The sequence below is a fragment of the Anastrepha ludens genome, chromosome 3 (genome assembly GCF_028408465.1).
Source record: "Anastrepha ludens isolate Willacy chromosome 3, idAnaLude1.1, whole genome shotgun sequence".
Classification (NCBI taxonomy): domain Eukaryota; kingdom Metazoa; phylum Arthropoda; class Insecta; order Diptera; family Tephritidae; genus Anastrepha; species Anastrepha ludens.
The window spans coordinates 57,463,270-57,591,857 of record NC_071499.1 but is presented as its reverse complement, the minus strand read 5'-3'; the positions used below and the strand labels follow the sequence as shown (position 1 = coordinate 57,591,857).

The 128,588-nt window shown below is 36.6% G+C and overlaps 4 protein-coding genes across 4 annotated transcripts; 1 reads left to right on the top strand and 3 right to left on the bottom strand.

Moving 5' to 3' along the window:
* Positions 1-4,561: 4,561 nt before the first annotated feature.
* On the bottom strand, positions 4,562-16,012 carry LOC128858036 (carboxypeptidase B). Its single transcript, XM_054093964.1, has 5 exons — positions 15,826-16,012; positions 8,296-8,664; positions 7,993-8,187; positions 7,763-7,916; positions 4,562-5,495 (listed from the first exon to the last, which is right to left on the bottom strand). The coding sequence occupies exons 2-5, from the start codon at positions 8,603-8,605 to the stop codon at positions 4,733-4,735; spliced, it is 1,422 nt and encodes a 473-aa protein (XP_053949939.1). The 5' UTR covers positions 8,606-8,664; positions 15,826-16,012; the 3' UTR covers positions 4,562-4,732.
* Positions 16,013-36,590: 20,578 nt separating this feature from the next.
* On the bottom strand, positions 36,591-50,425 carry LOC128857522 (carboxypeptidase B). Its single transcript, XM_054093272.1, has 5 exons — positions 50,155-50,425; positions 37,952-38,149; positions 37,729-37,870; positions 37,065-37,590; positions 36,591-36,885 (listed from the first exon to the last, which is right to left on the bottom strand). Exons 1-5 carry the CDS (start codon positions 50,423-50,425, stop codon positions 36,649-36,651), a joined length of 1,374 nt encoding a protein of 457 aa, XP_053949247.1. The 3' UTR covers positions 36,591-36,648.
* Positions 50,426-59,561: 9,136 nt separating this feature from the next.
* LOC128857521 (trichohyalin) lies at positions 59,562-89,213 on the bottom strand. The gene is made up of 6 exons (XM_054093271.1): positions 85,928-89,213; positions 72,306-72,494; positions 63,885-64,026; positions 63,577-63,729; positions 63,129-63,501; positions 59,562-59,828 (listed from the first exon to the last, which is right to left on the bottom strand). The coding sequence occupies exons 1-6, from the start codon at positions 89,211-89,213 to the stop codon at positions 59,562-59,564; spliced, it is 4,410 nt and encodes a 1,469-aa protein (XP_053949246.1).
* Positions 89,214-89,273: 60 nt separating this feature from the next.
* Positions 89,274-111,359, top strand: LOC128857520 (centrosomal protein of 162 kDa-like). Its single transcript, XM_054093270.1, has 7 exons — positions 89,274-89,324; positions 103,597-104,848; positions 104,929-105,142; positions 105,209-105,873; positions 109,722-109,924; positions 110,086-110,238; positions 111,181-111,359. The coding sequence occupies exons 1-7, from the start codon at positions 89,274-89,276 to the stop codon at positions 111,313-111,315; spliced, it is 2,673 nt and encodes an 890-aa protein (XP_053949245.1). The 3' UTR covers positions 111,316-111,359.
* The last annotated feature ends 17,229 nt before the right edge of the window (positions 111,360-128,588 follow it).

The window sequence follows — 128,588 nt, the reverse complement described above, 5'->3', positions numbered from 1 at the left end:
AAGCGACATTTGTGTACATTCTAAGTCCTTTGGCCATATCCCGAGTCCGTGCAGATGGTTTCCGGTACCCCTTGACTCGCGAGAATGTCTGTGAGCACACTTAGAATAACATTTTTGAGACTCTCAAACAAAAATATAAAAATTTTCCCTAACAATTTGTTTTAAGGATATTTTATTAAAAGAAAGTTATAAAAATGTTAAAAAGAACTACATACCAAATTTTCAACACTGAATAAATCTCAAAATTACAAAATTTTTTGCAAATTTTTTCAATTTACTTCTCATTATACTCAAACCAACAAATGCCAATTTAAAAAAAAATACTAAAACACATTTTTATCACTTCACGTGGAATCGCTTCTATGTTTAATTTCAAAGTTTGTTCTCTCCAATAAAATGCATTTAAAAATATTCACGCGCCCTTTATTTATAGCGGAATTAAGTTCCCACCCTGTATAATAATTTAAAATAATGTAATTGATTGCAAAAACTGTAACACTGGTTTTCACAACGTGCAAATGAGGGCGGCCCATTGCAGGCTTACTTTGCTTGCTTTGTTTTGTTTTAAAATATTTTCTCACCAAATAGTAACTTTGAACACTTTCAGAATAATAGCAAAAAACGAAGGGTCGAGTGAAATTGTAATGTCAAAGGCCAAATAGAATATTGCGCTATTCGAAACTGCCCTTCAAGCGACTGAAGCAAAGCTGCTGTTTGGCCAACTTTCTTACATTAACGCATATTTATATTATTTTTTGACAGTTGTCGAAGGAAAGCAGGCATGTATTGGGTCAGCACCTAAACTGCAGCTATTTTAATTTGCTTTCTGCTTTTTGCGGTTTGTTTACTTTTTGACAGTAAAGTATGGCAGCCTGAAAACTTACGTTATAAAAGAAAAAATACTTTCAGGGGATCTACTCTATATACAAATGAATATAGTTAAATGAATAGTGCTGACTACCCCTAAATTTGGTAGAAGAAAAAGCACAGATATATAATTAAAATTTTAAGCTTTCTAACTATGTTTTTATCAACCACATTCAGCCTCCAAGGGAGACTTAAAAATTAAATTAAAACTACAATTCGCCTTCTTCACTACAAATGCTTCTTTTTTATCCTAAATAGAAAATGGTGTTGGCACCAACTTCCACAATAATAATGCCTTCCTCACCAGTGTCAATTATCTGTGCCCAATCAATCGAAATGCTACTTACTTTTGGTTGTTGTTGATGTAGCAGCATAAATATTTCCCATACCCATGTTGCAGAAATATTTTGTTTTATTTTAAAATCAGTAGCTGTCTACTTGCGTTACCGTACATTTGTCGTAAATAAATAAAAAATACATAAATATCCCAAAGAGCCCCCTTTGTGCTACGTTCTTTTATGCTAGTCAGCGGATTACTTTGCTTTAAGAGCCTAAGTTCACAAAATTCTACTAAGACAAATTGGCGATACAACATCTCACAACGATCCTCTCTCTCCAACGCCAAATTATTTCCCCTTCTCTCTTAGGTTTAAATGCCATGAAAAAACTCCCCATGAAAAACCATCTGTCGTTCGAAGGTGACGTAAAACTGTAAGTCCCACCTTTTGTGGAAAGCATCAAAACGCCTATCTTGAATAGGAGGAGGGACTTGGTTAAGAAGAGGGTTGTAGGCGCCAATTATATATATATATAAGTATATATATTTAATTTAAGTCTTATTCTCCTTAGCTAACTTCGGCTATGTATACGAATTCCTCACAAAGCGTTCCCCTCTTTCGTTCAATACACACTCAGCAGCAGTCTGTATACAATGATTAATTTTACAATATTTGCAATGATTTTTTTGTAAACTATTTTTTGTTACTTTTTATTAAAAGTTTAGTTCATTCAATAACATGAACCATAAAATCAAAGTTGAAAATGAAAGACAAAAAAATTCAAGAAAATTGTTCGAACTACTTTTTTATCAAATTTTTAAATTTTTTAATCAGAATTTTTAAAAGCTTTAGAGTACGCAGTTTTATAGCCACTTCAATTTCAGTGCAATAAAAGGCAAATGTAAAGCGGCTCAAAATTCACATTGATTTTTGAACTTTTTTCCCGCAAGTGTTTTATGCAAATACATATATTTACAAGGTGGCGTAAAATCGATCATCCAATTTTATTTTTGAAATACTCTTTTACTAAACACGTCAATAAAAAAAAATATTTTTAGTGATAAAAATCTTTATTTTTATACATTTACGCACTCCATTGTTTCAGTGTTTGTATGTTGCAGTTGTCACAAGTTCACAAGTGTCAAATATAATTGGCGACGCCATTCGTAAGAAGTATACGTCTTCCGTTAGGGTGATTAATTTTGCGCCACTTTGTACATACCGTGTACTCCTCTCACTTAAGCGGACACCTAAGTGACTGCTTAAGGCAGGTGCCCGCTTTAGAGAGATGTCCGCTAGGAGAGAGTATACTGTAGTTCGTCAAGTAGACACATTAAGCAAATTAGTATTTAATTTATAAGGACCTGCGTATTTAGACTCCTAGCATCACCTATTGATCCCAATTTTTGGGTAACATTCAAAAAACTGGGCTTGAGCTCTGAATTAAAGAGTTAAAGTCAGGGGACTCAAGCTTTTACTGTAGCTTCGCCTCAGTTTCGTATGTTGAAATGTTCCTACTATCATAAACTCGAAGTTAACGAAGCTTGTTTTCCTCTCTAGTTTCCTAACTTAAACTAACAAAAAATACTATGAAACACCAGGGTGTAAACATTTTTTCTTTTCATTTTGTTGCACTGTGTAATATAAGCTCTTATTTCAGGGGGGGGTAAGGGTTTGCACTTTAAAAAAATCGATTTTTTTTGTCTTATCTTATTGTTTAACATTTCTAGAATATATTCCCAAAATTTTAAGCCGATCTGAGCAAAACTTTTGGAGTTATTGTCCAATTAGTCTCGCGTCTTAGCTCTGACAGGTGCTAGCGTTCGGGAAGGCAGCGCGGCTGACAAGTAGGTATACAGCTGTTCAGCAGAGCAAAGAAGCCAGGATCAAACGAAGACTGGAGAAAAAGAGGCTGAAGACATCTAAGCTGCCGCAGGAAGCCTACTTTATGGAGCCGGTATCCATGATTCTGTGTAGGTAAAAAAAAAAATGTTTCTTCACTTTTTTAGCTCTCAAACTTTTAAACGCGTTTTTCTCAAAACTACTTTTTGAAAGTCGGTGATCACTGCCATTTAAAAACTACTTGACCGATTCATTCCATACTTGGCACACATTTTCTTCATATAAAATGCCTCCCCCCAACGTTTAGTTTATATATTTTTTTTTTGACATGAAGGGGATTTCCCGCCCACAAAATGGCGGAAATTTTCGTTGAAAATAGAAGTTTTCACTTTAGACCGCCGCCAAAAATGTTTAAACGAATAACGTTGGGGGGAAGATTTAATGATATTTGACTAAATTTGAATTGGTTTTGGTTTCAGATAATTTCCAACCGAGATACAGTGATCACTGCAAAATGTTTTTTTTTTCAAGACGTTCCCGGACATGGTCTGTCACCGGCTTATTTTTAAGTATTTCCGCATGAAAAAATTACGGAATATAGTTAAAAGTATGCTTAATAATGTAAAAAATGTTTTAATAAATTTGCTCAATCCATATTTAAGAAAACAATTCCCAAAAATAGTGTTTTTTTTCGCTGAAACCCTTACCCCCCCTTTCAGCTGTATTGTAGAGTATATTATGATTTATGACTTAAAAAGCAATTTCAAAAATGTTCTTTACACTCTGAGGTGATGCAAAATATTTTCGACCAGCGCCACCAAAGCTACCACAAGCTAATCACTTTCCGGTGAAAAACAAAAATTTTTTTTTGCATGGCGTAGTGGAGTTTGTACAAATTAATCGAAATATGTTTCAGTTTGCTTTTCTCATTTTTAAATATTTGCTGAAATTAATTTAATTTAAACTAATGTATATATCTTTGTTTTGCCTAGTTAATATAAAAAAATTTAATTTTTTAAAAATCGGCCTCTATATTTTCTGCTCTTGAAAATTTTTAGTTCGGTTTGTGGGGGGTTATGCAATCTATTTTCCGCTTTCAATTTTCGATACACTCGCACTTTTTCACTGCAACACACTTATTTTACTATTTGATTGGTCAATTGGCTTTAAATTTTTAGCTTCAAGTGAGTAGTATTTCTCAAATTTTTAATTTTGATGATTTCTGAGAAGGTGTGAGAAAATTGAAAATCAAAATTAATTGTGTAAAATCGGCGTTTGCTTTCGGCCGAACATTGATAAAATGTGTCGAAGTTGCGTTCGGCTCAGCTTCGGTCTCAAAAAGTGATGTTCGGTTGTGCTCCACTAATTATACTGAATGTTACGTATACGTCTGGGGGTACGTATAGTGAAAACAGGAATGCACACTTTAAAATTGTGTGCCAGAGCGTATGAGTGTTTTTTGTTCGTTTGCTATTTATTGCGGATATCCCTTTGCTTTTTTAAATGCAGATATTATAAATTCAGTCCCTGATTCTGAATGTTTCTAATGTTTTGTTAGAATTTATTGTTTTATTGATTCCTAGATATGCCTGTACCTAGCTTTCGCTTAAAATGAATATATATATACATATATTATATATATATTTTGGGAAACACACTCTCGCACACACAATTCTAATACTTTCACATACAAGAAAACTTACATATAAATATACATACAAATAATTTAATTTAATATAAAATGTTTAATTAATCGCTTGCGCCACGGCTTCAACAACGATCATTCCCTCCTCGGCGGTGTCTCGTATCTGTGATGGCGGTAGTTGAAAGCCATATTTGCCAGTGTCGCGCAATTCGACCGTATAGACGAATTTCGTACCGCAAGTTGCGCGCGCCCAATCATCCGAACCGCCACCGGCAATACCTAGCAGCGCATGCGTTACATCACTGCGATAAATGGCGCCGGTTTTCTTAAGTATGCGCTCCACAACCGTATTACCAACACGTTGCAATGCGGCGGCATCCTTTACTTTCGCCGCCTTGTATGCCCACGGATAGACCACAAATTGACCATAGCTGTGATAAGTTAGGTAGGCTTCTAGGTTATGTTTACGTTTCGTAAGGAAATTGACCACCGCTTGTGTTTCCAATTCAGAGGCTGGCGTTTTGCCACGATAGGTATCGCTGCAAGGATTCGTCGACGAACCGCGACCATTCCAATTAATATTGAAGTTGCGATTCAAATCAACACCGAAACAATTCGAAGATGGCGATGATGAACGATTTTTGCGCCACAAGCGATTTACTTTGCGACTGTAAACGTAACCGTCTGGATTGACAACAGGCATAAAGTACCAGGTACGTTGTTTCAAGTAGTCCGGTTGATTCTGCCAATTTGACATGAGCTGATAGAGTATGAAAGTGACAGTGGCGGGACTGATCCATTCGCGTGCGTGAATGCCACCATCGATCCAGATCTTTTTGTATTCGCGTGGGTTTTCAGAGATTCTACGAATAAAAGGAAGGAGTGAGCAATTAATTTGCATACATTTAGGCGCTAGTTTTGTCTTACATAAAATATGCTGTAAATATAATTAACTACATGTTTTGTTACATCTAATTTGATTGGGACACTGCTGCGCTTTTAATAAATTACATACTTTATGTAATTCCTCGTTAAAGCTGGGAATCTACACAGAAGGTGCGCAACTGTTTCCTGTTCATTTTCAGCCCTGCAGCGTTTGTGCCATTTCAGTTATACAGTTGTTGTTACAAGTTAAAGTTAGATGTGCATGTGTGCATACAGACATACATACAATCCTGCTTTTTATTATGCCCTTGATATGCTGTGTGAGTGTAATTTTCCCATTACGATAATAACTAAAATTCGTTCTAAAACGTTTAACAAATTTGGCACGGCCTGCACAAAATTTAATTATCTCACAATTTTCAGCATTTATGTGGCTAAAGCAACAACACCACTGACTGTCAACCGCACAGAGCCGTGACCGTAAATTTGATCGAAAAAGCCCAAAGCTGAGAACGTTTAGCCTCAAATGACTTAAATATTCTATTAAAAGCAAACAAAAAGTATCCCAACAACTACTCTGCCACTCGTCACTTTTCCATTGTAGAGATAATAAAGAGCATAAAGTAGCCGAGTATGCTGGTTTGTGGATCCGAACTTTTTGGGCATGAAATATGTGGGAAAATGATTAAAAAATATTGCCTACTAGCGGTCGCCTCGCGGTAGACAATGAGGAACCTGCAAAGTAATTTGGCAGTGGAAAGGGTTTTCAAACAACTTATCTGCTATTGGGAGGCAACTTAAACCTGATTAATATACGCACGTAGTGAGCGTAACTGAGTACTTCATGCTTTTTTTTTAATATTTACAATGTTTTTCGAGCTAAAATTTGTTTGGTTTTTTTTTAAATATTCATTCAAAGTTCAAGTTCATTCAAAATTTCAAGCTTTATAACAAATTTAGAGAATTTCAAAAAATTTTCATTTAAATTTTCAACCTTTTTAATCTGAATTTTTGGAAAAATTTCAAGTATGCAGTTTCATTGCCTAATTGACTTTGGATATAATAAAGTGCAAGTTTTAAGGGGCTAAAAAATTAAACGCAAATATAAAAAATAAATTAAATATCAAAATAAAAATTTAAAAAATAATAATCATGCACTTGTGCACATGTTATGCTCGTTACTGTGTATATAATGGAAAATTTGCATTTGCATTGTGTTCACAAAGACTTTTTAAGCGCCAAGGTTCGGCTGGTTCTACTTGCGGCGGAGTCTTTTGTTGATTTGAATGAAAAACGTGCGCAGTCATAGATGAGAGCTCAAGTGTAATATGCAAGTACATTCTATTATTAATTAACCCTTAAGTAATTTCGAGTTGTTAGAGATAACACGGCTCAGTTTATTACCTTGCCATTTTATTGTTTGATAAATTTTGAATAGTTCTTGAACGTAGGCTGATATTTAAATTGCTAGCCCACACTCAAGAAATTAAAATTTTTTGTTTTTCAATTTATAATTTATTTTTAATTTATAATTTTTTTTAAATTTATATACATACATATATATTTTTTTGTAATTTATATACATATATGTTTTTTTTAATTTATATTTTTTTTTTATTTATATTTTTCTTTATTTATTTTTTTTTAATTAATATATATATTTTTTAATTTATATATATGTTTTTTCAACTTATAATTTTTTTTTAATTTATGTATATGTTTTTTTAATTTATAATTTTTTTTAGTTTATAACTTTTATTTAAATTTTTTATAATTTTTTTTTTAATTAACATTTTTTTTTATTGTATATAATGTTTTTTTTATTTATAATTTTTTCAAATTCATAATACTTTTATATTTGGCGCACACTACCTTTACTACGTTTTGCATTGAGCTTCATCTTAAATTTGTGGCGTGTTTCTTGATGTCGAGTGACATACAGTTTTATCACATCTGAACGACATATAATTAGTTGAAACTTCTTTTTCTTTTTGCTAAAAATGTGTTGGAATGTCATTTAATATTTCATGCCCACAATGGGTTTCGAACTCAAGACCCGCCGAGTGCTGGCCACGCTCAAACGCATTCGCCTACGGAGGCCGCCAATGTGATATGCCCATCTAGAATTAATTTCCATGCAATATATTTTTTACTCGCATGCGAGTTTTCTTGAAGTCTACACTGCACATTTTCCACTTATTTCCTTAATTTACTATACGAAAATAAAAATTATACTTCCAATTACCTCAATACTTTCAGATCGCGTCCCTCCGCTGTCTTTCCTATCGAATATAAGCGACAAATATTTGGAAACTTCCCCCGTATTTCGCGCATAAAAGCATAAATTGTTTCCAAATCATGATAATCCTTCCAATGCATACCGCTGCGCGCCTGCTTCTCTACGAACACCAAATGCAATCTTTAATAACGCTTACATATATAACAATTGTATAATTCTTGGAACACTTCACTCACTTGTCCGACTACCCCACTCCGCTTGTGTCGCATTTATACCCTCCAATTCGATGGCATCAATAAGCTCCTGTATATTCGTATGCACCACTTCTTTACCGATATTGTGCTCGGCAAGATAGCTGCGTGCTGCTTTCAAGTTCTCCTTATTGATAGAGATATCAAGAAATTTAGAATTCTCCTTCCAAATTACACCACCTACAATGATAGCAAATAAGTTGTAGAGAATTTAAAGTTGCAAATAGTTTAAAAGTTGTCAAAGTGCACTCCTATATGCAATGCATGCTATCAAATATGTATACGCACCGAATTTGCTCTCCAACATCTCTGCTAGCGGCATACTATTCTGCATATGCTCTGAAATATTGTAGATACGCCACAGCTGTGCATCATCGTAGCGCACTGGAATCTCATTGACTTCGAGCACACCATCCCCAACATCCTCGTCTGCTGCCGCCGCTTGTGAGATATTCGTGTTGATTTCCCTTTCATAGAGCATTCGATTTCCGGTTTGTATGTTACGGTCTGCTATGGGCTCCAGGCGGCTGATATCGAAAGCATTGGTGAGTGCAAAAAGCACAAACACACTATAGATGCTGCGGTGGGAGCGCAGCATTTTCGTAATGGGATGGGAAGTGGGGAAATGAAGTGTTTCTGTCTGAAGTGATTTTCCAACTACAATGCGAAAATTACGAGAAAATAAGAGAATTTCGTGATTAAGAGTTGTTTAAAGATTTTTGTTTTGTTATTTCATTCTATTTTATGTTTTATTGCATGCATGGCTAACACGTACACCTAAGCCGGCCATTAGCTATTGATAATCAAATATTTAAAAAAATTTTAATAATCTAATATTTATTTTGTTTCATGCGTTATTTTATTTTATTGAATTTTTTAACTTTTTTATGTGATTATATTTTATTTGTATTTATTTTATCTATCATTCATTTTTTTCATATTTACTTTATTTCTTTTTTGTTTGAAATAATTTAAAATAAAATTTTTATTGTTATTTACTTGGTTCATTTCCTTTTTTGGTTTGCTTAATTTAAAAATTATTTTTTTAATGAGAAAATAAAACTTTATTGTTTTGTTTCATTTAAATTATTTTTATTTAATTTGTTTATTTTTATGCTTTACTAGCTGTACCCGGCGCGCGTTGCTGCGCCAACAACTAAAATAAATTAAGGAAAAATAACTTTAAAGAAAAATCAGTACACAAATATTCAATTCCTTCTAAACCATTTTATTGATTTTGTTTATTTCGAAAAAATCGGTTGAATGGGGCAGAAGTTGCTACTCTGCAGCGCCACCTGGTGGCGAGTGACATCAATGAGCATATTCTACAAACCTTCTCCGTGGAAAAATACATATATGTATATACCAATTTTTATAATAATCGGTCCAGTAGTTTTTGAGTTCATCGATGACATACAGACAAACATTAATTTTTATATATAAAGAAGAAAAAGAAGATTTAATGTTTTTGCATTTCATTTAGTTTTATTTTATTTTATTTTACTTCATTTTGTTGTTATCACTACCTAACTAACATACGCACTTACATATGTATGTGGGTGTAGTCGACCCCTCTACTGATAACCAATTGCAAATACAATCAAATATCAGCCGCCGTAGCCGAATAGTTTGATGCGTGCCATTTGTGGAAAAACATAAAAACGCATAAAACAATTAAGAGGAAGAGCTGGGTCAAAGATGAAACAAAGGGTCTTACCTAATTATATGTTTATGTTCAGGTGATAAACGCACCAAAATTTCTGTTAAAAACTATAGACTTGGGTTTTTTGTATCAGATTAGTTATACAGGAGAGAGAAACATGGTCGGATAAAAATAACAAACTAACAGAGCGTACTCTCAATTCGGGTAGAAGTATAGGACTCCGCAAAAACCTTCTCCTACTTTAACATTCTTATGTAATATATGTTCATCACATTTAGTGTGCAAATGTATATAGTTGTGTATGTGCATTCGTTTCAATTTACAGGGAAGAATATTTTAACTTTATAGCTCTTATAGTGTCACATGCGTGAGTTTTGCGTGAAATTCGGGAAATATAATTGTTTTTGTTATTTAAATGTAGACTCGAACTCATTGGAATAATTTTTTTCTGTAAGCAGTACAAGGTTTGACATACATAGTTAGTGTAGTCTTGCTGTTATTATTCACACATTAAAACCAATAACATAATAACTATTTAACAGCATACAAAAACCAAACTGTTAATGCTGACTGCTATTAGCAGTAAATATTTGTTTACATAATTTATGTGGCCGACATGTGTGTGTGTGTGTGTATTATACGAGTACTGAATTAGAATTTGTTCTTATTCTTAACTAAAAAAACAACAACTATGGAGGCAACCATTTCGTTCCTTTAACGGAGAAACGACTGTCGGGGGAACGAATATATACATATACGAGTATATGTTGTTTGTTACATGTAACTATAACTATGATAATTGCAGATGCTTAAAAAATTCAAAAAAAAAAGTAATGTAATGTAATTAAAAATTTGAATTGATTTTCTATGAGTTGTGAATGAACTCAAAATTGTTCTAATAACGCACACAAGGGTACCGTTTATTTGAGCTAATCATTTTTACTAAATTCGATTGAAACGAAAACAATTCAAAACTTCGAAAAAAATACCTGAATTTCAAATAGTGAAGCTTTGCGCATAGAAACGTATGTATGGGCAAACTGTAATATTAGACTCATTAAGTAATTTTAAAACATTTTTTTTAAATTGTGGTGACTATTAATAATTTGTACTTGGCTTAACTAATCATATTGCAAGGTTATTGGTGAAAAAATACTGTTAATAAAGCCAGTAAACTCATATGCCATCTAAAAATGTACACATTCATATATACATATGTATGTACGTGGTTTATAGCCACTTTTGTTACATTGTGTTAAACTATGAGTGGAAAATTGTTTTCCAAATCAGGTGAATAGTGGAGCACAGCTCAATTTTGTGCTTATACTACCCATTTGATACTTTTTGTAATTAGTATTTCAAATATTCTTTAGTTTTATGAGAGCAACAAAAATATGTTTTCTTGTTTGCCAAAATTGATCTGTTTTGTAGCTATTTTTATGGTGTAAAATAATTGTGAGTGATTTTTAGTCTTTCAGGATTTCGGTACAAGTCTTTTGTTGGTTTTTGTGAGTACAAAAATATATAAATATATACCTGTGCGAGAAATATGACCTTCACGGTGCCACAATTGGAAGGAAAATTGGTGGTTACTTTTTTGTGATTCAGATTGCAGATTGTCTTTATTGCCGATTTTAAAGAAAAATATTCAGTTAAAAAATAAATTTTAATATGTTAAAAATTATTTATAAGGAAAAAATCTGTCCAGTCTGATATGTTCTCTTCCCGATTCTCTTCCCCGATAATATAATATACATATACAATACTCATGTTACGAGGCATGCCCATGTACTGAAAGAAGCTCCACGAGTAAAAGAACTTAATGATGTTGGTAAACTGAAGTCGGCTATTTTGTCTCTTTTGAAGGTATAGAAGAATCACATATGTATATATATATTTTTGTATATGTATATTTATTACCTTTATAAGAGACCTGCAAATGCATATGCACACATATCGAAAAGAAAACATTGTTAATCCTGATTCCAACTCGGAAATTTTTTGACCGGCCCTTGTATATTATTTAATAAAATGTAATAATGGACTGTGAAATTTTATCACTTCCACTTCCTGTATTGTGAATTCTTTTGTTTTTTCCATGCCAAATGACTTTTTTAGAGCCGTTTCATTTTGACATTTGTATACATATGCACATAGGTACACTTTCGTTTATACCGGGTGGTTCAAATGCGGGTATCTAACTGATCGTATGCTATTTTGGCATTGGCAGTTTTTTCACTCAAAATATTGAAAGTGAATGTATCCTCTTTGCTGTTGTTGTTGTATGTAGTAGTAGCATACTCATTCCCCATATATAAATCTGGGTAATTTCGGTAACGTAGAACTGACGATTGCGAGAATTAATGCATTCTCCCTCGCTGAGTCCCCTTATACTTGAATAACTGCGAGATATTACGGTCGCCCCAAGACAGGCAATAGCAAAGCCATCGAATGTATTTTTGCTATGAAAAAGCACCACCTAGAATCCATCTGTCATTCGGAGTCGACATAAAATTGGAATTCGGTCGAAAAAAACATCAAAATGCTAACCACAAATTGGAGGAGGAGTTCTGTCAAATGCCTCATAAAGTTTGAACGCGGCAATTCTGTACGCATATAAATGAGTGATTTGTTAGCGCATTGTGTTTTAGGAAAATAGGTTGTTAGTCTACTATATCTTAGTGATAAATAAACTATCCGCCTCCCCAAGCAAGAGTTTGTCTGTTTTTGGCCCGCGAGTATTATTTTATTTCCCTTTTACCTTTCATAATGTCGAGCCTTCCCCGATCCGTAGCCTGGGGACACGTCCGATGGGAAACATACAACAATTCCGCCCTATGCTCCAACCAACAGTTAGGGGATCTTATGTATATACACAAGGACTATAGATATCAGGTTTACACGTTAGGTATGGTGAAAAAAAAATTGAGGGGAACTTTGGATTCTACGTCATTCGTTTTGTGTTTCACTAAGCTAAAGCTAATTTTTGTGAATCACAAAACGAATGACGTCGGCATATCTGCCTAATTCGCTCAGAGCCGAATAACGGTCTGCTAGGTAGTAGTACAATTCTAAAAATCTTTTCGCATGATATATGCACATATATAAATGAGTACTGGCGAATTTTTTAACTTATAACTTTCTTCGAGTTGAATTTTTTTTAATTTTTTTATATTTTTCATGCTTTACGAAAACTATATAAATCACACTTTAAATGCTTTTATACAAAATTTAGAAAAATGAAAAAAAAAAAAATCTTTTAAATTAATTATTTTTTATCTGAACTTTTAGAGATTTTTTTGGTTATGCAGTAGCATGGCAAAGAAATGTAAAAATAAGTAGAAATTTTAAGTGGCTAACATATTGTTTTTTTCAATTTTTTACCAAAGTTCTTGCTCATTTTCTTCCACAAAAAATTAATTTTTATATGGAATAAAGTGCTAAAAGCCGTCATTACTAAAATTCCATGAGCATACTGCATACCCAAACGTTTTCTAAAAACTCATACAAAGTTTAATGATTTAGATTAATTTTTTTGTTTTTAAATTTTTATAAATTTTGTATAAAGTTTAAAAGGGTTTCGGTTAAAGCATGAAAAATATGATTAATGAATACTGCATACCCAAACGTTTTCAAAAAATTCAAAATAAAAAAGTCTTTATTTGTTAAAGTTTGGATCCTTTATTTAAGCAGTATATAAATAAAATTAAAAATTCGAACATTGGAAATATTTAAAAAAATCACCAAACCCTCATCTATGCTCGCCTATGTATATATTCACCTACCTACGTTAATTGCTTTTTTTCCTTGAAAGGGGCAAAAAGTTTCATATTTGAAAGAGGTATAGGTATAAGACTAATATACTCCAAACAATTTATTCGCGCAGCATTATACACAAAATTGTTGAATATAGTATAATAAATTATAACAGAGATGTTAAAAAAAATCAGACGTAAACTGAAAAAACGGGATGTACAGAATGCAGATGTGTGGCCAACATCAGACCGTTAACCGGCTCTCAGAGATTTTGAAATAATCAACACAGTCTCCACTCATATTACTTCTTTGCATGCGGAACAACGACTGATTGGACGAGTGTGTGAACATGTGTGAAATGAGCGGGCAGAATTCTGCTGCCGAGTTCCCGGCGACGTGGCCGCCGAAGTTATTCTCATAGTTTTGCTTCGAATGGCCAAGCCTGGTAATCTATCATTCTTAAGTATAGTCAATAGTAGCGCTTGAGTATCTTTTCCATAGGCGTCGTTATTATTAATATATATATATTTTTTTTTTTGTTGCTATACATATATAGCATATAAATATATTTTGTTCTCTCTAATAGATTCAGAATATCCTATAGAAATTAAGCCTGTCCCTGAGTTCGATATGAAAATATCAAATCCAAGCATTAGCATACAATGCGAAATGAAGTTTGGGAATTTTTGCCTTTCGTTTAATTTGATTTGATTTTAATGAATGCGAATGAAATTCACGGTAAGGTCGCTTAAATTTTATTTTTATTCATTCCAATTAATAGATGTGTGTATATGAATCACCTTGTATATTTTTTACAATCATATGCATAAATATTTTATGAACTTTTTCATATAATTACCAACATGCGATATTTAATTATATCAAACTATTTATTCGAATAGCTGTTGTGTAGCTTTGCACTTGAAATGAAACCAAGTACATACATACGAGTGTGTGTGAAACAAAAGAGTGATAATGAAAAATGGGCAAAGCGAAATATTTCCCCGAGAGCCTAAGCATCATCACTCCAGTAGCTGTTGGTGGCAGCGCCTGATCGATTAGACGCAGCAATCTCGCGAGTATGCGAACACAGTCGAAGCACGTAAAAGTCAGAATTCTATAGTAAATGCATTATCATTGACATTAACCTCTGTTTTTCGCATACAATTAAATAGCCACAAAACACTGATTACGACTTACAGCGATTCCATGCAAATGTTTATATACAAATTTGCAACTTACACTGCTGTTTTCCATACAAGCGATACAATCACAAATAAAAACAAAAAGAAAACTATTGAATCACTGATTTAAAATTAACTGAAATTAGAGTAAACTGCGGCGCAGTGACTTCGAAGTGAGGCGCTCGGCTTCGACAACAATTTCAACTTCAGCTGCAGTTGGTTTGTCTGCTGCGTAGCCACTGACTTGCTGGTGCGCTGCACGATTTGCTTATGACTTTGACTCTGACTCTGAGACTGTGAGTTTAGGTAACTGCAAGCATTTCAGTTCACTTTTCAAGTGGCGCCGCCGTCAATGAACGCAGAAATTAAAACAAACAAATTAAAAAGCGAAAGACCAATGAGAAAATAAAAAACAAACATAAACAAAAAACCAAATAAAAACAAAAAATTATAGCAGAAAACTCGTTTGCGCTGTTGCGGTGGCTTTTGGGGAAAGATGCCTGCAGCATACATGCGGAATATGTGGTTGTTGCCATTAAAAGTCTTTCACCAAAAAATTTCAGTAATTTCGAAAACTGGTTCTTCCTTCGTCTTTTCCCTTTTGTTGCATGTAACTTAAGCCATTATAATCATCATTTTTTGTAATTAAATGCAACTCGTTTTTTAAACCAATTTTGAATTTTTTTTAGATTTTTGTTTTTTACATTTAGTGCGCTTGATGGGCTGGCTAACTTTTCTTAGGTACTTGGAAACACGCCTGCGCACTCACAGACAAGCGCTGCGCTCGATTGAAATGGTTTTGAATCGGTCGGTAGAGCGGTTGTTATTTTAAACTTCAAAGTTTTTCGTTTTTGTGCATCAACCAAAAATTTTTTACATACGTACATACATAATATACATATGTGGGAGTTTAAATTGAATTATTTATTTTTTGTTTTTAATTTTTTTTTAATTATTTAATTTTTCAATTTATTTATTTATTTAATAGTTTTTATCTAATATATTAATTTTATTTAAATTTATTTATTTAATTTTTCTTATTTATTAATTTTATTTTATTTATTTCTTTAATTTAATTCGTTCATTTATTTTTATTTATTAATCAAATTTAATTTATTTATTTAATTTTTATTATACATGTAGTTTTCAGTTTTCTTAAAAACAATGCTCGTTTTCATTAATTCTTTACTCCTGCAGCAGAGCTTTCTAATTCACCTTTCTTCCGTGCGCTTTTATCCAATTCAAGTCACTTCAAAACCGTTACACTTTACGTTAAATTACTTTCTGCTGTTCGTTACGTTACGTGAGGAACTTTTTTTGCGTACGCGCGCGCCTTTTAATTTTCTATATATTTTTAAATAGTTTTTGTTCCGCGCGTTATGATCCGCGTGTCGTTGCGCGCCGTTTGAAAGAGCAGCTATAGACTAAGCGTCGGAAATGGTGAGCCCTCAATTTTTATACTCTGCGTTCGCTTATCAATCGTATGTATGTATGCATGTGAGTATGCATAAGCGCGCGCGCATTGAATAGTGGCGTTGAATGATGCGGTTGCTTGTCTGTGGAGCAGCGATCGCGACACCGCCAGCAGGGGCTTCGTTCGTTGCCTCGCTGCTGTAGTGTATAATGGGCCGTTTCACTCGTTGCGTTCGCGGCGCTTGCAATGATGTTGACTTTTGCTGTTTATAAATGCGTTTATTGTTGCTGTTGTGTTGTTGTCGATGTGAAAGGGGATGTTGTTGCTGCTGCACCAGCAAATGTTGCTCTGATTGCAATTGTGCAGGCGCGCGGCGCTGTGGTGCCTGCCGCCGCACGGAAAACTCAAAAATTTAATGTTTATGCGTAGGCAGCAATAATAATAATGCAACGACAACAACACGATTAATATTTATTTGTGCAATGTTTGCGGTGCTTCATTAGTTTTTCGCTGCTTTTATTTTATATGAATTTTTAACTTATTCTTCTCTTTTCCTCTATTTGTGGTGCATTAAATTCGATCGCAAAATTTTCGCTATTTCGCTGTTTGTTGGCTGTGGTTTGTTTATATCTGGTAAAACCGTTGTTGTTATTGCTTTCTGTTGACACATTTATGCTTGTACGTAGTTGGCTGCATTCTGCTGGGAACACTTTTTTAGAAGTCACTTGACACTACCGACACGTGGCGACACCTAAATCTGGAGCGCTATTAACATTCAGCAGTTATTTTTTTTTATTTTCTAGTGTTTCTCTGCCCTTGTGATGTTCTTTTAGCGCGTGTTTGATATTTGCTTAAAATTTATTGATACTAATGTCGATAAAACGCAAAACACATTTTTTATGACCTCAAAAATTTTCATTTTTGACTTTTATGTTCAGTTTTGGTTTTTAAATATTATTTTAAATCGAAAAAATTTCGGTGGAACGAGGCTGCGCCAACAAATTTCAAAATTTTCTTATATTGGATATTACAAACTGCTATCATTACAAAAAGTATTTATCACATTAGTGGTGAACAATTATTTTGGTCATATAGACACCATCGGAGGTTCTGAGGCACTACTTTATATCAGTGCGGTGCGTCAACGTTCTCACGACAGTCGGTTCTGCGTTACCGGAATCTCCATGTTTTATATCCGGCCTGGAACTTTCACTCCAGCGAAATTTGCCGTATATGTTTATGCTGCTACAACAACAACAACTGGCACACCAATTTTGGTTTAGTTTGAGATCCATTTTATTATTTAGTACATTTTTATGTGTCACGCAGGGTGCACTAGCCTACTACATATAATTACTGCCCTCTGCCTTTGTCAGTGGCAAATAACTTCAAACAGTCCAGCAAAGGTAAAACCTATGCCCTGGTCCATTTCTGGTGATAATTTTGCGCATCATTCAATCGTTGGTTACGCGACGCCAGTTGACGGCGTCTTTGTGAAACTATGTAAATATTCTACAGTCTGCGTTCATGCGCGTTTATCAAAGCAAAAAATCATTGATCATGGCTCCATGTGTATCAGTCGCATTGCTGCCGGGGGCTCGATTCATCTTATTCTGATATAACTATAGCCCGATTATGGAAGTCTTCGCGCCAAAAATTCCATCTCAATGCTTGTATATGATTTCAGAAATACATATAATATCTGCACATCCATACATACATTTTTAAGCTGAATAAAAAAGCCAGGTGAGTGGATCTGGTGAACAAGACGTCATTCTTAACAGAAATGATTTCGAAGTAGTAAGAGACTTCATTTATTTAGGAAGCAGCGTGGACATGGATAGTAATGTCAGTCTCGAAATTCAACGGAGAATTTCTGTGGCCCACAAGCGCTAACGGAATTAAACTAAGTAGGCGATTGAGTAGTAAAGAACCTCTGTGATTTATTTACACCTTGCTCCTAAACAGTGTACGAAAAATATGGCTATGTCAGTTTCAGCCTTATCCTCTCCATGTTTAGAAATTATGAGAGGCTTTGGAATTTGCGTGAATGATTTGCAGCTTGCAATTATGAAGCTCAAGCCTAGCACTAAAACCGGCAGAGAGGGCTATTCCTAACAATTATTCAAGATTTGCTGTGATCCCCTTTCTTATACCTTGGCTCTGCTTTTCCTGAAATATTTAGATAATGGTATTTTTATGGATTCGTGGAAACTCTGCTCGATTGAGCCTATCTACAAATTGAGTAACTAGAATAATGTGCAACTACCTGGCCTATTGTTAAGGGGACAGATACCTGTAAACGGCCATATTTTCCCTGATTTTCATAAAAATTATTTAAAACTAGCATCACCCAGTGGGCTTCGCACCACCATACATAAAATGTTTGTTTTATATCGCAGGAAATTTTTCATATTAAGTTTTCTTTATAGAACTCGTAAAATGTTTAAACAGTTGAATTAGTTGATTTTTTTCATTCAACATACTTTCTAAAGATGTCACAATAGCCTTTTCTGTACTTTTTTAAAATTTGATTTTGGTGGTCACCTATATACAGGTAAGGTACCGGTTCAAACACATCCTAGGGTTATCCAGGTCCACGTTTTGGTCTATATCTCGAGACCCTAGTTACGGAGGGGCATTAAAAATACTCTATACTATAGAATCATCAGCAGCTTCCATTTGCTACCCATATTGTACAAACACATCCTAGGGTTACCCGGGTCCACGTTTTGGATTATATCTCGAGACCCTAGTCACGGAACGGTATGAAAAATACTCTATGCTATAGAAATCATCAACAGCTTCCATTTGCTACCCATATTGTACGAACACATTCTTAAGTTATCGGGGTCCACATTTTGGGCGATATCTCGAGACCCTAGTTACGGAGCGGCATCAAAAATACTCTATACTATAGAATCATCAGCAGCTTCCATTTGCTACCCATATTGTACAAACACATCCTAGGGTTACCCGGTTCCACGTTTTGGATTATATCTCGAGACCCTAGTCACGGAACGGTATGAAAAATACTCTATACTATAGAAATCATCAACAGCTCCCATTTGCTACCCATATTGTACGAACACATCCTTAAGTTATCGGGGTCCACATTTTGGGCGATATCTCGAGACCCTAGCCACGGAGCGGCATCAAAAATACTCTATACTATAGAATCATCAACAGCTTCCATTTGCTACCCATATTGTACAAACACATCCTAGGGTTACCCGGGTTCACGTTTTGGCCTATTTCTCGAGACCCTGGTATCCGATTCTTAAAATTTTAAAACACAAACCATCTACTGAATAGTCCAAACAAAGCCTAAAAATTTGGTTTGGATAGGTGAGCCCGTTCGCGAGTTTTAAGCGAATATAGGGACAGATTTTCACATTTATATATATAGATGAAGAAGTCAATAAATTTTTTTCAAAATTGTAATACAGTTTATTTTTACTTTAAAATAATATACATTTTGTTTTATTTTAATCATTTAAAATGGCGGATGTACACTCAATTCTTCCAGGAAGGTCGTAGCGGGGCTTCTCAATCGGCGGGCATTGTAGCATCGGCGTCAGTGACCTGAATACAAAAAACAAAAATGAATGTCATAATTTCTATATGAATTAAAAAAAAAAATGAAAAAAAAATTCACGGAATAAAATGCTTAAAAAAAATGAATTTTGGCGCGAATTTTCCTACTATTTTTGATTCGAAAAATTATTTTTTTAAACAATTTTCCAAAACTTGTAAATTCACACAGAAAGTTATATCATAAAAAATATGCGTGCAACATTTCAGAGAGATCGGTCAATAACTTTTCGAGTTATCGTGTACGCCAATTCGAAAAATATAGTTTTGAGCAAAACTGAGAGGGGTTGCCATCGCGCTCCTTATCAGTGTTTATTTATTATCGAAAAAAAATCAATAAACTACAAAGGTTCTTACTAACTAAAATGATATTAGCTATTTTTGATTTATTTCACGCATTGAAATAGCGAACAGAGCTTCATTTTCGACAATTACGTAAAAATTTCAAAAGGTAACCCGATGCCAAATGACTAATAAATATACATACATACACCTAAAAGAGCTCTCCTGCGAAAACAATCGAATCAGACTTAACCGCTTTTCCTTTTCAGTGCGTAGATATTTCCTTTGTTATACCTTTGCTGTTAATAATTGTCCTCAATTAAGTAAAACGCAGTTGGGGAATCTTTTCGAGTGATTTGCTTTGTCTGAAGTACTTCTCATCCATTCAACCTGATTTCGCGGCAGCATACAGCGAATTTGTAGTTTTAATTAGAGTTTGTAAGTCAATTGTCATACGCATAGCTGCACTGACGACTGATTTGGTTTAATATGCACATACAAAAATATGGAATAGCAAACTACAAGGTGGCACAAAATTGATCATCCTGTCGGAGGATTTATAATTTTTGCAAATAGCGTGCATATACAAGTAGACAAGCAATGGAGCGCGTACAAATAACGGCTTTCATCACTTAAATATTTTTTTTATTTAGCAAAAAAATTATTCAAAACCAAATTGGACGATTAATTTTGCGCCACCGTGTGCTAGACCAATTGCACAGAATGTTTTATGCTGACTACTACAAAATTTAAGGGGGCAGATACCTGTAAAATTTCGAGAAAATTTTTTTTCTCAAAATGAAGAAATGAAGAATGTCAAAAAAAATTTAGGACGTAAATTTAAGTATTTCTTATTTTATAGGTAGATCGTCAACCGTGACGAATCTATTCTTTGCGTTCAAGCGCTGGGAGAGGTAGAATTTTCATGTATTCAAACTTTAGACGCGTTTTTCTCAAAACTATTTTTCGATTTGACGTACGCGATAACTCGAAAAGTTATTGACCGATCTGCCTGAAATTTTGCACACATCTTTTTTATGATATTACTTTCTATGTGAATTTACAAGTTTTCGAAAATTTTTCGAATCAAAAATAGTAGGAAAATTCGTCCCAAAATTCATTTTTTTAAGCATTTTATTCCGCGAATGTTTTTTTCTATTTTTTTTAATTCATATGGAAATTATGACCTTAAAATTGGGTTTTTGGTTTTTGGTTTTTGGTTTTTTGTATTCAGGTCACTGACGCCGATGCTACAATGCCCGCCGATTGAGAAGCCCCGCTGCGACCTTCCTGGAAGAATTGAGTGTACATCCGCCGTTTTAAATGATTAATATACATTTTTTTTTTATATTATTTGAATGTATAAATAAACAGTTCACAGTTATCTGGAATAAGCGGAATAACTTATTTTAATGAACAATATTTGTCTGGTTGATTTCAGTTGATTATAAGAGGCTGTACATTCCACGGGGCAAAGTAAAGGAGCCACGTGTGAGCAACTGTAGCGCCACCATCTTTTTTTTTTTTTTAATTTCAAAAATCTTTTTATATATTAATTTAAGAATGAATATTAATATGTAATTTATTCTTAGATAACAAATACTCTCAGCTTTTCGCAAAAAATCCTCTGGATGAACTGCCCGCCTTAAGAGCCTATTTGACGCTTGTATAGAAGGAAGGATAAATTATTTTGTTTTCCTCTGTATTGGACTTTCAATTAAATGCCGTATGAATTGCTTGTTCTTCCAGTCGTTGCCAATTTCCTTTATAAGTTCGGCTCTTCGTTGACGTCATGACTTTCTTGTCGCAGTCCCGCAAGACGGTGTTCCTTGCTCGCAAGGTACTAAGTGTAAGGCCGCAGTGCACATAGGGCGGCCAGGCAGTCTGACAAAATACAGACAGTCGGTTCTGCGTTACCGGAACGACCCGGATGTATATTCTTTCGAGGACTGTCACTCCAGCAGCTAGCAGGGGAGTGTTTATGCTGCTACAACAACAACTAGTACCTCTTCGTAGTCATTCTCTGTAGCAAATTTCTGTGCCATAGATTTCGGCTTGTGTAAAATTATTTATTTTCTTTTAATTCCGAAAAATTCTTCATTCTCGAGAAAAGACTCAGCGACTTGATTAAACCTCACATTGAAAACTGCTTAAATGTTTCTTGCATTTCTCGCTGCAAGACTAGATGTATTCAGTTATTTGCTGTTTGCAATTATTTACTGTTATGTGCGAAATAGAAATGTAAAAACTGAAAATATTTTGTTTTTATTTTTTCAGATAATGTTTAATTCACAACTAATTAGATTACTTTTTTTTCTAAACTTTCCTGCCGCAGCTAACCTCTCACTAAATGCACGCCTCTTTACGCTTAAATTTAATTAATTTTTTTAGTTTAATTTTTAACGTTTCCAAAAAATCGCATAAACTTGAAATTCTAATGTCACGTTGAAGCGACTCTGACCGATTTAAGTATTCTATGTGGCGTTTATGTAAATATTGCACACATTATTATGTACTATACATACACACAGACGTACATATTGACGTGCGCTTAAAGTCACTTGAACACTGCTACGAATTTACAGATAAAGTAGCATACATTGGTACGAGGAGTAGGCAAGCAAGTACTCTGCCGGAAAATTTACTGGTGTCAAATTGTAGCGAGCCTAGTAAATTTTCAACTATGACTAGTTTTTGTGTTTGGTTATAAAGAACGGAATCTTATACTTTTAACCATAAAGCGATGATAATTATGTAATGTGTTTTGTTTTTTTTTGTATTTTTTTTTTTTTTTTTTTGTATTTGTTTTTTTTTGTATTTGTGTTTTTTTGTTTTTTTGTATGTGTTTTTTGTAACCTTTTGTGGCGATGATACTATTCCCCGATCAGAATGCATTTACTGGCCTTCCTTTAAGGTTACTGAGCAATTTTGGTTTTTTCAAAAGCGCAATTATCGCCTAAGTATTCTTCTGTGGTGCCCTTCCTGGTTATTCATCAGGATTTACAGTGTCTCCTTGCTTGGACCTGAGCTTGTTTTTCAGAAGGTATGTGTCAAACGCCGCCGTAGTGAAATGGGGTGGTGCGTGACCATTCAGTAGTGCCTGGGCAACGTATCTCGCATGAAACGCCAAGTGATAGCAAACGGTTTTCCCAATAGCGGCCGCCCTCGGCAGGCCATTGTAATATTAAGCTCGCGAGTGTACTGGCTGGATAAAGAAGCAAAGCGAATGGATGTGGCGGGAAACGAGAACAAAACGAAGTAGTTCCTGTCATCAAAAAAACATTTGGTGCACTCACGTTTCGGCACCGACTTCACTGTTGGCAGTTATAATGTCGAGGTTATAAGATACTTTGTTCATCTTGAACCAGCATGAACATCAATAACAATGTAGTCTTGAAATCCAACGGAGAATCTCTCTTGCTAACAAGTGCTACTTTGGACTAAGCAGGCAACTGAGCAGTAAAGTCCTCTCGCGACGAACAAAACTAACACAACAAGGCTCTCATCATGCCTGTCCAAATGTATGGCGCAGAAGCTTGTAGGGCGACAACATCCAATCAGGCGTCGCTTGGAGTGTTTGAGAGAAAGATTCTGTGGAAGATTTTTGGATTTTTGCACGTTGGCATAGGCGATTATCAAAGGCGTTGGAACAATGAGCTGTACGACGTTTATGGCTGCATAGACATAGTGCAGCGAATAACGATCCGGCGGCTTCGTTGGCTGGGTCAGGTCGTCCGAATGGACACAAACCAGCAGAGAAAAAGGACGGTCTCCTCTACGTTGGAAATATCAGGTGGAGAAGGACTTGTCTTCATTTGGTGTGTCCTACTAGCGTCGGTTAGCATGAGAAAGAAATGACTAGCGCCCTTTGTTGTACTCGGTCAAAATAGCTTAAAATTAAGAATAACTGGCCGTTAGTATAACGTTTTCTTTTATCATTCGGCAAACTGTTATTTCATAAAGGACACCACTCTTTCTTTGGAATATAAATCGAGCGTATTCATGAAAGGCGGCCCAGACCACAGTGCTGGTCATGGTTCATATTATACGATCTGACTACTCAGTTCATATATACACGATTCAGTAATTGTTTCTTACTTGGTAACATTTCAACTCACCGGGAACGGACCGAAAGCGAACCTCGATTGACGCTCTAGTGTGAAGCGGCCTTTACGAATACTCTCAGATAAACGCAATTTATCTACTGCACGGTGAAATGGACAGCGCTGCTTTCTCGCGCTCTAGGGACGCAAATTGATCAGAGATCGTCTAATTTTTCTTTTTGGCTTGCGGCAGTGATCGTTGGCTCTATTTGCGTCTGCTTGTCGCACGTTTTTCTTACAGGGCACTTGAGCACATATGAATGTGATTTCATATGCGCATGCGTTAGTATATGAGTACCTGACATATTTAACTAAAAGAGAACTGAGAATTGTGACTTGAATTCAAGAAATGGGATACGGGTATGGGTAAAAATGGGATATCACTTAGTCAAATCTTTGGAATTTGCTGTTACTAGTGCAGTAGAATTTGATTCTTCAAGTATTAATTTTTTACGTATACATTTTCATACAAATTTAATTCATTATTTAATACTATAAATTTTTTTCCTTTTCTGTAATATTTGTCTTCTCATAAATATTTGTGTTACTTCTCCTCTAAAAGTTGTTATCTTTATTCGCTTCACACTTTCTGTTTTGACTTTCACGTTTTGCACTGTTACAAGTTCTTGGTTTTCATTTGTAATTAATGAAGTACTTGACAACTTTTGCTGCCTGCCAAAGCTGAAATTTTGCATGGAATATTTTCAAGTTGCCGTATATTAAAATTAATTGAAAATCGGCTTTCTTCCATTGAAAGTAAAGAATTGTTGTAAGCTTGTTTTTACTTTCTTTTACTTCTTGTGGCATGTACTTGTACGAGTATACACACACACACATATGTATGTATACATGTGCATAACTTTTTATGGACTTTTAATGACTTGCAGAGAAGTTAACAAGAGCCACGCAAATAAAAAAAATCATATTTTTTTAAATACTGTAATATACGAACAAAATTTTTAATTTATTGTAGTGGTAGAGACATACAGTGCGTTCTATAATTAATTGTTTTTAGAGGTTTGGCCGAGCTCCTCTTTTAATTTGCGGTGTGCGTCTTGATCACTCCTAAGGCAGATAGATGACGACTGGTAATAGAAAGACGATTTCTATCATTTAGTGTTTCATGCCCACAGTAGGTTTGGACCACTACCGAGTGGTAGTCACGCACAAACTCATTTAGCTACGGCGGTCGGTCGTCTGTTACACGATGTACACAATACAGGCGTGTGCTCAACATCAGATCGTTAAACGGCTCTCAACGAGTTTGCAGGAATCAGCTGATTTGCTGTCGTAACGCGGTTATGATAGCGGTTTTTTTGCTACCGAGATCGGCAAAAACTGAGATTATGTAGGTAGGTAGGTGAAATGGTTAAAATGCACCTGGCACTCCTCAAGTAGCGCTAAAGCGCCGTTTTGATACCATTATGAGACCTCCAACAGGCAGATATCTACAGCCAACCAGAGCTGTTGATATAATGGAGACGATTGATTGGATTTAAGTTGGCGCACTGCCCCAGACTGTCGAAGAAAGGAGCGCCCAGTGACCTTAGTCTTCTAGCTGCCAAACCCGGATATATACAGAGAAAATGTTCAACGGGCTCCTTCTCTGAAAGGCCCCCACAGCTTCTGCAATGGGGGTTAAATGGTAACCCTAGCTTTTCCGCGTGTGTGCCGATCGTCCAGTGACCGGTGAACACAGCTACGAGTTTGGAAATTGGATGGCGAGGAGTCCAAAGAACTTTCTGAGATTATTTCGTGTATGATATACGAAAAAAGTCAACACAGCCTCCGTTTCCTCTGCGCAGTCTCCCATGTTACTTCGTTGCCGTCTAAACAGCGATTGGTTGGGCAATTCTGTGAATATTTGTGAAACGAGCGGGTAGAATTCTGCTACCGAATCCCCGATGGCGTTTCAGCAGAAGTTTTTCTCATAGTTTTGCTTTGGATGGCCAAACCTGGTAATCTATCATCCCTGGTTATTTTATACCGAAGTCAATACATATTTTCGTTAATAACTTTGCCAAAAAATTCTTGTGCATGGATTTATTTTACGTAAATTTATAGTTTTGGATTTGCGCCTGTAATCTATCATCATTGTGTATTTTATACTGAAGTATGAATATATGTTTTTATCAAAAACTTTACCAAAAAAATTATTGTGCATTAATTTATTTTACGTAAATTTATAGTTTTGGAATTGCGCCTGTAAGTATGCATTAAGTTGACCTTTTTTGCCGATCACTTCATTCGCCTAGCGTATGAGTACACTTCTCAAATGGCTTATGAAATGGAGAACCTAAGCTTGGGCCCTCGCCTCTAAGTATGTATCAAGTTGCTCTTTTATGCTTATCATTTCATTCGCCTAGCGCATGAGTACACTTCTCAAATGGCTTATGAAATGGTGAACTTTAGTTTACAATGTTTGCATACTATACAACTTTGCCGCCGTAGCCGAATGGGTTGGTGCGTGACTACCATTCGCAACGTCGGTTCGAATCTCGGTGAAACACCAAAATTAAGAAAAACATTTTTCTAATAGCGGTCGCCCTTCGGCAGACAATGGCAAACCTCCGAAAGTATTTCTGCCATGGAAAAGCTCCTCATAAAAATATCTGCCATTCGGAGTCGGCTTAAAACTGTAGGTCCTTCCATTTGTGGAACAACATTAAGACGCACACCACAAATGGGAGGAGGAGCTCGGCCAAAAAGGGTGTACGCGCCAATTATATATATATATATATAACTGTTTTTATAGCTCGTTCTTCCCATACGATCAAAATTTTGGAGCGTTCCCCAAGCCGTATGATTAACAAAATTAGAGGAAAGGTTATTATCACATTGGTGTGCACTACAGACCTGTTGATGAGCTATAAAATTAAAACAAATAAATACGCCTCACGCACTCCTCCCTATCAGTTTCTCCCATCTTCCTAAGCTATCTAGTTTTGTTAGTATAATTCGATGTGTTAACTTAATTCTTACGTAAGTCGATTTGGGCGGTTATTGCTTGCGACCACTCAATTTCATATTATTTTATGGCACGATTTTCATTAGTTTTTACAATTTTATTTCTTCTTGTGTGCGCTATACAAATATACGTAGGTATTTCGTTTTTCTTCCACTTCTTTGCTTTACCTCCTTTATGACCAATAAAGCGTGTTTAATTCATTATTTTACATTGTCACTGTCAGTGTCAGATTGGGCTTCTTTTTTATAAACTCGTAGAGTGATTTTCAGTATTTATTTATTTTTAATTTTATTATGTATCTATCTTTTTTTTCTTTTATTGATTTTTTTTCTTTTATTAAATTTTTTTTGTATTTTTTTTTTCAATAGCTTTTGTATCTTTGCCACTGATGGCGTCCATTGGTACTTTCTCATTTCATTTGATACCAATTTTATTTAATTATTTCGCCCCTTTTGTGTCAGCAACATTTCCTTGGCTTTGTGTTGCCTATGCATTTCCAACGAATCACTGCCATCATCTACAAAATTTTAATGAAATGCACAATTTGATGTATTGATTTTTTCTTTCGGTTTTACATATAGAAAATTTCCATTTTTTTATTACTTAACGAAGCATTGATGATCACTTCAACTGCAGACTTAATTCAATCACGACTTCCATGCATACACAAAGGTGTGTTTGTGTGTTTGCGCAATAGTTGAATATAACAAAATCATCTCCTCGAAATCTCTCTACTCATCGAAGGTGAAAGTGTTGAGTTTTTGTGCGTTTCTCAATTCAACCATACGCTGCTGCTTAAAAGCCCCTTTAAAGATATTTGCTACAACAACTACACCTTAAATTTGATTTTGATTTCCTTTTTTTTTGCTGTTTTGTCAATATTCTAATTTCGTATTAGCGCTTTTGGCCATTTTTGTTTATTTATTTGCCTCTTCGAAGTTTGTAAATTTGGTATGTTAATTATTTTCACAATTATTGAGTTTTTTTCGTGATTGCATAATATTTTCTTTCGATCGACTGCTTCTGTTTCGAAAAACATTTCTCCCGTCGAAGACGCAATATTTTGGGGTTACGTAAAACTGTTTTGCATTTCTATTTAGTTTTTATAGTTAAAGATAAAAGTAAAAAATAAAAATTGAAAAAAATGCATTTTAATTTAATAACTTTTTAAGTTTGTGTAACTCAACACGTGCGTCAGTTAAATGTGATGTCTTCAAAATCAATCCGCATTCTGCCTATTTTACTGCAAAAACCAACAAAAAACAAAAAAAAAAAAGCGCTAGTCAGTGTGTGAATTATAATTAGAAACAAATTTAGCCACTTTATTTTACTGCATAGACATCATTAAATAATAAATGTTTTTTCGGATTTTTTTCTGCCGAAACGTGATGAGAGTCATCAGTTGCATTTCTGTAAAAGCCCACATTCGGGGTGTTTGCTTGCGATTTGTTCCTCTACAAGTGTCGATTAATGAGTCAGTAATTTGTTAATACAAAACAAAATTAATGTTATTAGTCAAACGTAAAGATGCATTTTTGTGGACTTTGTCGTCATACTTGCGCAGCTAATAAATTTTTTATATGGATTTCATTTGCTGCCCTGTACACGTACAGCTTTTGTTTAGTATCGGGTAAATCCAATAATATCTCCTCATACGACAGTAGGCAGCGATACAAGTTTTGTAATATATTTACGAAGAAATGCAATCTCATCTCTTAAAAAACGTGGCAAGTAGCATTCCTCATACAGCTGCTTGATATGCGTACCAGGTGTGGTGCCATAAGATTGTTAGCGACTTACTACTACCTTGACAACTTAAATCCTTTCTACCTTCTCCATAACATTAAAAGCTCTGGCTGGCTGTAGTTATCTGTCCGAGGTCTCATAATGCGCTTTAGTGCTACTTGGAGAGTGCCCAAGTGGTACTTCAACCATTTCACCTACTTACCTACCTCGATAAAAAAAAGTGGAAGTTGAAATTGACTATGGTAATCTTGATTTATTCCTCCGAATCTATTTCATCAGCTTCGACATACTCTTACGCTTTTATGAAATAGATTTGTGCGTTCAGCGATTGAGTTTTTATCTCTTCAAACGTGCCGATCTCCTCAGTCTCTATAGTGGCCTCCTGGAGTTGGAGAATTAAAGAATAGCCAGATGTCACACGGTGTTAAGTCAGATGGATACATTACCAGGTATCATAGATGAAGGCCTACTTCAGCTATGGTAGGTAGGTAGGTATAGTGGTTGCCTGTTGACACACCTAGGTCTGCTGTAGGCCCATTGTGATACCACCAGGGCTGTCCCCTCTCCTCACTCTACATTGTCCTCATTGGACCAATCTAAGGTTTTAATATATCTAACAAGGCTTGTTATTTTTATATTGGCTACTTCTGCCAAGTTATTCCGGGAACTTTTTCCTAAAATAATGAACCTTCTTCTATCCAGAGCCATGCACCCGCATAGAAAGTGTTCTATAGTCTCTTCTTCTTCAATGTCGTTTCATCGTTTAGTACAGCAATAGTCCTTATAGGGTGCTTCCAAACTACTGGCATGCCTGCCAATCTGGCAGTGCCCTGCTAGAAGATTTCTCATGTCCTTCCTGTTCAGTTCCAACAGTCGGTTTGTGCGGCCCATGTTCCATTATGGTCACGTCATTCTACTTGTTGCACAGGTCAGGGACTGAGACCATAGCCCGTTGGCAGCTCTGATAGTGTGTTTGTCTATAAGCATCTTACAAGTTGCTAAAGGTATAGATAGATATGTTCCCTTTGTCTTATTGGAGCGGTAATATGGTACTAAGTCTCGCTAGTTCATCTGTTTTGCAGTTGCCTGCTATGTCGTTGTGACCCGGCACCCAGAACTGGTTTATTGTAAAGTAGATAGTTTTGTCAAAACCTCAATACATTCTTTCACTGTCTTCGTGTTAATATTAGGTGATTGTAAAGCTTTCAGGGCCGATTGGCTATCTTAATATATGTTTATATCTCTTGTGGTGAGGACACTTTTATTTAGGGCTAGCAGGCCTTCCCTGATAGCCAGAATTTCAGTTTTAAATACACTACAGTGATCCGGTAGCCGGAACGAAATGTTGGCACTCATTTCCTCAGAGTGAAGGCCTCCGCCTACTTGTTCATTTAGCTTCGAACCATTAGTATAGATACTAATTCCGCTTCTATTGTTCATTACCCCATTGTCCCAATCTCTCGTTGGGGAAAGTTGTGGTAAAGGCTGTGTTTGCATGCAGCTCTACTGAGTTACAAAAGTCTGTCGTTTGATGTAAGAAGGGGTATTCGTCTAGTACTCTTGCATGACCCCTTCTGTTAGTAGCTAAGTTAGAAGATTCTCTTAACCTAAGTGCCGATTTCGCCGCCAGCTAATAAGTGCAACATGACATTCATTGCTGTCGTGGGCGTACTCTTTAGTGCCCCGCTTACGCAGAGACTAGCACCCCTTTGAATACTTTCTAAGCGTTTTACTGTTGTTCTTTTCTCAAGTGTTGGCCACCAAATTAAGACACCGTATGTCATGATAGGCCTTACCACTGGCTGAATATAGGCCAGGGGTTAGGCCCCATTTTGCTCCCACAATTCATTTGCATGTATAGACTGCTGTGGCTGCGTTTTTTACTCTATCATTAATCGCTTGTTTCCACGAAAACTTCCTATCTAATACTAGTCCTAGGTAGCTTGCCTCTAGCCCAATTGACAGTGTGATTCCCTCAAGGGTAGGGGGGTTTAGAACAGGTATACTGTGTTTTCTGGTGAATATGATTAGTTTGATTAGTTCTGTTTTGTTGGGATTTACACCAAGACCACTCGATACAGCCCACCGATTTACATCGTACAAAGCATTTTGCATTATATTTTATATTGCAGAGGGTATCTGGGAATTTTCCTCTTATTAATATTTCAACATCATCTGCGTAGGCCACTACGTGTATCCTCCTTTTCTCTAGATTCTTTAACAATCGATTTATTGCCAGTATCCACAGCAGAGGAGAAAGAACACCGCCCTGAGGGGTACTCCTCCTGACGGATCTGCGTATCGTCGAGAGGCCCAACGTCGAAATTACAAAACTGCCTAATAACAACTGTTCTATAAATTTCACAAGGCACTCGGCAGCAACCAAATCAGTCAAATCAATCTTCAGCTATAGTGAAAAAAAAAATTGAGCGAATAACTTCGGCTGCCACATCACCGGGTGCACGGCAGCAGAATTTTGGTCACTCATTTCAAACCACGGATTATAATAGATTTACATGGTTTGGCCATCAGCTATGGTGAAAAACAAAATTGTGAGGGGAACTTCGGCTGCCACGTTACAGGGGATTCGGCAGCCGATTCTGCACGACCATTTCACATGTATTCGCACACTCGTCCAATCAGTCGTTGTTCAGACGGCTACGAAGTTACGTTGTGTTGATTTATTTTGTATATCACTAACACCATCTCAGTTTTTTTCTAACCACATCCCCTGATATGTCAGCTCCTTCTGTCAAATTCTCTGTTTGTTTAACGTAATGCTCTCGGCAAATCAGTGCAGCGCGAATTTGCGAATTTACAAAAATTTATTGATTTTGACGCCAAGTGAGATTTTACTTTTTTCAGGTGCAAAATATCGTTGAAACCAGTTTGGCACAAGTCAAATAAAATGCTTTGAAGTGTTAACAGTATCAGCGAGGTCTCTAATTTTCAAATAAGCACAAAATCTTTGATTTTCCTGATATGTTGATGATCGCCCATTGTGAGTGGCCTCTTGAACGCAATCAATGCTTTCTTTGAATTACCTCTGTTACTTGTAAACACTCTTTTGTGGCTTAACGTGGTCCCCGCAAGCCATCTTACAATATTTCTACAGCGGCAATCTCTTTATTGGAACCAAATGGAATGCATCTTCTTTACGCAACGAATTCGGTAATTACGAAAACCGTAAAATTTACTTTGAACGGATTCCATTCACGCATACAGGGTGGTGCAAAATTAACCATCCTATCGGAAGGATTTTGTGAACTTGACAGCTGCAGTATACAAACAGACAAGCAATGGACGCCGTAAAAGTCAACAAGAAGATTTCCATCAATCAATATCATTTTTCTTTATTTAATAAAAAACAAAACTGGATGATTAATTTTGCGCCACCTTATGTGAAGAATTTGACACAGATGCCAATTACAGTATTGCCAACATTAGAAAATCATGGCCCGATTTTATGACGCCGAGTATTTTTTATTTAAAATTTCATGCTACTTTTCGATTTATTCCATGCGTTTGCCTTTTTCGATATACAGTGACGTGCATTTAATTGGCATTGCAATATTTTGATAATTTTTTAATTTTCATAAATTTTTTATACAAATTTAAGTCACTCTATAGCACTCATATCAATCAAAATTTCAAACTTTCTACAAGATTTATAAAACTCCAACAAATTTTCTTGAAAAGTTCAAATTATTTAATCATAATTAAAAAAAATCGGGTAAACAGTTTTAAAACCCCTTACATTTTAGTGCAATAAAAGTGAAAGTGTCTCCGAATTCTCCTTGGTACGAGGGTTGGCTTTCATATTTTGCGCCCAATAATGAAAACACAGTAGAATAATAAAGAAAATGGCATTATTATTTCTCAAAAAATTCTACTTAGAAATCAATACTCTGGAGCCAATTTTCTAAACACTTTTCCCACTCTGAAGTGGACACCTCCGAAATGAGCTATTCAAAGACTTTAACAGCTCTTCTGGCATTGAGAAACGTGTAACTCGCATTTTTTTTTTACTTTTTTATTGACATTTGTATTTACTGTTAATTATGAAATACTATAAGTTAATAGCTATCAATAGCTCAGGAACAAAAAGTAATCCTTAGGTGCCAAATCAGGTCTGTAAGCCGGCATTAATTCGATCTTTTGAGTGCTCAAAAACTCTCTGGTGTGAGCCGATACGTGAGAGCTCGCATTGCCTTGCTGACGGATGATTCGTTTTCGGCGTCAATTAAGCTGCCCACTTCTGGTAGCGAGTAATCACGTACAATCACGGACATAATTATTCACACAACGCCTAATTTTTGATTTATTAAACTGTGAAGAAATTGATATAATTAAAAATGTCATACTAAGAAATATTCACATATTTATTGTGTACTTAAAACTAGCATAAACTTTGCAAAACCTTACTCCACGAATAAAAAATTAACAAAAATCTCAGGAATGCTTCATACTTTTAAGGGAATTCAAGAAATATTTTGAAATCAAGTATTCTTTCGACCACTTTAGTGAATTCAAAATAATCAGCTTACTGATATTTACACTTATTTTTCTTAAATTTATTAAAAACATGTGTGTGCTAATGTGTAAATAAACTGAATTGTGTGAATAAATTGAACTAATAAATAAATTAACTTTTATATATAGACGAAAAAAATTAACAGTGCTACCCTACAAAGTACAAAGTTTGACTCGATCTTAAACGTTGAGTGAAAAACTAATCGGTAGTTGAATCTTGATTCCGAATATAAACTCAGTTTTAAAGAGCATATAAAGTTGAGCTGGCAAGTAAAATGTTTAAGCTCAGCTTAGAGTATAAAGCTATGTAATAATTACACTGATTTAGTATAGCTGCCTGAAAGTATGCAAGCACAAGTAGTCCAGATGTTAAATTGGCATGATTGCTTCTGTTAAATTAAAATCGCTAACAGAGAATGTTAACTAAACATCAAGTTTACATTCCTTAACATTTGGTTATCCAGCACAGATCACGTTCAATTCCCATAGGATCGATCCGAATCATTTGTATCGGTGTTGGCAGCGCTGATATTAAAATTCAAATGTCATATTAATCAAAGTTTCAAACAGTGTACAAGCCACAAACATTCTTCAAATATTCATCAAAATATCCAAATTGTTAATCAAAACTAAAGAAAAAAACTTAAAGAAAAAAATTAAATTCAATATAGTAGAATTTAAAATAGTGCAATAAAGAGCTAACATGGTTTGAAGTGGCTCCAAATTCCCAATGATTTTTGAAAATTTTTTTCATTCGAGCTTTTCGAAAAATTCTGTGTACGCAGTTTATAACCCTTTGAGTTTTGTTATAATAATTTGCACACCTGAAGTGGCTCAGAAATCGGGGTGATTTTTTCATTTTTTTTTTGTATCTTCTCCATAAAAAAAACAAATCGAGCATTCGTTTTATGAAAAAAATGTATAGCACCGTTAAAAAAAAAAAAACAAATCAAAAATCGATGCGACTTTTAAGCCACTTAATCTTTACAATATCACTGACTACAATTTAATGGGCTATAAAACTGCATACACAGATTTTTCAGAAAATTTTATACAAAATTTGAATTATATGGGGTATAATTTTATAGAAAATATAATATATATAAAAAATAATAAAAAACGTAAATAAATTAAAATAAATAAATAATAAAAAAATAATAATTAATTAATAAAAAGAAATAAATAAATAAATGAAAACTAAATACATGGTTGGTTGGTTGGTTTAAGGGTGCCCCGAATCGGAGTGCCACATAGACTAGTTGGGTCCGTTGTGTTGCCCTAGAGCTCATTATGTTATATGATTTCCCCACCTAACCGAGATTTTTACTATAGACTTTGGTCCAAGATATTAATTCGTTTCGAGAATTTTATGAGAGATTCGATTTTCAGGTCCGAGAGTACTGAAAGATTGTCAATTGTTGGAGAGGAACCCCGAGCCGATGTGCGTGAGAGGACAAACAGCAGTGGCCGGTGATAAGAGATATTATATGCCTTAGTTCGTGTTTCGAAAGACTTATAAGGGTTTTTGTATGTTTCAGATTGTAGGCTGGCCAGATTTGTCTGGTCGTAACGCAAGTAGTTTCCACTCGCCACCTCCGATCAGCAATGCTGTGAAATTCTCGATCGATGAGCATTTTACATGTTGAGAGTGGAATGTGGATTGAGGGTAAGTTACTAACATTTGATTGCGCAGCTCCAGCTCTCGCGAACTCATCAGCTTTGCAGTTACCTTGGAATCCACTGTGACCCGGTATCCAGCTAACTTGGACAGAATTCTGAACACTTATCTCGTTAAGAGATGAGAGACAAAATCGAAGCACATCTGAGTGGGTATAAGAAGAGCTGAGTGCTCGAACAGCCGCTTGACTGTCAGTGAAAAACCGGATATCCTCTAATGATATTCTATTTTCTAAGAGAGTTTTCGCAGCATACCAGATAGCGCATACTTCCGCTTGGAATACACTACAGTTGTCGGGTAATCTAAATGATAGATTGATGTGAGGGGAATTGGAAAATATTCCTAATCTCACTTTACCGTCTTGTTTTGAACCATCTGTATATATAATCAGAGGGCCATCGATTTCGATAAGATTTGTCTTCCATTCTTCCCTGGTTGTGAGTGAACAGGAGAATAGCAAGGGTGGTGATGGAAGACTTACATGATAGTCTATGTCGGAAGAGATAACAGTGTTCCTGTTCAGTATGGCCGAATGGCCAAGATACTTTTTCCATTTCGATGAATGCCATCATGCGTGTCGCTGCTTTCGCTGCAATCGCTTTGCCTGCCAGATCGATAGGGAACAAGAGAAGCAACGTATTTGGAGCTACTAAATACATTATATAAAAATTATAAAAAAAAAATAAATAAATAAGAAAAGAAATAATAAAATATAATAATAATAATAAAAGAATGTAATAATAAAAAAAAATAATAAAAGGAAATAAATAAAAACTAAAATAATAAATAAATAATAAAAAAGACAAATAAGTAATAACAAAATAATAATAAAAATAAAAATAAATAAACAATAAAAAAACCAACGAAAAAACAATAAAAAAGATAAATAAATACATAATAAAACAATAAATAAAAAATAAAAATAAATAAATAATTAAAAAAATAATAATAAAAGAAGATATAAATAACAAGTAAAATAATAAAAAATAAACAAATAAGTAATAAAAAAAAAATAAAAATATTAGAAAAATAAATAAATAATAATAATAAAAAAATATTAAAAAAAGATTAATAAATCATAAAAATAAATATATTATAAAACAATAAATAAAGAATAAAGGTAAATAAATGATAAAAATAAATACATAATACAAAAAAAAATAATTAATAAAAAGAAATAAATAAAAAATAAAATAATAAATAATACAAAATAAACAAATAATCAATAAAAATAAAAGATATTCAAAAAATAAGATAAGAAAAATTAATAGATAAAAAAAATTTAAATAATAAAAAATTAAAAATAATAATCAAAACTTAGCAAAATGTAGCTGTGCTGTTATTGTGAGCACCACTACAAAAAGTACATAAGTACATACATACTCACTTGAAGCTTAGTGAAATAAAGATTAAGTAACCGTTATTGCTAAATTGCCTCATCTGCATTTTTTTATTTAGGCAATTGAAAACTGTGACTTGAAATTTGTATTCAAGTGTACAATAAACTTAAGTACTAAATAACTAAAAATACGTTTTTTTAACCTAATTCTGCTCGAAAACTAATAATAGTACAAGCGTTTAAAATATAATGCCGAAATACTTGAGTCTTGTATCTTTGAATTTTTAAAATGACTCCAATCCTTTTAATAATTCAATTATCCTTTTTGTCTATTCCCTTCCTTTTATGAGATTTTCGTGGCATACACTTTTTGGCTTGGCTTCAATTTAGTGCCGCCGCTATTGTCTTCATAAATTCGTATGCCTCCTCACCCGATTCCACAATGTAATGCGGTGGCATCAAGTACCCATAGCGCCCTTGGTCCTTCAGAAATACATCGTAAACGTATTGTGGATTGATGCGCTGCTGCACCCAATCGGCCGAGTTGCCAGCGCGTGCCAATTTCAGTCGATAGCTGGTACCCACACGGTACTCGGCTTCATTCAATTTGCGGAAATTCTACAAAGTAAACAAAACAGAAACACAAAAAAAAAAAGGAACAACTTTTAAACGAGGCCACAAAGAAACACATACAAAGGAAAGCGTGCAAACAATGGAAAAGCGTTTTAGTGGCTAGTAAATTGATTTTTATTTTGTTTTTGTTGTTATTGTGTCTAATATTGCCGCATGCAACTCACCAACATTGCACGTCGCGCCACGTTGTGCAGTTCCCGTTGATTGTCCGTCACAAAGTCTGCGTCACCCCATGGATAGGTGATTGCCTGCCCGTAAGCGTTGAAGGAGACGTATGCACCCAAAAATTCGTGTATGTTGTGCACGAAGGTTCGTATGGCTTTCGTTTCTGGCTCGGAGAATTGCTTTGGCCCTCGATATAAATTCTTGCACGGGTTATCCGATGAGCCCGCACCACCCCACTGATAATCAAAGTTGCGATTCAAATTTACGCCATAACAGCCAGTTTTACCATCAAAATGTCGATTCTTCGACCAGAGACGATCGGTGATGCGCGAATATTGATAACCATCGGGATTTGCCAAAGGCAAGAAGTACCAATCAATGTTGCGCATGTAAGTCGGCTCTTGGTCCCACAACCAGGTTAATTTCGAAATGGCGCAGGTGAGCGCGGCAGGACTGAGCCAATCGCGTGCCTGCATGCCGGCATCGATAAAAATTGCCCAATTCTTGGGGTTGCCATTGGAGATGCTGGAAAGACAGAAACGGTGATTCGACTTTATCACTAAGTACTAATAATTTAATTATACAAAGCTTGTGTTTTTTACGCCTGCTCTTTAATTTTAATTCATACACTTTTTTTGTTTTTTTTTTGTTTAATTAACTCACCGCAACACCTCCAGTGGCCGCTTATGATGCGTCACACCGATTTGCACAATTTCCGCCATATCAGGGTAGGTTTCCAAAATGTGCTGCAGGAATTGTTGTATAGCGCCAACATCATGATAGCGATTCCAATTCAGTATCGTACCTAAAAAGTTTTCGTTTAAATATTTATTCACAAATTCCCATAAATGGCATAGCTAATAGGCTTGGCCCACATTTCACGTACTGTCTCTATCCAACCACGGCATATTTGCATTGCTGTTGTTCACTTCCGTATAAGTCTCGTCGATCGCAGTCTCGATATCGTCGATCATAATATTGTAGGTGAAATCAGTTTTCGCTATGAACTCTTTGGCTTTTGCTGTATTTCTGTAGTCAATTAAGATGTCAACTCCGTCTTGATTGATGTTCCACACCTCAGTTCCTGTAAAAGGAGGTGAAAATGATCTAAATATGCGCAAATTCTATGAGATCACTCAATTTTGTTTTTTCGGTAAATATAATGGAATAAACTTTCTTTTATACTTAGTAAATATTATGTATGGTGGAAATTTCAATTGACGTCAGAGTAGCGGTTTCTCAAGAGTTGCGTTACGTTAACACATCGATAAGATCCTTATAAAACTGAGGTTAGCACATAACTTAGAGTTATAATTTTATGGAGCCATACAATAAAAAAGGGTTCATGTTCAAATCAAAATTTCAGAAGCTCTACCGGCAAAGCAGCTTCAGTAAACCGAATATATCCATTAGGTCAAGCCTAAGTCAACTGAAAGTTAGATATTATCATTTAAGAGGTGGCTGTAACTGCATAGGTTGATATGGAACATGAAATAGTTGATACACTTCTGCATTTCTGTAGCTTTTCATAAAAACCATCTGCTATTTAGAGGCGGCAGGAAACTGTTCAGGAAATGCCTGATCTCTCTCTCGATTGCGAAGCCGACGAGCTGGCCCGACAAGGGACCTGCGGAAGGAGAGAATCGGGATCCCTTTGACAACCTGCGCTCTACTTCTGGGAGGATGGACTTTGCACTAACTCAGCGAGCGCTGGGCCAGTACACGAACGTGTAAGGTCGCGAAGTTCTTCTGGCCACGTTTGGATAGATGGCGTTCGAGGGATATTTTGAGGATGGCGAAATCTCATCTCTCAAATTTCGTGGACATCCTCACGGGGCACTGTCCGGGTATACAAGCCGTCAGACTCGGAATTACTTCGAGTCCTTTTTGCGTCAGCTGTATGGAGGATGAGGTGAAATCATCTCAGCACCTGCTCCTCAGCTGCCCAGCTCTCGCGGGACTAAGATTCAAGCATCTTGGTTCTCACTTTTTTCTGCGCCTACTGATATAGCAGGTCTTGAAAACAAAAATCTGATGAACTTCATCAGCAGCATAAAGAGGTTAACACAACCGCAGACTAGTCACCGTTCGTAGTCCACAAACACTCAGCCTTCCCTTTCGTCCTTTTTTCCTTCACCTCTTTTTCCCCTCTCACAATGGATGAACCGAACTTCTCTCGTCCAAGTGGGCCCACTCTCTGGGCAACCATCACTACCTAACCTAACCTAACCCAGAGGCGGCATGAAACTATTTCTTCTTATAGATTGATTTCAAACGTTGCAAAAATCGATAGAATTATTGATTCCGTCACTGAAAAAATTTGAAAAATTAATTTTTGGGTATAGGAATAAGTTTCCGTCCCTTCTTAGCCACAGTTACGAATTATTTCAATAATTCAATTAATTTTTTATGATTTTATGTGAAGTTTGTGCCATCGGAAGATACAACTTTACTTCATTTTTCAGGCAGCAAAACGGATTTCTCTGACGAATAATTCGAGTTCTTTTGATTGAGCCAGTTTGCGATGCTCTCTTAAGAAGTGAACCGCTCTCCAGAGGGAACACAAAAATACTATCAGCAGCGGCGCTTCTTTCACGAGGGCGGAAACTTATTCCCATACCCAATAGCTTCCTTTGCGAAGTACAGTGAAAGCAAATTCGATATCCATGGGTTAGATTGACGGGCGTAAAGCAAACACTAAGTTTGAGCACAAAAAACGCGAACGAAAGTTACATAAGCATGAAAATAGCTCTGTAATGGTGTCGGGCTGCATGTGTAGTGCGGGAGTCAGAGACTGACATTTTATTGAAAGAACAATGGACAGTCTTGCCTATCTCAATATTCGAAAAGAAAATTCAATGTGCGGAGAAGTTGGAGATTTTAAATAATTTTGTATTCTACCAGGACAACAACCACAAGCAATGCGTCGGAAATAATGTAGAAAGGCTTTAGTTGAAAACTTTTTTAAACTTTTACAGACACCGCAGATACAAATGTGATTGAAGTTATTTGAGGGAAAAATAGCTAGAAGGCTATATAAAAGGACTTTCAATTCGCTATCCTGCCTTAACTTTGCGAGCATTTAATTTAGGCAGCACACAGACGTCTTCAAGCGGTGCACAATGGGGATTTTTCCACAAATTTTGTTCATAAATTCTAGAGAAGGCAATTATTGATCGAACTTTAAAAATAAAAAAATTTATGTAATTCGGTTTAGCATTTTTTTATTTTAGTTCTAATCGACGGTAATACATCCCGGCAAGTACACAAATTTCCAGCCCCCCCCTTAAGAGGTGAAATCATCCCAAAACTATTCAAAAATTTAAAGACTAATTTTTTTTTAAGGACAAACCTAGAATATTCACCGGCAAATTTTCAAACTTGCAAGTGTGTTTCTGCCATGAAAAAACTCCTCATAAAAGCCATCTGCCGTTCGGAGTCGGCTGAAAACTATAGGTTCCTCCATTTATGGAACATCAAGACGCACGCCCCAAATAGAAGAATTAACTCGGCCAAACATCCAAAAAGGGTGTAAGCGTCAATTATATATACATATAGTCTGTCTCAGAAAAAAGGAACCGCGATTATTCATGAAATATGAAAGATATACGTATATTTAAAATTTGTTTACATGAAAGTATGTACAAAACTACGAGTCGCAATTACTCAATAAGCCGTGTAGTCTTCATTGTTGTCGAGTATAGCTTGTCATCTTCTTCATGCTTTGAATCAGCTTTTCTGGGTAGCTCTTCGACAAGCTAGCTAGGACTAGCTTTTGCGAACTTGACGCACGAGTTGCTTTAAATCACGGACTGACCTTCCGGCAAGATGCGTTTTCATAGTTCCCTACAAATTTTCAATGGGGTTAGCGTCTGGGGCAGGGAAGGCCAGGCCAATATTGTGGCGCCATTTTCTTGTTTTGTTGTTTCTCAATGTGTTTTTCTGAGTGCACTGATTTTGATGATGTGGGACGGTAGGATATGTTCGCCTCCTTCAGTCGGCGTTCCATGGTGTTGATACTCACATCTGTTCCCATTTTATTTAGTAAGAATTGTGTGTGCTTGGCGTAGTCAAAATGGACAATCACTTTGTCCTGCTTTTTTGTCGTCACTCGTTTCAAGCCGCGCTCGGAAAAGTCATCAACATTTTTGTACACCTTATATCGCTGATTCCACATCACAACAAACTTTTTTGATTTTTTAATCACTTTTGCAGCCGCGGCGTAAGATAATTTCGGCCCTTTCGAATGCGTGCATAAAAATACCGCCTCAAAACGCTTCGCGTACTTTTCACTCTATTTTGTTTGGTTGCGTTTACGGGAAAGTTTCGAACGACACTAACCTGAGTTAGCACTGCTGTTGTAGCCCTTGAGTAGGACTATTATGCAGCAAAAAGCAGAACGAAATATATCATGAAGGTACAAGAATAAAACCGATTCTTTTCTTCTGACACAGACTGTATATAATTTTATTGCGTTGTTCTATCGTGTAAAATTGTACACGATAATGTCAAAGATAACATAAAAACAGGTACCGTCTAGGAATTATTCACTACTTACACCTAGGCATCTCTTCTGAGAGATTCTTTAGATAAATTTCTGCATTTATGTAGCTCTTCATAAACATCATCCGCTAATTGCATATCTAAGAAAATTTTAAGTATGCATTTCATACCCCACTGAATTCCGCTATAATAAAATGTAAGTTCGAAGTTGCTAAAAAATCCGTTGCTTTAAAAAAAAATTGTTGTTTTATGATGGTCTTCTGCATTTTTTCCACATAACAAATGTTCGACAAGTTTTTAAAAAAACGTTTCCTTTATTTTCAAAATTTTAGTAATAGAAAGCATTTGATAAATTTGATTAACCCTGAACATTCGCCTTTCACTTCGTATCTCTTTTGAAGTCATTAACCTTTCGTTTATTATACGTAATACTGAAAAAAATCGGTATTTAATATTTTGATGATGTATTTTTGAAAAGATAAATCTCAAAAATCATTAAACATATTTTCTATTTTAACTGTTGTTTGCTTCTTATTTAAATTCAAAGTTAGTGGTGGTCGTTTCTGCTAAACAACCCGCAGACGGGGTCAAAGAGCTGCGCGCCCAGGGTTAATGCAGAGCGATAGTAAACATTTCAAAGTTTTATTGCTAAAGAACAGTACTCCTATCGGCTTAGTCATTTTTGATTTGTTGCAATTCGAAAACTAATTTAACGATTTTTTAACTCTTTTTGACCTATGAACACGTCAGTCTTGTAAGATTATACAATTTACGTGGTTAGAAGGGAGAACAGCTTTAAAATACAAATAAATCCATGCAAATCGGAACACTCTGTGCATAATTATTAGCGTACATACATACAATGACTCCAACGAATAATCGGTCAAATTTAGTTTCCACCCACACTATATAAAAACATGGAAAAAATAATGAACGAGAAACATATTTTTAAAAATAAGTACGCAGATCGATTTTCTTTTGTCGGGACTGACTAGCAGGTACAGCACTCAGCCATAATTAAGTCCATTGTATTGCACTCGAATTCCCTTTTTAATTTTCTTTAAATCTGCTCGACCTCCGAAGAAATCTGAGTAGATGTTGTGGTGCCAAGGAGCCCAGGTGGTCGCTTCTTAACACATCAGTGCCAAAGACCTCAAGCCTCATTCAAGCGAAGGCCTGACAGACGCACAGAAAGTGGTCCGCCGTTTCCACATGCTGGGCAGAGTGCACTGTTCTTTTCCATGTGTTTCGCCCAAAGAAAGTGGCCCGTATCAGTCCAACCAGCCTCCTACAGTCGCCTCTGCTTAGTGACAGGTAGAACAGCGGTGTTACCGGTCGGACATGATAGTTAACATCATTTTGTTTATCTTATTATATTTTACTAACAAACTAAAAATCTAAAAAAAACAGCCTTTCAATGCAAAAATACAATTTTTTTTGGAACATTTTTAAGAAGAGAGTGTTCAGAAAGGGTTATTTTTTAGAAAATTACATATTTTTTTACTGATCAATATCTTGTTTGTCGCCTTCAAAGTAATCCCTTTCAGATATAATGCACCTGTGCCAACGTTTTTCCCATCCTAGAATCACCGCTGACCAAAAAGCCATGTGATCGATGTTGACTTTATCTCCACATTTGTGGCAAATCTTCGTCTTTTCATAGGTATTTTTGCCAAAATAGGTGCGTACGACGGTTGAGGCAAAAATGCGCTGTTATTTTCGGCAATAAATACAATTTTTCGATCCATATTTTTCGTTAGCAGAAAATCACAGAGCACACCAAAACACATTTAACCTTGTATCTATCAAAAACAAACTAAATATCCATGATCAGAAAGTACCGGGAATGTTTAAATAAAATAAAACACAGTTAAGTTTCAGGCAAATTTATTTTATCTCCTTCAAAATATGACCCGCCTGAAGCAACACACATGTGCCAACGTTTAACCCCTGGTAGACCTTCGTCGCATTTTCTTTGATCTCCTCTATCGACTTTGATGCCCTCCTTTCACGAAGTGCTATCTTCAGCTTGGGAAACAAATCGAAGTCGCACGGGGCCATATCAGGTGAATACGATGCTTGCACGATGGTATTTACTTAGTGTTTGGTCAAATAATCCAGCACAATTTGGGCTCGGTGCGACGGCGCGTTATCATCATGCAAAATCCAAGAATTGTTTGCCCACATTTCCGGCCGTTTGCGCCTTACAGCATCTCTCAAACGCTTCAAAACGTATAAATAGTGGCAGATGTGTGTCTTACAGTCCTACCAACATAAAAAAAAAATATGGACTGGTTCCCACTTGCGCGGTTCGTTTAAGCTAAACATTCCCGCTAGTTTTTATCATACCACAATTTGCAGTTGAAACTACATATACTCGTAAATGTATTTTGAATATTTTGATAATCTTTTATTTCCATTTCAACGACTTTGGGACAAGATTTTTGAAAATAACTTTTTTTTTCTTTCGCCGTGTCCATTTGGCTGTCATCATAGAATGAAACAAGGTGAACTTATTCTTTGGTTTCTACTTTGACAATATTTTGCCGTGACAATCAAACGTACAAAACATTGTTGTTGGTCTAGTGCCACTGTCTTTAATGAATGCACCTTGAGTATTACTCACTTCGAGTTCTAAAACATTGTTCTGAGTCGAAATAACAGAACAGGCCTCTTTGATTATCACAACTTCTTTTTTCAATCGTTTACACCAAAATTTCTGACTGTACCCATTTTAACAGTATTCCGCAAATTTTCACTCGAATCACTTTTGTAATAAATTTCACATTAATTTCACTCCTACTAACCAAAACGTTGCCAAAACGCTCTTAGCAATTTATTTTCTACATCGCTCTCATGAATTTTCCACATTTGATGGCCGTAGTATCGTTTCACTGAGCTGCTGTTGCGATAGCGCAAATTAATCTGATACGACGATTGGGGTGAAAAAATATTAAATTGTCGTATGTCCACCGGCATCAGCCACTGCAAACTCTCCAATGTATTGTCATATAATTCATCACTCGATATGAAAACTGTCGGAAAACCGGGTATGCTGCGCAACAGATGAAATTTTGGATTTTTCTGTTGGCAAGGATGTGCAGGTAGATTTAGCAGCAAAATCAACGAAATCACAAGCAAGTATCTGAGTAGCATAACGCGAAATCAGGGCTGATCTGTAACCACACGTTTTCTAATTTCGCAATTGGCGATTTCGTTTGCAGGTCTAACGGTCACGCGGCGTTTTTGACAACTAACTGAATTTATTCATTTTAAGCCACACTGAACTCTTTAAGTTGGACGTTGTTTAAGGTAGCCAATTAAGGTAGCAACAAATTTTTGGTTCTTTGTTTAAGACAATTTTAAAATTAATTTATGTAAATTTTATACAAGAATAACGAATAACGGGTTTCTGTGTCATTTCATTGGCATGCTTCCAATGCGATCACGCAACTAATGTGGCAAAGTAGAAGCGGTCAGCAGCGGGTCAATTTACTTTTTTTTCGCCTTAATGAAGTTCATTCATATAATTTTTGTTGCGTGGGTATGAGTGAGTTTTTACATGTGTTGTCGATATTTTGTTTTTCGTTTCGCCAATTTCACTGACGGCGAATTGTAAATTTTGATGCGATATTAATTATTAGATAGTATAATACCAAGGGGTGTTCCAAAGTAAACGTGAATTTTTGAAATAATGATTCTTCTTTTTTTATGTAGAGAAAAAAAGCTTTTCATATTAAGGTGCGCAACTAAGTTCCCGCTGTTTGTCAATAGATTCCGCCAGCAGTGTTTTCTAGTCGATTCTAACATAACCTAAACGTCATACACCAAGCTTAGACATATGGTAAACAAACTGCTTCGACACCTTAGTGATTTCTATTTGGTATCATATACTTTTGGTTTTGTGAAAATATCTGATTTTGTGCCGAATAATCGTCATTTGCGGGAAGTGTTGATTTACCTCTTTCATTCGAAAAAAACGGCGGTTGAAGCGCATCGAGAGCTACAAAAAGTTTATGGAGATGCTGCTTTAAGTGAAACAACGTGCCGAGATTGGTTACGTCGCTTCAAAGACGGTGATTTCAATCTTGACGACCGTCCACGTGAAGGAAGGCCAAAAACCTTCGAAGACGCTGAATTGGACGCATTGCTCAATGAGGATCCGTGTCAAACCCAAGAAGAGTTTCCTTCAGTATTAGGGGTTACTCGTCAATCCATTTCCAAGCGATTGCATGCTTTGGGAATGATTCAGAAACAGGGGACTTGGGTTCCTTATGAGTTAAAACCAAGGGATGTTGAACGTCGTTTTTTCGCCTGTGAACAACTGCGCCAGCGGCAAAAAAGGAAGGGTTTACTTCATCGCATCGTGACGGGTGATGAAAAATGTATTCATTACAGCAATCCAAAGAAAATAAAGTCTTGGGGACTGCCCGGTCATACTTCTACGTCGTCGCCTCGGCCGAATATTCACGCTGCGAAAGTTATGCTATGTATTTGGTGGCACCAAGTTGGTGTTATTTATTATGAACTGTTAAAACCAAGCAAAACCCAGTGATGGGATCGGTATCGACTTCAATTGATGCGATTGAGCCGAGCACTGCGCGAGAAGCGGCCGCAATACGCGGAGAGACATGAAAAAGTTATTCTACAGCATGACAACGCTCGGCCTCACGTTGCCAAACCCGTTAAAACCTACCTGGAAGCACTGAAATGGGAAATCCTACCTCACTCGCCATGTTCTCCAGATATTGCGCCGTCCGATTATCACCTGTTCCGATCGATGGCACTTGGTCTAGCTGACCAGCAGTTCCATTCATATGAGGACATCAAAAAATGGCTTGATCCGTGGATAGCCTCAACAGATGAACAGTCTTACCGCGACGGTATACGAGATCTACCAGAAAGATGGGAAAAAGTAGTAGCCAGCGGTGGGCAATACTTTCAATGATTCACTTCTCAATTTTTTTCAGAATAAAGTTGTATTTTCATAAAAAAAAACAGCAAGAACTTAGTTGCGCACCTAACATATTTCACTTGCGACTCAAAATATTTCAAAGCAGCTCAAAATGGTTCGCTTTAGAAGGTCGGTCAAAATGTACCTCAGGATATTGGCGCTAGCCTTTTGGGTGACTTCGACGTTCACAAACGCGCTTCCTTAATTAACAATATATTTCAATAAATGTGACTTTTAGTAAAAAAAAAAATCGGACACTAGTGTCGTTTAATGAAATGATAGACAGCCGCACTTTTTTTGTTCCCATCTTTAAGTAATTTCGCTCTTGGAATCTTCTTAACGTGAATCTCCTTTTTCACAACTCTTCGAACAGTTTCACGACCAATGCCTGTCTCTTGGGCGATTTTTCTCATTGAAAACCTTGAATTACGGTGGACACGCGGTTTGATTATCTGGCTGTTCCTTGGTCTGTTAACAGTGGCTTTTCTTGCACGTGAAGTGCGATCACCTTCATAGGTAAGTCCTGTGAAGCACTGAATTTTCTTGGAAACAGTTTGGCGAGAAACATTAACCAACCCAACAGTTTCACATTGTCACTCTGCTTGGCGATGCAATTCTAAAATGTGCTCCTTTAGGTTCGACATTTCAAAATTTTAATTTAAACAACAACTGATCACTAAATTACTGATAACTGGATTAAATACAAAATTCCAAAAACGTTATAAAAAAAGCAGTAAAGTAAAAAGTTAACTTAACGCATTTTATGCCTATTAATTTCTATTACACTGTTGTTGTTGTTGCAGCAGTTCACAAGGCGCTGCCAGTGTAGTATGGTCATCGATCGTTACCGACTAACGTTACCTAACGGTAATCCCAGGAAACATGTGTTTACGACAGGTTGAGCCCAGAGGGAGAGGGATGTTAGCTAAGTAGGTTTGGGAGGGCATGCGAAAGAGTGGTTAGTATCGGGCGGAGTTCCTTCATTGAGTCAATTCTGGATAAGTAGGAGTTTAACTAGATCGTAATGAGGCCAAAGTTGCGCCGGTCTCATGAGGCAATTGAAGCTCTTCGTCTGCAATGTGTGGTAGTTCGACTCCAATAACGGCATTCGGGGATTGGAAGTTTAGAAAAACAAACAATGAAAGTCAGTGGGAGTAAAAGAGATATAAAAAATGCTCACAGATTTGCAAAGTTACTGACAATATTTAGAAACCTGACTGGTATAGCCTTAAGAATGAAATGTTGGGTAAAGAATGGTAATTAGAATTGGGAAATTATTAATATTCTCAAATTAGAAAGAAAAGGAAAGAAACTATGAAATGGAAACATTTTTAAATCCTCTTAAATTTGAGGTACACCCTGTCTTGTTCTTTGGTTTGGTATTAAACAAATTGTTCTGTGGGTTTCGTTTTTCACCACTGAAAGTTCAAATGATTGAAATCCCGACCTTCGGATCAATAATTAGCCACTTAAAAACCGCACAGGCTCCGGTGACCGCCATACTCGCATTTCGTATCAGCAGGGCGCCACGAAAAGGATTTGTTTGCATTCTTCTCTGGATTTTTGAAAGGCCTTCTCCTCCCAGCTGTCATACTTTATTCTTTACATTCCTCAAAAATACATAGAATATCTTAAGAAAAGGTTGTGAATATTAAATAACCAGGGCTATTAAAGCCCGGGATTTGGCCATGGTGAACATTTTTTTCGAGATGAGCTATTTAGCAGATTAGCTTATTTGGCTCTGAGCAAATTTGACAGAATCGGCGGATGGGTTGACGTTGTTTGGGATGAGTTCATAAAAAAAAACTGAGATTGTGTTGGTAATACACGAAAAAATCAACCAATGGCACTTCGTTGCCGTCTGAACAACGACTGATTGAACATGTGTGAAATGGTCGTGCAGAATCGGCTGCCGAATCTCCCAAGTGACATAGCGGCCGAAGTTCCCCTCACAATTTTCTTTTTCACCATAGTTACAAAACAAACCTTGTAAACGAACCGCTGTCATATCCACGGTTATGCCAGCCCATCAGCTGATTCCTTCAAAATCGCTGAGAGCCGGCTAACGGTCTGATGTTGGCCACACCTCTGCTTTCTGTACTTACATCGTTTTAAATAATGAGGCTGACGCTGCCATAAAAAAATACGGATTCGCCAAAATTCAGTGGCTGCTACTCACTTCTGGAACAAAAACAAAAGAAGCACAGTTTCGGAAAATGTCAGATCCGCACGAAGCGTTGTTGAAATAGAGGAGGGGCACATTGAAGCGGTATATTGTAAATGAAGTACTGATTTAGATATGATGGCAAATGTCTTTCAATTGTTAGCTTTTGCAATACTTCAAATGACAGACTGGATAATTGGCAAAAGGAGGTGAGGAATTAAAGTGTAAAAGGAATTGTGCAGACAGCCAAGGCTTAAGAAACCGATCGTACTCCTTCAAAAATTGTTCAGAAATGTAATAAAGACTAAACTCTGTTGCAAGGCGGAATGAGCTTGAACTTATGTGGGTGCGGGGCCACTGTGGTGTTCAAAGCAACGAACTGACGGATGAATTGGCAAACTGCAATTCCTTGAAGTGCCCAATTGGACCGAGTATAGCGGGAACAGTCAGGTATACCAAGACTCTCAGTAATAAATCTCATGAGAACCGCTAGTACAGTACACACACCTGTAAAAAAACCAAGTGTTTCATGAAAAATTCGTTTTCAGGCATAAGAGGAGTGAGCAATGATCTCTTATAGGACTAATTACGAGGCGCAATCCGTGACGATGATATATAGTCACCATAGGCATCTTCGACAATACACTCTCTACATCTTGTTTGGAAGATGGGGATGGTACAGAACATTTCCTCTACCGCTGCCCGGCTTTCGCCAGATTAGATGGTAAATTTTTGGGTCGAAGGTTTTTTCTCATTCCATCGACAGACAAGATTCAGAAAAAAATCTAGGAAGTTCTCTGAGGAGTAATAAATCCCACCTCATCTGCCGTTCCTTTCGTTTTAAATAGGATTTGGCCTTAAGTGTAATGCGCAATATTGCCTGAGTGCTTGGAAAAAATAGGTGAATAGGGAAAGAGGTGTAGAATAGGCGTTGATAGTTGGATTGAGGCTGAATACCTAATCCTGAATCCTAATCAGTAATAAAAGCGGAAGGTTTGACGATCGTCAGCACCTCTCTTGATGCTACTTGGTTGATGAAAAAAATCCCATGATTACTTTTATCATCGTTTTTAGATACCAAATAAAATCGCATTCTTCGAGGATTACAGGGGTCTACAAAATAGATTTATTTATTTATTTGAGACTGGTTTCCGCTGTACAAAAGTGTCTCTTAGGTCAGGGTTTTTTTCTTTAATAAATGGTGGAGGCAAAATCAGTGTTCAACTTGATGATCTTAGTTCAACTTTTTGACTTTGCGTCCACCATCTTGGATCCGCCACTTTGAATTTTGAAAAATTGACACCACGCACACCGGTGTTCCTTGCCCGTCATCCTTACTTTAATTTTTTGTTGATGTTGTCACGCAACCTTTGACTACTCAATTATGCATGGATATAGTTCTGGGTACGCCAAGATTCACACAACTCAACCATTCATTACAATTTATGTATACAATTCACATACTTACCGAACTTCTCCACGAAAGTCTGCATAGTTTCGATGCGCTTCGTGCTGCCGCCACGCTTACGCGTTGCATTAAATAACACCTTCCATAGCTGAGAATTGTGGTAATTGATAAAATTCTCATCGAACTCACTGCGGTAATCCGATTTGCGGCCGACATGCGTATTCGGGCGTACTGCGCGTAGAAAACTGCGGAGGAAGGGTATACGTGCTAGGAAGCTGGTGCGTGGCACTTCTATTACATTAAGCGGCACTTCATTCAAATCCAAAGGCATCTCGAGCATAGCCTGCGCTGATGTCGAAGGCAGCAACAACACACACAATTGTAAAAGCACTAAAGTCACGGAATAGTAGGTTAAGCACATCCTTAATTTATTTTTTTTAGCCTATTATTAATTTATTATTGTAAAACGAATTGTTTGTATGTTTGCTAACAAAAAGTGATCCGATTCATCTATACGATCCGTACGTTGTAAGTGCTTAGTTAGAAATGCGCGTGACAGTTTGCAGGTGGAAAAAGTTGATGCATTTTGACCAGCTAACACAAAGCGATGTTACTTCTTTTGTCAAAAAGTTTACTGTAAACTACGAAAGTGGTGTAGTTTAGTTATCTCAAAAGATTTGTTTGAATGTATAATAATAATTCACACCATACCTTAGTTGACGTTGAAAATAAAGGTGTAAACAAACTTAGCAAGGAAAGTGAAATGATTTTGCTGTGGAAAAATTTTACTTTCTTCTGTGAACATCAAAAAAGTTGGAGAAGTGCTTTTCAACTTTTCGGCAATTAATTTCGGAAATGAAACTTGCATAGTCCGACTGTAATCATAATAAAGCGAAACAATTTGGAGAATTACTTTCCACTTGCAAGCGTTGTACAAACAAGTTTTCGTTGTTCTGGAAAGTGTTTTCAAGGGTTGCCTTTTATATTTTGTACCCAATAATGGAAACATAATAAAATAATAATCAAAATGATTCTATCATTTTTAAAATTATTCTCCTTGGAAGTCAATACACTTCTGCATTCGCTTGAACCAATTTTCAAAGCACTTTTGCCACACAGAAGTAGATACCTCAAAACGAGCTGTTTTAAGGCTTCAACAGCTTCTTCAGGCGTGGAAAACCGTTGGATTCGGATTTTTTTTTATAAGTTCGCGAACAAAAAGAAATAATTAGGCGTCAAAGAAGGGCTGTAATTCGATGAGTGCCCAAAAACTCTCTTGAGTGAGCCGACTAAAATTACTTTCCTAGAATCTCTTTTCAAAGACATTTAAATTAAGCCAATGCAAAGTCATATTCCTCATTTACTTTTACTCTCTAACTTATTGTTGGTTCGGACTTTTACTTGGATACCATATTACTCTTTGAATTGCACCCATCCAATTCCATCCTATAAAAGTCGGTGCTTGCTCATTAAAATAAAAATACTAGACATTGCGGTCGTCGTAAAAGTCGGTGCCATCACAGTGGCGGCAAGATGTCATTAAAAGGAAAGGAAATATTTTCGGGATCAATAGAAAGCTAGCCACTCCGTATATCGGAGGCGTTACTTTAAAATTAAAAAGGATTGTATCATAAAATTTGTGTTCAAATTTTAAATTTATTTTTAATTTAAGTAGTGTAATCCCCAAATGGAGGAGTTTAGGAATGATTGTGAAAATAATGAAAGTAGTGATGATGAAAATATGAAGAGAGAAAGTAACAGTAATGACGATTACATAGTTTCTCCTAAATACATAATCCTACACACCTTCTAAAATCCATATATTTGCTTTAAATCGCTAAGAGAGAAATAACTCCGAAAATCTGAATTTTGCTGCGACTAGCAGGTACTCCCATCAGAGAAATTTGCCTATCGCAAAGGCTTAAATGAATAAATAAAGAAATAAATTATTCAGTTTGACCGGCCTGCTGCAAGCACTTTTCTTCCTATGTCTGATGGCTGCTTAAGGTCCAACTGAAACTGAGTTCAATGAAGAGACTTTTTGTTTATGATTTTAGCTTTTTTCTATGCCCGAACAACAGTTATACATTTTTTTTTTTGTGTTTTTTAATTTCGCCGCATTATGCAAAATTAATTGATTTGCATATAGATATGGTAAACAATAATAAGCATAGAGGGAAATCGAAAATAACTGTCAAGTTTTAAACTAACTTTAGTAGTATAATCGACAAAGCCAGTGGCAACAACAACAACGCGGCGATGACAGCTGTGCTGTCTGGGACAAATGAATGATGCCACTTGCTGCCGAAGCTCTGCTGGGGTTGAATATAGGTATGTACGTATGTACGTATTTTTGGTATGAATAGAGAATTAGAAACAAAACAAAAATACATAAAAAAAAAGTTTTTAAAAAAATAAAAAATAAATTTAAAAAACAAATCAAAAAAAAAAAGTTAAAAAAAAAAAATTAAAAAAAATTAAAAAAAAAAATTACTTTGTTAGACTAAAAACCCGATGATCGCCTAAAAACTTGTAACTATATATGTATGTACAATCCGTGTGGTATATTAACTTCTTACTTTTTTCCATAAGTTTTACCTCACATCAATTTAGTTAGTGTTTTTGTACGAAACGTAGACTTCACTTTTTATTCAGACAGTTTTGTCTGTACCTACAGCCATTCCTATGTTGTTATTGTATATGAAATATCAGTTGAAACGTTAATTTATGTAAATTCAAAATTTCTTCTTTCACACACCCTATTCATGTTTCTTTTTCATTAATATTTATTATTACACGATATTTTTTCTTCTTTTTGAATTTCTTCTTTTCTACTAAGAAATATTTAATCTTTTCTCAGTTGTGGTATAACGAACTGCATGAGCTTACGCGCCATATTTTAATCATTTAAGCGATTTCTACTATTACGAAATCTGCAACATTCCTATACTTACATACATACATACTTACATATATTTTTCACGCGTAATCACTTGTTATGAAAAAGTTGAATAAACTTTTGAAATTTTGAATTAAACAAAATTTTTAAGTTACTTTACTGCTCCAGTGCACGAAAATTGAGTATCTTAATGAAATAAACACGATGAAGTTAAAATTATGTAGTTCTGCTTAAAAAGACTCTTCATGACTCATAGTGATCAGTACGCATAATATAACTTTTCTTACAATTCCACAAACACTTTTCACAATCTTCAAAACACTTTCGAACTCTCATTTATTGTTTCACCCAACTAAAAACGCTTTCGTTGAGGTAGTAACGCGCATAAATTCCTGGTTTAATTAATCTTACAATGTGCAGTAAGAACTTCCATGACAATTTATAGGCTGTTCTTATATAAGCTCATGCAATTCTTAGAGCATTTTCGATTATAAGATCTCAAAAGTCCCAAAGATCCCAGCATAGTTCCGTCTTTCTTTGTTAGGGTGGACAGTGCCTCCTTATCAGTGCCACAGTCAGACTAGGGACCTATGTGTAGATGGAGTTTTTCAGCGATCTCATTTCCTTCCATACTAATATGAACGAGTACCCAGAGAATTCAAACTTGATTGGCCATGTCAAGAGCGCTTAGCTTACTAAGACTCTTCATTCCCAGTTTCAAGTTTACCTGATTGGATCTGAGGATCTAAATAGCCGCTTGGGTATCCGACAAGATTGCAGTGTTCTGATCGCGGTAGTTGCGCCCGATAGTGAAGTCTGCTCATTTTTCTATTGTATTTATATAAAGGAAGAGGAAGGCCTCCTCTGCGTTGGAAAGTAAAGATATTATTAAAAAATGTTGCCGAAAGTCACTAACCAAACACAGATCGAACTGACAACGGACTGCAACGTCAAAGGAAACGAACGTGAAATGGTTCAAAAAGTGAAGAAACGACTTGAGCGAATCCCCAACGAAGTTCCAACCGAATGGAAAAGAACTAAAAATATCTGACCGTACCATCCGCCGCATACTAAAAAATTTTCTCAAAGTCAAGCCTTACACCAAAGCAGCATCAAGTCAAGGAGTTGCTTCGCTTGGCCGAAAGCGGTCAATTTTCAATCATTGTGTTTACTGGCGAGAAAATTTTTCAAAACGAGCAAATCGTAAACTCCCAAAACGATAGGTTTTATTTGACCGACCGTTCACACGAGAATTTGAGTAATCGATTGGCCACCAGGAGGAAGCACCCACCACAGGTAATGGTTTGGTCCGCTGTAACCGCAGCGTCAAGGTAAATGCGAAATATTATCGGGAAAGTATTTTGGAGGTTGCTTTGAACCGTGGACAGACCAACATTTCGGTGGCAGACCATGGACGTGTCAACAGGACCCGGCACTGTCTCACAAAGCTCGAGTGAGCCAAGAATGGCTAAAACACAAAGTTCCGAACTTCATAACGTCCACACAATGGCTCTCAAATTCATCCAGACGCGAATCCAATGGAATATTCTCTTTGGAGAGCAGGGTCCGACCTAAAAGATTAATTCAGTCTCGAGACGCTGAAAAAAGCCATTGACCGCGAGTTGGCCAAAGTACCTGCAAATCACATTCGGGCAGCTTGCGTTTCGTTTCTGGACCGTGTCAATGCCATAGTCAAAGCAAAAGGTGGTCATATCGAGCAAGAGAAATTTGATTCTTAATTTTGTATTATTTTCACACATTTTTTACCTTGAATTTAATAAAAGTAATTTTCTAAAATAAAAGTATGGAATTATTAATATAATTGGTTAGACTTCGAGAGCCAGACCCTGAAGACATCGCCAGTGATTCAACCCGGTTTGTTTTGCGATTGGAATCTGTATAAGACTATGCTGATGCAAGAACTGAAGCCAGACGACTAAAGGCTATGAGTTCATAAATTGAGTGCTCAGATGTCGGCCCGAGATCCAGATTTTGCACAAAAAGCGATACTCTCGAACGAGGTAAATTTTTTTTTCCAACGGTTTTAATAACAAGCAAAATTATCACTATTGAAGCGAACACAATCCGGAAGGGTTTGGCTCATTATCATTGCATTCACAATAATTTTCTGTTTGGTACGATTTATGGCATGGCGGCATCATCGGACCTTAGTTCTTTCTTTAGCAGTGAGCAAAAAGAGTTACTGTCAATGATTCTATGTATAGAGCGCTGTTAACAGTTTTTGTGTGGTCATCGCTCCACAAAATCGATATATCCAAGCTGTGTTTCCAATAAGACAGCGCTACATGCCATACAACCGTCGCAATACTCGATGTTGTAAAGAAGAAATTTGAGGACTGGGTCATCCCACGTCCAGCGTTTTTCAATTGGCTGCAGCGATCATGCGACTTGACACTCCTAACTTTGCTCTGAAGCCATGCGCCGTCTTTAGGTTGAACTGGTTGACTTGTAGTCACGCATAGACCGGTTCTGGTTGCGTGATGTTCCTCGGTAATGGGATTTGCGTATAGTGGTTCGTCAGATTATCAACCTTTCTACCTCCTGATACGTTTCATCGCCGATATTAATATTTTCGGCTAGTGAGGTAAAATTGTTAGTGCAATATTTTATATTTCTCTAATAAATAATTATAATAATATTTTTAGGATATCCCTCTTCAGAAATTCAGAAATATTTAAACTTGTTTATACTATTCAGAGCCGCCACCAAGAATGTTATATATCCGGCTCATGTAAAGAATTGTAACCAAGACTTCCAGGTTCGAAGCGTTGCATACTTCCAAGTCTCTTATTAGTTTCGCCAACCACATTTTTTTTATCGGCTCGATTGCTGCATTCTATCTTCACACATCATTGATGAGATAACATAGTTGAGAGAGAGAGAGAAAATGCTTGCCTTGAAAGTTTTGACATATCCACCACATAGTCTTGATCTTGCATTCTTAGGATATCGGGTGTTGTAATCTGCTAAATGTTGGCCTCGGTAGTCTAGCGTAAGTATACTAGCCTGTCATCCCAGAGGTTGTGGGTTCGAATCCCACGTAAATCACGGTCCTCGCACTTTTCCAAAATTTATATACTTTCCCTGTTTCTAATAAAAAACAAATCCTCGAATTCCATTCCTCAACCTCAAAATCTGGCGCGTACACTTCCGTAAGGGGCTTGGCCGAGCGCCTCCTCCTATTTGTGGCGTGCGTCTTGATGTTGTTCCACAAATGGAGAGACCTACAGTTTTAAGCCGACTCCGAACGGCAAATTGCTTTTTATGAGGAGCTTTTTCATGGCAGAGATACTCTCGGAGGTTTGCCATTGCCTGCCGAGGGGTGACCGCTTTAGAATTTTTTTTTTATTTTGGTGTTTCATGCACGACGAATCGAACCTACGCTCTCCCGAATATCCTGCAATCTTTTGCGGACCCGAATCGAGGAGGTTATTCCAGCTAATGGAAATTTTTTTAATGATTTTATAGGTGTATAATAAGATAATATTGTCAAAAAAATTCACGAAGTTTCATTAAATTAGTTTTAAAGTTAAATTTAAATTAGTTAAAAAGTTTAAGTTTGCTTATGAAATATTGTAAATATTCTCTTCTAGCTAATTTTAGATAATTTTTTTTGTAGGTTGGAGGAGCAGATTATTTTTCTTTTTACTTCTTATTCTTTGGTCAGTAAATTGAGCACAAAAGTTTATCTATTAAACACCACCAGCGCAAGTTTTTAGCTTTTTTTCTTTAAAAAAAACTCTGATTATTTTCCTCTCGCTACCTTCATCTTCATCAGGAAAATATAAAATTGCGCCCTAAGGCAACAATAAAAGTTTGACAATTGCTAATATTTTCCCGAGATTGCCGCAAGCGAAAGGAAATACACTTCAAAGAATATCGAATGCCAGCGACGTGATGAGTTTTTGAGCGATAAATTATACACTCATACACATGTACTTGTATGTATGTATACAATCACACATACACTACTTGAACGCATGCAGTTAGCAGCCACTGCTCGGTTTATGACAGTTTAAGTGGTGCGCTGCGAGAGACTGCGATAACTACAGTATTTACGGGCATGTTGAAAATGCCCATTTAGTGCTGTCAGAGACCAGAGCTCTACTTAACTTAACTTGTCGAAATACAAAGAAGCCAAAAATGAAAAATGAGAATTGAAAATAATAAAGAAGGCGAAAAGAAAACAATGACGGAACAAGGTCAAGGCTGCGCATAGGGACTTTGAAGATAGTAAGGGAAAAGTGCATCCAGCGCCGGCAATTGTTGATTCTGTCATGCGGTTTGGCATACTGTGTGACCAGAAAACCTACACACATATTTACATACATATGCATGTGCATGTCATCGCTATATCAATGGATACACCGCGCGTCAAAATGTCGGGCGTTTATTAAATGGTGAAAATGCGCAACATCGTCAAGGAAACAAGTTATAAAAAAGTCAACGGTATTTTTCAGCAGCTTCAAACTTGCACTTTGTTAGACTAAAATTTAATAAGCTTTAAATTTGCATATCAAACATTTTTGTGTGGAAATTCTAATTAAAACGCCTGGAATTGAGAAGAAAACTTTGTAGAATCATCAGATACGGATCCTATGGGCTCGAGGGAATATAGGAATTTTTGGGAATGAAAGGGCAAATAAATGAGTCGGGAAAGGGCCCAGAGTCAGTTTGTAGAAAGGCAAAGAAGATCATACTGAGATAATTTAAATGAAGAAAAAAAATCATAAAAAATCAAATAAATGAGTCGGGAATGGGCCCAGAGTCAGTTTGTAGAAAGGCAAAGAAGATCATACTGAGATAATTTAAATGAAGAAAAAAAATCATAAAAAATCAACTGAATTTTTTAGCAACTTCAAACTGGCACTTTGTTAGACTAAAATTTAATAAGCTATGTATAAAATTGCATACCAATTTTTTTTTTTTTTTTTTAAATAAAATTCGTGGAATTGAAAAAAGCTTTGCAGAACAATCAGATACGGATCCTATGGGTTCGAGGGCATATAGGAATTACTGGGAATGAAAGGGCAGATAAATTAGTCAGGATAGGGGCGACCATCCCATTTATAAGCCCAGAGCCAGTTTGTGGTCTGGGTAAGGGTAACTTCTCCTCTCTTATTTTAGAAGTAGAAGAAAGACAAGATCACACTAGGATAACACAGGCCGACAAAATTTAACCAACATTCAGACCCAGAAACCAGACTATATATTTCCGAAGGTTTATGATGCGCTGAATCCAAATCTGGCCTCAGAATTGCTCTATCAGCTCTGGTATCTAGATATCCTAACCTAAAAGTGCAAAAAACACCGTTTTTGCCCATATTTGAGGTTATGTAGCCTTGCAGATGTTTTCTTTCACCAAAATTAAAGGGTGGCATCTTTAAATACAAGCCTTCGTTATCATTTTTTTTTCGCTGAGATATCGCATTTTGAAATTTTCATGTTTCTAAATTTTAAGTTAGGATATCTCGAAAAGAGAGCTGATAGAGCAATTCTGAGGCCAGATTTGGATTCAGCGCATTATAAGCCTTCGGAAATATATAGTCCGGTTTCTGGGTCTGAGATGCTGTCGGCCTGTGTAATTTACCAGGCTTATCGCAATCAAAATGAAGGAAAAAATTATAAAAAATCAACTGAATTTTTTAACAGTTTCAAACTGGCGCTTTGTTAGACTAAAATTTAATAAGCTATAAAATTGCATACCAACATTTTTTTTTTTGAAAATTCTAATTAAAAGTCATGGAATTGAGAAGAAAGATATAGTAAACATTCAAAGGCAAAAATGGTCAAAACTTGTCAAAATGCTAATGTGGTAGCATTTGTCGCGTTCTGTACATCCAACATCATGTATCTACATACATTTACCTACATAAACCGAATTGTCAATGCAAAGTTTCTTTTTTCGGCATTTCTTCTTTCACTTTTTAACCTTTGATGTATGCAAGTGGATAACCAAAGCCACACACGCATACATACATATATAGGTATATCAGACGCTCGAACAAACAATCACTCGAATGTCATGCAGTGAATCTTAAACCTTTTCTACATACATTTCTATAGAAACCCATTACATTTACATTTTTTGTGAAGAAATTTCTTTCATGCAGATACTCAGGTATTTATTTTTCATTTTCAATTTCATTTTATTTTATCATTCACTTGAATTGTCTGTAAGCTTTCATTTTTTTTTAAATAAACAAACTTTCAGTCTATTTAAATGCAACTAAGCGGCCAAAATTTACTATTACTTTACATAAATACTCAAATAAATTAGTTTTAAAAATAGAATAAATAAATAAAAAATAAATATTTCGCATAAATATATATAAATAAATTAAAATTGACATTTGTCTTACACAACTAAATTGGCTTTAGATGGGCTTCGTTTTGTTACGTGTAATTATTTTAACATTTTGCCTTCGTTTCTTATTGCTTTCGCAGCTTCACGCATCCATAAATAAAGAAATAAATATTAAATAAATAAATAAATAATTTAAATAAATTATGTTAAATTAATTTAGAGAATTAAACTAATTCATAATTAGAAGGCACGTTTTCGACTGTATTTGCCCTGTGTGACGGCGCGCGCCACAGTCTCTGCAAATGTGTAGCCATCTTTAGCGTTAGTTTCAATGTAGCTGGCGGGTAGCACGAAACCATAACGACCAGTGTCGCCCATTTCAATGGTGTAGGCGTATTTGATGCCCACAAAGCCCTTAGCCCAATCGTCTGAGCCGCCGGCCGCTGGATAGAGAGTAGTTGCTGATGAGCCGATGGTGTACTTGCCGCCCGATTTCTTCGTGATAGTCTGGTTGAGGGAAATAAGTAAAAATGAGCAAATTTAGAATACATACATATACATAGAGCAAATACATTTTTTAAGCAAGAAATTCATATATTTGAAGCAAATTTAATAATTTTATAAAGAGTAATCAAAAAGGTACGTAAGATTTTATTTAAGGAAGAAAAAAATGTTTTCAAGCAAAGCCATCCTTATTGACAGCCAGGCAACAATCAAAGCTCTCAATTCTTTTCAGCTTACATCAAAACTGATACACAAATGCCTTCATAGGCTGCATATCTGAGACCAGAATAATCAGGGAGGGGGCACATAGGAATTACTGAAAGGGCAAATAAATAAGTCAGAAATGGGGCGGCCTTCCCATTTGTAGATCCAGAGCCATTTTGTGGCCTACGTAAGGTACCTCCTATTTTCGAGGTAGAAGAAAGACAAAGAAGATCATACTGGGATAATCTAGCGGATTCATCGCAATCAAAATCAATCAGAGGTACCTTAACCTAAAGTGATTTAAATACTATATGGAATTAAATAAGAATCATCACTGGAACTCTAACAGGCTATTGCAGATTGAGTCATAATTTTACTAAACTGGAAATATGTACTCTAATGGAATTTGAAAGTTCTGTAGGGAGGAAGATAAAACCGCCGAACATGTGCTGGGATCCTGTCCCGCACTGGCGGATAAGCGACACAAACTGGCAAGCTGGGTAAACTTACTTTATCAGAGTAGGAAATGCAACTAAATAAAATAGAATAAATACTGAAATCTATGAAGGAAGTTGGCTCTGAAAAATAATCTGAACTCATAAAAGGGGCACAATAAGTATTTCAGGTCACAGTGCTTCATTCACTCATAATCATTATGAATGCCTAGAGTTCCAAGTTGAAGCATAGCGTCACTCATAATACTAGGTTTTAATTTCTATATTAAAACTTAAAGTGAAAGCATGGGGTTATGTATGGAATAGCGCATGGATCAAATAGCAATGCTCTCCTCTTTTATCGATATTGCCCATTATCATTTTGCATAAATGCGACTGAATTTCATTGATGAATCTCCTCATGCAATGCATTTCTAGTTGGGGGCTTGTTGGCATGCACCTTTGAGGCCAAATAACAACATAGAAAGAAATCTAGTGGTGCTAAACCACATGGGGTGGACGGCCAATTTGATGCCCTAGAGAGAGAGAGTAGAGAGTACACGACTAGGACGTGTGTCGTGCATTAATTAAATTGTTTCACGATCTGTATGATATGTGGTACCATTTTGGGTTCAAGTCACGTGATGTCCACATCAATAACATACAAATTAGCTGGAAATAACCCGGTTATGATGTCGTTATATCTAGCGCAAATGATAATCATTGCTTGATCAGCCTCCTTTTCGAAGAAATTTGATCGTATGATGCCTACAGTTCAAAATTCCAAACAAGCATTAGCACTTGGTTTCACTGAATCCCAGATACGCCTTTGACTACTGGAAAAGCCATCAAGATTAAAGTAAGCTTCATCGCGTAGAACGATTTTGCTCGAAGAATCGGCATCCGCCTGTTTATATTCAATAATCCATTCAACGAACTCTTCGGTTTATTTACTGTATTGTAATCAAGCGAGGAGTAGGTCTCTAGTTTTACTTTATGCCGTATAGATCTTCATAAATTTTTTAGTCTTATCCGCAATGCCGAATTGCTCTTGCCGAACTTTCATCAACACTTTCCCGCCCTACTTTGATATTAAAATTTCCATGGCTTGTTCTTAGACGCCCAGTGTGGTTGGTGATATTAATTAATCCAGACGATTTTCAGCTGACAACAGAATGTCCTCCCATATCTCATATCCTCTAAATTGAGTTAAGACTCGAAGGGTTAGATTAGATTTGTGGGGGGTTGGACAAGTCCAAGCACTCAGTCAGTAGACCATTGTACTAAACCCGGATAGATATCAGTAGAAAGAATAGAGATAGGAAAGATAAAAAGTGGATGGTAAACGGATAAATTAGTCCGAGGTCACTCTTCCACAAATCTCTTAGATTCATTGATGAATTTTAAGTGATCCGGAAGAGGATGAGTATGAACTTTGTCCATACTCAGAGAGGGTTGCTCTATAAAATAGTCATTTGGCTCTTAGTGTTTAAACAGAAGATCAATACTAATGGTTCTAAACACTTAAAAGAGATTAACTTCTTCGCTTTTTATACTATCGGAAATAATTTTGATGGGCTGAGAGCGAAAAGCACTCGAATGACTTGATCTTGATCAATCTTGCGCCTCTCTCTCTAGGGACTTTTATTTTGTGAGGGATAAAGTTCAATAGGCACCATTTTTAACATTCTTCTACCGAGTGTTTTATCACGAGTGCTCTAACTTTTTCGTACGACTTCCGTTCGTCAAAAAAATGGCTGTAGGAATTTCATTCGTCAGGTTATGCTGGCCGATTGTGATAGCGAAATTTTACTTTATCTGACATGAGCCAGTCTGGCGTTTCCAGTTTGGCGAGCAGCTGAAGTGAGTTTGTCTTTAAGAAAACTGTCGTTAGATTTACTAAGGACAAAAGCGCAAACGATGAAAGAACTCGATTGCAGAGTAAGCACAATCTAGGTGTTATTCTGAACGAGATGATATGAGGTAACTCTGAAGTATTTAGGCATCTCATAAAGTAATTTTTGGCTTCACTGTATTGGTTAAACTTCTCGGCTAATTCCATAATAAAAATCAATTATTTTGGACTTGGCTATGAAGATGCAGAAAAGCCGCTTCTTTATATGATCCAAGAATGATAGATTAGAAATAGAACCTGCATAGTACGATGAATTTGCGCGATTTGCTCATTCTTTGAGCAATAAAATGATAAGAAATGTCCACTTCCGTTTGCGGATGTCCCCACCTACTGTATTCTCTGCACCGTGGGTATGAATACCATCCTCTATTACTAGATGTAGCAAAAAAAAAGGAAAAAAATACTAGTCGAGGAAGAATCTTCTTTCCTATAATATGCTCTCACCAGGTCACACTACTATTTACGCATTTAATGCGTTTGGATGTCGTAAATTTATAAAAAAAGACGCTGCAGTATCTTTAGCCGCTTGTCGCTGGTCTACGTGGTCGAGCAACTTATATACCTATTATAAATATAGAGGTTCGCCTTCCTTCAAGTAAATCTGTAAAATTAACTCACGTCCCACACTTTCTTGTTCCCGTCTAACCCCGCCTTTTTCGAGTCAGTGCATCGATCTCTCATCACTACTTCTCACATAGAATTACCAAATTTGCATGTTCACTTAAGTTTCCATTAATTTCTTTGACTTACCGTTCCCGCTTGACGCGCTACACGATCTAAATCCGATTTGTCGGCGGTAAGAAGATAATCATAACCCCATGGGTACAAAATGTATTGACCATAACTGTGGAATGAGAGGTACGCATGGAAGGTGTCACGTGGATAATTGCTAATGAATTTCGAAATGTAGAATGTTTCCGGTTCCGAGAAGGCCTTACTACCGCGATATGTTTGCGAACAAGGATTTGCTGACGTACCCTTGCCTCCCCATTTATAACCGAAATTTCGATTCAGGTCGACACCAGGGCATTGACGGCCATGCGAACGCATATTTTTGCGCCACAACCGATCGGTGGTGTGTGTGTACTCATAGCCATCGGGATTAGCCACAGCATGTATGTACCTGTGAAATATTGAATGAAATTCATTACTACTATTTGTTCAGAGGTGGCAATAAGAGCGAATTTGCGTGGCTTACCAATTGACATTGCGCATATATTCGGGTAAATCATCCCAACCTTCAACCAATTGATTGGCAATAAATGTGACCGTTGCTGGGCTAATCCACTCGCGTGCATGCATGCCACCGTCGATCCAAATGCCTGGATTGCCAGGATTACCGTTGGAGATTCTGCAAATTGAAAAAGTGCAAAGTTACAAAACGGAAATGAAAAAAACTAGCAAACACGTGTGGAAAGTTATGCGTTGAAAAAATGGGGAAATGTAAATTGTTTTTATTTCAACACACAATGGAATTATTTCAATTACAGTTCTTTTTGCACTCACTTCAAAATTTTCAGCGGTCGTTTCTGTAACGAATAACCGATTGTTTCCACTGAGCAAATGTCAGGATATGTCTTTGCCATGTAATCAAAGAAACCGTGGATATCCGCCAGGCGATGATAGGCCTTCCATGTCAGACGATGTCCTACAAAATAAAAGAATTAAAGGAAATCAAAATTACAATTCACATTTTTCTTGTACACTTGTGTTTACAATAATGGCAGCGCTGCAGTATGTGGCATGTTTTGACTACTTATTTAATTTTTGTTTTATTTAAAAAAAAAAATTTATAAAAGTGTTGTTCATAATACAACAAAAACCATATAACTTAAAGTTTACAACGAAATTTTAAAATTTTTTATCAAAGTTTCAAAATTTTTAATAAAAATCTTTAGAAAAATTCAGGTGTATGTACAGTGGCGATCATAATAAAGCAGAGTTGGACTATTTACTAATTCATTTTTTTTTACAAAAATATATTTCATTCTACAATACAAACCATATAACTTAGTGTTCCAAATTTTGTACAAAATTAAAAAAAAAATTAACAAATTTTCATCGAAATTTCAAACTTTTTAAATTTAGAACTTCAATTTGAGGAATTTACAAAAAATTAGTTGTATGTACAATGATGGTCACAATAAAAGCAGCGCAACCACTGCAAAGTTTCGAATTTAGTTTTAATTAAAAAAATTTTTTAAGTTTTTTAATTTTTTATAACACTATATTTCATACTACAACAAAAACCACATAACTAAAGGTTTAAAATTTTGTGCAACATTAAAAAAAAAATTAAAAGATGTTCATAAAAATTTCCCAAAAAAACTCAGCCACTGTATGTCAAAATAATATCAGTGCGACATGCTGAAATGTTTTGTCTATTTATTCCTTTTTATGTAATTTTTTTAAACTTTTTTTTAAATATATTTCATACTACAACAAAAACCATATAATTTAAAGCTTAAAATGTTATACAAAATTAAAAAACGAATTTAAATTTTTTAAACTATTTAATCAGAATTTTTATAAAAGTTCAAGAGTATGTACAGTGGCGGTCACAATAATAACAACACGACATATAACAAAGTTTTGAGTATTTATTAACTTTTTTCAAATTTTTCTAATTTTTTTCATAAAGCTATAATTTATACTACAACAAAAACTATTAAAGTTTTATTAAAGCTTTCAATGATTTAAAGTTTCAAACTTTGTAAAAAAATTAAAAAAAAATCTAGAAATTTTCATAAAAAATTTCAATTTTTTCCGGATCAAATTCTTGCGAAAAATTTCCAGTTTGCAGTTTTGCAGCCAATCGAATTTTGAACTTGAGGTACACATTTCAAGTGGCTCAAAACTCGCGTTGACTCTTGACATTTGTTTTTTGGTTGGTGGTCTTGAGTATTTTCTTCGCATAAAAAAAAAATTCGAGCTTTCGTTATATGGAAAAAATGCAGAACACACTGAACAAAACAAATTGTCAAAAATCACAGCGAATTTTGAGCTACTTTAAACTGGCAGAAAAAAAGGTTTGAAATTTTTATAAAAATTATTTGAATTTTCAAAAAGTTTGAAATTTTGAGTTGCATGGTTTTTGTTGTTGTTGTACTAAAAAACTACATACACAGAATTTTTCTTAAAATTTTTACTAAAAAGTTTGAAAATTGTATGGAAATTCACTAAATTTTTAAAAAGTTTGCACAAAGTTTGAAATTTTGTGTTGTAAGGCTTTTTTTGTATGATTTATATATGAAATAAATGGTCACAACTGTGCGATATGTCGCGCTGCTATTATTGTGAACACAGGTGTACTTATGGGAAAAAATTTCGGTTTTGTGATGAACAAATTAATTTCGCGTGAGTAAAAAATCCATAGAAAACACAACAGCGTAGACGCCTATGAACGCATATTCATCAAAAAGATCTTAAAAAATATTTCAACAGACACCGGAAATGCCACAAAGTGTGCAATAAATTGCATATCGTCTGCACGAGTTGACTTTTATGCCTTTTAAGTGAGTGCAAAAGGGTGCGTTTTCTCCGATTCGAACCTAACAACTTTGAAAGAAAGTGCGCACGGCGGTCGCATACTTTGCCGCTTTTGCGTCTTTTGGGTCATTGTTCTTTGCGCGTTCACCGAATGGGGTTCGCCGTGTTAATTGCAGTTCCATTTGCATATGTATCAGGTTGCACTGCCTGCGATGCCTTGCTGGTGGACACATTTTGCTTTGCCAGGTATCCTTGCATTACTAGGAGTTATTGCTATCGAAATGAAATTGTTTTTATATTGATTAAACAAGCCAATAGGGCTTTTGATTGATTGAAGTTGGTAAAATTCAACAATTCTTAATTGACGCAATATGTGCGGTATTTTGAAGAGAATTAGGGGAAAGCAAAACAAAACATAAAAAACACATTTGGTGTCGATTCTTGCACTTTGGCTTCGACAATTGTGTGGATAAATGTAAAAATCTTCAATTCGAAGTCATTGGTTGGGTTAATAACCGCTTCAAAGGCGTGTTAACTAGTTTTAGTTCAGCAGTTCCTTTCGGATGGGATGCCGATGTCGTTATTGATTCCAACGTTCTCAAACATGCTAAGGTATTTGACTCATTAGCTCTTCTAGTGGTTTGCTAAAAAATAATACCATAAATTCAATCTCTCTTTTTGATTCTGTAACAACAAACTGCAGTTCTGCGTGAAGAATTGTACGAGACTTTAAATACTGATGGGGAAAACGGACGGCATACGAGAGTGTTTTAATAAGTTTCTGAAATTTGAAATAGGGAAGTAAAGAAATTTGAAACTAGATTGCGTAGAAACGCACTTCATTTTAGTTTAACAGATTCGATCCAACTTTTCTTAAATTTTAGGATTTCAGCTGCTTATGAAAACAGCTTTTTAATTAATCGAAGACCTCTTCAGTCGGCCCAAGTCTCTTATGACCGAATAATGTATGCCTACTTATATATATATATATGACACTTACACCCTTTATTAGGTGTTTGACTGAGCTCCTTCTCCTATCTGTGATACACACCACAGTGTTTGTTCAACAAATAAAGTGACCTACTGTTCTAAGCCGAATCCAAACGCCAGTTTTTTTTTTATGAGAAGCTTTTTCATGCCAGAAGTACACTCGGAGGTTGGCCATAGCCTGCTGAATGGCGACCGCTGTTAGAACAAACTTTTTCTATCATTTGGTGTTTCATTCACGGAGATTCGAACTCTGGCATTTTCGAATGGTAAATACGCACCAACCCATTCGACTACAGTGGCCGTTATTCCTATCTGAAAACAATAAATAGTAGCACTAGACTAAATCTGAAGATTGTGCTGAAAGTTGGACCAAGTCATCGCCTAATTCATGCAATTTTCCAATCGCGACTGTGAACTTCCTCATGATGCGTCGTCTTCATGATAGAGAATTCACTTCTTTCTCATATGCTGTGAGTTTTGTTTTATAGATATTATCTTCGATTCAATTCAATAGCATTGCTTGACATAACTCCTTAATTGTTTTACCTCTTTTAAGGTATGAGTGTGTGGTACCGCGCGCAACCCAAACTCAGCCGTCATAACCTTCTTGGCGGACAAATCTACCTTAACATTCTTCAGCTTCCATTAACCACAAGACTGGCAGTAACCACTGTCTCGACTGCTCCTTGTCTGCTGATGTGCTGTGATGGGTCTGTGTTTCGTCGGGCCGTGCGAAATGACGCAAAACTCGTGTGTATTGTGACAAAACCCCTTTGTGAAAGTTTCAAACGATGGCGTGCGTTTGTTGCAAGTTGCGAGCAAACGTACCAGGGTTGCTTTTTATATAGATAGAGGCGTCTTTGGGCATTGGGTGGTCCTTCTCTAACTGATCTTTCCAATGCAGAGGAGGCTTACCGTTTCCTCTGCTAACACCAACTGGTACTGCATGGACTACTTTCAGTTTGTATCCATTCGGACGACATGACCAAGCCAACGATGCCGCTGGATCTTTATTCGCTGCAACGTGCAAAGGCCCAAAAATCGTCCGCAGAATCTTTTTCTCAAATACTCCAAGGGGCGCCTCATCGGATATTGTCATCGCCCACAAGTTAAGACGGGCATGATGAGAGCTTTATGGAGTGTTAAAGGATTGCCTTAAATATTTTATGCCTTTGCAACGTCATATCGCGAGATAGAGGCACCTTTAGGCATTGGCCGGACCAACATACATTCTGTAATATTGAAACATTTGCTCCTCAAGAAGATTTGTTCTCGTTGGATATCGCATAATTTGATAATTTCTCCACGTGTGGATTGGTGTAAAGAAATGTTGAAGAAATTCTGACGCGGTGGTTCAAAGCAAGTCTATGACATCATAGCAGATATCCAATCTTAGATCTATGCTCATGAACCGGAAACAAAACAGCAATCGTTCATATGGGTGTTCCAAGACGAGCTGAATCCAACAAAAGTTGTTTGCGGAAAAAGCCTCTCAAAGCAAATGGTCACCCATTTTTCGGAAAATCTGGTCATGTTGAACTGTAACACTAAAGAAACTTAAAATACTCAATTCTGAGTGGTGCGCAACCATTTGTTGCAGGAAGTTTTTGAGGACATAAAGAAAGCCAATCCCCAGATACGAGTCATCCTTCACCAAACAATGCAAGCTCTCACTTATCGGCTCACGCAAGAGATTTTTTGAGCACTCAAAAGATCGACTTAATGTGTTCTCAGCCTAGCAGCCCTGATTTGGCACCTAATGATAATGCGAGGTCAACGTTTTTCAACACCTGAAGAAGCTGTTGAAGCCTGCTTTTGTTCTTATGTTAAACCTCGTTGGGCACCCGGGTCTGGATAGACTGTTTTTTTTTCATTTTTAACATATTTCTGATCGAATTCAACATATTTCTATTATAGGTAACGACTTGAGCTTCCAGGTAGCTTCCTAAAATTTAATTTTCTATGGATCTTCGAACAGGACGAAAAAAAGGCCAGACCCGGGCGCTCAACAGAAGTTTTAAAAAAAAGGTGGGTCCAACAGAGGGTTAAAGTATACTCTCATATGAGGGAAACTAATGTAGGAAGCAGACTGCGGTGTCCCAAGCCATGTAATGGCTCCTAGTTAAGGATTTTATTCCAGTTATAAATTTTAAGCAAAAGCTTTTCCATAGTAAACTGTTGATTCAATCAATGAGCACCCCCCAAATTATGGAGTTTTCAATTGAATTTTTTATGTTAGACTCAAATAATTGAACCAACAATAATAAATTTTCTTAAAATTTCTTCAGATTTCATCATATGACGAATCGCCCCCTTTAACTTTATCTCAGTCAACTTTGTTATATAAACGAAATTTGTATCAATTGCTGCAATAATTTATCCACACTTGAAGTTGACTTTATCATTTAATTAAGGCGTAACAAAACACGAATGGCCCACAAAATTTACACTTCATTATCTAACCGAAAAACAAACGATGGCGGCGACGGTGGCGTACTAATATTTAACAAAACGAAAAAACCAATTCCCAAAATACATACCAATTGAGCGAAAGGGTGTACTACGTACATACATACATACATACAAACAAGCGCATACGATGAGCGCAAAGTGTCAAGAGGCCACACCTCCCCTTTCGAAAATTTAGTTACCAGAAAATTTTCGACATTTTCGTGCAACTGTCGCTCGTGTTGATTTTCGATAAATTAGTTAGTACGCCCAAAAATTTGTGGCGTCATATATTCAAACATTCGAAGTGTATTAGAATTTAAATAACTAACACTTCTCATGCCAAGACATAATAAAAGTTGGTGATTGTGTGAAAGTTTCTAAACTCGTTTACGTCAAGCAAGCAATAGCACCTTAAAGAAGTCAAGCGTATACGAATTGCAGGGTTTTCCACTACTATTTGTTTTGTTTTTTTTCTGCAACCCCTGCTCATAGCATAAGTGCGGCACATTATCAGCTAACCGTCATTTTCCATACCTGCTTATGACTTAGTTTTGGTCGCCGCGCACAAAGTAATTTCGGCGTTACTAACGGCCCATCAACAAACCACCTTTAAAGCACAACAACAAATGCATCACTATAACTATTGGCATTGCCATTGCAACCGTCACATTCGAACGAATTGGCTGAATTGCCAAAGTTTAGCGCAAAGGCGATGAAATGCATGCGGATGAGGAGGAGTAAATGCAACAACCCCTGAAGTTTTGAAAATGTGTTGATTTTCTTAATGCTTCACACAGAAGTCTTTTGCAGAGTTTCGGAAAAGTTTTCTAGTTTTTGCTCCCTCTATAGCTGCGAACTATGCCCATGTAACTTCTGTTCAAAAAGTGTCCGGAATTTCGCATTCACACAAAGCGCGCTATTAGCGCAGTCAAAATAATTGTTTTTCGAGATTGATACTCCATCCAGTTGCTTACTTTTGCGCATGGTGAAAATATTTTTCAAGGTGTGCTATTTAGCAGATTAGCGTAATTGGTTCTCAGCGAATTTGACAGAATCAGCTAATGGACTGACGTAACTTGGAATGTGTTTAACAAAATTGAGCTTGTGTTAGTGACATACGAAAGAAATCAACCAATGACACTTCGTTGTCGTCTGAAAAACGACAGATTGGAATACATGTGAACTGATCGTGCAGAATTCGGCTGCCGAATCTCACAAGTGACAAGTGACGTGGCAGCCCAAATTCCGCGCACAATTTTCATTTTCACCATAGTCAAAGAGCAAGCCTAGTAAATGTATCATCCTTGACTTTTGCGGGCAAGCTGGCGGTTAATGCGTCTGTAATATTTTTGTAGGAAAGTCATTGATGTCTTCTTTGAAATTTGTTTGTATTAAATTTAATTGAGCAAAAAGTTGGAGCTTCTAGCAGCAAATCACGTGCGGAAGCATTGAAAATGTTGCTAGCAGCCGAGGAGCTCCGACATTGTCGAAAATATAAGCGTACGCGCGGACGAGTGGTACAAGGAGTTTAAAGCCGGCTATGATTTGCTTCATTTCGGTCTTTTATTCACTACTCTTGCTGTTGAAAATATTCAAAAGTTAAGACAATTGGGATCTGGGTCCAGGATATAGGAACATAGAGGGAAATGACATTGCTTATGAGCTTGCCAAGAAGGGCTCGACTGAATTGGTCTCAGAGACCTCCTACCCGATATTTTATCTAAACCTACGATAATATCATTTCAGAGGCTTCTTATTCACCTGACATGGTCTTTGGTGATATTTTCCTGTACTACCCACTCATGTTATCATCGTTCTAAGACGACTGTGGCCATACAGAAAAATTCGCATAAAAAGTTTAAGATGATTTCAGAATCGGTCCGTGAAAAGTGTTTTGAAGAAAAACTTCTGCCTTTGAAGAAGTCTGGAAATACTGTATATTTTGTGGTCACCATTGCTTTTCCATTTGAGATTAATAAAATGTGTTTATTTTTATATCTATACAGTGACGGGGAAAATAAAAGCAGTGCGGCAATATTTCTTAACTATTTTTTTCATTAATTTTATGTTTTTTTTTTCATTAAATGTATGTTATTTTTTCATGAAAATAGAGCACATTCTGCAACAAAAACCGAGTAACTTAAAGTTTTAAACAAAGTACAACACTCAGATTAATTGAGTAAATTTTCAAAAAAGTCGATCAAAATTTTGAACTCTTTTTTCAGAATGTTAAGAAAAAAATCTGGTTATATGCTTTTATAGTCCATTCAATTTTATTATAACGAATTGCAAGCATCAAATGGCGCAAAATACGCGCAAAATACGCGCTAATTTTAGATTTTTTTTTGCCGAGGTGTTGCACTTTTTACCATATCAAATAAAATTTCAAGCATTGTTTGGAAATTTTGATATATTTTTGTGAAACTTGTCTGAATTTTGTACAAAGCTTAGAACTTTTGAGTTATATAGTTTTTGTTGTAGAATTCACTAATTTTTATAAAAAAAAAAACAAAACAAAATAAAAAATTTAATTAAAAAAATTATCAATTAAAACCAAGCGCTTTGACGCACTGCTTTCATTTAGAGCGAAACTGTACATGTATTTGGTTCTCATAAACATATTTTGTTTTTCATTCGCAAATTGTGGTTACTTTTTGAACAGAAGCTGTGTATAGCTGTGTAGAAGTCACTACAACGTTTTGAATAAAGTGTGAATTGTTGCCAGTGACGCCAACGACAGCTTACACATTTACGCCTGACACTTTTGCCAATGCTTACACCCATATAACTCCCTCGCGCTTTCCCTTTCCCTCTCTCTCTCTCTGGCCACCTGATTGCCAGCCAACGTTCATCTAACACCAGAGTCTTCTCCATCGTGTGCAGCTGCACTTTTGTTGTTTGGACATTCAATGCGAATTGCGCAGATTTTCTGAACTAGCACTCTCACTTTTTTTCGCTATACTATAGTGAGTAACTGTAAACTTTGGCTAAACTTACCCTTTCGATTTTGGAAGGATGCAATTTCAGCTGCGCTGGGATTTTCCGTTTCGATGACTTTTTGCAAATTGTCGATGAGAACAATTCGCGATAGATTTGCGATGCGTACATGTTGCTCTGCTTCGCCCAACACTTGTGGCTTCAATAAGTAATCGACCTCTTGCTTCACCTCCTTCCATAATTGACCACCTGTAGTTAGTTAATAAATTTTCATGGTTGATTCGTTAATCGTTAGGTGGCGGGAATAGGAATACAGGCGTTCGCGTGTGAATGAAAGAAAGCAAAACGAAATAAAGTTAGACAAATTAGATTTTTTTATGTGTATTTATATATATATGTATGTATGGGTGCATGTAGTTGTAAATATATAAAAGATTAATAATAAGATTTATAAAAAATTAATAGGTATTTTAATTTACGTACGTTTATGTTTTTGTTTTATTTATTTTTTCGCTAATCTATGAAATTTGCGCGCATTGTTCGAGGAAATACGAAATTGCGGAACGAATCGATTATGAAAATCTGCTAATTATTGTATTATAACTACAATATCTTTATTGTTATTGCTTATTTATTTAATGAAAATTCATAAAATTACTAATGTGCGCCTTTATGCTTGTATTTTTTTTCCAATGACCTCAAAAGGGCTTGCGAAGAGATCGGTCGTTTAAGTTAGTTGCTCGTGGCTTGAGTGAAATCAACTTAAGGGCATTAGCCCCCTAAAAAAAATCCGAAAATAATAAAAAACAAAAAAAAAAAAACTCATTCAATTCAAAGCAAAATTTATTGCTATTGTGCAGGCAAGCAAAATTTCTAAATGCCTCTTGCTAATTTGTTTTTTTGCTCGTTATTTTGAATTAACAAGTATGCTACTGTATTTTTAATCAGTTGAGAAGCTATTTTTGTATAGCCGAAACTGATTGTAATACAATAGTAGTACAAAAACAACAAGAGTAATGCATTTGGTATTTACTTTTGGTCCCAAGAATGTCAAAATCTATAATCAAAGATTGACAGTTTGAAGTAAACAAACAATTCAAGCAAAATTTGACAATTTAGAGACCAAATAAATCGAAAAAATTAATATCAGATGCCCTGCCCTCTTACTACTACATGTTCAATATGCCTTGAATGCCTTGCAGAAGCTGTGAGGACCTATCAGAAAAGGATACTGTTGGGTACTTTCTCTGTAAATGTCCGGATGTGGCAGCTAGACGATTAATGTCACTGAATACTTCTTGCTTCGACAACCTGCGGCAGTGCGCCAACCTAAATCCCATCAATCTTCTCTGTTACATGAACACTTCTGACTGGCTGTAGATACCTGCCTACCTACTTGCCTTGAATCAAAGGCTAGTCTAGCAGCCTAATAGCCTTTATTTACATAATAAATTCTAAAAATATTTAATTTGATAGGAAAAATTGTGCCGAAATTATCGCAACTGCCATAAGATATTTTAGAAGGCCAATCATCCGTAAGTGGAGACGTATGAAAATAAAGGGTGGTTAAATTTCAAGGGCCGAATTTGAATGTGAACCACACCTAAACGTCAACGACACCGTTGGACTTCTTTCTTTGGGGTTATTTGAAAGCAAAGATGTGTGTCGATAAGCCAGCATCAATTCAAGAGCTAAAGGATGAGATAATTCGGCACAGGCATAGAACCTCAATTATGCCTCAGCGTCATTGAAAATTTGGACAAAAATTTTGCAACTTATAATGAAATCAAAAGGTGGCCAGATAAAATACTAATAGTAACATTTTTACTGCAGAAAATAATATACAGTGAAATCTCCTGCCCGATAGAGAGTAATTTGTTCCGAAAACTAAGACTTGTTATTGGAAAAAATGGCCGCCCAAGAGAATAGATGTCACAGTAGAGTGCAATGTCAATAGTAGAGTGCTTCGTAATAGAAAATATTTAGGCTTTAAAGTAAATTTTTTTTTTATCCTTTTTTGGCGAAAGATCAGTGTGCTGAATTTTTACCTTGCTTTTACGTTTCATTAAATATTTATTTTTTATTTAAATATATTTTATTTATTGTAATAGCAAATATTTATGTATGAAAAATTAAAAAAAAATGTTCGGTAATTTTTTGGAAAAAGATCGATGTGCTGAATTTTTACTTTTCTTTTGCATTTTATTTTAAAAAACTCGAAATTTATATTTTTTTATGAACGCTTTCGGAAGTCGCTGTATGTGCCCAAAATTAAAGCTTACCACATTTTTTGTTAATTTGCGATGGAATATCTATGGATTGGTATGGACAGCGGCCTCAAGAAACATAAGTTTGCAGTAACATATTTTGAGAGAATTTGTGAATGGTGGACAGAGCTGAATTACTTAAGGTTAGGTAACTTCGAAAATGCAGTTCTTGATATGAGAGAAACATTTTTTTTTTTGAGTAGTTTTACGTTAGTAATTTGGGAGGCTTTGATTTTTTACTTAAATTCAGTGCTACAGCTGGTTTTACAGAATTTTTCACAGTCTCTTAACGCAAATGTCATCACTAAATATGAATATGAATATAATTAATAGAAATTTATTTAAATAAATAAAAATTTAGAGTTTTAAAATTGTGGAAAAAAGCTATCAAACTGAGCCTTTTTTTAAATCTGAATATGTATATAATTGGCGCGTACACCCGATTTATGTGTTTGGCCGAGCTCCTCCTCGGCTCCTATGTTGGCTGCACATGCTCTCAAAATAGATATTGCTAACATAGACAAATGCAGGTAATGCAGAGGGGATGTTGAGGAAACTTTAGAACACCTTCGGTGCGTTTGTCCGGCAGCATTTAAAACGCGTTTAAAATACCTGGGAGCCCCACTGTTTGAGGGTGTGGAGGACGTCTCAAAAGCGGATCTCCCAGCTTTGCTTATATTCGCTAAAAGCGTTGAGTTGACATCCTACATGATGATGTCTACTTTCAGTATTCATAGAGGTCGGTCTCCATATGGTATCGCTAAGGACCAAAAGGTCTATGCGTGGCTTAATGTCAACCAGGCTAACCTAACCTAATCTTTTTCATGGCAGAAATACACTCGGAGATTTGCCATTGCCTGACGAGGGGCGTAAAATATTTTTCTTAATTTTTGGTGTTTCCCCTTTTTTTAAATACCTTCCTCAATTTTTGCGTTAAATATTTATATATACAATATTTTCCGCCCTAATATTGACAGTGTTTTTTTATTTATTCGATGACATTTTTTCTAAAGGCGAGATTGACTGCATTTACGTTGAAATTAGGCCTGTTCTAAGAGAAAATTTCGTCAAAAAGTTTTGGGAGTCGGCATTATATCGAACAGGTCCTATGTTCTACCTAAAAACCACGGGCATATATACAGTGTACTCGCACCTAACGCACACCTCCCATAAGCGAACATTTTTTTTCAGTACCGCAAAAATCCTTAGGGATTTTTTAAAGTCTTCTCTTTTGGGCGGACAACCCTCCCACAACAGGACGCTTACACTTTTTCCCCCTCACCAAAAATATTTTAGTTCTCTCATAAGCGCTGCCTTAGAGTTATCAGAATCAACAAATTTGTTATATGTTGTTTATTTCATTCAAAAAGCGTGGGAGCAAGTGAGTTCATAGACAGTGAAAAATTGTTTAGAGGAAGCTGACTTTGAGAAAATCAACTTCCCTATTGGCGATAGGACGGTTAAACCGCAGAGCATGAGCTTCCACTATCGGCAGTTGCTCAGTTCACCAACATAATTAATCTAGTTCAGAAACCAATTCAAGTTGAAGTCGAAACTGTATTCATTTAGGTAAATAAGACTTCATAAATGATGAAGGAACAAAAAATAGCAATACTGAATTTGCAACTCTCGCTGGTCAACTCTTCTGAAGATGAATTAGAAAACGAGTTTGATGACTAATTCACTGCTTGTAAAGAGGCTTGTTTAGCAACGAGAAAACTAAACGCTCTTTCTTTATAGCACAGCGACCTCAAAGGCGTTGAATTGCTTATTGATCTTCATATATGCCTCTAAAGTATTGAAATCAAATTTAAACTAAAATTTGTGACTTTTTTAAATGAATTTGAATACCTTGCAGAATAAAATTTGCTTTTACATTTGTCGTTTGTTTGCAACTTCTGTTTATTTTGTCAAATATTTATGTTTATATCTCGTCTGGTCTTGGAAATAATTGAAAACTGATCTTTATATATTTTATCAGTCACAAGTTATTTTAAGTTTTCTTACACTTTTCTCATAAGCGGACGGCTCCCATAAGAGGACAAATTTTTCAGTCCCTTAGGTGCCCGCTTAAGAGCGAGTACACTGTATATATGTTTTATATCGCATATGATCGGAAATTTATGAAAAACCCCAATGCCGTTTATGGGATATTATTGGGACGCTTATTGCGATAAAAACCTAAAAACTTATGAAAGGAATATTTTTTTTTTCTTTTTTTTAACAATAAAACTTTGGAACTTATCAAGGGAATTCTTTTTTTCAATTTCATAGTAGTTGTTCTTAATAAATATAAAAGTGTATACAAGAACTTTTTTTTTAAATCAAATTTTTTTATGCTGACCAAAATCAGTTCCTCATTAAACAGCCTGAACACGTCCCTAATCCAAAGATATTTCCAACACTTTCACAAAACAGCTTAAGTCAACTTAGCACCTTCTTCCTCTTAAGCACTTAATTGCTTGGTTCCAATGAAATATTTGAGATTTTCACAATTCACAGTCATAGCTTAATCATTCATCTTAATAAAAGTTTAATAAAAAATATAAAATTTTCTTTCCAACCTGAGAAATTATTGACCTGAAAGCAAAATCTTTTAAAGTAATGTATTATATGTACATAAGTATGTAAACTGTTTTGTTAAAAGCCCACAGTTACGTTTGTATGCGCCTTTACATATTCTATATTAATTTTTTATTTTTATTTTTTTTTATAATTCTTCTCACTCCTGCTGAGAAAACTCATTATATCTTTTTCGCTATTAACGCAAACTCATTAGCCATGGAAACATTTGCAATTTGCACAGCTTCATGCAATATTTGAGCAAAAGAAAAAAATAAATGAAAATTTTCAGTCTTTCGCAGTAACTCATATAAATCACATCACTCATATAAGGCACAGACTTTCCACCAGGCTGAATATGCATTTTTGTTGGTATATACAACGCAGCTGATAGTGAAGCAGTTCATATACATAAACATATATATACATACATGCATACATATGCCGTTCATATGCGCTCAATCACAAGGACTCTTATTACGTAAATGAAAATCTGAGAGAAAATTACATGCGAACGCTTATTGATTCCAGTATTTTGCCAAATGTGTCTGTAAGATGACTAGTGTGCGTTCTGATACGATTTCGATTATGAATTTGTGTGCAGACAACCTGGTGAAGAGTGAAATTAAAACACCACTTGACGCATTTCGGAAATACTATTTCAAAGCAAACTTGGTAGAAGTCGGATCGGAAACAAGCACAGGGCGTGTTCTCTCTGAGCAGAGCAAACAAATCCACTGCTTTTAAAACTTAAATGAGACACTGCCGTATTACATAGAGGAAATGTTGACAAGCTTGGCGTAAATTTGTGAAAAATTTAAAAATTATGAAAAGGAAAACAAGGATTATTCAACTCCCATTTAGCTACATGCCGAAGTGCACGAGCGGGGTGTGGTGTCTAAGGTCACCTATTACCGACAAACAATTTTGAAATATCTTCTAATGTACTAAGGTTAGGTTAGGTTGAAGCGGTTTTCCTGTGGGGCACACTCAGAATCATAGCCCATTGTTATGCCGCGTGGGGAGCTTTCCCTATTTCTCCAGTGTGTGGTTTTCAATAATTTTAGAATATCTCCTATTTCTGCAGAACTGAGATCTTCCAATTCATTAAAAAAATGTCTGCCTAGAATAGTAAATCTCCGTATGGATAGAGCAGGACAGAAGTCATGTGCTTGTACACCCGTCCTTTGGGCGTGCTTACCTATTAGGCAGTGCCCGGATATGACCGCAATCAGTGTCCTTAGACTGTGTTTATTTTGGCTTAGCAGAGATTCTATGCGTTTAGCATTGAAAGTCGGCCACAGTTGACGGGCGATTTCACAGGTGGCTTCATTACGCCATCTTGTCCGCATTTAGCGGAAGACAATTATCGTGGGTCCATTAAGAAACTGCAGATAGGTCGCTTATTAATTTTAAAACGCAAAGCCGCAATTAGACCAATTCTTAAAAGGGAACCAAGAATCGAAGCTTGCGGTTCAACGGAGCTAACAAAACAAGACGTAGTGCCAGCCTTGCACATTACCTTTGCTCATCCTAAAAGGTAGCTGATTATAAGTTTAACAGCATCATCAGAAAATTTAAAAAAATTGTTTCAGGTTTTTGCAACAAAGAATCAAATGCCTTAGAAATATCTAGAAGGTCAAATAGGCCATCGTTGTCAAATTGCACAAAAACTCTCTTTTCACCAATAAATTTTTTTTGGGTTAAAGTTTGAGGAAAATAAATAATTTAGGTAGTCTTGTAACATTATTTTTCATTAGAACAAACAATAAACGTCTTGCCGGTGCAAGGTATTTTGAGTACATCGCGCATTTCGAGCGATGATGCAAACGGTTAATTACATACAAAAAATAGTTAAAAAAAATCAAATAAGCACCACGAAATGCTGGATTATGGCTCCCAAACGGCTCCAATAAACCATCAAAAAAACCACGACATTTTCAAATATCACTCCAAAAGAGTTCCGAACTTCACTGTAGTAAAGCGCACCGAATTCAACGGATTTTGAGTAATTTTTTAGACATCTTTCAGCGAGCCTGCTTATCAGGAAGAGCCGCTCTTTTAACGTTTCAAAAAAAGCTTATTTATGAGGAAAAAGCTCCAATGCAAGAAGGTATAGAGCTCATAGAAGAGTATTCTAGGATCCGTTATAGTTAGCCGAGAATGTCTTTGAGTTTTTGGCTCAGCAGCAGTCACTCCAACCTACCAACCTCATCTAATTATGAAACGCATTTCTTCAATTAAGGGGTCCCGGTGGTCTAGAATTTTCAAGAAATCGATTTAGCATTTTTTTTTTTTTTTTGATATTTCGCAAGTATAGGCTTTGAAGAATAGACTGTATTTTTTTGGAAGGATATTCCTAGTATTTTCGATTTTACAGCCGTTTTAGCTGATAGTCAGATTCGTCACGCGGCCACTCTCAAAACTACTTTTTTCGACGTGGTGTTGTCAAAACAAAAAAAAAACGATTGAACCGAATCGTCTGAAATTCTAATCTGACGTTTACAACATCAATGGCTATCGCCCGTACTAGAATCATATTAGTATTCCAATTATTTTGTATTTTTTTTGGTTAAAATGCTGAATGAAACCTGATTTTTAGAGTGTCAAATTCAAAACTACGCCATTTTCTCAATTTTGTTTTTTATTCTAGTACGGAATATAGCTACAGTCATGAAATTGAAATTGAAATTTGAAAAGGTCGAGCCAAGGAGCACCAGAAGATTTGGTGGCTCCTAAAACATGCAGGCTAAAAAGTCCATTGTATTTAAAGCTCTGGAAAGAGTCAAGGAGGGAAGGAGAAAAGTATCAGAGAAAGAGATATGAAAGAATAGAGAGAGTTAGATAGATATAGTTAGTCCTGTGAACATTTTCCAGATTCTTTGGCAAATCTGTAAATATCCTCCAGTTTTAGAGAGACGGATATTACTCATTCTCACGACATCGGAACCCAAAACTCCTAGCCGTGCTCTAGCAAAGGCAGGACACTCACAGAGAAAGTGCTCAGTGCTATCCGCCTCCTGTAAGCACGGCAGGCACATCGGGTCCTCAATGATTCCAATGGTGGTCATATGCTGACCCCATGGGTTGTGTCCTGTAATGATATCGACCATCAACCGAACGTCTTTCCTTCCAAGAAAGTTTGACAGTTTTCTAATCGGACTTATCACAAAACTCTTTGCAGTTCTGTAGCGTTCCATATTCCATATCCAATTCATGATTCCTGCGGAACTGATTCCGATTATTGGCTCCAGCCCTTTGTTTGGAAACCGGTGATCCACGGTGGGCCAATTCATCGGCAATTTCGTTTCCTTGAACACCGGAGTGTCCTGGAACCCATATAAGTACAAGCCTTTTTTATCGTGAGCAGAATTAAGCTTCTTCTTACATTCTTGAATAATCTTCGAGGTTTGCTTCGCGTTCTGCAGGGCTTTCAGTGCAGCTACAGTCATACTTATTAATAATATTTTTGGTTTTTGTGTGTAAAAAAATCCTGAAAATACCCAAAATTTTCGAGCTCTAGACCACCGGAACCCCTTAAGCATCCGACGGAAAAAATTTCTTTTATGTTGCAAATACCTAAGCAACCTGTGCATTGCTATTTCTGCCCCCTTTCCGTTAACGAAACTTATTTTTCTTGTTAGTTTGGATTTTCTAAATGAATTTCTCTATTCATCACTTGAATTTAGATTATTTTACTTATTTTTATTGCTTTTCAATTATTTAACTTTTACTTTCGAATTGAAACTTTTGCAATGAACGCTACGGTTGGTGTTCAATTTATAGACTGCGCTCGTAAAGTCATTCAGTCAGCAGTCACTCAGTCTCCTTTCGTGCCCATCTTAAATGCCAATCATGTACAAATTTTTATATGCACAGCAGCTCAATGGCGGAGCAGCATACAAAAGCAGCTACTCAAATAAGAAACTAAAGTGAAATTATAGAAAAAAAACCGAAACAGCAGAAATATGCAAAAATTAAAATAAATAAATGTATTGCGGAATAGTGTTGAGTATGGAAGCAATCCAATTACACGGCAGTAAAGTGCCGCGCTTTCTTGTATTTTATTTGCATGGGAAATTTCCATAGAAATGCAGCAAACTAAGGCGCATGCGCAGACTAGTAAACTAATTTGCCGAGCGCAGGTGGGCTATTGGCAATTTGTGTTGTTACCAATTACAATTTGCTTTGCTTACGATTAATTAGGCTGTGCTCTCGTGGTCAAATAAATGCATCTACAAATTGGAATTCAATAATGTTTACAATCCAACGGTGTGACAGAGCTTTTCAATTTTAATTAAAAAAAAAAACGTATTTTAAAAAATGTCTGCACTGTCGTATTAGTAGTGAAAATAATTCATTTGCGGGTCGTAGATATCACACATGCCTTTAAAACATAAACCAGAGGTTGCCTAACTGTGCATCGCGACGCCTTTGTGCTAATAAAATTGCAGAATTGAAAAAAAGTGTTGTTGTAAGCAAAAATAGTTGAGCGGCAAAGAAACACTGAATGTCTTCCCGTTTTCAAATATTTCTGTTAAAAAAATCTTACTCCAAAGCTTCTTCCGAAAAAATTCTGTTGAAGATCTGGCATCAAGCTTGCAATTGATAGAAATCCAACATTTATCGATATTAAACTTTAAGTTTGAACATTTTTTTTTCCAGGTCGAAATTGTTAAACTAAGACTGAGCACTGCAAAGACTTTTTTGTTGAAAGGAATCAAAAATATTCCAAAAATCAAATTCTTCAACATGAGATTATTGGGAGACCACTTATCCACACCCAAAGGTCATCTTTGTAACTATTTTCAGCGAATCTCGATCAGAGCCATTGTTTTAGAGAACCATTCCAATAATCGAGAAGAAGCCACTCTTAAATACATTTTTTGATACGAACTTAAAACTTTGTTTCGTCAAAGGTAGACTTTTTAAATTTGGACCACAAGAAGTACTTCCTCTGCGTACTACAGCTGACTAAAGAATATTTCACAAGGCTCTTCTATTCGCCACTTCTCTGCTTGCTAACTCTCTGGTCGACTCATTTGACGAAAAATTTGCATGCGAAAGCAGCTACAAAGTTATCGAGCAAGGCGGTTATACTTCATAAAACTGGTATAACTCAGTATTTTACAAACAAATGTAATTTTAGGCAGCTCTATTCCAGCGCTGTCAAAATATGTTTATTTATACCAGTTGCTTCATCTATTCACCATTTACTAAGACTTGTCGCCTGCAGCTTGCTTAGCTCAGTTTGTTCGCAGTTGCCGCAATCAGGGCAAAATATTATAGGCGGCGCAAAATTAAGCACGCCATAGAAGAATCATACTTTTTACACATATGGTCATACGTCTATCATAACTAGACAGCTGCAGTATACAAACAAACAAGCAATGAAGCGCGTAAAGTGCAAAATAAAGATTTCTATCACTCAAAATTATTTTTTTAATTATTAAAAAAATTGTTTAAAAACAAAATTAGATGATTAATTTTGTGCCACTAGTTATAGGTCACAAATAAGTCTAGAGCAGGTAATGAGATTAGGTTAGGTTAGGCTAGAAGAGAGTTACTATTTCAAAACTTTAGCTCCGATTTGAGAAATTCTCCTCAGAAAAGCGGGTTCATCCTATTCATAGATGGCACTCCTCATCATCATCATCATCATCATCATCATCATCATCATCATCATCAATAGCACGACAGTCTTGTGCAGACCATTGCTTCCACCTGTTCTTGTGAATTCGCGACAATAAATACTGGTATAAGGTTGTCAACCTTAGGACAGGCGACTGGTCCCATGAGAAAAGCCAGATCACCCACTTCTTTTGTTCCCTTTCAGCCCACTCGGGTTTCTCACCTAGTAAGGTAGTACCTAGTCTCTGGTTGTCTCTGGTTGAGGTTAACAGTTTCACCGCTAGAAGGATTCAAGTTGGGAGATTGACAATAGGAGGTGATATAAATTTTGTCTCAAGATCAGCATTCAAGTTGCACAGTACTGTCCTTTGCACTCCTAATAAACATAAAAATTCTGTAGTCTTGTTCGAATAATAAACAAATATATCTTTTTATTTGCAGTACAAAACGCAGGCATCGAAATTTTCACTTTTAAAAAAGGGCCATACAAAAATTAAGATTAATGTACAATAGATTAAGTCGCAGTACAAAAGAAGATTGCGAACCTCTGACTTAATCGATTGTCTTGCAAACATTGTCATATACGGTAGATGACTTCTTAGCAGGCCTTGTTGTCGCTGACAGAATAAAACCTTTCCTCGCTTCTGCAGGAAATTTGCGGAAACTGAGCGAAAGTTGATTTTTTCGTTAAGTGTGGTTCTCGTTAAGCAGCTTTTATAGCTGAATTGAAGGATAGTTTTATAAGTTTCTGCTCTTTCACATTTTCCGGTATTATCCTTTTCGCAATACGCGTTGTGCGATTTTTTTAGATTTGGGTGGTGCGAAATAGGTGCGATGGTATACCGGAGTTACAAACGTTGACGTCTTCGTTGGACGAGGTCCAAAACTGCCTTTCTAAAGCAAGGTCATAAGATCACAGATTTGTTTGTGACAAAGCCGAGCTTATTACTGGGTGAAGCTGAAGCAGTTTTATGGAAAAAGGGTGTTAATGTATTCAAAAACACGTTTGAAGAACTTTTACGTGCAGAATACCTCGAATTCCGGAACTCATTGAAAAAATCGCTGCTTCTATTATCACATATTGAAAAAAGACTTTCATGGGCTAAGGCAAATTCGGAACGGTATAATATATATTATTATATATATATAGATAGCTTTTTCCGCGTACACCCTTTTTGGGTGTTTGGCCGAGCTCCTACTCCTATTTGTGGTGTGCGTCTTGATGTTGTTCCACAAATGGAGGGATCTACAGTTTCAAGCCGCCCCCGAATGGCAGATATAATTTATGAGGAGATTTTTCATGGCAAAAATACACTCGGAAGTTTGCCTTTGCCTGCCGAGGTGCGACTGCTATTAGAAAAAAAATTGTCTTCCTTTTTGATCTTTCTACGTCCTATGCTCTCTCTGAATTCCGAATGGTAGTCACGCACCAACCCATTCGGCTAAGGCAGCCGCCGTAATATTCACGGATGAATCCTTTTGGGCGAATAGTTGCATACATCAGTTCTGGCGCACTGCTGATAATCGACCATTTCAACGAACTCTTAAGAATCCAGTTAAGATTCATGTTTGGAGCTGCTTCACCGGAAAAGGATTTTAGACGCATAAAATGTATCAAAAAGTATCATTGCCATCAGCTGCGAATACATTTGGAAGAACTAGCCAACCTTAGCGGACAAAGATCCCAAGTATCGAAGCCAAAGGTGCATAGAGTGCAAATTGCAAAATGGGATTGAAATGTTGGATTGGCCTTCACAGTCGCCTGATGTCAACCCTATTGAAAATGTTTGGACAGTAGTTAAGCAAAAACTTAAAGGAAAACCAATATGGACGCTCAAACAATTATCAAGGCAAATTCGGCTGATTTGAAGCCGATTACCTCCACAACTTGCGCGGAAATTAACACAAATTATGATTCGGTATTCATAGAGGTCGGTCTCCATCTGGTATCGTGGCTTATTGCCAACCAGGCTAACCTAAGCTAACCTATGATTCGAAAATGTGAAGCCATTATAGCTAATGGTTATTTTATTGAATATGTTGCGAATAATCAATATTATAAGCCCATACAATGCAGTTTGTTAAAACGGAATTGGTCAAATAGCTTCCAGGTTATGGCGGTCACGCTTTTGTTAGACAGAAAAATTCTAAAGATAACAGATTTGATTCACAATCCTCATGAACACATCACATTGGCATATAGTAAAAAAATAATGTGAAATGTGACTTTAGAAGGAGTTACTGTTATACGTACTCCGGCTTGCAATTTATGCGTTTAGTTGACAAATAACAAATTCCAATATTTGCATTTACAGCAATTTTTCTATAGCTACAAATGACTAATTTATTTTTGTGTAAAATAATTCTAGCCATGGACTGAGCTTGTATAAAAGAGTAAGCTTTTGTTCAAAGAAATTCGTTAAGGATAGAAATTTTTGGATAGTAATTTCCCTTTCCACTTTAAACTTTCACTTCTTTAATTTAGGTCCCATGAAGGTCTTTATTCTAATAAAATTCTATCAAAAAGTATTAATCAGAATATTTAAAATTTTCCACCAACTTTTTTACTTAGTTCACCCAATCGCTCGCTTTACTCTCCATTTCTTGCTTGCCATAAATTTGGCCTCTAACCAACATTACAATTACAACAATTGCACCATGAGTGCTCCGAAGTCATATTTTTCTCTGGCCTTTTTCGCATGCACATTTTGACATTTCTTTTTGGCACACTTACCCATTTAAGCATCCATTTTATCGCTTTGTAAGCTTTCTAACTGCACAATTGCCTTGCATAAAAAAAAACAAAAAATGCAAAAATAAAAAATATTAAAAAAAATAGTTCAAAGGCCGCAATGCCATTAGCCTAATTACAACGCTCTCTTGCAATACTTATTGACGGCCGCCTATACACACAAAGATTATCGCGCCATCACTTGTCTGCAGCCTTTGTGTTTAGCCGTTTAGCCACATCAAATGGCTGCTGCTTCATAGGTACGTATAATAACCATGGCATGCACTCGTATAATTCCTGCAATGGTCCTCATAGCTTATTTGCCTGCGCTTTTCACTGCCAATGCCACTCTTGGTTCGCAAACCAAGTGAACCATTCACTTTCACTACCGTCACAAAATATCCTCTCGCCCATTGCCACACTCTTTTCTTCTACCTTTTTGTTTTTGTTTACTACATATTATTAACTGTGTATAATTACTGGCCACTTACCGTATTTAGTTTGCAGCTCATCCGCCATTTTTCTGTCGTGATCATTTTGCACAACAATTCTCCAGACCTGAGCACCATCGTACCGTCTCAACTGTGCATTTAAATCATCATCGTCGTCATCATCATCCTTCAGTTTCTGCGATGTTTGTTGCTGTTTGTTATTGTTGTTGTTGTTATTAAGTTGCATAAACGAGGCATTGACATAATTGAGTACACTATCCATGACATTTAGTGGTGCTACTGAGGGTGCTGTCATTGCCGCTGTTAAATTGTTGACATCAACGAGTGTTGTGGCTAATGGCGCTTCAACATTTGCGATTTGTACTGGTGTGGCTTGCTGTTGCTGTTGCGGCACTTGTATGATTGTTGTGAGTAGCGAAGTGGCAGGCTCGATTGGTCCACTGTTCAATGTTTCCTCAACAATTTCTGCTTGCTCATCGTTGATTGGCTGCATAGTCTCCGGCTGTGGTTGTTCCTCCGCGGTCTGTTGTATTTCGATAATTGGCTGTGTTTGTGCGACAGTTTCTTCTTGCGTCAGCTGTACAATTTGTTCTTGAGCTGACTGTTGTTCCTCTTCTGAGAGCTCTGCTTCTTGCAACTTTTCGTTTTCTAGGTTTTCTTGTTCCTTCAATGGTTGCAGCTCGACTATTTGCTGCTGTGGCTCTTCAGATGCTTGTTGCTGTTCTCCAATTTGTTCATCCTGTTGCTGATGTTGCTCTTCTACAGCTTGGCCCTCTTGAGTGTCTTCCTGTTGTAGCTGCTGCTGCTCTTCAACAGCTTCGCTCTCTTGAGTGTCTTCCTGTTGCAGCTGTTGCTGCTCTTCAACATTCTGCTGCTCTGATTCCTTCTGTTGCTCCTCCTCAATCTGCTCTTCGTCTGCCACATGCTGCTCTTCTTCCTTTTGCTGTTCTTCTAACATCTGCTGCTCCTGTACTTCCAACTGTTGTTGCTCTTGTTCTTCTACTATCTCGGACTGCTTTTCCGACTCTTCTGTTAGCTTTTCGTTGCTGGCAATCTCTTCTAACACTTCCATTTGTGGTGCTTCAGGCTCTGATTCAGCTTCAGATTCTGTTAAGAAAGACGCTTCTTCAACCTTCTCGTGAATCACTTGCTGACCCTCATTCTGAGTTGCTTCTTCTGTTTCATCAGCTTGAATGCCAGTTGTAGCTTGAAGTCCTTCATTAATTGCTTCTTGTTGTTCTGTCTCTAATTGTTGACCGCTTCCCTCGAACGCTGGTTGCTCCTGTTTAATTTCTTCTAGCAGAGTCTCTTCTGACTGTATTTCTTCTATAACTGGCTCAACTTGTTGGCTGTCTTCGAATGCTACTTGCTCCGATTTGTTGTCTTCTGACAGCACTGCTACTTCTTTAATGTCTTCAGCTGTTGATTCTTGGCCGGAAATCGCATCAGCAGCAACGTATTCCGGTATAGCTGCATCTGCTTCTTCCTTCAAAGGGGCGGCTTCTGCAATCATGTTTTCGCCTTTGATTTCCTGTTGTACTGTATCTTCTTCTTTCATTTCATCCATGAGAGTTTTATCATCATTCTGTTCAATCTCTTCTGTTTCTTTGACTTCTTCAACTGTTTCTTGTTGATTGTTGTCTGCAGCTGTTTGCATTTCCTCGGATTTTTGCGCTTCTTCAGCGGTTTGACTTTCTTCAACGGTTTGCAATTCTTCAGTCGCCTGTTTGTCGAGGTCGGCTTGGGTTTCTTCAATAGTTTGTTTTTCTTCTGTTGCTTGACTTTCCTCCACTACCTGGTCACCCTCTACTGCCTCAACTTCTTCTACCTTTTGGAGTTCTTCGGCTGTTTGACTGTCATTTTCTGTTATTTGTGCTTCATCTGCTTGCTTATTCTCTGTAGTTATTGCTTCGTCTGGTTTGTTACCTTCCTGATTGCCTTCATTCGTTTCCATCTCTTCAACAATCGTTGCATCCCTGTCATTTTCGGCTATCATCTCAGTTAAGCCAGCAGCTATTTCTTTTTCAACAGTTCCTTCCAGCGGCTTCATTTCATTTTCACTTGCCTCTGATTTAGTTTCGTCCAATAACATAGGAAGCTCATTTTCTTCTTCTTTCGTCAGCTCCTCTGTTTTTGAGAACTCTTCGGTTTCTTGCTTAATATTCACCATTTCATGTTCACTTTCTTCGAGATGATTCTCGGCACTCTGTGTGTGCTCAGCATTCTCCGACAGGTTCTGCAACTCTGCCATGTTTTGCTGGCTTAGATCATCTTTAATTTCATTTTCTTCCGCATTAGCTTCTTCTACCAATTTGTCACTCTCATGTAAATTTTCAATATTTTCTTCACTCTTCTCATGCACAATTTGCACTGCTTCTTCGGGGACTAAAACGGTTTCAGGCAATAAATCTTCATCTAATGCCGACAAGCTACCAATAGCTTCCTGTTTTTCTTCGTCCTGTTGCGTGCTTGCAATTTCTGCTATACTTTCAGCGACTGCCTCCTCAATTGCTGCGACAGCATGTTCTTTATCTTCCACAATTTCGCTTTGATCTGGCACTTCATCATTTGGCAATTCCTCAACCAACTGTGTTTCTTCCATATCCTTTTCCGCTTCCGCATCAGCGTTCACCTCGGAAATAGCTCCCTGCTCAGCGCTAATTGTATTCTCACTATTCAAGCTATCCTCAACAGTTAACGAGTCGTGCTGTTCTTTTTCATTGAGTTCTTGCGACATTTGCTCACCGGCTACTGATGCAATTTCTTGCGTTTCGGATTCGGTGGGAATTTCTAAAATCGTATCCATTAAAACTGGCAGCGGCTCTTCCACACGATTTTCATCGTTCGCTGAGGCATTTACTTCCGCACTTATTTCCTCCTGTTTCGCAACATTTTCGGTGTCCATCGATTCTTGCGGCTCTACGGGCAGTGCAAGAAAGGAGACGCGCAATGGCGCATCATGCGACTCCATCATCAACATGTCCGAAGTTTCATTAGGTAGTGACTCCTCGGCTGCTCCGTCACCATTTTCGATCGTATTCTTTTCCACACTTCCGTTGGCGCCACCGGCTGGCACTAGTAAATATGTATCCGTATTTCCATTAGTCGGTACAGCTTCCAATTTCATATCGTCTACCACAATATCTGCGCTATTAATCGCTTCCGATTTCTCTTCATAGTTATTGGCTGCCGTTAAAGCCGAATTTAATTCATTCTGATCGACACCCAAACGATCGAGTGACATTGACGACGCGCGTTGCGTAGCGGACGAAAGTAATAGTAGAGCAATTGTGTAGAACACGAGTCGCGTTGAAAGCGACGGCATTTTTAAAAACACTTGGGATCTCCCGGTGCACATCTTGGCGAGATCTAACACTAAACAATAATGAGACATGTCCCATTGCCGATGCGGCGCTTTTATACCACAATTGAGAAAGTAATTCCATTTCATTTTCGTTGTAAGCGACGCGCTGCCGCTAACCGCCACTTGCCGTTAATACTTGCAAGCGGTTTTTGTTGTTATTACTTCCAGCCGCTACTGCTCAGCACTGCTGCTGCTGCTGCTACCACTACTGCTACTGCTGCTGTCTCTTGTTGCGGATTTGATGCCGGCTGCCGAGCGCTATGTTTTGTCGTCAGCGATTTTACTATTTGTTATTTTATCTTTCTTCGTTCCTTGTTGTTGCTGGTATTTTTAAATATTATTTTGAACAACATAAAACTACTTGGCGGAGCGTGTGCTATATATGTATGTATGTATGTAAATGTGATGACAATGATAACGCGAGTATAAGCCGCGTTAAAAGTCGATGCGCATGCGCTCTGAAAAAAAAAATCAACAAAAAAAGCAGCTTACAACTGGTGGTACACTCATTGTTGTTATGCTTCTTGTGTATACTGCAACCAGCTCCATTGAACTTCGCTGACCATTAAAATGCTGTTTGTATGTAGTGAGTGTTTAGTAATTTCTATGTTGAGAGTCAAGTGTCGTTCGCGCATTTACAGCAATGCTGTACTTATACTCATACAGGTGCGCTTGGTTGTGTGTGACGCGCACAGCAGCTCTGCTTCGGCGTTGATTGATGAGCGGTTATCGTTAAACTCTTTAAATTTTATTTCTGTATTGAACTTCGTGCTGCTGCTGGCGCCACAGCGCGCTTTTGTATCTTTGACGACATATTTTTCTTTTCTTCTCTACTCTCAGCGCCAACTCTGCTTTGGATTCTGATAGCTGCCGCGCCATACTTCCATGCATACATATATACATACATACTATCTATACTTTCTTGCTTACTTTCAATGCACGCACTCGTACTCGCCATGCATAGCGCTCGACATTTCTCTGACATGTTTGCATATGAGTGTGTGTGTGTGTTTAATACTATTTAATGTTGTCATTTTATTTGGCATGAATTCATAATAGTTGCGCAGATATGCACATCTCGCGTTACATACATACGTGCATATATTTCCCTCTTAAATATCGGCAACTTAACATGCTCTTAACGTGAATCTGTTTTTTGTTGCCTGCCTTTAATACAGTATTTTCATGTGATACAAATGTGAATATTTGTTGATTTTTTTGTGCTTTTAGGAGGGAAAATACTTTTCTTTAGTACGTGTAAAAGCAGACTTGTAAATTTGGTTGTATATTATGCATTTAGGGTCGCGAATAGACTCCGTTGATTTCACTTCGGATGCAGACAGACATGGCCGAATTAGAACAGCGGTCGATCGAAAATCTTGTTATGATTTAACAGAGAAGCTATAAGAAAAATGGTATCGGTATTAACTGGTCATTGTTTAATAGGCAGCCACGCTAGAAGATTAGGACCCCCTTATTTCTATTTCTGTAGAAGCTGTCTTAATGCAGAAGAAGAGGAAACAGTCAGACACCTTGAATGTGATTGTGAAAGCTTAGCTATGAGGAGGCTGCGCATTCTTGATACAGCATTTTTAACCGATGTAGTGCACATAGCGCATATACTATAAAACTAACGAAGCTACGTTTATTAAAGCTACCGGATGGTTTCAAAAGGAACACGTAGGGTAAGGATAAGCTCCAGTGGTATCACAATGGACCTGCGAAAGGTCTAAGTGTGTCGCTACGACAACCACCCAACCTACCTACCTCACCTTCTTCTTATGTGTTTTACCGAAATCAAGAAGACTGTGCGTACAAGGAAACTTAAAATAATATTTAATATCTGAAACCAAACATTCTAATTTTCATAGAGCAATAAACTTTCAAACTTGATTTCCCAACATTTTCATTTTTATATACTCATGTTTCTTGCATAAGAGGTAACTCTTTTTTTTTTCTTCTTTCTTCCTCTGGACATGCCTACACCAGCGAAGACGACTTTCTTGTATTTTTTGCTCACTTTGCTGGACACTTTGCCCAGTATGGTGATCGTGGTTGACCATCTCAACATTTTCATTTTTGCAGTTTGAAGTTTTCTTTCGTACGACTTTTTTATAGGTCAGCTATCGGCTCCATATAACAAAGTGGGACGCACGGCGGTTTTATAGAGTTTGCCTTTTAGGTGAAGTGGCATTCTTCTGTCACATAGCTCGTGGCATAAGGGGTAACGATATTGAGAAACGCGCTTTTGATTATTACCGTTTTTGATTATTGTTAAGTGACATTTTTCTTCACCGACCGGTGACTCGCTATTTGTCATTAATGATTCTTCTTGGCTAATAGGCTACATATGGTTTTTAAGGCCTACCTACAACAAACCTTAAGGTCTAGTGACATCAAACTCTTAACTACTAATTTTTAATTTTTATATTAGTTAATTGCGTGTAAATGCATGTCTAATTCCTACAAAATGTAAATTGCCATACCCATTTTCGGTTTTGACTTATTTCTGGTGTACAAGTTGAATTTTGATCTTTAGTGTATTAGGAGACTTATAATGGAATTTTATGACAAATATTTTTGTGGTACATTGTAACCTGTTATGTCACTCTGTTATGAGTATTTTTAGTCGTTTTCTATAGAAGAGTCACAAAAGATGTTCCACAAAATGTTCTCCGTTGCTTTTTAGATAGAACAGTCATGGAAAAGCTCCTCATAAAAAGCCATCTAACCTAGGAAAGGGTAACTTCTCTCTTATTCAGGAGGTAGAGAAAGGACAAAGAAGATCATACTGGGACAATCTACCGGGTTTGTCGCAATCCATGATAGGTAGCTTAAACCTAAAACAATTTAAAAATTATGTGGAATTAAATAAAAATAATTTTAGAATCATGAAAGGAATTCTAAGAGGGCATATACTCCACTGGCACTTGCTGATTCTGTAGGAAAGAAGATGAAACTGCCAAACATGCACAGCACTGATGCATAAGCAGCACAAACACCTGACTAAATGTATTTTACCAGAGGTGGAAATAAAACTCAATAAAATACGACAAATAATAAAATTTATTGAGAAGTTGAGCTTAAAGAAATACTCTGAATCTATGAAGCAGGAACAATAGATATTTCAGGTCCCAGCGCTAAATCTCCTCGTTATAATAATAATAAAATTAGAGTCAAAGTACACAGATTTCTCTTCTTAAAATTAACAAAATTTAAAGAAAATCAATGAAAAAATAATAAAAAAATATTCTCGGATTTTACCTCCCCTAAATGAATAAACTCCCGAAAATAACTTACCATGCTGACTATAAGCCTATAAGTATAATAATAATTATTATCTAATAACGTTTGATGGTTCATATTCTCAATGGACATCGAGCCCTGAATCAGTAGAGTGCTAGTCACGCACTTTACCCACTTCGGTTAAGGCTGATTCTCTTATCATCAGAAAGTAAATCTTTACTAAAACATTATTTTTTTAAGCAATTTGTATTATATTTTCTATTCAATCACTTAATTACAATTACTTTTCCCATTAGTTTGTATTATTCCAATTAATCATAATGCTCCTACTCGCATGAGTTAAAATGATGCATGCATTAATAGCATTGTATGTAGACATACATACATATGTAAGCACATTTATTAATAGCTCATATTCGTAAGTATTATATATAGATATCTACTTATCTTAAAGATTAGTTCATAATTACAGGGTTCGGCACTCGAAGTGCAACCAACTTCAGACCACTCGGGCAGCTGATACACCGGCATCAGTTGTCTGTTAGTTGGCTAAATGACAGCTCAGAGTATTCTTTACAAGCGCGCGGAAGCATTTTGCCGAGAGTAAACGTGAAAAAAGAAAATCAGTAATGAATTTCAAACGCAATAGTGTGATTGCATTATATTTCGCTGGCAAATCACAACCAGCGATTGTTCGTGAGCTCGAGCACCTTAAAGTAAATAAAGTTTTTTATTTATCACACCATTGCTCGTTACAATGATACCGGTAGCATCGCGAAACGTCATGGAGTTTGTCATCAAAAGACACAACGCCACGTGAAATGGTTCAAAAAAGGAGGAAGCAACTTGAGCAAAATCCCCGACGAAGTGCAAATCAAATGACGAAAGAACTGAAAATAAATGGGCCGTAGCATCCGCCCCATACTGAAAAATGATCTCAAAGTCAAAGCTTACAAGATCCAAAAGGCGCATGAATGATCTTACACCAAAGCCGCAACGAGTCGGACTTGAGAGAGCGAAGGAGTTGCTTCGCCTAACCGAAAGCGGTAAATTTCGGAACATTATGTTTTCTGACGAGAAATTGAGCAAACTCCCAAAACGATAGGGTTTATTTCATACGAGAATTTGAATCATCGATTGGCCACCAGGAGGCAGCACCCGCCACAGGTAATGTGGCATTTGTTTAGATATTTGTTTAGATAATGGTTTGGGCCGTTGTAACCGCAGATGGGCGCTCTCCAATCGTTTTTATCGAGCCTGGTGTCAAGCTGAATGCGAAATATTATCGGGAAAGTATACTGGAGGTTGCTTTGAAGCCGTGGGCAGACAAACATTTCGGTGGCACACTATGTACGTTTCAACAGGACTCGGCACCGTCTCACAATGCTCGAGTGAACCAAGAATGGCTAAAAAACTATGTTCCGAACTTTATAATCTCCACACAGTGGCGCTCACATTCACCGACGCTCATCCGATGGATTATTCTATTTGGGGCATTTTGGAGAGCAAGGACCGAACTAAAAGATTCACCAGTCTCGAGGCGCTGAAAGAAGCCATTGTCCGTGAGTGGGCCAAAATACCTGCAAGGCACATTCGCGCAGCTTGCGAATCGTTTCTGCACCATCTCAAGGCCATAGTCTAGGCAAAAGGTGGTCATATTGAGCAAAAGTAAATTGATTCTTCGTATTATTTTCACACATTTTACACTTAGAACTGAATAAAAGTAATTTTGCAAACTAAACTAAAAATTATTTATTGGTTACACTTCGAGTGCCGGAGCCTGTAATTAAATAAACCAAAAACAATAAAATATTCTAGTCTTGACAGCTAATTGTCAATTTTGCAGCTAATCTGACATATAGTATGTGAATGAGCAGATTAATTTTTGTGGATTTATTGCGAATCCCTGCATATGTGAACGTACTTTAAGTCAGTGTAGTAGAAAATAAATTCTTTATGGTGATCTCTATATAAATAGTTCGTAATATAAAACCCTACAACCCTATACTCATATACTCTTTATTAAATGTATATCTACATACATATGTATGTGCAGGAACATACATACATATGTATTTACCTCTTTGCTTGCTTTTGTTTATTTAACACACTTGTGTGATAATCTTTTGATTTCATTTGCGCTCTTTGTAATTTGTAAATATTTCCTTTTCATTCTTCAAATTGTCAAAAGGTGTAATAATAGCACACATACACACATTCACCGTTGTAAAAATACTGACTCACAAATTTGTGGTTATTGTTTGTTTTGTTGTTGTGTTTTCTTCTATTGTCGTTCACCTAGTTTCGTTAGTAGGTCAAATATATTCATTGACTTTCAGTATTTTAAATCTATTTGTTTAGATATTTGCATAGCTATCGATAGATTCGATAAATATGTAGATCATTCATTCATTGAAAAAAATGTGGATCATTCATTCATTAAGTTCTTTGGTTTCTCAAAAATTTGATCGGGGGTTTTTTTTTTTTTGTGTTGTGTTTCTTGTTTTTTTTCTTGTTTGTTTGAGTTTTATAAGGCAAATACATACAATTTGAATAAAGACCTATTCATTGTTTTAAAAAGGGTTTATTTATCTCAGAGATTTTCATGCAAATAATATTGGAAAGATTAACTGTGAATTTTTATATGTTTGTTTATAAATCCATGCTTTAAATTATTCTATTCAAATCGCTTAAATCAAAAATATTAGGAGATTTAAAAAGTTTTCAATGTTTTTTACTTCAAAAATTAAATTATCCTTCTGGAAAAAATGTTGCAATCAGTTTTCTAACTAATTTTCAATTCTTGGGTAAATCAATGAGTGCTCATTCATCGGTTCCACTTGACGATTTGTTAAACGGAGTGGAATCGTTGTAGCCACCAGTTTGCACATTTTTTTGCTATCTGCTCCAAGTTTTCGCCTTATCTTTTTTTACTTTTATTTTGGAGGGCTTAACCGACTTCATCCAACACCGAACTATCAAATTCTAACTAACTTTTATTGAGGAGTAATGTTAACGTTTTTCCTAATATTCGTAAAAAGTCTTTGTAAGAGACGGATTATTTATTAGTTGTTTGATCAAACCTTTTCATAGCGAATATGTATTTTTTCTGTGATCAGACATTCTGCTAGGCCAAATTGGCATTCCTAGCCACCACTAGAGTTTTAGTTTTGTTCGTCGAGAGAGGACTTTAGAGATTGCCTACTTAGTTCAAAGTAGCACTTGTTAGCAAGAGAGATTCTACGTTGGATTTCAAGGCTGACATTGTTATTGGTGTTAATGCTGGTTCCTAAGTTCGATGGTAGGCTTTCCAGGTCTAAAGCCACACTGATAAGGTCCAATCAGTTGGTTGACGGTGGGCTTCAGCCTTTCACTCAATACGTTCGCTAGAACCTTATAGGCGATATTTCGAAGACTAATCCCGCCGTAATTGGCACAGATTGCAGGATCGCCTTTCTTATGGAATGGGCAGAGCACACTTAAATTCCAATCGCCAGGCATGCTTTCATCCGACCATATTTTTGCATAGGAGCTGATGCATAGCTCAGCCGGCAGTCCGTCATGATCGGGTAGCGGAACGACAATTCCATCGTCAACGATTGGGGTATCGGGATCTTCACATTCTCTATGACATGCGCAGCTGTCACTATTTAATAGGTTCGAAAAGTGTTCCCTCCATAATTTAAGAATGCTCTGGATGTCAGTCACCAGATCGCCGTCTTTGTTCTTACAGGAAAACGCCCTGGTCTTAAAACCTTCTGTAAGCCGCCGAACTTTCTGGTAGAATTTCGGGTGTTGTTCCTATTGGCCAGCATCTCAAGCTCCTCGCACTTACGTATTTCGGCCTCTCGTTTCTTCTGTCGGATAATACGTCTCTCTTCCTTTCTTAGCTCTCTGTAGGGATCCCACATGGCTCGCGTTACGCCCGATCGCAGCGTGGTTGAAAAGTCTCTCTATCCTCAACGTGTGACTGTTTGGTGTGGTTTATGGTCCGGCGGAGTCATTAGACATTCGAAAATGAAGCTGGAGCAACAGTTACAGTGAATGGATTATGCTATCGAGAGATGATGAACGATTTTTTATGGCCGGAATTGGATGGTATTGATCTGGACAACGTTTATTTGCAACAACATAGCGCCGTCATGTGCCACACAAGCAACGAAACCATTGACTTTTTACGGGAATTACACCTCTTATTGGAAAACCCTTTATGTATAGAGATACTGAAGGAAATTGTAAGGCCGATGAGGTAGCTAGAAAGGGTACTAATCTTGCACTGCTTGAAAACAGAGGAAATATGGTAATTTCTATGGCAACTTGCAATTTATGGATGAAAAATAATATTCTTCAGGAGGCCGATAGGTCATGGAGAGAAGAAAATGCTTGTGTTACAACCAGGTTAATTTAACCGCAAATAGATAACAAAAGGTTAGGAGAAAGCAAGAGAAAGCATCTCAAAAGAAAACATCTCGAAGGACGTGGCTGGTGTTACCGGTCATTGACTGTTAGGTAGGCACTCTTCTAGGCTGGACGTATTTTCTCATGAATACTGCAGAAGTTGTAGAGGCGAGGAAGAGGAAGAAAGAGTAGAACACTATCTCTGTAATTTTCCAGCCTTAGCTAGGAGTAAAGCAATCTTGTTAGGAAAACACTCTTTTGACTCTCTTACGAAACTATCCGGTGTTGGGATTTAACCTATACTACGCTTCATAAGAGCGTCTAAATAGTTTCAATGATGAATAAACACTGAGGTTCCCGTATTACACTGTGGTACGACAACGGACCTACATGGTCTAAAAAAGTTGGCTTTTCTACACCGACTGCCCCAAAAACCTAAACTAATGTAATCGGACACATTGAACAGGCTAGTGCAATGCGTATCCTCTACGCTGCGTTAGGCTAGTTGTTAAACGTAGTTGTAAAACGTATTCTTCTTATCAATGTTTCTACTTTGCTTTACTTATTTGCATTGATCTCACTTTCGCTGGCCAAAATTTTCAAATATCAGCAAATATGGGCAGTTATGTCGTTTGCATACGATTTCATTCTGAACGTTTTTTGCAAATTTCAGCACTCAAAAAATGATTGCTGCCCTCACTTGAAAAAGTACAAATAAAATGATACACTCTTTAGACTCCTTTCACTTCCATGAAAAAACAATTTTGTTTCATTTTTTGCAAGCAAAATGGGGCTTACAAAGCCACTAGTGCGGTTTGTCAATAGCGTCGCAGTCTGCTTCGCTGACATCGCCAACTCTAATTTCAAGTAGTGAAATTGTCCTCAACGATCTTTCTATTTATATTTTTGTTTAATTTTTATATTTTTGTTTTTGTGCCAGTGGCATTTGATCGTTAGCTGTTAGCGATTGAATTTGTGTAGCGAAATTACTTTCCGCATCAGTTCAAGAAATGCCTGTGAAATTCGCCTATTGCTGCAAATTTCCATCGAACTGTAGATTTAATTACATGCCAATGAGCGCAAATTTCTATTAAACACTTGACGGACACCATAAAAAGTGTATGCCCTCCAGTTTTCGGTTGCTACGGCCAAACACTCATCATTATCACCTTACAAGATTTTGTACTTAAGTCGCAAGCGAGCGCGATTATGAGTAATAAAAAGTAGTATATTTTTGAAAAGCAGTACTTGAAATTAAAACTGCTTTTGTTCGTTTTTGTTCGTATACACAAGTGGGTGTTACTTCCACTTCGACCATTCGACATTCACATCTTCGTCGCCGCTTGCACGTGTTCCTACCTAAAGCTTCGATCGCTATTAGTGCCTTTAAAATACAACAATAGTTTCTGCCTGCACCATTTCCATTGCTGCACCTTCTTTAGTTTTTGCTGTGCGCTGTTGTTGTCACAGTTTAAGCCACAAGTGGCATTTCTTCTATATGCTAGCCGGCTTAGCTTGTCCGTCCACTGCGCCTGTGTTGGTATGCATACATATGCACATACATATATGTAGTATTCATACTCTGCCTTTGGCGTCATTGCCATTGTGGCCAGGTTCAGTTCAAATGGTCCGCTAGAAGGCATTTGGTTAATGTTTTGGTGTAGTAATGCAAAGCTTAGCTGGAAGTTGTCGGCCCGTGAGCTCGCTCGGCCACTAGTTGTAATACAATAGTTATAATTTGGTCGTTGTACTGGTTGATCGGCTGTACAGAATACAGTTAGTGGAGTGTGTTGGAACAGGCGTTGTAGTGTGGCTTGCGGCAGCGTTGAAAGTGACAGCATTTATCGTTGGATGTGCTCTCTTCGACTTAGTGGATTTTCTGGATTTTATCTATTGTTCAATGCGCGCACATACAGATGGTTTACGAGTGTAGAGACACATACTTATGTAGGTATGCTTGTAATATGTAGAAATGTGAACTATTGAATGGCATTAAGCAAAAGCACTTTTCTTCTCGTTCAAGAAAAATGGAAAGTGGTTTGTATTGTTTTAAATAATACTCATACAACACCGATTTGAGTATGTAGAAGAAAACTTGATCCTAGATGATCAAAGGTATTTACTATGTCTGTGTGTGTGTGTCTACGTATGTAAAAACAAAGTTACATAGATTTCTGCTTTTGTAATTGACACGGGCATTTCAGTAACCTACATAAAGTTCATATGAAATGGACTATTAATAGTATGATTTATATACATATATACGTATACATTTATATACAAGGTGGCGCAAAATTAATCATTTGAATTAGATAATTTTGTTTTTGAATTACTTCTAAGCTAAATAAAAGGAAAAAAAGTGATTTTGAGTGGTGCAAATCTTTATTTTGACCTTTACGCGCTGCATTGCCTCTCTTTTTGCATACTGCAGCTGTCTAGTTCACATTCAATTATAAATCTACCATTAGGATGCATTTGTGTAGATATTTCATATAGGACTAGTTGCAACAGTAATGAGACCCTGACCCTCGACAATGGAAGTACAAAAACAATTTTCGTAAAATATGTAACTCATTTGGTAGTTAAGAGGTTAGGTCACTACTATAAGGGCCAAAAAATGTGTCTATTTTTGGATTTTGTTTTATTTGCCAGTGGGAAATCAAATACATTCTGTCAAAAAAGTACCGGGAATTGTTCAATAAAACGCAAAATAATTGTTTAGTCATCAAAATTTATTTTGTCGCCTTCAAAATAGGCTCCATTCAAAGCAATACACATACGCCAACGTTTAGTCCAGTCATCAAAGCAACTTTCAAACGCATTTGAAGAGATCCTCTTCAGCTCCTTCAACGAATTCTCCTTAATGGCTTCTATCGACTCAAAGCGGCGTCCGCAGAGTGGCAATTTAAGGGAAAATTAATTGAGAAAGGGAAAAAGTCACAATGGGCCAAATCCGGTGAATACGGTGGTTGTTCGTTGATATTTGTCGAGTTTTTGGTTAATAACGTGTTCACAATATGAGCCTTGTGAGACGGTGCGTTATCATGATGCAAGATCCATGAGTTTTTTTTTCCTCAAATTGGGCCGTTTCCTAAGCCCATTCTCTCTCAAACCTCGCATAACTTCCAAATAATATTCTTTGTTTACCGTAGAACCATTTGGAACGAATTCCGAGATTCCGAGTGCACAACACCCTGATAATCAAAGAAAACGAGTGTCATGACTTTCACTTCTGGCCGACTTTGAAGTGGTGCTTGGGGTTTCAGCTCATGTGGATAGCGCCATTCAGCCGCCAGTTGACTGGTTGACTGGTTTGCATGTCAAACTCAAATACCCACATCTGATCACCTGTTATGATGCGCTGGCTAAACATTGGGTCCGCATTCACTTACTCAAGCATGGCTTCAGCCACCTTCTTCCGATGAATTTCTTGAAAGAAATCCAACTCACTTGGAACGAGTCGAGCAGCCACGCGTCTCATGCCCAATTCATGGGCGCCTCATGTAAAATGTTGCGAATTGATTCGTGAGACACGCTAAGGTCTCGAGCTACTCTCTCAAACTTTAATGATGGTTTTCCAGCACCACTTCCTCGACTTTGTCGACGTTTTCATCCGCTGAGGACGTTGATAGGCGACCAGATCGGGGCAAACCTTCCATGACTTCTCGGCCCTCTGCAAAAGCCTTATACCACTCGTAGACCCGTGATAACGCACACTCGCCATAGGCTTTCTGCAATATTTTCAACGATTCGGCACACCCGTTCAAAACACAAAATTTGAGACAAATTCTTTGAAACGAACAATTCCTGATATTTTTTTGACAGAATGTAAACAAAAATTCTGAAATAAATTTTATATTTCTTGATATTCGCGTTAAAGGCTTGATTCATTAATAGATTGTTCGCATGACATCAGTCCTTCACGACATTCCACAAAAAAAACAGCGGCTTCAAAGTGCAGCACCGAGATGGCCAATTGACATCACTAAGACTGGCTATCTCGCATGGCGCACCGTCCTGCTGAAACCTAAAATCGTCCAAGTTCATGTCTTCAATTTCCGGCCACAAATAATCGTTTATTATGCCTTTGCACCGCTTATCATCGACCGAAATGATCTTTGCAGGAGCATTTTAAAACAAAAATGAGCCAATGATGCCACCTATTCGTGCCTCTATGCGAAATGTAATATTATGTAAATTAAAATTTCAAGTCAATCGTTCCAGTTTTGTTTCCGTTGTGATTCTCCCCCTTCTCTGGGGAGACTCCCTTCCCGATGCTACCTTCTGCATTACTTCGAGAGGGCCCAAAACGACGTCAATAAAATGGACCAGTTCTATTTACCCACAACTGGGTCCACCATGCTTGTAACCAGCTTCATGCTATAGGCTCGTCTTCTTATGCCTATATCTGTGAGGCTTCACTGTGTTGTATTACCTCGAGGTCTATATTTTTTCTCCGTAATACGTTTTCAGCATATCTTTTAACCGCATTCCACTTATTCTCGTATTCGATCATCTTGCCGATCACGTTGGTCGGCGCGATGTCCCCACTTTGCTCCCTCAGAGCACCTCTTTCCACGAGCCATCTATCGCAATTGAAAAACCTTTGTTCGGTGTCATCGTTCGGTGCTTCGCTGTATCTGCACCTGGGGTCACTTACCTCATCCTTGCGGTATTGGTACTTTCGGAAGTATCCGTGAGGAACTGAGTCATGAAATATCCCACTTCCCCGAAGTTCCTTCATACCCGTTTACGTATTGTAGGAATCAGCTTCGCCGTCCATCTGCCACTCGCTTCAGTGTCTCATTGGTTTTGTCACCGTTGCCTTGTTTGGTATCTCCTTTCCCCGGCGTTAGTCGTGACGCGTTTTTTCCTAGAATACTGCGCTGGTACTGGAGGCATCCTTCCTCTGAATCCTAATGTTAGTGTATCCGTTGCCTTTTGCGGGGCTATCAGATTTGGCATTCTTGAACGCAGTGCGGGCTGGTTCGCTACCAGCTGCATTTCGAGTGGATGCGTTCTTTGCCAGCGGATTTTTGCTGTAGGCTACTTCTTCTGAAGGCTGCTCCTGGATCCACGTTGTCATTTCGACCATCTCCGCTTCCTTCTTCTATGTTTTTCTCGAATGTTTGTTTTGGATTTTTGTTACTCATATTCAATTCTTTAGAGTACCGACTTCAGACCGCTGTCCTCACACGAAAGTGCAGTTTCTCTAAGTGTCCCCATTGTTATCACTGCAAACAGAGAGACCATGCGAGGGTTTACTCTGCGCTGCATGGGCAATAGAGTTCAGAGCCAGGACAGGAATTAGTCAGGATTTCTCAACTGAGCCTGCACCACCAACTTAATGGTGATGTGTAAGGAACGTACCCAAAGGTTTGCCAGAGTTTTAACGGGACGGAGGCGCTTGTAGCATTAGCCCATCAGCCATTTTGTTGAGTAGTCACCCTACTGTACGAGGTGATAGAATGCGACTTTCACCAGCCCATAAACTGTCTAATATGAAATATTTTCCAGTATACCGTAATCAGGATCTTACTGGTATCGATCCTGATGAGCTTCACAGCAGCCCTGCCGCTGGAGGTTCTCGGGGTGTGTGAGGTCTTTCGAGCTGAGCTCCCTCCCTCTCCTGCCGGATTTTAGTCGCCTTTTACTTACCGCGGATGTATTCTTTTCCCCGACCCGCGTGGGCAGTATTACTTTTTATGAGAAAGCTTTACATTCTGTTTCATAATTTCTGCAACAATACCAACGTCACCCGTTTTATTTTCACGCGTAAAATTTTGACATTCTAGTGAAATGACTGTCAAAATTTTACGCGTGAAAATAAAACGGGTGGCGTTGGCATTGTTGCAGAAATCACAGTTTAAAATTTTTCACTGCGGAGTAGAAATAAAAGAGGAAAACTAGGTTTGTTTTGTTGTTTTTAGTGCAAAATTAAGTTCAAATAAAACGAAATTGTTGATCGGCTCGGAATGATTGGTTCGGGGTGAAATAACTTCGCAATATTTCGGCCGCTAATCAGCTGAGTATCAGCAACAGGCCATCAAAAAAGTAACAAGGGTCGCAGTATTGCTGTAATTATTGAGTGCGGCGCACATACTTTACATTTGCCTTTGTATCTGTACTATTCAAATATAATTGTGACTGGCTCAATTTTAATTGACTCATCATTATTCATTTCCCAAAGATTTGAAAATGCGGGCGGTGAAAATATAGCCTTCGTCAAAACGCCCTTTCTTTTGTAAAAATGTGGCTAATAGCGGACATTGATTTGCAGCTACGAAAATCTTCTGCATCTTCGCTTTCACATTCTGCACGCTCAGCATACCGAATTCTTCAGATTCATTTGCATGCATACATACATACAAACGTTTGTAAATGCTCCAACAGTTCATCATCGCTGATTTAAAATTTTGGGCACACTTTTGAATATAAATCTCTTTAAATAAAAGTAAAGCCAACTGATGCTGGCCAATGCTAACGGACGTGCATAGGTGTAGCATACCACGGCAACGAATACATTTTTAACAGCTTGCGTTGGTAATTCTGGTCTTCACAGTCTTCAAAAAAAATTGTTTTGTAAAAATGATTTCCCTTTTTATTGTTGTTTGAAAATTGTCAACTATCAACTAAAGCCATGAATCAGGAACTAAATCTATTTTTCTTTTTGTCTTCTACTGGTTTTGCTTGTTTACAGATGGAGGAAATCACCGAAGGTATCGATAACATTGAACTAATGTTGAATGAGGAGGGGCCGCCCATGGAGATAAACAATAAACCTTCCGTTGACTCGAACGCCGTGCATGTGAATGAATTGTCGGCGCATAATTTCACCAAACAAGGGGACGAAGTGGACGACGTGGTCGATGTAGATGCGGATGATAATGCCGATACGTTGAGCGCAAATAACACAAGTAGTTCTCTAGGTGGAAATACAGCAGAAAATGCCACCAATAGCCGCAACAACACAGCCAGCGTATACTCGGGGCATTTGTCAGTGTCGTCGTCATCATCTGTTATGTCTACGTCGTTGCACAACGCGTCGCATATGAAAACAAATCAAAGTGAACATGCCAGCGTAAACGTGATGGCACGCCGACCTAGTTGTGATGCGCCGCTCCAACAGCAACAGCAACAACCACAGCAACAGCAACCTGTCGCCGCACAGCAAACGCATAGCGCCATCTATGCATCACAATCCTATGCACAACTCATTGGCGGCAGTCCGGCACGTCGCAGCCCATTCAACTTTAACGCCATGCAATACACCAGTCCCAGCGTGTTGGAACGCCGTAATTCGAGCGGATACAGTACTGGCGCACAACGTTCCTCGATGACAACCCCGGATAGCGGCATCAGCCAAACGCAATCATCTCATTCGTGTACGCCTGGTCCCTACAGTCCGCATCGGACCATCTCGACACCCATACCAGCCAAAACGTACTGTGACAAGTCGGTCAATTCTTCGCCGAAACGCATGCGCTCAGCACTCACCTCGCCAATTGAACCCTTTGCGGCGAATGCTGGACGAGAGCATGCGCTCAAGCAGGAGATCGAGCAGTTGCAGGAGAAATTAAAAGATACCGAGGAGCGTTTAAAATCGTTGCGTATACAACACGATTCCCTATCACAGTTACATCGCGATTTGCGTGAAAGCAATACCAAACTACAAGAGGAGTCTGAAATACTTAAGTTGGATGTGCAACATCTGAACGAATGTGCCAACATATTGCGTACCGAGTTGCAAACGGCACGTGCGGATCGCAATGAAGCGCTTGAGTTGCAAAAGTCATTGCAGAGTGAGTTGGATGAGAGCCGCCAGGAGAAGAAGCGCACGCAGGAGCTGAAGGACAAAGATGCCAAAACAATACAAGATCTGCAGCGGCAATGCCGTGAAATGGAGCGCATACTGATGCGCAAGCACCCAGACTCGGTGTCGGCGTTAATTGGTGAGATAATTTTTAATATTTTGGATTTCGTTTGAAATCTAAAAATGCTGTATTCAATTTTGTTTTATTTTCGCACTTAGTCGCTTCCAAAAACCCCGGGAAATGTGCAAATAATGACCAAGAGAATTTGAACAGTCGTAAACTCTTGGAGCAGCGTATTGCGCAACTGGAATCAGACGCCAGAGAACAAGACTTAAAAGCGCAACAAATACTCGCAAATGTGCAGGCGCGCTTCAATTCGGTGCAGGCCAAATATGAAACTCACATTGCCGATCTGGAGACACAGGTGCTAAGGTAAGTTACAACAAATTCTATTATTATTTTATTTTATTACATATTTCGAGTTTTGCGCTCCCACAGCCTACAGGAAATCAATACAAAACTAAACGAAAAGATCGAGTCGCAAGTGCGCACTTTGGACTATTTCGTCTCCAAGAAAGCTGAGAATTTCTACAACAATTGCACGCAAACAGATGCGAATCTCGTTGAGGTTGAAAATGAGGCAGGGTGCAGCGGTGATGTGACCAAGCGCGCCAGCTTAAATACGACGTTCAATGCAAACAGCACCAGCGCCTGCTCCAATGTCAACGCTAAAGCCAACAGCAGCAGCAACAGCAACAGCACAATCGGCACACAAACAACCGAAACGAAGAACACGCGCGATCATAGCACCAATACCATTGGCACCTCCAGCGCCGTGCATTCAGCAAGTTCAAGTACCAGTAGCACCGCCAATTCAACGCCCAACACCTCACGACCGAATTCAAAACAAAGCGGCATACGCAAACCACTAGCCACTGCAATGGGTTCACTCGGCTCTGCTTTGGTCTCGAAACTGCCCGTCTCACATTCGGATTTGACCATTTCCGCGCACCACGCAGCGGCCAAGGAGGACGCGCACCTGTTGGCCACCATACGAGGCATGCGCGTTGATTTGGCGATGAAGGACAAGGCAATGCAGCGATTAACGCGCGAGTTGGAGGAATGCAAGAAGACAATAAAGAAGCTGCAACGCGAGAAAGAGGGTGAGTATATATTTCTACGATTTCATAAAAACACGCATGCATAAATATGTATGCGAGTGTGTGTGTGTGAATTAGTGAAGGAATGCATGTGCAGGCGTTCATTGTATCGATAACACCAAAGTTGTCCACTAATTGACGTATTCGATTATTTAATGTTTTGGTGGCGCGCGCGATGCGCATTTGTGAATTCCCACTGTTATTAATGGACTTTCTCTGCTCAATCGAATACACGTCCATAGAAATGAGGTATTAATTACGGCTATCGTATGTTAAAATGTTCAAATAATCCATCAAACGCAAGGCTTGTGCAACACACATGCGCGTGGCATCTTGCGGCGTAGTGAAGGTGCGTCTCCATTCAATTACCTAGGCGCTATAAAAGGCGCATGCAAAACGCAATTGGCATATGTAGCGCACCTGTTTAGTTTTTGTTTTATTAGCCATTAGCGCACCTTTGTCACGTGTGTCGCATTCAAATGTGCGGTCGTGGTCGATGTCACCGCCGACGGCAGCTGGCAAACTGCTTATTGTTCCTGTGTACTGCACGGGCTACAAATTTGGTATTATGTCAGCGACCGCAAAGCTGCTGGAAGCGAGCCAACGGAGCAGCATAGCGCATTGATCATCTCCATTTGGGTTCGACTATTGTTATTGGCCGCTTCTATGTGTGCGTTGTTTTATTTTTAGGTTTTTAATTTTTTTTTTTTTGAGAGCGGCTGTTGATTGTCGCTACAACAAAGGGAAAAGTTTCTTCGTTTAAAAGCGAAAGTAGCAGACATGGATTTTTAGAGTTTCTTTGACAGTGTAACATTGTTTTTGTTTTGTAAATTTATTACCGGCTTATTTGGCAAGCGTTTTTGTTTTGTTTTTGTTTTTTAATTAATTCTCTAGTTTTTAAATGTTTTGACTTTATTTTGTAAATTAAACGCGGTATCTGTTATATAAGAATTTGGTATTTATGCGAATAAGTTGTTTATTAGTTTAGAAGCAGTTAAATTTTTAATGCAAATTGCCGATTTGCGTTGTTTTTATAGTAGGTGGGAAGAGAAACTGAAATTGTAAACTAACACAACTGTGAATAAGGGTGAGTGGCAAAGATCTGCATTAAAATATTTAAATGGTTGAAGAAAACAAAAACAAAATAGAATTACATAAATTCTTAAGTGCAGAGAGGATATAGAGGTAACTTTAGAGCATCTTCTGTGTTTCTGTCCGGCATTATCAAAGCCGCGCTCGAAATGCCTGGGAGCTCCACAGTTTGATTGTCTAGAATATATTTTAAAAATAGATCCTCCTGCGTTGCTTAGGTTTGCCAAAAGCGTTGACATCCTACGTGATGTCTACTTTAAATCTTAATAAAGGACAGCCTCCATTTGGTATCGCTAGAGACCAAAATATCCATGCTTGGTTTAATGCCAGCCGGGTTAACCTAATCTATCCTAGCCTACATAAATTATTGCAGTTTAATTTTAAATTAATCAAATAATTGAAATACCAAATTAATGTTAGATTGTAGTCCATATTTGTGGAAAGTGATAGCTTAGGTTAAGTTGACCTGGCTGGCTGAAAGTCATCACATAGACCTACTGGTCCTTAGTGTTACCAGATGGTTCGGCCTGTTCGTAAAAACATCTTGTAATAGGTCTGCGTATTTTGCAAATCTAAGTAAACTCTGAAACTCTAACCGCGAGATATAAAATTGTATTTCATTCAAAATTAACACCGGCCCTTGAAACTTAACCACCCTTTATAAAAATAATTGAAGTTTCATATAAAAAAAAAACAATTTCGCGCATTCGTTGGACTAATGAGTTGCTCAACAAATTTTGCGGTTCGATAAGAAAAACACAATTTTATGGTTTGAAATGCACTTTGTTACTCATTATAATCTCCCTGAACATCAATACAAGTGTTCCATCGAGATTCCAGTTCATGAATTCCATCCCTGCCACAGCTTTTATGAACTCATCATTTGATGAAAAACGCTTTCCACGCATGAATTTTTTTGAGTCTGAAAACAGATGAAAGTCGCTAGGGGCAAATATGGTGAATGCTCCAAAACTTCGAACTTTAATTCGTGGATTTTAGCTATTGTTAAAATGGTCTTGTGACACGGTGCATTGTCCGACGCACAAAATCGACTTTATCCTTTCGAAAACGCTCTAAATGTTGCTGAGAAAGTCGCATTCGACTGTGTTTTTGATCCATTGCCATGATTCAATAATAAAAGGTTTGCTCAGTAAGCAGCTTATCGGAGGAAAAGTAAAATTTGTAGAAAAAACATTTCATTTTCAAAATGGTCTGCTTACGAGCAACAACTGGCTAAAGAGTTTTCATCGGTATGTTCAGTACTATGGTAGTATGACATGGAATACATACCGCTTAACCGAGATCGCTGAGTGGTGAATTTACAAAGCTTTACCATATTTCTTATGATGTGGGGATTTAGACGGAATTCATATTTTGCAAAGAGCATTTCCCAAAGAGTTACGACAGGGAGAATAATTGGGTAATCCCGAGGCGATCGGTAACATTGCATACCTTATTATAAAAAAGTTGGGATTGACGGAACTTATTTCCAATGAGCCCACGTTCCCATGGATGGATGAAGTGTCCAGAGGAGGCTTAACAAAGCACAGTACCAGCATGAAAAAGTTTCTCATAAACAACCATCTACCGGAATCGGCTTAAAACTGTAGGTCCTTCCATTTGTGGAATAACATCAAGACGCACACCACAAATAGGAGGAGAGGCTCAGCCAAACACCCAACAGAAGTGTACGTGCCAATTATTTATTTATTTTTAACAAAATAGTTTCATATTGGCAAAACTTCGCATCTTTGCGATAATTTTTTAATTGAAAAATTAATTCACAAAATAAAATCTTGGATTAAGTAAAATAATTTCTTGTTTTAATATTCGACTTATCTATTTACGCTAATAAATTCCATTTGTACCATTATTTTCATTAAAATATTAATTAAAATTAATTTTTTAAATCATTTCCAAGTTTGTTTCCATTTAAGTAAGAAAATACTTTTTTGGTGCCATTTTTACCAAAAAATATTTACTATTTTCCACTTTTTTCACCTTCTTAAATACAACCTTTTGTAAGGGAGTGTCAAAAATCGAATGTCACTAGTGAACAAACCTTTAATAATTGAATCATGATCCATTGCTAGCGAAATTTTTCTAAAAATTCTGATAAAAAAAGGTTGAAATGTTGATGAAATTTTTTTGAATTTTTTCATAATTTGAAGCTTGGATTTATATAGTTTTTGTTGTATATACATATATTTAATATTAATATTTAAACTATTTAAAATTGGATTTATTTGCCGCGGCCTGCATGTAGGGCTTCTGCTTCGACTAGTCACCTCCATGTGTTCGATAGCCTGCCGCAACTGCGACTCTCTTGTGAGTTTCAGTCTAGAGCTGCTGCTTTGGAGATGCCTCCATTGGGTTTCTTTAAATTATGGCTAATTTATTCACTTCCAACGTCGAATTTCGAGGTTGACAGGAGTTTTATTTGTTGTAGTATGAACTATATTTTTATGAAAAAATAAAAAATAAAAGAAGCAAACAAATTGTCAAAACTTGTCAGGATGTAATCCATTTTCTTTACTTTTTTGAATTGCGCCCCATGAAAATTGCAAACTTTTCTCTATTAGAGCGAGTGCCGTCTAATTCTCAGAGACTTGCTTGCAGGCTAATTCTTGCAGGAAAAGCACATGAACGCATAAGCTACATTCGATTATATAATATACATACATACGCACACCCACATATCAACCGCCTACACTAACTCGTACTAACCGCCTTCTCTTCTATTTCTATCTTTCGTCTAGCACTTAAATCAGATAAGTCGCAGTGGAACAGCTATACTTGCCTGAATATTTCACGACGCAGTCACGAGCCACAGCATCACAGTCAAGCGCATAGCGAGCAAATGCCAGCCACCACAGAGAGTCAAGCGCTGCGGGAAGCGCAAAACAAACTTAAGCTACTGGAATCAGACTACAGAGTACTACACGATAAGCGTTTAAGCGATGTAAGTGCAACATGAGCGTGACCCTCAAGTTAATTTTCACTAGCTGCAGTGATTTTCCTTAAAAAAAAACTAAACACTTTGAAATATCTCCATATGAACCATTTTAACGCTCACTTTTATTTACTTCATTTCTTTGCTTATTATTTTCTTATTTTAATTAGTTGAAAACGCTGCAAAGTGCCCATGAACGTGAGTTGGCCTCGTGTCATGAAACGGTGCGCGTCTTGCAGCAGCGCCTAAACGAACGCGATGAAGCGTTTGCAACACAAAAGCGCCGAAAATTACCAGTCGACTACTACGCGTTAAAAGCCAAGGTGAGTGGGACGAATGGTACTGATGTGGTGCATACCAAAAGCATTGACAGCAACAACAACCACAATGAATGTCTAGGCCCTGTGCAGTAAAGACGATAAAAGAAGTTGATGAAAAAACGCAATTGAATGCGACAAAGCGCAAGAGAAGCATAGAAATAAAAAGAAGAAACAAAAAAGAAAAAAAAACATCTTATGGAATGCAATAATTTGCCAAAAGTCATAATGAATCAGTCAAAGGCAGGCGTGCCATATGCAACATCTGTATGACGTACTTATCAATTAATTTACTAGCTTTTGTTGGAGTTAATGTGATTTTTGTTGATTTTTAATTGCCGTATAATTTTTTCTTAACACTTTTCTTGTAGTTTATTTTTAAAAATCTACGATTTATGATTGTTATGAGATTTTGTGTCATATTTGCTTTTTTTTTTGTTTTTGTTTCTTTATTTTTGTTTTTGCCCTTTTTAACGGCTTTTAAAGCGGTATTTTTTATGTTTGCTTTACTTTGTTAGCGCTTCCTTCCGCTACTGCTTTGATTTAATTGTGTTAACTGTTTATTTGCCGTTACGCATTTTTTCCGCTTTTACGCTCATTCATCACTTAATTTATAAGCAAAGCTAATTACTTTTACGTAACTATCCACTTACACGCATACAATTTATCGCTGCTGCGCTTCTTCCTTCAAAGTTCGATCTCGGCGTCAATGCGTTACTACCCGGCCATAAATACGTATTACGAAATAACTTTTTCTAGTTAAATGCATCTTTGTAATTATGCCAGTTATGATGATGAACATTAAAATTTTTATGATGGAAATTTAATTTGTACACATTTGACAGACATTTTGTGGGTTAATTGCCGCTTAATAATTTTTTTCATTTCTATTCCTATTTTTATATTATCTTTAATATTTTGTTTACATTTTTTATTACATAAACGCAGGTATCGTCGTTGGAGCGGCGTCATTCGGAGCGTGAGGAACGTTTGCGGATGCTGGTAGACGCGCTGAGCAAAGGACGTCTAACAGGCGCCATTGAAGATCTGCTCGGCGACAACAATAACCAGCGAAGTACCTAAAAGCGAGCATAAATGCAACCAATCACTGCACAACAATAACAAAACGAAAGAAAAACCCCATCATTTAGCCCCATATTGACTTTTAGCTGCTCTTAAGCACCCTGTAAATGATGCTTACATTACATAGATTGCCCATGACGCAAGTGAAAAAATAAATGCTCAGTATTAAGCGTCAGTGCCGCCCGCCCATGGTTGCGCGCGCCCCTACACAACGCCCACTTTTAAAGTACAACTTATAGTTTTAGTTGTAATATTTTAAAATTAATTTAAGTCCTCAAGTTGGTGGTGAAAAATGTGAAATTCCGAAATTCAGAAATTCACCTGTTGCCAGTTTTTAATTAACGATGCAATACTTTTATTTTCATATATCGCAATGCGCAACAATAATTTGCCATCCAAGCAATTGAGAAAATCGAAAAAAGACGAAATGCTGTAAACGCCCGTAAGGCATGAATTTTATTTAAGTAAATATTCTTAAGCGTTATTTATATCAACAATTGCAAATTGTCCATAAAATTATTTTGCAAAATAAACAGCAATTAAAAATTGTCCACAAAGCGCTTGAAAGCAAAACCAAATTCGACTGAATTTTTACACATTCCAAAATACGCATAGGAGGAAATGCGTAACCCACTTGTAGGGTGCGTTGGATTTTAATTAGATGTAGATTAGATGTGTGTATTTTAGCTATAAAGTTAAAAAAAAAAAATATTTTCTTAAAATGCGAATGTTGATGAAGAACGTAAACTTGCGTAAAAAATAGGTGCATAATTGCTTACAATTTGCAAAGGACCTGGATGAAATGAAAGTTTATTTTTAAAAATGAAATAAAATGAACGAAATAAAACGATTTACTAGACTCTCCTAAATATTTTAAGGGGTTTTCAAAAGTGACGCCTAGATGTCAGTAGTGAATAATTCCTAGACGGTAACTTTTTTATGTCATATTTGACATTTGTCAAAACTTCTTGTTAAAATTATTGGAAATTATTATGAAAATGGTCGATGTTTAAGGGGAACGCCACTGTGAGGGGTCAAAAAATAGTCGATTTTTGGGATTTTTTTTTTTGTAAGTAGGAATGATTATTCGAGGATCGGACAAAAGGCAATTTATTATATATGTATTAAACTATGTTGATGTAAATTTTTATTAAAAAATATTGAAAATTGATAAATTTAGGAAAATAAACGTAACGAGTTAAAAAAAAATTACGTCATCTGGAGGCAGCGATACAGCAATCAAAGTTTATCAATCTACACAATAGTGGCTATCGTTGTACGTAGCCGTTTTTTTTTTTTTTTTAGACATATGGTGGTGATTTCGATTGTGTTTTGCACCATTTTTTTATTTTAAACAGGCCCAAAAAAATAGTTATTTTCAAAATTTTGAAAAACGGCTACGTACAACGATAGCCAATGCGATAACAAAAATTTTGAAAAAAAAGAAAATTAAAATCGGTTCATTAGTCTTCAAGAAATCGTTGCCACCGTATCAAAAAAAGTCGTTTCGAGAAAAACGCGTTTGAAATAAAGCATGGTAACGTAAGAGCACCGACGGGCGCTCACTTCAGTGCACATAGAATCTGGAATAAAGCGATTTTCGCTTTTTTACCACATTTTCTTGAGTAGTTATACTAACAATTTATGCAAAATAAAATCGGTTTTTTTAATTTTCACAGTGGCGTTCCCCCTTAAGAACAACCAATGGCAAAATTTGAAATTAATTCGGTGGAAATAATGAGTTGAATGAATCAACAATTCGAAGGTTGGTGAAAAAATTTCAAGAAACTGGTTGCGTCGAGGATAGAAAAAGGACTAGCAGACCAAACACTGGACGTTCTGTTGAGAGTGCAAAGTGTTGCTACCATCTGCATCGATATCTCGATTAGGTTTTCTCTAGGTTTTTTCTACGTATTTCGATTAGGCATTCATGAATGTGTGACGGATTTTACCTGTTCGCATAGTGTTCGCATAGTGGATATTGAAATGATGCAATTTTTCACATATAATTGAATAAAAATTTGAATAAAAATAGCGAAACCTTAAAGAGTTTATTTACATGTTTTATTTTAAAACATCTATGTAGTCGCGTCTTTTGAAAACCCCTTTATAAGCCACCACATATTGAACCCTTTTGACTATTAAGTATTCATTCTATTACAAAAACCATTATAGTACAAGTTTCAAACTTTGTACAAAATTTATAAAAATTCCACAATTTTTCAGAAATTTATTTAATCAGAGTTTTTGAAAAAAATTTGGTTTACTTTTTTTTCGTCCCTGACTGAGAATTCCGCCCTCTTAGGGATAACGATTTTAAAATAATATATAACAATTTGATGAGAGAATTGAAGCAATAGGTTTTTTGTGGCCATGATGGGAGGAAGGACTTTCCCAGTACGGCTTTTTATTTGGGAAAATATTTTCTACGACTTTTTATCCTTTAAATCTTTTCACATTAGGCACTCTTCGAAAATGTTTTTTTCTTATTTGACATCATCTTCTTATGACACCTTCTACCGCAAGATGTAATCCTGAACCAAAGAGGAGAAAGCTCTGCTATTAAGCTTTCACTAGGTGTATAAGCTTTAAGCTATGACGAATGAACTTTTTTTTCACGGAGAAAATGAGAAACGTCGTCGGAAAAAATTACCAAAAATCAACGCACCCAAAGTTTTTTAAAAAATTATTCTGAGTAAAAATTTTGTTAAAATGCAAGTAATCGTAACATAATAATGTCAAAGTCAAGCAAACACTCGACTTTTTTGTCATACGGAAGAAATAATCCAACAAAGGCAGCAAAAAAAATATCACAAATCAGCGCAATTTGCGAGCTGCTCCAAACTTGCACTTTATTTTATAAAAAATCAATGGGTTATTAAACTGCACTCTCCAAATTTGCGTAAAAAATTTGATTACAAAGTTTGAATTTTCGATGAAAATCTGTTAGCCTTTTTTGTTTTATTTTGCAAAAGGTTTGAAACTTGGATTTATTTGGTTTTTGTAGGAGACTAAACTAGCTTTTATAAAAAAATTATTTCATTAAATAACAAAAAACAAATTGCTCTTTATTTTAGAAAATTCTAAGGGCCATTAAACTGCATTCCTCAAATTGTTCAAACAAATCTGATTAAAAAGTTTGAAATTTTGACGAAATTTTGTTGAATTTTTTTTATTTTCAAGAGTTACGAAGACACCATTTTGGTCCATAGCGATACCAGATTAGAGCATTTTTTTCTTCTTTTTTTAGCGAAAAAGTGCATCTCTCAAGATGCGCGTACTGTTCGCGAGTTTTAGCAGTCACTCAAGCTACAGTTCAGGGATAGATTCTAGTCTTTCAAAACTAAGAGCACCCAGGTAGCATAGTCCAGCTTTCGAGAGAGCCGAAGAGTAGCATAGAAGATGTCCCAAGGTTTCCCTTGCACCCGGCTCATTACATTTCCTGCTAGCATCGTTAAGGCCCTCTGTTCCTCACTGGAACTCTAGGATTTTATGATCAAGCGGATTATTAAGAGTTAGATTTAGCTTCTAAGTTTGAGCTGCAATTCGGCAGTGCCCTGTTAGTACACCAACTGAAGTTCTACAGCTCCTTCTATCGAACGATATAGCCGATTCAGTACACCTGGCGTCACATGCGACACATGATCGGACCTTCCAAATTTGCAATTGGTTAAACTAAGCCAATTGCCTTTCGTCTTTCTTGAAATGTGGTCCTCTAGACCTTTTTGAATTGTGCGCATTAGTTTAGGTACCTGACTTATTTGATCCCTTGCAAGTTTCGCGCCTTCTCTAGCTATTTCTTCCACTATCTCATTTCCCTTTATGCCCCAGAACCCCATATGCACAAAGCCTGCGGTTACAAGTGAGCTAGTCACTGCATAAGCGGGGCTCTAAAGACTACGCCCACGGCAGCGATGAGTGTTATGTTGCACTTATTACTGATTGAGGCCTGCAGCAAACAGCTGGCGGGGAAATCGGCACTTAGGTTAAGAGAATCTTCTAACCAGCCACTAACGGAAGGGGTCAATCAAGAATAATAGATGAATACCCCACCTTCTTACATCAAACAATAGACTTTTGTAACTCAGTAGAGCTTCATCTAAACACATCCTTTACCATAATTTTCCCAACGAGAAAAGATTGGGACAATGGGGAAATGGACAATAGAAGCGGAATCAGTATCTATACTGATGGTTCGAAGCTAAATGTACAAGTAGGCGGAGACCTTCACTCTGAAGAAGTGAATGCCAACATTTCATTCCGGCTACCGGATCACTTTAGTGTATTTCAAGCTGAAATTATGGCTAGGAAGGCCTGTTAGCTCTAAAGAAAAGGGTTCTCACCACAAGAGAAATAAATATATATTCAGATAGCCAATCGGCCCTGAAAGCTTTACAATCACCTAATATTAACTCAAAGACAGTAAAAAAATGTACCGACGTTTTGACTAAACTATCACAGTACTTTACAATAAACCTGTTCTGGGTGCCAGGTCACAGCGATATAGCCAGCAACTGCAAAGCAGATGAACTAGGGAGATTGGGTACACATTACCGATCCAACCAGACAAAGGGAACATATGTATACCTTTATAGCAGCAATTTGTAAGATGCTTATAGACAAACGCACTATCAGAGCTGCCAACGGGCTATGGACTCAGTCCCTGACCTGTGCAACAAGTAGAATGACGTGGCCAGAATGGAACATGGGCCGCACAAACCGAGTGTTGAAACTGAAGAGGAAGAACATGAGAAATCTTCTTGGGGTTCTAACAGGGCACTGTCAGATTGGCAGGTATGCCAGTAGATTGGGAGCACCCTATAACGACTATTGCTGTACTAAGCTGAAACGACATTGAAGAAGAAGAGACTATAGAACACTTTCTATGCAGGTGCATGACTCTGAATAAAAGAAGGTTCAATATTTTAGGAAAAAGTTCACTGAATAACTTGGCAGGAGTGGCCAATTTAAAAATAACAAACCTTGTTAGATATATTAAAACCACAGGTTGGTTCAATGAGGACAATGCATGAGTGAGGAGAGCGGACAGCCCTGGAGGTATCGCAATGGGTCTACAGCAGACCTAGGTGTGTCAACTGACAACCACTCTAGTTACTTATCTACGAGCGAGTTTGTTAATTGCTTCCTTCCATTCATGGACGTTTTCGGATGATAGACAGTATGATTTGATCGCTTTTATAGCCGCTTGGCTATTCACGTAGAAGTCATCAAGTTTATTGCGCAGTTAATTGTTGTATTTGTACATACAAGCTCTGCTGCTCTCTGCACAGCAAATATCTCAGCTTGAAACACAGTGCGATAGTTAGGGAGTTTAAATGACTTTTTGATGCTTAGTTCTGCACAATATATGGCAGCGCCAACCCCCTCTTCCATTTTTAAACCATCAGTAAATACATTGATGGTGCTACTTCTCGGAACTAAGCCTTTGCGCTATCCACCCGTCTTCGATAACGGTCTTTAGCGGTTTTCCAAAAGTCGTGGCTGCAGTTCCATATAGTCGGAATTGACCGTGGCATTCCCAGTAATAGAGCGAAGGTTCTACAGGTAAGCTAATCAGTTGTTTATAGCCTTACAGCTGAGTTTGCAGCCCAATTTTCCGCATGGAGATCAATCGGTGTTAGGTTGAGGATAGGCTCGAGAGCTGCCGTTGGAGTTGATCTTGAACTGTTAACAATGGCTTGAAATATGTTATTGGATAATAATTTTACTTTGCTCGCTAAGTATTTAGTGCTAAAATACTCTAGTAACTGTCTTAAGTTCTTTAAAATCTGTGGTAATAATTTCGATATTTTAAAATCAAAAACACAAAAAAAAACACGGAAAATAATATAATTCAGCAATAATAATAATAATAATAAATACTAAAAATAGAAATATAATCATTAAATGACATTAATCAAAGGGAAATATATGTACTTGCCAGTAAGCAGTAAGCAAATGCCGAAATATATTTCGAAACCGTCAGTTACCGTCAGTTTCCTTCCAGAAACAGTTCATACGATAGTCATGTAGAATTAAAAGTCATGAAATTAAGTAATAGATATAGTTAGTTGTGTGTTATTTTTACGGTAGTGCAACAAAGGCTATAACTTATGAATTATTATGGAAATAAAATCAAGAAATCGCAGTAAGCGTTTAAAATTAACCTCACTTTAAAATATCCCAACAGCTAATTTAGCAAAAGCAAATTGCAAAGAAAAAAATCAAATAAATTAACAAAAAATTAAATGATTACTTAAAATTTGTCAATTTATGCATACAAATACTCTGATCTTAAGCCAACAACTATCCTTAATAAAGTCTAACAGTAATTAGCTACATTTGCTACAATGGTTCAAAATGGATGGCGCCAATTAACGCTTACAAGTGAATTTCATGCATTAACGGCAACACCTACATTTGTAAATCCAACAAAAATTCATCATACATATATCCAATAAGAAGCATGGATCATCATTAGCAGGCACTGTTTGTCAGTTTTAGAAATGGATCACTACCAAACTGTTGCTGCAAGTGGCACTACCCCTAATTAGAGTTTTTCCAGTTGTAATCTTAAAATACACAAATCTGTATGAGTACATGTATAGGTGTGTGTAATTTTACACATACATATACATATGTATACTTACATTTATGATCTATAAAAAAAAAGTTACACCTACTCGGTTTCAATTAACTCACCTTTTCCTAAGAATTTAAAAAAAAAAAAAAAATACTTCGTTGAATATCTCTTTGCTTATCGACTTTGATAAACAATGAATGATTATTTTATGAAATTTGTATTTAAAAAACTTAAGCAATCTTTTGTTCGATATGCCTCCCATTTCCCCTTTTTTCGCTCAGTTAATTTGCAGGTAATGTCTACATTTAGTTCAGCATAAAAAATTATCAAATTTAATCACATTCTTTGCACCCAAATTTGGTTGTGTTCCGTATTTTATTGAAATAATTTTAAGCAAAAATATTACAAGATTTTTGTATGTAAGTTGTATTTAAATAAATGCTGTATATTTACAATACGTAAAATAATATTACGAATAAATAAGTTGAAGAAGTTTCAAAATGATAAAAATATAGTCAATTAATTGAATTCAATTTAAAAAACCGTATAGCGGGAACAATAACACATACCCTCCAACTTTTCGCCGTTATCTGATTTTGTCAAGCCGTTTTCTATAGATTTTGACTCACTATAGTAAATCACTCACGGTGGCCGCCGCAGCCGAATGGGTTGGTGCGTGATTACCATTCGGAATTCACAGAGAGAACGTTGGTTCGAATCTCGGTAGAAGACCAAAATGAAAAAAAGTTTTTTTCTAATAGCGTTCGCCCGTCGAACAATTTTCCAGCGGGACAATGAAATTAATCATATATAACACCTGGGCTGAATAGTCCCGGGCCTATCAAAGAAAACACGTTTTGTTTTTGTTCAAAATTATCTTTATCAAAGCAATCATTCCAACGCCGCTCTAACATTTCGATATCACTTTCGTAGAACGATTTATCTTTCGCCTCAAAATAGGCCTCAGTTTCAGCGACAACCTCTTCAGTGGAGCGTAATTTCTTACCGGCGGACATTTTTTAGGTCTGCGGACAGACATGTATTAGGTTGGGCAATAAGTTCGTTATTGAAACAAAAATCAATAATTTAATCAACTATATATTCTCCGTTGCTGTTTAAAACATTCTTCCAACTCTCGATACCGCTCCGCCAAAAATCGCCTAGTCTAGTTGAGCCATCTTTTAAGGACCTCTTGGTTGTCGAAGGTAACGCGCTTCATATGGTTTGACAGGGAGCGGAAAAGATGGTAATCGGTCGGTGCAATTTGCGGAGAATACGGCGGATGCGGAAGGACTTCCCATTCGAGCTCTTGGAGTGCGGGGTTGACGACTTGTGCGGCTTTGTCGAATAGCCTCATTCACGTTGTGTAGCTGGGCAATGTAGAGCTTCTCTTTGACCGTAGCATTGTTTTCGAGCATTCCCTAGTACACCATGCCCTCCCAGTCCCACCAAACACATATCATGATCATATTGATGTATATGCACCATCTCTCATTCTCCGTGACGATTCGCTACAAAAAGCGCTATTTATGACCGCGTGTGGTTGATGCTGAGAATCAAGTTGAAGGCGTCTCTCCTTGTTTTTTTTTTCGTTGAGCTCGTGAGGCACCCAGGCTCCCAATTTTTTGGTAAATCCCATTGAATGAAGGTGACTGAGAATCGTTTTATGATCGCAGTTCATTTTTTCCGCCAATTCACGACTGGTTTGGCGATCGTTCGCCTTCTTAAGTAATTTGGGACGTTCTTCATCGCATTCAGAAGGCTCTCCGTTGCAGGACGGGTCCTCAACGTCAAAGTCGCCATTTTTGAACTTTGGAAACCGTTTCGGTGCAGTAGACTCGCCTATGACACCTTCTCCATACACGTCGCAAATGCCACGGGCTACTTCGGCAGCCTTTTGACCTCGCTGAAATGCAAAGTAGAGCAGGTATTGAAAATGTTGATTTTTACCTCCTGAATATCCTATTTCTAAACCTCAAAACTAATAAAAAATTAAATAATTCAAAAATGCAATTAACATAGTTTTGTAGAGCAAAAAAAGTTCTATCGAATGAATACTTACCCTTTGCCAAACAGCAAACAAATCGGTGTAAAATCAAAGAAAATACAAAAACGCTATGAACTTATTCCCCAACGCAATAGTCTTGTCATTGTTTTGATTGACTTGTAACACATCGAACTAAAAGTGGCCGCGGCAAACATTTTTTCACCTTAATCCTATGGCTGTACCATATTTCCGGTATTAAGCCGCCTTTTAAGCAAAAGATAATATTATTTTTGAAAAATCTGACCGTGACACAGTGATTTTTGAGATTTTTTTCCGTTGTGGTCTTTCGCTCTTCCTCCATTAAATGCCTATTCCTGTTTTTTCTTATATGGAAGAAAACACCCAACACCATCAGCTGAAAGAAATGTCAAAAATCAACGCAATTTTCGAGTTACTTACACTTTTTTCGTATGAGTAACACAATCGTATAACGACTACATATTCAGACACTCGTCCAATCACTCACATTCTAACCCTTTCTTACTCAAACCCATTCATTGCCCCTGCCACGTTAGTCCATCAACTGATTCTGACAAATTCGCTGAGAGCCGGCTAACGGTCTGATATTGACTACATCATTAAACAACTTTTCGTCAGGGTAGAAACGATGGTAACGATTTTGAGTAAAATTAAAAAGGAAAGATCAGAAATTATTTCTAATATCTGGAGATTTCGTTAACTCGTCGAAGAATTTATTCGTAGCGTGATTGGTTGAATTTGTATAATAAACATCGAAATAAAGGGTGGTTAAGTTTCAAGGGCCGGTGTTGATTTTGAATAAATTACAATTTTTTTAGGAAATCATTGTCATTTTTCTTTATTATGATAATACTGGTATGGCTCAATTACGTACGGAACAAAAAATCGGCCAAATGGCCGTTGCGACCTCGGCGGCACACCTCCATCCGGTGGTCCAAATTTTCGATGACGCTGAGGCATAATTGAGGTACCGAATTATCTCATCCTTTAGCTCTTAAATTGTTGCTGGCTTATGCTTTTCTTTCAAATAACCCCAAAGAAAGAAGTCCAACGGTCTCGTTGACGTTTAGGTGTGGTTCACATTCAACATCGGCCTTGAAATTTAACCACCCTTTATATCTAATTTTATATTAACGCGCGCGCTTGCACGCGTAACGTAAACTAGTTAGTTCAAACAAAAACCCGCATTGAGGTTAGAAATGAATATATAACTGTCACAAAAAAACTGGACGCGACTGGAACGAAACTATATTTTTTTTAAGTAGGTATGCCAACATAAACAAAAATCATTACTGACGTAAACAGTGTTGACCAGTGTTATTTGTACACTTGTGTCATCGCAAATATTTTCTTGTCCCTCTATGGTAAGCAATTCTTGAAATCTTTGCCGCTGAAAGCGTTAAATAATCCAGTTCCTTCTCGATGAAAAAAAAAACAAAAACCATACAAACTTTCACTTCACCCAACACGTAAGTTACATATATTTTTAACTAAAAGCACACATTTATAGGTAGGTAGCATATTGTAACATTAAATTATTTATGTATATACATATTCATCTTTCTTTTGTGCTGTTATATTTCATAACATCCATTTCTCCTCAAATTGCGTAATGCATATGTATGTATTTCTTGTATCGCCGTATTGGTGCATTTACATAGAGTCAATTACAAACAAATAATTTACAGATATTTTTCCACTTTGAGTTTTGATGCCAAATTATTGGATTTTTGCAATCAAAATTTGAAATTAATTTTTGTAATCCCAAACAACAGCAACATGTTTTAACGCCTTTAAATATTTTCATTTTAGTTTTTAATTTATGAGCAAGGACTGATTAGAGCATAATAAATTTTAATCAATACACACACAATGATTTATTTTGATTTGCCTTTTTCAGTATTTTGATTTTTACATACATAGATATACATGCACATTTGGTCAGTGCATAACCTCAAATTTTGTTCTCACATTCTTCAATTCCAAAGCTTTTTTTTTTTTGAATTTTTATTTTGCAACAAGTAGTAAGTTGTAGTAGTTGGCTAATATATATGTATGTAGTATGAGTATTATTTATAGTATATAGCGTGATTTAATCATGTTTTAGCTGCAATATGTGCAACTTTCATCTTACTTGCTAAATTTATTTATTGTGATTCACATTTCCATCTAGTAGGGTAGTCCAATTTACAACGCTCGAAAGTTATCCGTTTCACACGATTTTTGCTAAATAAATTCAAAAGTGTAGGTATGTAGAAATACATACAAATACATTTAAGATTGGAAACAAAAGCTTTTTGTGGAATAAGTCATTAGTTTTTTTAACATAAAAGATGTGCAGATTTTTTAGAAATTCACAATTCTTAATGAGTTTCCAGTTTGCAATAAATTTCCAGTGCATGCGTTGCTGGATGGTTTCGGCTGATATTGGCTGTGCGAATACACGAGTATTATATGCATAAAATTAATGAAAAACAAAACATTTAATTAGTTGATATTAGGTATGCCAAAAATAAGAGGTGATGAGATGAGCATTTGGGCATGCCAGCCCTTTTTGGTCCACTTTCGTCATCCTGAAAGAACGAAAATATTTTGTTTTATAATAAACTGGTATTCGTGCGCACATACATACATATATATACAGATTTTTTTCAGATTGTATTGTATTACATATATGAGCCGCTCAATGCACACATCGATTAACTAAACTTTTTGAAAAATCTTAAATTTAAGTGCCAAAGCCCTTGGCAAGTCATAACTTTTTATATTAACTGAATAATAAATATTAGTACCGTTAAATGGCAAATTTTTTTTGCAACTGAATAATAAGTAATTTATTTCAGAAACCATTTCGATAAACTCCATACTCTAATATGTATGAATCGGTTCAGTACATAAATACTTACGCTGCAAACTTCGAAAAAATAATAACATATTCGGATTCGCGTACCGGTCAAAACAGAAATATTGAAACCGTCTTAAGTTTGTTGAAACTTGTTCAAAGCACGGAAATCAATGAATGAGTCGACATGAAATTTTTGGTAAGTGGACACAGCTGTTTGCTCAATGACTCAGATTTTGGCATTATTGAGTCATGTGCGAAAAAAAATCAAAACATTTTTTCACCAGATGATTGGTACCATATAATCAAAACATGTAAAAAGAATGCTTTACTTTCCGTTTCATCTAATCCAAATGACTCACCAGGTTTTTTTGTCAACAAAAGCTTTAGAACAGTCTATCATTGATAGAAAAGTAACCGTCACAGGGATTCCAGTAAATTGGCGTAAAATACGCTGGATAAAGTAAGAAAGGTGCAAATCCTATCTCATACAATTCAAATGTGACTATAATGAAGATACAGAATTTCAAGCCATTAATGTAAGAAAATCTTTAGTGGATAGACCGCAAAGTTTAAAAAATATGGATCAGCCTTTATTACAGGTATATTAAAGGTAGAACTGTGACAAAGGAAAAATTGAGAGACGTGATGAACCTGCTAAAATTCATTCCTCCTGTTAAAAACGATTACGAGTACTATAAGAACTTGTCAACAAATCGAAGGGACGAATCCTCGCATACATAATATTGCTGAATCATCCCAAAGAATAATGCCGCTAACATACAGCGAACTTCCAACATTCATTTTTATGGAAAAGCTGTGATAAAAATTTATAATAAGTAACTTTTTCTTTAATAAAAACTTAAAAATGAAAAGACTAAATTTAACTTTATTACTTTTTTCAGTTGCCAAATCGATTAACTCCACCAGTCACATAAAAACTGTAATATTACTGACGATTTTTTGTTGGCTATTCTTTCTTTTTATATACCGTTCTATATACATATATTTTATATACTGTTAGATGAAAGCTATATCTGCAATTATGCATTCCACATTAAATATTTGAATTCATATTATCAGAGGATTTTTTAAAACCAATATTTTCGTTTATTTCGTCATTACATCATCGCGTTATTCAACTGACGAAAACAAGCACCCTTAGACTTTCAAAAATTATGACTTACAAAATACTTTCCAAAGATAATTTCAAAATTAATTTAGATTTTCCAAATATTTTCGAATCAGTCAAAAATAGATATTTATGAAATTCATTATTTTGAGTTAAACTCGATTTACTTCTGAATGCCGCTTTGGCTTAGTAATCGAACACTTTTTTGTAGTTCGCGGCCATTTCGACTTCAGTAATAGGACATTGGAAAAATCAACACAATTTTTAATAATTATGGAACAAAAACTTTATTTAACAAAGTCTCATTTGCTTTTTTTTTTTGTTTTCTTATATTTATTTATGAATTAATGCCTATTTTTAAATTTTTCTTCTCTATTTTAAAATTGATCAAACTGTTAAAATTTAAAATTGCACAATTTTCAATACGAAACTTTTAAATTTTAACAGTAAGACACATTTAAAATCGCTTGATGAAAAAGCCATGTGAGAACAAATATATTTATTAATTGATAAGTAAGCGAATAAAGAACTTATCAAAAAATTCATTACAAAACAGTTAAAAAATTCAATTATCATATTAAGTGCATTGCGATCTGAACAAAACAAAGAGGCGAGTTTGGGGTCTCTATGTATGGAAGATTCTTCAAGGAATTGTATTTCACGTAAAATCAAACTGAGCTCGAGTCGAAGCCAATGGTTTTTAACTCATCGTCCTTTAAGGGGGAAATCTACTGTGATAAGGGAAAAAACATGCTTATTTTCCGGATTTTATTTCTAACAAAATATTGCTCGTACATAAAATCTATTTAAACTCTTATCTTTATTATATATTTAAGTTTTTGAAAAAAAAATGTTAAGTCAAAATATTCAAAATGGCCGCTGTGGCACTTCTGCAAGCGCAGGTCCGCTTTTCTTAGGTGCCTAAACGGTGTACATGAAATCTTACGTTTCGGTGATCTAAAACAAAAAAACAAAATATTGTTATCATATACATAGTATTGACTCTCGTCTGACGTAGGATTATGTCGATAAAAAATTTTGCCGTTGAAAAAAAAATTCTTGAAATTTTTTTCTTTTTTTTTGCCTAAAATTGATGTTACTATTGTTTATAACAATTTAACAAATAACGATATCAAAAAAATCCTATGTCAGACGAAAGACACTATTACAGAGAATATATAATTAAATTTTTAAGCTGATTCATTTATCAGAACTCGAGATATCGTGTACACCGTATACAAAAACTTAGTTTCGAGAAAAATGCGTTTAAAGTTTCAGTATAGCAGGTACGCGCTCTGGAGCGCTTCGGGAAAAGGTCGAAATTTCAACGAAGAAAAATTTAGCCAGCTGTAACACATATTGTACCTTATTTAAGAGGGTTCAAAGTATTTTTTAAGCTAATAAAAAAAAAAATCAATTTTTTGAAAAATTCACAGTAGACTTCCCCCTTAAGTCATTCACAAGTTCTGCATTGCAAGTTAGACTAGAATATGCTCCATGCATTAAATATGTATGTATGTATACGCGAAGGGTCTTTCATAACTCCTTTCTGGCGAGTGCTTCTGAGATACTATATTCAAAATTAAATGAAATATGAAAACCAATCCCGTATCAAACTCTCTGCCACGACTGGTTTGGCTTTGCTAATATCCGATATTTTTTTTTCTTCTTTGAGAGCTTGAGAACTTCAAATAATACAACAAAACCGAAATATTATTTGAATGAATTTTTCTTATTATAATCGGGTAGATAATTTTATGGCATTTATTTTTTGAAATTGCATGGTTCATTCTATCAGCCGAATTTCCGACTATTTTCCAACGATTTTCCAATAAATCTGAATAGTAAATCCAAATGAGCCCAATCAGTAAAAATGCGACGCAAACGATGATCATTTAGCATCAATTCTTGCACGAACTGTATTTTATAGGCACGCAAGCCATGATTCTTGCGTAAAGCATTCCGATTAGTCGAAGGAAAAAGTCCAACAAGTTGAGAATGACGACGTTTTGGTGCTTTCTTCAGCGCTCCACTTTATGAACTTCGCGAACACATTTTTTTTTCTTTTTAATTTCGTGAAGCACAGAAAAAGAATTCTGTTCTGAAAATCCTGTTCTAAAAAGTTTCATTCTAAGCAAAATTAAATATAAAAAATTAAAAATAAAGCTGAAATATTCAAATACGTCCGAATGCTAAAATGGTCGTTGTTTTGTAATAATCAGTTCTTTGACAGGCTAATTAAAACCAGCATCCAGAAAATTTGGATTTAGTAGTCGATCATTCATTTTAAAGAAAAATTTAAACTAAATCAAATCAAAGCGTCTCTAAAATTACCACTTACCTTGACTTACAATGGCTCATAATCGAATTAAAACACTTTTTATTTAAATATTGGTTAAAAATCACTGCGCTAACCAAAAACTTACAATTACTAAACTTGAGCCCCGCTGCGTCAATGCCCGAATTAATTTTAATTTGCCATAAATTCAATGTTGAAGGAATTCTTCGTTTGAATATGCGCATATAGAACAGGAGTTGCACAGAATCTACTAGCATTTTCGATGGCGTTTTAAATAACTCACATTTTTTATTTTAAGAGTACACAGCAAAAAGTCCAACCACTGACTCACTTACCCTACTTACAGTACTTAAGAAAATTAGCGTGACAAATTATTAAGGAAATTTGTAGGAAAACACAAATAACGTAATCGGTTTTTAGGCGCAACATTAATAAGACTCCATTGTGATTCGTTTTGAAGTTAAGCGACAATGAAATTTAAAATACCGTCATAAATTTCAACTCACCCATTTTTTTCTTCTACTCTTCTCTTATCCTCTGCACTACAATTTCTTTCTTTGAGACAACCAGAAATTGCGCTTTGGAATATATTTAGAGTCCACAATATAACTTTCTGTTCACCACAAGTAGCTGACAATTTAGTCACTAAACCCTAAGTCAGCGGAAATTTGCGCTTTTATACTTTTCACACAGTTTTCTGTGTTATGCTTCATTGAAAGCGTGTCCTTTCACTTACGCCACATGCATGCACGACACTTTCTTTAATGTAATTTAAATTTTCCGCCTGAGCGCAAAGTAATTCTTTCTAGCTGCGTTCAATGAAATTAATCATTCTATTGCGTATTCGATTTAATTTCGTTTGATTGGTTTTTTCTTATCACAAATGTGCACCACCAGGTCCATACAATACCCATTCGTCGCCACGCCGGGGCGTTGTGTTGGCGTGCGTGTGAGGTTAGTTGATAAGGAAGATATAGAGCACATGAGGACATCCGTTTCTTGTGAATTTGGAAAATATGTTGTTGCATTTTGTGGTAATCAGCCCTTTTTAGCCACTCCAATGCGTTGGCAAAGTAATAGAGTAGAAAATAATGAATGAGAATCACTTTATGAATGAAATAAACACTTGTGCATACATATATACATACATACATACATGCATACTTGCATACATATGCGTACATATAACTTAAGCTACAACGAAATTTAACTTGCATTAATATTTATTTATAATATTCTCATATTACATGGTTCATATACCATTTATTATGTGCACATAAAAAATAAAATATTTGGTAAAAAAAAATTCACGAAATGCATTGACGTCATTCACTAAAATTTGACGCTTTGTAAAAATAACCGATCTGAACAAATAGCCGTATGATTTATATAGTATTTTCCAATAAGAACTTTCGAGCTTCAAATTAAATACAGTGCGTTTAATAACTCTAGCACAGGGGCTTTCCCACTTAGCCACCAACTTTACATAGGAATTTGATGGTCTGAGTAGTCTCAGTAAAAAATCTTTAATTATTTATAGAGCGATTGCTTATTGGCGTATGCCGATGATTTTGACACACGGCCTGTTAGTTCTGCCTTCTCCAAACTGGAAATAGAGGCAAAGCGAATGGGTTTGGTGGTGAACGAGGACAAAATAAGTACTTCCTGCCTTCAAACAAACAGTCGGCGCACTCGCGTATCGGAACCCACGTCACTGTTGACAGTTATAATTTCGAGGTTGTAAAAGACTTCGTCTATTAAGGAACCAGCATTAACACCGATTACAATGTCAGCCTTGAAATCCAACGTAGAATCTCTCTTGCCAACAGGTGCTACTTTGGACTAAGTAGACAACTGAGCAGTAAAGTCCTCTCTCGACGAACAAAACTAACACTCTACAAGACTCTCATCATGCCCGTCCTAACGTATGGCGCAGAAGCTTGGACGGTGACAACATCCGATGAAGCGACGCTTGGAGTGTTCGAGAGAAAGATTCTGCGCAAGATTTTTGGACCTTTGCACGTTGGCAGCGGCGAATATCGCAGGCGATGGAACGATGAGCTGTATGAGCTTTATGACGACATAGACATAGCGCAGCGAATAAAGATCCAGCAGCTACCCTGGCTGGGTCATGTTGTCCGAAAACGCTCCGGCTCTGAAAGTATTCGATGCGGTACCAGCTGGTGGTAGCAGAGGAAGAGGACAGCCTCCTCTACGTTGGAAAGATCAGGTGGAGAAGGACTTGGCTTCACTTGGTGTGTCCAACTGGCGCCGGTTAGCACGGGAAAGAAACGACTGGCGCGCTTTGTTAAACTCGGCCAAAATCGCGTAAGCGGTTATAGCGCCAATTAAGAAGAAGATTGCTTATGAACATGAGCAAGAAAGGGACCA

What these genes read in the sequence shown, in the direction of transcription:
- LOC128857521 (XM_054093271.1), bottom strand. Translation starts at nt 89,213, where the DNA reads ATGCCGTCGCTTTCAACGCGACTCGTGTTCTACACAATTGCTCTACTA. An exon ending in CGACCGCTGAAAATTTTGAA is followed by an intron (nt 63,730 to 63,884) that starts GTGAGTGCAAAA and finishes TTCAATTTGCAG; the next exon opens with AATCTCCAACGGTAATCCTG. An exon ending in TATATGCGCAATGTCAATTG is followed by an intron (nt 63,502 to 63,576) that starts GTAAGCCACGCA and finishes AATATTTCACAG; the next exon opens with GTACATACATGCTGTGGCTA.
- LOC128858036 (XM_054093964.1), bottom strand. Translation starts at nt 8,605, where the DNA reads ATGCTGCGCTCCCACCGCAGCATCTATAGTGTGTTTGTGCTTTTTGCA. An exon ending in GATGTTGGAGAGCAAATTCG is followed by an intron (nt 8,188 to 8,295) that starts GTGCGTATACAT and finishes CTATCATTGTAG; the next exon opens with GTGGTGTAATTTGGAAGGAG. An exon ending in GGAGTGGGGTAGTCGGACAA is followed by an intron (nt 7,917 to 7,992) that starts GTGAGTGAAGTG and finishes TGGTGTTCGTAG; the next exon opens with AGAAGCAGGCGCGCAGCGGT.
- LOC128857522 (XM_054093272.1), bottom strand. Translation starts at nt 50,425, where the DNA reads ATGCCTTTGGATTTGAATGAAGTGCCGCTTAATGTAATAGAAGTGCCA. An exon ending in CGGCCACTGGAGGTGTTGCG is followed by an intron (nt 37,591 to 37,728) that starts GTGAGTTAATTA and finishes CTGTCTTTCCAG; the next exon opens with CATCTCCAATGGCAACCCCA. An exon ending in TGGCGCGACGTGCAATGTTG is followed by an intron (nt 36,886 to 37,064) that starts GTGAGTTGCATG and finishes TTTACTTTGTAG; the next exon opens with AATTTCCGCAAATTGAATGA.
- LOC128857520 (XM_054093270.1), top strand. Translation starts at nt 89,274, where the DNA reads ATGAGACATGTCCCATTGCCGATGCGGCGCTTTTATACCACAATTGAG. An exon ending in CTCGGTGTCGGCGTTAATTG is followed by an intron (nt 104,849 to 104,928) that starts GTGAGATAATTT and finishes TTTCGCACTTAG; the next exon opens with TCGCTTCCAAAAACCCCGGG. An exon ending in GCTGCAACGCGAGAAAGAGG is followed by an intron (nt 105,874 to 109,721) that starts GTGAGTATATAT and finishes TCTTTCGTCTAG; the next exon opens with CACTTAAATCAGATAAGTCG.